The sequence below is a fragment of the Vigna unguiculata genome, chromosome 9, assembly GCF_037176805.1.
Source record: "Vigna unguiculata cultivar grain cowpea cultivar isolate G323 ecotype 2 chromosome 9, ASM3717680v1, whole genome shotgun sequence".
In the NCBI taxonomy this organism is placed as follows: Eukaryota; Viridiplantae; Streptophyta; class Magnoliopsida; order Fabales; family Fabaceae; genus Vigna; species Vigna unguiculata.
The window spans coordinates 44,642,148-44,758,021 of record NC_140800.1 but is presented as its reverse complement, the minus strand read 5'-3'; the positions used below and the strand labels follow the sequence as shown (position 1 = coordinate 44,758,021).

At 31.7% G+C, this 115,874-nt stretch overlaps 13 protein-coding genes, 1 long non-coding RNA gene and 4 other non-coding genes across 19 annotated transcripts; 10 read left to right on the top strand and 8 right to left on the bottom strand.

Moving 5' to 3' along the window:
* The first annotated feature begins 4,246 nt into the window (after window positions 1-4,246).
* LOC114162580 (protein SHI RELATED SEQUENCE 5-like) lies at window positions 4,247-7,072 on the top strand. The gene is made up of 2 exons (XM_028046512.2): window positions 4,247-5,659; window positions 6,211-7,072. The coding sequence occupies exons 1-2, from the start codon at window positions 5,056-5,058 to the stop codon at window positions 6,564-6,566; spliced, it is 960 nt and encodes a 319-aa protein (XP_027902313.1). The 5' UTR covers window positions 4,247-5,055; the 3' UTR covers window positions 6,567-7,072.
* Window positions 7,073-11,189: 4,117 nt separating this feature from the next.
* LOC114163211 (uncharacterized) lies at window positions 11,190-16,213 on the top strand. Its single transcript, XR_003599385.1, has 5 exons — window positions 11,190-12,658; window positions 12,738-13,574; window positions 14,942-15,079; window positions 15,306-15,343; window positions 15,429-16,213. It is a non-coding gene; the product is annotated as an uncharacterized LOC114163211 (long non-coding RNA).
* A 1,107-nt stretch (window positions 16,214-17,320) lies between these two features.
* Window positions 17,321-19,021, bottom strand: LOC114163210 (cysteine proteinase 15A-like). The gene is made up of 3 exons (XM_028047376.2): window positions 18,396-19,021; window positions 17,903-18,149; window positions 17,321-17,821 (listed from the first exon to the last, which is right to left on the bottom strand). Exons 1-3 carry the CDS (start codon window positions 18,969-18,971, stop codon window positions 17,538-17,540), a joined length of 1,107 nt encoding a protein of 368 aa, XP_027903177.1. The 5' UTR covers window positions 18,972-19,021; the 3' UTR covers window positions 17,321-17,537.
* Window positions 19,022-25,749: 6,728 nt separating this feature from the next.
* Window positions 25,750-26,576, top strand: LOC114163735 (uncharacterized). Its single transcript, XM_028048029.2, has one exon. It carries the CDS (start codon window positions 25,798-25,800, stop codon window positions 26,251-26,253), a length of 456 nt encoding a protein of 151 aa, XP_027903830.2. The 5' UTR covers window positions 25,750-25,797; the 3' UTR covers window positions 26,254-26,576.
* A 3,114-nt stretch (window positions 26,577-29,690) lies between these two features.
* LOC114164857 (Transcription initiation factor IIF, beta subunit) lies at window positions 29,691-34,684 on the top strand. The gene is made up of 6 exons (XM_028049628.1): window positions 29,691-29,993; window positions 31,226-31,334; window positions 33,362-33,495; window positions 33,601-33,675; window positions 34,027-34,176; window positions 34,310-34,684. The coding sequence occupies exons 1-6, from the start codon at window positions 29,796-29,798 to the stop codon at window positions 34,427-34,429; spliced, it is 786 nt and encodes a 261-aa protein (XP_027905429.1). The 5' UTR covers window positions 29,691-29,795; the 3' UTR covers window positions 34,430-34,684.
* A 7,509-nt stretch (window positions 34,685-42,193) lies between these two features.
* On the bottom strand, window positions 42,194-42,265 carry TRNAD-GUC (transfer RNA aspartic acid (anticodon GUC)). The gene has a single exon. It is a non-coding gene; the product is annotated as a tRNA-Asp (tRNA).
* A 71-nt stretch (window positions 42,266-42,336) lies between these two features.
* TRNAD-GUC (transfer RNA aspartic acid (anticodon GUC)) lies at window positions 42,337-42,408 on the bottom strand. Its single transcript has one exon. It is a non-coding gene; the product is annotated as a tRNA-Asp (tRNA).
* Window positions 42,409-47,976: 5,568 nt separating this feature from the next.
* On the bottom strand, window positions 47,977-48,058 carry TRNAS-GCU (transfer RNA serine (anticodon GCU)). The gene has a single exon. It is a non-coding gene; the product is annotated as a tRNA-Ser (tRNA).
* Window positions 48,059-51,101: 3,043 nt separating this feature from the next.
* Window positions 51,102-54,094, top strand: LOC114164012 (protein WALLS ARE THIN 1-like). Its single transcript, XM_028048462.2, has 6 exons — window positions 51,102-51,396; window positions 51,490-51,552; window positions 51,651-51,767; window positions 51,887-52,301; window positions 52,908-53,059; window positions 53,566-54,094. Exons 1-6 carry the CDS (start codon window positions 51,173-51,175, stop codon window positions 53,759-53,761), a joined length of 1,167 nt encoding a protein of 388 aa, XP_027904263.1. The 5' UTR covers window positions 51,102-51,172; the 3' UTR covers window positions 53,762-54,094.
* A 5,241-nt stretch (window positions 54,095-59,335) lies between these two features.
* On the top strand, window positions 59,336-61,040 carry LOC146883995 (uncharacterized). Its single transcript, XM_085666810.1, has 3 exons — window positions 59,336-60,153; window positions 60,231-60,875; window positions 60,965-61,040. The coding sequence occupies exons 1-3, from the start codon at window positions 59,336-59,338 to the stop codon at window positions 61,038-61,040; spliced, it is 1,539 nt and encodes a 512-aa protein (XP_085522936.1).
* Window positions 61,012-61,888, top strand: LOC146883994 (uncharacterized). Its single transcript, XM_085666424.1, has 3 exons — window positions 61,012-61,206; window positions 61,295-61,486; window positions 61,583-61,888. Exons 1-3 carry the CDS (start codon window positions 61,063-61,065, stop codon window positions 61,745-61,747), a joined length of 501 nt encoding a protein of 166 aa, XP_085522550.1. The 5' UTR covers window positions 61,012-61,062; the 3' UTR covers window positions 61,748-61,888.
* Window positions 61,889-63,775: 1,887 nt separating this feature from the next.
* On the bottom strand, window positions 63,776-69,663 carry LOC114196147 (protein NRT1/ PTR FAMILY 8.2-like). Its single transcript, XM_028086697.2, has 5 exons — window positions 69,432-69,663; window positions 69,144-69,361; window positions 66,760-67,319; window positions 65,781-66,635; window positions 63,776-63,913 (listed from the first exon to the last, which is right to left on the bottom strand). Exons 1-4 carry the CDS (start codon window positions 69,526-69,528, stop codon window positions 65,795-65,797), a joined length of 1,716 nt encoding a protein of 571 aa, XP_027942498.1. The 5' UTR covers window positions 69,529-69,663; the 3' UTR covers window positions 63,776-63,913; window positions 65,781-65,794.
* Window positions 69,664-74,628: 4,965 nt separating this feature from the next.
* LOC114162782 (dehydration-responsive element-binding protein 2D-like) lies at window positions 74,629-76,612 on the bottom strand. The gene has a single exon (XM_028046759.2). It carries the CDS (start codon window positions 76,444-76,446, stop codon window positions 75,685-75,687), a length of 762 nt encoding a protein of 253 aa, XP_027902560.1. The 5' UTR covers window positions 76,447-76,612; the 3' UTR covers window positions 74,629-75,684.
* Window positions 76,613-81,933: 5,321 nt separating this feature from the next.
* Window positions 81,934-85,186, bottom strand: LOC114196322 (LisH and RanBPM domains containing protein). 2 transcript variants are annotated; one of them, XM_028086929.2, is made up of 7 exons: window positions 85,014-85,186; window positions 84,043-84,184; window positions 83,159-83,306; window positions 83,010-83,085; window positions 82,804-82,915; window positions 82,599-82,690; window positions 81,934-82,436 (listed from the first exon to the last, which is right to left on the bottom strand). In XM_028086929.2, the coding sequence occupies exons 1-7, from the start codon at window positions 85,044-85,046 to the stop codon at window positions 82,392-82,394; spliced, it is 648 nt and encodes a 215-aa protein (XP_027942730.1). In that variant the 5' UTR covers window positions 85,047-85,186; the 3' UTR covers window positions 81,934-82,391. The 2 variants fall into 2 exon arrangements, with proteins under 2 accessions (XP_027942730.1, XP_085522329.1); XM_085666203.1 differs by lacking the exon at window positions 85,014-85,186 and adding an exon at window positions 84,793-84,996.
* A 1,612-nt stretch (window positions 85,187-86,798) lies between these two features.
* XBCP3 (xylem bark cysteine peptidase 3) lies at window positions 86,799-90,153 on the top strand. The gene is made up of 5 exons (XM_028047319.2): window positions 86,799-87,360; window positions 88,296-88,531; window positions 88,890-89,027; window positions 89,138-89,563; window positions 89,840-90,153. Exons 1-5 carry the CDS (start codon window positions 86,952-86,954, stop codon window positions 89,915-89,917), a joined length of 1,287 nt encoding a protein of 428 aa, XP_027903120.1. The 5' UTR covers window positions 86,799-86,951; the 3' UTR covers window positions 89,918-90,153.
* A 4,248-nt stretch (window positions 90,154-94,401) lies between these two features.
* On the top strand, window positions 94,402-95,698 carry LOC114196119 (thioredoxin H-type-like). The gene is made up of 3 exons (XM_028086650.2): window positions 94,402-94,621; window positions 95,145-95,267; window positions 95,383-95,698. The coding sequence occupies exons 1-3, from the start codon at window positions 94,532-94,534 to the stop codon at window positions 95,536-95,538; spliced, it is 369 nt and encodes a 122-aa protein (XP_027942451.1). The 5' UTR covers window positions 94,402-94,531; the 3' UTR covers window positions 95,539-95,698.
* Window positions 95,699-99,512: 3,814 nt separating this feature from the next.
* On the bottom strand, window positions 99,513-104,501 carry LOC114195955 (beta-galactosidase 5-like). Its single transcript, XM_028086409.2, has 18 exons — window positions 104,152-104,501; window positions 103,961-104,056; window positions 103,738-103,850; window positions 103,575-103,641; window positions 103,399-103,491; window positions 103,107-103,250; window positions 102,928-103,016; window positions 102,740-102,845; window positions 102,501-102,588; window positions 102,171-102,289; window positions 101,911-102,075; window positions 101,603-101,781; window positions 101,225-101,334; window positions 101,019-101,128; window positions 100,774-100,884; window positions 100,573-100,686; window positions 100,268-100,470; window positions 99,513-99,936 (listed from the first exon to the last, which is right to left on the bottom strand). The coding sequence occupies exons 1-18, from the start codon at window positions 104,332-104,334 to the stop codon at window positions 99,804-99,806; spliced, it is 2,223 nt and encodes a 740-aa protein (XP_027942210.1). The 5' UTR covers window positions 104,335-104,501; the 3' UTR covers window positions 99,513-99,803.
* Window positions 104,502-108,129: 3,628 nt separating this feature from the next.
* On the top strand, window positions 108,130-108,202 carry TRNAA-AGC (transfer RNA alanine (anticodon AGC)). Its single transcript has one exon. It is a non-coding gene; the product is annotated as a tRNA-Ala (tRNA).
* The last annotated feature ends 7,672 nt before the right edge of the window (window positions 108,203-115,874 follow it).

Genomic DNA, 115,874 nt, shown 5'->3' with positions numbered 1-115,874 from the left:
TGATTATTTTTTTTAGTGGTATGATGTGATAATTTTGTTGCAGAATTCTTAGTGGTTAGCAGGACAATTGTTACATATGATATTAATTGTCTTTGTCATGTGATATAGGTCAAGTGAGTCAAGTCATAATCGAATCGTGACATTTAGATTATTAAAAATTATTTTAATATAATGGATTTATGGATTTTTATTCTTGTGTTTTATTTTTTCATTTTTAACTAATATAAAATTTAGACTCTCACTTGAAACGTTGAATCTTAATAATCTTTAAAATAACTAAAATGATAAATTGAAAACGAATCGAACTAAAGTGGGTCAAAAAAACATCTTTAATCGAAAAATAATTTAGTTACAGACAGGGCAAAGAGAATTTGGAATTGGTCGACAATCCAATGATGGAATGGAAAAATGAAAGAAAAGAAGAAGGTAACGTCTTCTCAAGCCTTTAGGTGTCCTGTTTCCAACAATGATGGCACCTCCAACATCTTAATCTCTGTAATTCTCACCTTCATTATCAATCATTCATTCAAGCCTTAATCAAGTGCAATCACTCCAACCCAACCCGTTTCATTTTGGGACACATTTCTTAATCCAGACATGTCGGATTGAGACACGAGAGAATCATGTTAATGTGTCTAATAATCATTTCTTAATTCAAAGGAATATGATTTGCTTCCTCGGGCCCCAAATAACAAATTAATTTAGAATTCAAAAGTTTGGTTATGGGAATGATAGAATAGTAGCATTGGTTAATTGGGCATAAAAGTTTTTAACATGTCAAAGCCGTTTTAGCTTAGATTAGACTTTGAAGACCCATAGGTCCTGTCCTTAGCTCTGTTACCTGGTTCCGTTATATTATTGAGGCCAATTATTTACCTGTTACCTCTCTTAAATTAATTACCTTCCTCTTCACGTGACACACAATCATTCACCTTTACATTTTCCTCTTCCTTTTCTACTATTATTTTATTTATATTCAATAAATAAACAAATATCATTTTATTCATTCTCAATGTTACATGATTTTTTAAACACTTGAGACATTAGTCATTTAGTTCTAAAAGAAACAATACCTACACTGAAATAACAATACAAAAAGATTTATATGAAATTTACTCTAAATATATATACTGAGGCATTTTTCAAATATGAAAAGGTAACAAGCCATTTAAGTTCTAATAAAGTGAATTATAGAATTATTGATTGTAATAATATTGTATTAGAGAACGTGATTCAGAATGAATCAAGAGAATATTTTCTTATTTTTAAATATATATTAAGAACTTCATACAGTAAATGATGAATGAAAGATTTATCAACTTGTACTTCTACCGGGTAGAAGTTCAAGTCGTGGATTGAATGTCATTGGTAATCTTTCCTATTTAAATTGTTGGATTCTGGATTAATGTTAAATTTGTCTGGATTAAAAAAGATTTTATTAAAAAAACATGAAATTAGTATTTTGGAAAAAATGGAAAAATAAAGAATGAGAGTTCTTTGTAAAAAAAAAGAAGAAGAAAGAGGTTAATACACAAAAATTAATTGAAAACGTAAAAACTATTTTAATCAAGGTGTGTCTCTAATACTAATATTACGACTTCAAGTGAGTTTTTTTAAATACATAGAAAAGATAAATAGATCACCAACTAAATATAGTATAAGTTTTGTAGAATAGAAAACCGCTCAAAACTTTACCTATACATAATTTTTCTTTTGTAAATCTATGATAAAGAAAAATATATATATCTTACCAATTAAGGATGTCAACAGGGCGGGTAAGGTACTATTACTAACTCTCCCGTATCCTACCTATTGCATAAATATTTGTCTCGTATCTGTACCCATATCCATCGAATATTCATTATGTGGGTATCCGGATAATTTTTTAATATCCACAGGTATTTAAAAAAAAATATTTAACAACATATTTTAATCGTAAATTAAATAAAATACAATACATAACATTCATAAATCTTAAATCTTAAACAAAGTCCAAATAATCCACTTAAATAGTGTTGAATGACATTTTACAAAGAAATAATTTTTTTTTAAACTAATTAATAAAAAAATAAATCATTCAAATTCAATATGTCAAGATTTTAATTGTTTTTTTTTTAATTTAAATTAGAGTATAGTGGGTATGGGTCTCTACAGGTACGAATACTATGATACTCATACTTGCCATGTTAAATGCGGATTGTCAAAATACATGTACCCATTACCCGCGGATATCCATTTACAATGTCCATTTCCTATCCGTTGCAGGTTTTATCCACGAATATTCGCGTGTACAGATTTTTTTGACATTTCTACAACCAATACTCGTCTAATTAAGAGTCATAATTACAAAAAAAAAAACTATATTATTAATTATCAATATTTTTAGTTTCTAACAAATTTATTTTTTATTTGTGGTATGTCTCTTTTATCATTTATTTGAAAATTTTTGTTTAAGGTTGTTGCAATTGTTTTTATTTCTTCTACTCCAATAGCAATTGCTATCTAACATTTCTTATGCTAAATTATTTTGAAAACACCTTAAATTTTGTTCCCTAATAATAAGTTTACGTTCCTTTAATTATTGTTTTATTTATTTATTTATAATAAATAACTTTTGCGTTATTACAAGTTTTCAAGGTTTTTGTCAAATACATTTTGTAAAGATATATCATCTTATAATAGTTTCCCTTTTGTGCTAGATTTTTTTCTCATTGACATAAAAAAGTAATTTAAAACTTCTAAACTGAAATCAATTTTAACTGTTAATGTAAATAAAAAGAATCCATAAAGTTTTATTTGTTTCTGAAATGAAATAATTAACTTTTAATTATATTTTTTCACGGAAAAGAACAAGCCTTAGTATTTTTTTTTAATATGCTTCTATTTTGAGTATGTAGCTTTGATCCTTAACCCACACCAAACTTGTTTTGTTGTCTTGTGAGTCTGATAATTCCAGCATTTGCTGCTATAAATTCGGAAGAGGAGCAAACAAAATCATATTCTACTACTTATATGCTTCTGTAATAAATACAAACAAAGAAAAACTATATACTACTAACGACTTGCTACACACGCTGTAAGAAATTAGATCATCGGTTCATGAGCGACAACACATTCTCGCAAAATAAGGGAAACGTGCATGATTATTGACTACATTGTCAACTCAAAAACCATTATGTGTATAAACAAAAATTATTTTTTCACCAAGTCAACAATTTAACTCCTTTAGGATTCGTCAATTCGTAAGTACCAATGTGAATTAAAAATGCACATAATAGTGTATGAATAATTAAAATAAGGTAATAAAAATTGTAGCTGAAAGTTGGTGCAATCTTAATTTAAACCTGATATGCACGTAGATATGCAGAATGAGGGAAAGAGAAAGGAAAAGAAAATAGAAATGAATGCATTTAATTTGGTGTTTTTGGAGTTGCTGAAAATGAAGACGGTTGGAGTACCCCACTTGTTAGCGATTTCCATGTAGAGGACACGGGATGTATTTGCTGGGTTATGTCTGGCCAAATTTTGCATCACAGGTGTTGACCTCTCACCGCGAAACTCTTTTTCTAATGCCCCCAATGAATTTTCCATCCATTAACATATTATTATGCCACATTTCGAGTCAATCATATAATCATTATGCCAAGAATTTTGAGGTGGAATACGAGGCATGGGACAGATAACACAGCAGGAGTAGTAAACCAAATCATAAATACTCCCAACACCTACCCCACACTATTTAAACTCCATTTCCAAAATAAAAAAACAACCTTTCTATTTACTTTTATTAAACATCTTTTATAACAGTTAATAATTTTTTTTTTTAAATTTGTAGACAAAGAAAATAGAAAAAAAAAATCTTTATGATATTGAATAAGAAATGAGTTAGAAAATGAGTATTTATTATGCTAGGGTAAGAGTTGGGAGAGCCGTTGGATATAGATTTGAGCGGTGATGGAGAGGAAAGTGGTGAAAGGAGGGACGTAGATGCATGTTGATGGTTGGGTGATGATGCACAGTACTAGTATTCCACAGTGGGGAAGATTGGTTGAGAGACGTTAAAAATGAGAGAAAAAAAAAATGATAATTTATGGGGAGGGTCAGAGAAAGTACCAGCGGGTTTTCCGGTGCAAGGACGAATAAGCAAAAGCTGGTGATATGACACGTGGGGGAGTGGTGTCCGTTGGATGGTCAAAGCACAGTTGTGGTTCACTCATCCCGGCCGAGATTTATTGAAACTGAAAGAGAACTGTAGAGAAAATGGTAAGTGATAGATTTTCATGTTCCTCCACGCACACATGACACACACCACCACCACCACCACCACCCTCTCTTTCTCTCTCTCACACACATGACAGTACTACCACACTCCCAGTTAGACAGGGCAAGACACCATGGAAGCAAAGCTAGCTTGAATTCCTCTTGTGCAGCGTAGGATACAGCAGTCTAAAGTCTAAACTAGAAAAGCAAAGAGGTAGAGAGAGAGAGAGATAGTGTGGGATTGGTGAGACGTAATTCATAAATGAGACTTATACAGTAGAGTAGATGGGTGCAGTTACCGTGGCGGCGTAGCAGAAGCTCTAATTCCGTGCCATAATTGCTTCTAAGGGAATTCAGTTTCACCAACTCCGCATCCTCTCTTCTTTACTCATTTGATAATTCCTGTGTTTTCTTTAATTCACGTCTTTTTCTTTTTTTGGTGAGAAACAGTTTCCCCCAAAAGCTGCAAAAACTCAACCAGCCCAGAGAAAGATCATATTTCAGACGCCCCACCACACAACACATCACACCCACATACTCAGCGTGAATAAGACAAAAAAAAAAAAAGAGAGAAAGAAAGCGATCGGGTAAAAAATTACTAGTAGTAAGCAGTAAGCAAACCTAGCAGTGTTTTTTGTTTTTTTTTTTTTGTATGTGCAAGGGTAGCCTTAATTAACCCAGAATTCAGAGCTGTAGCCCCGATCTTGGGTAAAAGATTTAAAGATTGGGCGAAGGTTCTGCTATGGATATTGTGTCTGAATTGGGGAAAATCGATTCAGCTTTGGGGTGCAACAAATGGCCGGGTTCTTCTCTCTAGGTGGAACTAGAAGGGGAGGTCCACAAAACAAGGAAGAGGGAGAGGTGGAAAAAGGAGATAACAATAACAACACCAACAACAGCAACAGCGGGAATAACCTATTGTTGTTCAGGAACGAGGAGATCTACAACAAGGGGTTCGAGATATGGCCAGAGTCGTATCAGGCTCAAGCTGCACCCCAAAACCTGAGCAACTACTTTGCGTTTGGAGTGGGTCCTAGTCGCAGGAACTGCTCGAGCGTGAACGAGGAGGAGGTTTCGCTCTGTGTGTCTGATGAGTCTACGAGATTTGGATTAACTGTCATGAGGTCCGGAGGTGCAGGAAGCAGCGGCATGAACTGTCAGGACTGTGGTAACCAAGCCAAGAAAGATTGTACACATCTCAGATGCAGAACCTGCTGTAAGACCCGAGGGTTTCAGTGCCAAACCCACGTTAAGAGCACTTGGGTTCCAGCAGCCAAACGCCGCGAACGACAACAACAACTCGCTGCCTTGCACAACCCACAACAATTTCGTCCACACAATATTCCCAAACGATACCATACAGACACTCAACTCCTCTCCGCTCCACAACCCATCGCAGGTTATAACTTTCACATTACACTATCATACTCACTTCAGATCAAAAAAATTAAATTGTTTAATTAATTTTGTCTCTCTTCTGTCTATAAATGTAACTTTCTTCAGATAACCATGTACTCTTTTGGAACCAGTCTGTTACCACTACTACACACAGATGATGACGATGATGCACTGAGATCTCGATGTAACATTGATTCTAGTCTTTTATTCTATGACTAAATACCCCTAACTAGTCCACAGTATTTGACTGAAACAATGAAAATGCAACGATGCTCCTTGGTCACCCATCACATTTCGCTCTTGTTTTTTCTGCCCTCTCTCTTTCTTCTTTTTTCCATATTCCATCACTGTTTCTAAGTAAAACTGACGAAACTATTTGAGTTCCATCCATGTGAGAGTTGCCATGATTTTTTTTTTTTTTCCTTTTTTCCTTCTGTGATGATAGCGGAAAAGTAGAGGGCACAGAGACACACACAATTAATTAGTCTAGTTTTATTTTTTGTATGATTAATTGTTTGATTTAATTAATTTGTGTGATTTGGTTGTACTTAGGGTTAGAGCTGGGGCAATTCCCATCTGAAGTGAGCACTTCGGCTGTGTTTCGGTGTGTGAGAGTGAGCGCAGTGGACGCTTCGGATGAACAGTGCGCGTATCAAACCTCTGTCAACATCGGAGGGCATGTTTTCAAGGGAATTCTCTACGATCAAGGTCCTGAAAGTTCTTACACCAGTGCAGTTACTGAGGGTTCCTCCGGTGGTGAACCCCGACATTTTGGTTTAATAACCGCCGCAGCCGCAGCCACGGCCACAACAGCCGGTGGAAACAACCTGTTTGACCCTTCACTTTACCCCGCTCCGCTGAATGCTTTCATGTCTGGTACACAATTCTTCCAACCCCCAAGGTCCTAAAGACGTCTCTTTCTCTATCTATGCGGACAGTAATTGAAGAAACCGAGTCTTTTTTTCTCTCTTATTTTTTGTCATTAATTGAGTCTGCTTGGAATTATTGGTTATGGTTGCTCCTCGGTACATCCATTGAACTTGATGCAAGCTGAAGTAGCTAGCTAGCTAGAAGGAAAAAGTAGTTAATAATTCTTAAAAGAATGATTATGCCAATGATTCTAGTGCATGAAATTAAATGGGCCGGGGATAGTTGTTTTGTGTTATCCGAATGTCAATTCAGATTTTCATCGGTATTTTTGATTTTATTGGTAAACTAAACTCATTGTCACCTTTCAATTCTAGAGCACATACATTTTCATTTTCATTTTCGTTTTGCCGTGACTGTGGTGTGCTTTGCTTGACACCGACAGCATTTGGATATGTGTGCATTATTATGATTATTATGTTAAGTAGTGTTTTGCTGGATGTTCTAATTTCTTTATAGTATTTTTCTTTTTCTGGGTTAATGTTGAATGAGCTTTCTGGTTGGTGCTGAACTCGAAGCCACTTTTTCCCGTTTATCCGTTCGCTTGCCAGATCGAAATAGAATGAAGTAGGTTTCGTGTGTGGTTTAACATAGAATTTTAGAGCCTTTTTTTTTTCTTTATCTCTTTTACATTTTTTTTATTTCTTTTATTTAAACGATTTATTGGGAGAAACCTTCCACGCATCTTTTCTTCTCTCCCATGCACTGCGAGCTAATTGGCAATTAAGCATTCTAGCAGTCTACTCATCGAAACACTGGATGCTCACTTTCTATACCTTTTTCCTCCTTAATCGACCGAAATCTGCATATATATATATATATATATATATATATATATATATATATATATATATATATATTTGTATGTATGGAGAATTAGAACTAGCATTTTCCAACTGCAGCTCTGAAAAACGATAAAATTTATCCAGTGAAATAGACATCCATGATCCAGGGATGTGACTTCCATATAGTTGAGTTGGCAAACGTCTTCTTTTGCTCATAATGTTTAATGCTTCTAAAAGTATGTGCATGTGATGTATGTTTATGCATATAAGTGTGTACAGTACCCAATGAAATAGGTCAAGGTACATACCATATGATAGGGCTAACAATACTTTAATAGACTGCTTGTTTAGTGCACAAGGGAGAATCACAAACTCTAGAAAAAATTTCCCTAGTTTTGTAATAACTGGCCCATAACATGTGCTACAGAACCTTCACTTGATTGAGACATACCACTCTCTTTCTCTTTCATCTAAGATTATTAACATCTTTTTCTTTGTCATATTCCCCCTCCAGTTTCTAATTCTTTGATCTTTTTACCAGTGTTCATCATGCTTGTGGAGAAAGTGTTTGAAATAAAAGTTGCATGGTTGTATTCTACCCTTTTAATTCTCGATCCCGTCATCTATATCGGCAAAATCAACTTTGAAATGATATTTCTGCTTATATTTTGTGGATAATCTCTGTGATTATATTAAGATCACTTGAGTTGACTAAAAACTACATGCTTTTTGAAGCAACATCCAGACAGGAAAAAGAAAAAAAGAGTTAAATCTATAATTGTAGCTCTAAGTCTAGTCACTTCTGTTGGCCACATGCGTCGATAGAAAAGAAAGAGAGAACCGAACAAAAACAAAAGTTGCCCATAAAACCGTTAAATATTCCGATTTTGCTAAAAGAATTGCTATACAAGACGCTAATTTTTGCCGAGTTAACTCATACGCTGAAGCATCACGCAATGACATAACTCAAGCCTGATAAATTACTTTGATAAGGGGCAATGGACACGACACACATGCACATATAAAGTAAGATGTGCAATGATATTGCATTGATTACAATAACCTCGTTAGCAAATTATTATGTCCAAATATGTGATGTGTTGTTGTCTACCAAGATTGATGATTCATCAACTCAACACTATAAGTCCAAAAGGCTTGGTCTTTGTAATGTCAGAATGGGTGGGTCTGTGAAATTTGTCCGTCCCTTTATGTTGTAGTTGTAAGTCTTTCAAAGAGCACTTCTTAAGCTTTTTCAAGCATTGATTTGATAATACTAATGAATTTCTAGTTTTAAAAAATGGAGATGATTGATGAACACTATACTTTGAAATTTTCATTCACTTGGAAAATACTTATCAAATAAGGACAATAGAAATTGTTAGCATTGAAAAATTGGAGCCTAGTTGAAATGAAATGACGACAATCTGTGTAACCAAGTGCCAAGTAATAGCATTAGAATTTCATGGTTTCTTTTTCAGACGATCAAATTCCTGTGTCCTGATAGAATAAATAGTTCCATCTACCATGCCAGCAACGACTTTCTTTCCCCAAATTACGCATGCACCAACTTCGGAACTTCATTTCGGGACATTGGAATTTGGAAGCGCATGTCTGGATTAATATTTTTCGCTCCAACATTAATTAATTCACACCCAACAGCTTCAAGAACATATATTTATTTGCTAAATACAGATTCATTTTGTTGGTATGAATAGAATTCACTTTCAATCTCTTAAATAATGTTTCAGATTCAAACTCTATTGATGGAGACAAAAAAAGGAAAAATCATCAAAACTGATTAATTAAATTTCTCGAGAAAGATTAATGACAAAAAAAATCATTGGAATTTGGATTCTTTACATTATTTATGACAGTCACAACAAAAATATATCAATAAGATTAAATCTAATGGATGAAACAAATCTTTCACAATGTAACAAATCAGACTTAAAGAAATATATTAATGGTACTGAATATATATTCTTAGTAAAAAAAAAATAATCACTTTTTAGTTCCTATAAAATGATAATAACCGTTTTTCCAAAAAAAAAAAATATCATTAATAGCATGCATCAGTTCAGATTGAGAAAATTTGTCTCACTTGGAAGAGTTATGTGGAAATATCTGATAGGAGTAGCATGCATGTCTTACAATTGTCAACTCGAAATTGATTTCCCTGATCCCATATTAATTTAATGTGCACGAGAATTCTCATATCAGACAGTTCATTAGAAAGACTGTTATGGATCTTCATTATTTACTGATCGAGAGATTCTAGTACAGTGCTACTTTCTTTTAGATGTGTCCCACGTGAGAGTTTTTTTTTTTTTTTTGAAATTATTTAATCACTCATGTGCAGATATAGTTTCATTCTAACCATGTTCCTAAATTTATTTTGTTGTAATGAATAGTTAAACATTTAATGTACTCCATCGTTTTAAACATTAATTAACTATGTTCTTTTCATAATTTCTTTATAAAACAGCGGTGCCATGTATACAGCATTGCATTGCATCTATTTTGAACAAATTCACTTTTATTCACATTAATTTTCTATTGCTGTTTCAAATACGATTTAGTTATACTTATGTATATGAAATTATTAAATTGGCTTTCATTCCTTTTTTCTTAAAAGTAGCTACGAAATTTGAGTTATACTTTTTTCTTAGTAAATACGATTTTGACAATGTGACAAATCAAACAGGACTTCAAAAATAGCAGTTTAAAAACTGTCAATAATCATATTTTTAATGGAAACATATATACTATACGTTATTTAATTTATTATAACAATAAAAATAATAAAATTATTATTAAATTATAATTAAAAAAATATAAATCTATTTACAATTTGATTGTAGATTTTTATTCTAATTTTGTGGGTATTTTTTATTATAAATATAGTTATTTTATTTTAAAATAACAAAATTTAAAAATTGATCAAATTAAACATAATTATATTTTGAAAATATCATTTAAAGGATAAAATTGATAAAATAATTATTATAATTTATAAAAAATATTATTAAATAAGTTAAATATGTTTTTAATTATCAAACTTTAACATGAAATTAAAATTTCACTTTGTAAAATTTTGAGAGTTTGGATTTAAATTTGAAGAATGAATAGATAAATGTGATCATACTAACTTAACTTTTCTGACATAGCAAACTGTATTGGAGATTAAACTTTGAGTTGCTTACTCAAATATTATTCTTTAACACGAAATTTGACCTTTATTTAAAATTCGATAATCAAAATAATTTTGAAACATTTAACTTTAAGATTCAAAGATATTTAATATTTATTTAAAGGATAAAATTAAATTTAATTAAAAAGAAATCTCATATATATATATATATATATTATTTCAAATTTAAATAGATATTTAATTTACAACTATGTGAGTAACGTGTTGAATCATGACATTTATAATTTATATAAAATTCAGGTCAAGTTAGGCAATCTCAATTCTACAGTTTTAATTTAAAGAATTTTGTGATCGTTGTTGTAGATTACTCTAGTGTTATATATTAAGTTAAATAATACTATTCCTTTCAATAAGTAGGAATTTAATTAATTCATAATTTTGAGTTGATGGGAAGGGGTTATTTAATGATAATTTTTACGAAAAAAAAACATTCTTTTAGATATGTGTCATTTTCTTATTGTGTTTTTTTAATCCTTAAATGCAAAACAAAAGTTAAAAAACTGACGTGAAAAAAAAAAAAAGAATAGTACGAAATATATATATATTATTTGTATGCGCGGGAAGGTGAGAAAACATTAGAAACCGAGAGATGGAAATAGGGGCAAGATTTGATTTACCAATGAACTCTTTTTCTGTAGAACAAGAGCATTTGCCTCACAGTTTGGTTAATTTATTTTGTGTTTGTGCATTTTTAGAAGTCCTAACGGTGAATCAATGTCGTTTTCTCCAAGGATGGATATGCTACAGTCAGAACCTACGCAAATGGTTCAATTGATCATTCCAATCGAATCAGCTTATCATCCAGTTCTTACTCAGCGTTCTCAGCCTTTAATTCTAAAACGTGCGACTCCTCTTCAATTTCATTGCTCTTGTTTTAGATTCTTTTACACTGAATTTTGAAACCTACATTGCTACGACTGTTGTTGCTCTGATTCACTTTTTTCAGTTGTGTTTTCATGCCTTCATCTCTCTGAATATTTCTTACATTGGTAACTATTTATTTAAGTTTATTCGTCCGCTAAATGTAGATAAAAATCCATTCCATCAAACTTATGCCTCTCAGGTGCATATCAAATCCCTGTCTGTGTTTGCGTTCTGGTTGCATTTAAAAAAATAAAAATATAAATAAGAGTCATACGTGTGTTATTGAAGAGGTTGAAACTCTAATGCCATGAGATTTGGATAAACTGCATAATATTTTGGTGTCCTTGCATTGTGTGAATGGTCTTATTGGAATTGTTTTTATCGTTAGTTGATTGTAAGCAATTTTACAGTATTCACATTTTGTTGAAAACACGACCACCATTCATGTTATTGTAAATATGTAATGGAAAATTGAATTCTATTATTGCTATCTTAAGCACATTGGAGAATTCCTTCAAGTAAATATGACTAGGTCATCTTAGTACTTGTTTGTATTAAATTAAAGTACGATGGAATGGATTTGGATAAAACTAATTTTGAATTGTTGAACTAATTCGACATGTGCTCAAATTGAAGTTGAAATATCTCAAAAGGGGTTACATGCTCTGAAAATTTTGTCACGGGTTCTTCTGTTCAAGAACGCAGTATCTGGTGAACTTTTTTTTTTTTGTTTGTGTCTTGGTTAAACATGAAGAACTTCAACCTGATCTCCTTCAGATTAACGCAAACAATGAGAAATTGAAACACGCTTACAATGAGGCATCAGAGTATATAAACTTGTTCAAAAGAAGGTATGGTTTGCTAAGTTCTTCACTGCCACAAATTCTATAATCGCTTCTAATTAGGTTAACCCTGCTTTTCATCTTTCTTATGTTTAAACTTTAAATAGAAGTATGTACAATACATACTGTTAGTACAGAAGCAAACTTTTTCTCGGGCTTGTTGCATGCATATGATCATTGAGCTTGGTCTTTTCTTTTCTCTCCTTGATTGGATAAGAAAGCAGAGGTCAAAGTAATGCTTTTCTGGTATATCATTTCAGGTTGGCGAATTTTTCTATTCAGCAAAAAATTAATGCTGTAGCACACAGAAAAAACTTGAATTCCAGATAACTGTTGAAAGATCTATTGACAGCCCATTATTATTGGAAAAAGTTAGCTGCAGCTTTGTAGTTTCTATTTGTTACTTTAGAGTTTTGCTCTCTTTCTGATGCTAAGAAAATTTATGCTCAGGAGGAGACAACAACAAAGCAAATTAAGCTGGGGTTTATCAGTGGACTTGTTTCCAGGGAAAAATCAGTTACATTCGAAAAAATTCTATTTCGTGCTACTGGGGGAAACGTGTTTCTCAAATAGGCTGTGGTTGAACATTCTGTTATTGATCTTTTGTCAGGGGAAAAGTTTACTTTAAATTCTTAAATTGAAGTCTTTAACATCTTTCAATTAGATGTGTAGAAACTAATTACTGATTATTACGACCTTGATCGGTTTCAGGAAGACCTGCAGAATTGAAGACTCCATAAATGCAGGATTGCTTGCAAACAATTGGATATCACTTATGAGCAGTGGAGCCTTCAGTTTTGTTTTATTTTAGATAAAGTATTTCATCTTTTTTCATGTTTTCCTTTTCAGCTTTATTGCTAAGCTTCTGCAATTAATGTTCATTCCAATGCTAACTTTTCCTTTCTTCAATTTTAACTTATTGTTTAAGAAGGAAAAAATCCATCTATCACACTCTAAATATACTTAGTATGAATGCGACAAACCAGGTCTGTCCTTGAATTGTGATTTAATTTGAGTTGAGCTGAAGCATACATGTAATGCCGTTTTTACTGGATGGCATAGCTAATTGATTTATTCAATACTTGACAGATTCACAAAGTATTGCAGCAGTTGTTGAGGCGATATTTCAGGTTTTAGGGACAAAGGAATCGCAGCCTACCTATTTTTGCACAAACAATTCACTTCTTCTTTTCAAGAAATAGTAGATGCCTATGGGCGCTTTATGTAGCCCTCAGCATGAGCGTTTCAAATTTCATTCTCCTCTTATTGATAAAAAATCCCTATCAGGTAATTATGATTTGACTTGCACTTTCAATCATAAAGAATCATGCCTAAAGATGCAATAATTTTAATCCAATGTGATGGCGTATATTATACGGGTCCTCTTGGTCGCTCTAACTTTATTTGTTTGTTTGTTTGTTTTGTTATGACTGAGAATAAATATAGAAAGGGAAATCACTACAATATTAGCTTCTGTCATACTTGGTGGCTTGTTAGCAGCCACAGTTTGTCACTTTTTATTCTTGGAATGTAACCAGTACAGATCATAAAATAGCTGTGGATTAATATAAATTTTTGAGACATAATCTATACAAAAAAGAAATTTTAATCCATCAATGATTTTTAGAAATATTTTTGTCAATTAAAACTTGATCTCTGTAACATACCCACACATATGTCCAAACTAAACCCAATAAAAGTGTTAGAACCACACATATCAAGTTGAGTTCTCCACAAACTTGTACTTCATGTGATAATTATATAGGTTATACATAATAATTGTGGTAACTTTTCAAGACATTGTAAATTCATAATTAACATATATATGGTATACTATCACTTACATCTTAAAATAAAGAGATTATCCCCTATCTTTATAATTGAGTTATGAGTCCCCCAAAATGCGCTGCCACCCAAAATTAAAATGAAACTCTGGTGAAGATTCGCAAACCCCAGTAACAAAATAAGAAGTAAAACAAAAAAATTACTTTACCCGTCCAACTATTTATTCTATTCCTTCCCATGCATGCTTAGCTTGCTCTACTTCCACGAAATTTTCCTTTCTTCTTCATTCTCTATCAAGTCTCAATTCCTCTTTGTTTTCCTTGCCATGGATCTCTTGTGGTGCTAAATTATAGATTTATCATATTCTACATTGATTTGTTTTTCGTAGGTCAACATAGAAATAGTGTATTTTATCTCTCTATTGTCAGGATATGTTGACAGCTATGGCCTATATAAGTAAGAAATTAATCTTAGGCCCGTAAATTATGCAAAAAAAAAAAATTGGGATTAGATTGAAATTTATATCGTATTTATAAATTCTCATATTAACCCAACATTTTCATACTCCAGTGATGTATCATGTATATTAAATTTATAGTAGAGCATACTTTCTGAAAAACTGGGGACTGGCATAAGATAATCTACTCTTTTGGCCAACATCCCAAGATACAGTTTTCCAATTCTTACAGATATTAGGATTTGTGGTTTCTTTTAGAGTGTGTCTGGCTAGCCGTTCTATTAATATCTAATATTGCTGAAGTGTTTTGGCCACAGTAATCAAGTCATCAAAGTCCAATAACCGATTCTTTCTTGCTTCTTGATTTATTGATAATCAAACTGAAACTAAATTAATCGTTATTTCTTGACAGAGTCGTCAAGTACCACGAAGCAAATCCTGGTGTATACCCAATTATCACGTTTCCATTCCTTTTTTTTTTCTGTAATGTTCGGTGACTAGGGTCACGGCTTTGTATCTCGTAATCAGAGAGAAACAATTTTCCAGTCAGGTACTTCACTCAAAGTCATGGATTTTTTGTATTCAATCCGAATGTTTCCTCCTATTTTATTTTATGCTTCTATATCAGTTTGTTCAATGTTGTTAATAACGACAGAAACTTGCACCCTATATTATTACGATGATGAAACTCTTCTCAATATGAACTGTACACTGTTTCATTGATGTTAGCTTGTCTTACTACTTTTGACACATGTTTTTCGTACCATGGATGCTAGCACTGAAGCCGTTTCTCCTGAAGAAGCAACATCAAGAAGTACACTCAAAACTACGATTTTATTTTTTTCCTTATCATTTTTATTAAATCACATTCTAATTTTTACTACCTTTCTTCCTCAAAGGCATCAAGGTCGAATCAGAGTCACATAGTGTGCCCCGTGACCATGATGAGTTTGACTTCGGCGAGGTTTTGGTTCACCAACTTATACATATAATCAAATTTGTGCATGGAGCCGCGTGTCTAATACAGCTTCTTATCTACGTTTGCGGGCCCTCAGGTAGGTTGTTGAAAGCCTTCGATTCTCGTCTGTAAAATTTTGTTAGAATTAGTCAAAATTCAACATGGACATGGAATTTGGCTTTTTGATGAACTTGCAACTCGTGGATGGCAAGAACTTTGAATGAAAGTCCAATGAGCTTTGGAATCCTCTGATAACGTCTTAAGAATGGAAGAAACCTCTGAAAATTACTTGGTTTTTAAAGGAGTGCATACGAAACCATCATCTTATGATTGTACCCCAGGCTATTGACTTCGTGAATTGAATGCATCGCCCCTCGGTTAGATTGGATTGAACCATTTATGGTTGACCAGTTGCTAATTTAGCAAATGTAGGTACTGTATCATGGAAGAAACCATAAAAGACAGTAAAACCCACACATATCTTGGTTAGGTCCACATGTATGTGCTATTGATTTGATAGCAAAGTTATCATTAGCTTTGATGAAGAAACCTCGACAGTCGACACTAATTTCTTGTCCTTTTTATTGTATAAGCAAGTTTCGGGATCCGGCCCCTTTTCTGTCATTTCAAGGGTTGGTTGCTTGGAAATTCTAGTGGGGGTAGTTAAATGGCAAAAACTGATACGGTTTTATTGTCGTCCACGCATTAGTTGCACCTACTTGTTCTACAAGATTTTCATACCATTTTATTTTGGAAAATTATTTTTTGGACAAAGTTTTGCTAAGAAACGTATGCGTTGTGATATTTTAACGGATGAAAGAAAAGTTTAACGTGACTTAGAAAGAGAAGAAAAATATTTGATATGTATTGAAAATTAAATCGTAAAAAAAAAGTTTGTCAAAATGTCATAATTTTTTTATTTTAGATAAATTGGTGTCCTGTAGAAATAGAAAAAGTTTCATCAGGTAAGAAAATTACTGGAAATGTAATAAAAGGCAATAACACTTTTTAGATGAAAGTTGAATCTATCAGAAGAGATTATAACATGGTGGGCGAATTAATGTTCGAATTTTCTTTTGAAGATACTTATTTGTTTATTACCCGACAATGCTTCAATTGTTTCTAAAAGATGGTGTTTGTGGGAAAGGGGAACACTTGTTTGGTTAATTAATCAGAAAGATTTAGTGCATTCCTCAACATTTAGGCCACTTTTAGTTCAACCCTTTATTGTAAACCGTTCTACTTTAAATAAATCATATCCTTTCATTATAATTCTTTCCTTTTATTTTGGTCTTGTTCAGCTTAGCTTATTCCGAACTGTAGAGTGTTTTCTATGACGAAGTTCTGCTTCCGGCCTGGGGGTAAGTTCTTTAATTGTGTTATAGAAAAGTGGCGGGCCATTAAAGAAGGTATAACAACACTTTTATTCTCGTTGTCGGCATTTTTGTTTTTATATGTGCCACTGTTGGTGTTTTACTAATAATGGAAACTCTAAGTACTTCCTTGCTTGCTTTGAGACTTCACTGGTGGAGTTCCAGAACAAATTCTACGAAGGTAGATGGCTACAAGTTCTTCCCGTTTTGATTAACATGATGAGGATGAGGTGTAAGTTTAGAAATGCTAGATGATTTCCTTCCAGATAGAAACACGACAGCTAACTTGTCGTGTATGTGAAACTATCCTACATGCTTAAAATCTGGCCCTGCGCAATGGAAAATCTATCTTCCTTGCTTAAAGAAAGACAATTATTTCCAGGAATTGTTTTGATCCGTTAATTCTTGCTGTTTCCAGACCACATTAACATGTCAAATTACTGTAATGTGGCAACCTTAATAATGGGGACACAAATTCATTACATTCAGGTTACATGCAATAACTATCGATTACAGTGGGTAATATTTTGAAGCTAGACAAGCTAGCACAGAGAGTTGCAGAATAAAGTAAATCATAAACATGGTCTTAGTAGTTTCCTCCTTCATAACATTACATCATCCAAATTATTTACATACGCACTATACTGGTGCCTGCTACGACGTTTAGGCATCCATATTTAGTTGTTAGAACTCTGTATATGTATAGCAGCTACAGTTGAGACCATGGAGTCCACCCCACATACATTGTGACCTCGACATATCTTGTAATATCCGTTTTCTCCCCAGCTCTCCCCCCATGAATTCTTTATGATCCAGAAAGGCTTTTCCTTAAACCGAATTGGAGCATAAGCACCAGCACCATAGCCTACCAGAAGAACTCCATGATCCAGGTGCTTGCCGCAGATGTATGGGCATGAGACGCCACCAATATATGTCTGCATAAAAACTGCATTGATACCAACTGTACCACGAAAAGCAAAAGTCAGTGTTTCCTAATCAACAATTCAACATATCTGATTCTTTGGGGGACGATCTAACATACCTGCAAGAGGACCATTCTTCACCAGATTAGCAGCAATTTGTTCTTCGTCAAGGGAAACAACGCTGAAATTAGCTACAGATGCTGCGATTTTGCTCTTATCAAATTTGCAGGGGCCACGGTCTCTTCCGGTGTAAGGATAGTCCTTTTCTTGCATTAGTCCACCAGCCTTCATTGAGTACTCGAATGCAGTGGTCATCAATCCACCGTTACAACCAGAGTCACATGCTCCACGCTCTTCCGGGTCACACTAAGAAAGTTGTAGGCAAAAAATTAATGCACGCTGCTTTTGCAAAACCCAAACCAGTTCACAGAGGTGGTTATTTTTACTTTTTAGCATCTACCTATCTATCAAATTCTCAAAAAAGATTCCACTGATCGGAGCATCATGTTTCAATATATCACAACTTCGATCAAATCAAGTGATATGCAAGTGCATGAAGGACATATTAGCAAAAGGAAGAGACAATACTTTCTATAAATATAAAAGACTAACCTCATGATCACAATCCACGAGTTGTTGCTCGCTGAGGCTCACGAGCTCACCGGTCGAAAGAAAATGAGCACCTTCCAGCGCTCCCACGGCGCTAAACGACCAACACGATCCGCAAGAACCTTGATTCTTGACGCCAGTAACGGCTCCATGGTCGCGCCAATCGAAATCGCTAGGGAGGTCGTTGGTCGGCAGGATCGGAGCCTTCTGAGCGTCGGAGGGAAGACGAAGCGGCTTCAAACCCAGAAACTGGCGGCGAAACTCCGCCGGAGTGAGATCGGAGAACTTCGTGACGCCGTGGACGGCGGAGGGATCAAGCTTCTGGTGCGACTTCGCTCGGAGCAAGTTATTCTTGAAGATGCGGAAGCGGTGGTCGTGCTCCTCCTGCGTGGCGTAGGTCCTGCCGAACTTCGCCTTGAAGGCGGAGAAGTGGTGCTCGGCGTTGAGCAGGTGCTCCTCCGCGTCCGGCACCACTTGACGGATCAGAAGGTCATCTTCACCGTCGATCCGTTCGGCGATGGCTAAGGTGGCGGAGAAAAGGAGGAGACTGAAGAGGAAGAAGAGTGAGGGAGTAGCCATTGGAAGAAGAAAAAGCTGAGAAAGAGCAATGGATATGTTGATCTTTGGGGGAATCTTTATGCACGCTTCCCAGATTATTGTAAACGATGTAACCAATGCGATGTCCACACGTGTTTCTCTATTATTGAGGTTAGATAAAGCATCTTCTTAGCCCATGTTTCAGGCCCACTTATCCTCTTGGCCGGATATTTTCACATTAATTTTCCTCAAATATGAATTAAAACTGATATTATTATTTTATGAAATAAACCTCACAAAAATTGCCTCTATTTTTTTTTTTATCTCAACTCTTATGTTAGGCTGACTCTAATAAATGCGTTGAATCGTGATTCTTAACGGGAAAATCTAATTATAATTTTGAGAACCTAAAATTTAGTTGAAAACCCTTTTTGTTTAGTTTAACTTTTCTCAATAAAGACACAAGAATAAAAAGGGGTTTACAATTTTAAAAAAGTACCAAAAAAATATTTTATTTTCTTGCTTGATAATTTATTATGTCCTACTAAAAGTTAAAAATAAAAATAAAAATGATTTTTGGACCTATCCAACACTCGATTTATCGATACGAAATTATTTTTGTTTAACGAGTGGTTTATAATTTTGACGTTGTGAATTCAATTGTATTAAATATCCGAAAATCTAGTTTTGTCATTTATAATAATTTGGTTAACTTAAATAGGACGCCTCTTTTATCGAATATATCCGCCGTCTTTAAAAAATTTAATTAAATTACAATATTTAAACCTCCATGGTTTGGGCCAATGAAATATAACTTCTTTAACAAGTTACATGTTTTCGTTTTTATTCAACTAGTTGCAATTTTTTTTCCACCCTTTTTATTTTGTAGATATTTATTAGTGGAAGATGTTTTTTTTTTTATCTTTCTTTAAAATGTCTCCATCAAAAAAGTGTTATGAAATAATGATTGTCCATTGATTTGATATATTTACTCATATGATTACTCTTTATGGTAAATATTTGTATTAACTAAGTTGATTTGTTTCCTTTAGGGATTATCTATTGTATCTATAAATAGGACTCTTCCTATCAATAATAATACACTCATGAGTTGCTTTCCATATTCTCTCATTCTCTATTCTCTCTTGTTTCTTCTCTTCTCTATTATCTGTCAGTCATTCTTTATGTTATTCGCTTTATTTCATAACACGTTATCAGCACGATGCTCCAACCAATTGAGGACTAGTGGAAGCTTTTTCTCTATAACGACAGTGTTATGCGTGTCTCAATCCAGGCTCTTTCTAATCCTTTCTCAAATTATAATTTTAGCTTATATTCTTCCTCTTGTGATAAGAATTATTTAACTTTATCAATTTTCATCTTCGTCTTATTATTTTTATTTTTATTTTGACGGTGATTATTATTATTAATATAATTATTTTATGTGCTAGTTCTAAACACACGAAATGTTGCAAAATTTGGATTTGTGACCCTTGATATTACAAGGAAGAATTCCTTATATTGGATTTTAAATGTTGAAATATATTTAGATGCAATGGATATTGGGATACCATTAAATATAGAAATAAAGCATCTAAGCAACATGACAAAAATATTGTGAAAAGAGATTTCACAAATATTGTGAATTTATTTCATGCCTATGTATGGTTGGCTGGACAAAGCAATAAAGCTTTTGATGAAAAATCATGAGATCCGTCTAATATGCTCCATTCCCAGAAGTGAATACAGCAATCAATATTATGAATTTATTTCATGCCTTTGTATGGTTGAACAAAGCAATGAGCTTTTGACCTCAAGAAAATCATGAAACCTGTCCAAATTGGTTCTGCTTCATTCCCATAAGTGAATGCAGCAACATTTTATTTATATTTTCATGATCGTGATCATGATCATGATCTTGAGTTTGGACATGGTTATAAAGAAAATTTCAAATACACATTTTGTCACCAGAAGTGGCATAATAATGTGAAAAAAAAAAGAAAAGGAAAATGTGAAAATATTGACAAAAAGATGAAAGTATATATTATCATTACGGTGGTAAAGGCCATTTGAGTTGTACTTATTGTACACCAAAGCATCTTACAAATAATGAGAAGAACATAGAAACACAATTTGTTTATGAAGATAGTGGTTCTGATTATGGCCATATGGATGCTACTCATCTTGATATTGTTATTTTCTTTGCTAAAGCAAATGGAAGCATTGATCACCTCATTGATTATGAGAGTGTTAAAAAAAAATCTCATATTGATATTTACGTTTATATGAAAAACGAATGTTTGCACTAGTACCAAAATAATATGCCTTATTGATAGTGCAACAACTTATACAATTCTCAAGAGTAATAAATTTTTTTTCTTGTTTGATAATGTGAGACATCGATGTTAGTATTATTTATAGTACTACAAATATATTTGAAGACTCTAAAAGAGCTACTATACTTCTACCAAGAAGTTGAATAGAAACTTATTAAGTTTCAATGATATTTGTCTAAATGGATATTATATTGAGACAAACAATGAAAAAGATATGAAATATCTTTATATCTCTATGATTGAGTTGAAAAAGAAAGTGTATTGGAGAAATTATCAACATTCTCTTATAGTTTGTAGTACAAGTTTATTAGTACAATTTAAATGCATATCATGGTAAACCAGAAGTTTACAAATCAAAATGATTGTCTTGTTTGACATGATCAGTTATTATGATGCGAAAAAAAAGGGGTTGAAAAACTCATGTGAACACGTTTCAAGCGTGGTAGACCTATTGGTCCCAAAGATAAAAACTCTTGAATGAGAAAGGGGGCTAATATGCAAAATAACCTAATAAAAAAGGTTGAAATCCCAAAAGATTCATTTTACATAATTAATGATTCAGTTCCAAAAGAACCTCAGGTACCTGAAATGGTTGAAAATGATGAGATCTCAATAAATTATGTCATGAATCATATAATATGAAACCAAAATGAAGTTAACATTGACGAAACTTTTACTTATAACATAGCGATGAATGTTATGAATGACAATGAGGATCAATAAGCAATGATCATTGAAGATTGTCGACAAAGAAAAGATTGGCCAAAATGAAAATATGCAAAGAAGCATAATTATATTTGTTTGCTAAACGAAAGGTTTTTGGACGTATAGTTCGCACTCCTGAAGTTGTGAAACCCATTGGGTACATATGGATTTTTGCGCAAAAATCAAATTAAAAATGATGAAATTGTTAGATACAAAGCATAATTGGTTGCTCAAGGTTGTTCACAAAATCTTGTATTGATTAGTGAAGAAAAAAACATGTTCACTAGTATTGGATGCAACAACATTGCAATATTCGATTATTCTAGTTGCACAACAAGGTTTGCATTTACATCTAATGGATGATGTTACAACCTATTCGTACGGTTCTTTTGAGAATCATATTTATATGAAAATTCCTGAAGGATTTTATGTGCCCAACAAGACAAATTCTAAAGAGGGTTATTCAATAAAATTGAACATGCTCTTTTTTTGATTAAAGCAAGGATGTGTGTGGTATAACCATCTTATTGAGTTCTTATTAAAATAAGGATATGAAAATGATCCTTTTTGTCCTTGTATTTATATGGAAATATTAGAAAATCAATTTTTCATAATTATTGTTTATGTAGATGACATAAACATCATTGAAACTACTAATGAGCTCACAAGGAAATTGAAAGAATTTGAGATGAATGATCTTTGAAGGGCAAAGTCTTGTTTGAAATTAGAAATTGAGTATTTAAATAAAAGTATTTTTATACATCAAGAGGCTTATATGATTAAGGTGCTTAAAATGCTCTAAATGGACAAGTCATGTCCATTATGCACTCCAATAGTTGTGAGGTCGTTAGATGTTGATAAAGACTCTTCTTAGACCTCAAGAAAATGATGAAGATCTTCTTGGTCTAGAAGCACCATATCTTAGTGTCATAGAAACACTAATGTATCTTGCTAATTATACTCAATCTAATATTGCATTTGCTATAAATTTGTTAAGCAAGATATAGTTCTTCAACTACAAGAAGAAAATGGTTTGGAGTAAAACATATACTTCGTTACTTTAAGGGTACTACGAATATGAGCTTATTCCATCCAAATGATTCAGATTCGGACCAATGGGTTATGGATATGCATGTTATTGTACATATTCTTACAATGTCACAATGGTTGATCACAAACAAGATGTTTGTTCACATGTGATAGCACAATGGTTTCATGAAGGTATATGAAACAAACCATAGTAGCAACATCGTCTAATCATACAAAATTACGAGGAAAGTTGTGAATATGTTTGGTTAAGGTTTATAATTCAACATGTGCAAGAAACTTGTGACTATCCCCGAGAAAGATGGAATCAACAACCATATATGAAGACAATAGTGTATTGTTCAATTGAAAGGATGATATAGATATCCAAAAATTCGTTCATCTGAAAATATGACAAGTCTATTTGTAAAGTTTTTGCCAAGAAAAACTTTTGAGCAAATGACTCACAAATTCGAACTTTGTCACCTTAATGATGTAAGTTTACATGAGGGGGAGAAATATAAGATGTGATGAATAATATTGTATTAAAGAATACAGAATGTTGTACCCTTTTTCCTTCACTACGTTTTTTTATCCTAAAGGGTTTTTCCTAGTAAGGTTTTAACGAGGCACATTCTTTATCAATGGACACTTAAGGGGGAGTGTTATGAATTAATGATTGTCCATTGATTTGATATATTTACTCATATGATTCATTACTCTTTATGGTAAATATTTGTATTAACTAAGTTGATTTGTTTCCTTAATGTTATATTTTATATAATAAAATTATATAAAATTATTATTCTCTATATAATTATTATTATTATGGATTAGCATTAATAATAAATTAAGTTATTCGTTAATATTAATTATTATATGGGTAATATATATATATATATATATATATATATATATAATTTTGGGTATTCTGATAAACGATCTGTGATGGGGTTGGATTGTTTAATAAACGGTCTGTGATGGGCTTGAATAATCAGATACATTTTGAGAGGTCCCTGGTCTCTGCTGACGGGATATAAAACTGATACCCATTAGTCAGTTTTAATGTAACAACGTAAAATACTCTTACGTTTAAAAATATCCATCAGAAAGAGAACAATAACATCTCATACTACGTGCTTCCATGGATCCTTCATTAGTTCCAGGTACACAATTTTTAACTCATACTTGAATATATTGTATTATTGTATCTTATGTATATATTTTTTTTCTATCAATTGGTATCAGAGCCTATTAAGATACAAAATATAATTATTCATTATTCTTTTGGAAAGTGTATCATGATATTGGAAATTTAATAGAGGGGATTAGTTCCTGTTTAAAACCCTCAGTTAAAGAATAATAAATCTAATGGAAGAGAATTAGTTGCGTACCAGTACACTTGTCGTGTGAATATCAAAACTAAATAAATTTACCGGGAACTCCTCGCGAACCACGTAGCTTCCATTCTGATAGTGATTTAGAAGAAAAGGAAGAAATGGAGTAGAAGTGTAGAAGCATTATCATTCATCACAGTGGAAGATGCCGACACGTTGTGAAATATGCTGCGAGATAATGATCGCGACCTTGCTTCCACCAATCGGAGTTTGCTTTCGCCACGGTTGTTGCAGCGTTGAATTCATCATCTGTTCATCGCACTGTTTCATCGGCAGTTTTGATGGCTTTTTTTTCGCACCTCAATGGCCACTTTTCGGTTACGTTTTGAATTTTTCAAAGCATAATGGCCACGTGCACACTATGGCTAACAATAGGACACCTTAAAAAATTAAATAATAATAAAATTAAATTAATAATAATAAAATTAAATTAATAATAATAAAATAAATAAATAAATAAAAATTAAATTAATAATAATAACGATTATTATTATTATTATTATTATTATTGTTATTATTATTATTATTATTATTATTTCATGCATTATATAATTTATTATATTTTTTGTTAAGCATGATATAATTTTATATAATTGTTAACTCACCTATCGTGGGTACACTTGTATGAAATTTTATGGAAATGATATAATTTAAATATTTTTTTAAATTAATTTGATATTACATTAATATTAATTATACCATATCGGTATTTTATTATTAATGTATTTTATTTTTCTTGATACAATTTATTATTAATGTATTTTATGTGAATTATTTGTCTTGTACCTTATCGGTATTAGATTTCTTTTGGCATGAAATGTTCATTGTATTTTATTATATTTTATATTTTGTTTTATTTCTTATTTATTATGATTCGGGACCCTTAGGCGGGATCATAGTGAATGAGAAATAATTTGATATCATAGGCATATTTTGCTGTGTATTCAGAAACATTTATTTTGTTTATTTACACAATAAGTGTGTATTAAATGTTTCTTTGTTATTATGATACCAGCTTCTTTGCCTATGCCATTGACTTCGGTCAAAACTTTAAATGGGACAAATTTTGAGGACTGGAAAGAATCTTTGGATTTGTATCTAGCAATTACCAACATGGATTTTTCCTTGAGAGAAGCAGAACCTTCAGCTCTTACGCCTGAGTCCACTATTGTCCAGAGAGCTTCTCGTGAAAAATGGGAACACTCGAACAGGGTGTGCCTAATGGTGATGAGATATACCATGGAGAAGTCTATTCGACAGAGCATTCTGGATAATGACAATGCTAAGGATTTTATGAGATTAGTTGGTGAGAAGTTTAAGACTTTTGATAAAGCTCAAAAGGGTCAATATCTGTCACTTCTTGAGAAGACCAAATATGATGGTGTCAGTGGTGTTCGTGAGCATATGATGAAGCTTGTGCACTATTATAACAAACTCAAATCTCTAAAGGTAGATCTTGGTGATAGTTACTTGGTTTGGCAGGTTATGGAATCTCTTCCTTCTCAGTTTGATGTGTTGAAGACTTCTTACAACACTCAAAAGGAGGAATGGACAATTGATGAAATGATAGCTATTATTTCTCAAGAGGAAGCATCGATTAAAAAGACCAAGTCTCATAGTGTGCAGTTTACAGCTACTAATTCAAGCACTAAACCTGTGAAAAAGGGCTTCAAAGGTAAATCTCGTCCTGAAAAAGGGAACACAGGGAAAGCACCAGCGGTTTTGGAGCCTAAGAAGAAGTACTTCAAGGGGAATTGTGCCTATTGTAAGAAATTTGGACACAAGATAGCTGATTGTTATATTCTTAAGAAGAAGAATGCTGATAAGGAAGGGGTTCACAAGTCTGAGAAAACCAAGTGATGTCGAGTCCAAGATTATCATGGGAGATGGAGCTAGAGCACTAGTTGAAGACATAGGAGTAGTTTCTTTAAATTTACCTTCTGGACATGTTTTGTTATTAAAAGACGTTGTTTATGTACCTTCTATGAGAAGAAATTTGATTTCAGTTTCAATTTTGGACAAATGTGGCTACACTTTTGAATTTGGCAATGGTAAACTTGTTGTTTATTTCAATTCAATTATTGTTGGCTCAGGAGTTTTATATGATGGACTTTACATGCTGAATCTGAATGATATGTCTGTTAATTCTGTTATTGGACATAAGCGTAGTAGAGTTGATGAAAATTCCTCTATGTTGTGGCATAGACGTCTGGGACATATTTCTAGACCTCGAATTGAGAGGTTGATTAAAGAGGGTATTTTGCATGATTTGGATTTTTCTGATTTTGATACTTATGTTGATTGTGTTAAGGGCAAGCTTACCGCAAAAGTAAGAAATACAGGAGCAAACAGGAGTGATAATGTGTTGGAGCTTATTCATACTGATATATGTGGACCTATCACACCCACTTCCATGGGTGGATATAGGTATTTTATTACGTTTATAGACGATTATTCCCGTTTTGGCTGGATAGATCTCCTACAGGAAAAATCAAGTTCTTTGGATGCTTTTAAGTCTTTTAAAGCTGCTATTGAGTTGAAAACAGGAAAGAAGATAAAATGTGTAAGGTCTGACAGAGGTGGAGAGTATTATGGCAGATATGATGAGACTGGAAGAAATCCTGGACCTTTCGCTAGATTTCTTGACGAATGTGGTATTGAAGCTCAGTATACTATGCCTGGTACTCCTCAGCAAAATGGAGTTGCAGAAAGGAGGAATCGCACTCTTTTAGAGATGGTGAGATGTATGTTGAGTCATTCCTCCTTACCGGATTTCCTTTGGGGAGATGCTTTAAGGACTGCTGTGTATATTCTTAATCAAGTACCTAGCAAGTCTGTTTCAAAGACTCCTTATGAACTCATGTCTGGGAAGAAGCCAAGTTTGAGACATTTCCATGTGTGGGGCTGTAAAGCGGAGGTGAGGCCTTATAATCCTCAGTTAAAAAAACTTGATCTCAAGACTGTCAGTGGGTTCTTTATTGGTTATTGTGTGGGTTCTCGTGGTAGCAGGTTTTATTGTCCTTCTCACTCTATGCGGGTTATTGAGTCTGACCGTGCGGTATTCTTTGAGGATAATTTCTGTTTGTTAGAGAGAAAGTTTTGGATTATCAAACTCGGATTGAGCATACTGCTACAGAAAATATGTTAGCAGACCCACTAACTAAAGGCTTATTTGTTGGAGTTTTTCAAAATCATGTAACTCATATGGGTGTGGTTAAGTCTTTTGATGTATTGGGTTAGTGGGAGTCTGAGATTTACACTCTATATTATTATGGTTTTCATGAGATGTAAATTTGTCAATGACGTCAGTTTCATTACATCTTTTCTCTTTCTACATAGAGAATTTATGAACCATTTTGGGATCACATATTTATTATGTTTGTTTTTATTCTATATATTATCCATCATTTAAGAAATCTAAGCATATGGTAAGTATCCCTATCGGATATTATCTTTGTGATTTATGTTTATATTTCTTAATTGGTATTTGTACTTATGTTGCAATTGATATAATTAATTTATTTATTAATGTTATCCAAGTGGGAGAATGTTATATTTTATATAATAAAATTATATAAAATTATTATTCTCTATATAATTATTATTATTATGGATTAGCATTAATAATAAATTAAGTTATTCGTTAATATTAATTATTATATGGGTAATATATATATATATATATATATATATATATATAATTTTGGGTATTCTGATAAACGATCTGTGATGGGGTTGGATTGTTTAATAAACGGTCTGTGATGGGCTTGAATAATCAGATACATTTTGAGAGGTCCCTGGTTTCTGCTGACGGGATATAAAACTGATACCCATTAGTCAGTTTTAATGTAACAACGTAAAATACTCTTACGTTTAAAAATATCCATCAGAAAGAGAACAATAACATCTCATACCACGTGCTTCCATGGATCCTTCATTAGTTCCAGGTACACAATTTTTAACTCATACTTGAATATATTGTATTATTGTATCTTATGTATATATTTTTTTTCTATCACTTTATGGATTACATATTGTATCTATAAATAGGACTCTTCCTATCAATAATAATACACTCATGAGTTGCTTACTCCATATTCTCTCATTCTTTATTCTCTCTTGTTTCTTCTCTTCTCTATTATCTGTCGTCAGTCATTCTCTATGTTATTCGCTTTATTTCATAGCGGTACGAATATTTTTTACCCCAAAATTTGGAGATTAGAAGCATCATTAAATATTAATTGAGACGTCTAATATTTAATAAGAATGAAATAACCGTCTCCGTCATGGTTTTAATGTATTTTTTTAAATGATAGATGATTAAACTAAGTTAAACTATATTTCTTTTATTTTTAGTCCCTAAACAGTAATATAATTTTGATTTCATCCTTGATATAAATGTTAATTGTGTTAAGTTTTCATACTTAAAAAAATATATGATTGCAATTTTTTTTAAATTGTTTTTTGGCATAACAAAATCATTTTAATATTTTAAGATGATGACATCAAAAATATTTGTATGGGCCAATACGTCAGATTGGAATGATTTTATTTTTGGCCCAATAAGAGGCTATACTAACATTCAGCCCAATAGCGTTATATGAGCTGAATAAACTGTAGTATTGTATTTGGCCCAAGAAGAGGCTATAATAAGATTCAGCGGGGGGTTTCTCCCTATACCTTTAAAGAGAGTTCTACTGCACTTCTAAAAGAATTTAAATTTTTTATAATACCCTTCTAAACTTTTTGGACTATTAAGTAGTAAAAATTAAAAAAAATTTCCCGGTAAAAATTTTAACCGGTTTTCGAAATTCGGTAAAATTCTTAACTTAGTAATATGTTACAACAAAACAACAACTTAGTAATATTAATTTAATTGAAAATAAATCTTTTATGCAAAAAAAATTAAAAAAATTAAATTAGGAGAATTCTGTTAAACCACTTAACCGAACTTCAAATGTCGGTTCACAATTTCAAATCCGTTTGACACTATTTACCGGATTTCGAAAGCTGATTAAAGATTTTACCGGATTTCGAAAGCCGGTTAAGGATTTTACTGGTTAAGAATTTTATCGGGTTTTGAAAGCCGGTTAAGATTTTTTTTTAACTTTTACCGCTTAATAGTCAAAGGATTCAGAAGGGTATTATAAAAAATTTAAATTTTTTGGAAGTGTAATAGAACTCTTTGGAGGTGTCGAGAGAAACTCCCGATTCAGCGCAATAATGTTACGTATAAGCCCAGTAAATCTATAGTATCGTATTTGGCCCAAGAAGAGGCTATGTAAATGCTAAAGTTTTCAATACGAGGGGTTGAGCTCGAGGTCAAATATAATTGACTTGGGGCGGTGTCGGTTTTGCAGAGACGAGCGTGGTTTTCGTTGGTGCGTGGAGGAAGCAGAGAGATGGATGAGGAGAATGGTTACAGTGGGAGTAGCAGCTCCAATTTGGAGACTTTGAAGGCGGAGAGATCTGTGTGGTTAATGAAATGCCCTTTGGTGGTGGCTAAGTCATGGCAGACTCATCCTCCTTCTCAACCTCTTGCTAAGGTCGTGCTCTCCCTCGATCCTCTCCACCCTGAAGAAGATCCCTCTGCAGTTCAGGTTCTCCATCTTCTTCTTTTTTACGCCCTTAGTTCTATCCAATTCTGCTCTTGTTACCGGAAATATCGACACATATTCGATGCTCTTTAAATTAATTGTCAAAATCTTATGCGGTTTGCAATTTCGGAAAAATGCAATGAATAGCAACTACTTTAACTTTTCTACTACGTTGTGGTTGACCAATAAACGACCGCAAGGTGTGCTTGACACTGCAGAGTCGTGGAATTGACTTGATGGGGAAGGTCATCAAATGGAAATCGATTTGTTTTTTGAATCCTTTAGACACGAGTTCTATCTATGCTACCAAGGTTTTTAATTTTGGTCGGGGTTTTGATTTTGCTGTGATCCTTTATATGATGGCAATCCTTGAATTGTGGTCGAGAAGAACTCATATTGGTGTTGTGGCCGCAATTGTGATTGCGAATGTTTTTTCATTGAATGTTTCCACGGTAGTTGGTTTCCCCTTATAGTAGTGTGAATTGGTTTGGTTGCTCCACTTTGTGGTTCATTTGCCTACCAATTCCTGGAAAATGATGTATGGAGCTTGGCTAGACGAAGCATGATGGTGGAGTGAGCATTTGAGGCAGGTAATGGGTGGAGCTTTGACATGAGGTTGGTGGGCTCACATACTTCATGTAGAACTTGAGCTTGACCAATCCCAAGCACATTTGCTCAATTTCACCAGAAAATAATTTTTCCTGCGTTTCTGCTTGATTTGGGGGAGTGGGGCGTATAACTTATCCGCTTGTAAACTAGGAGTTTCACCACAAACATGCCCTAGTGTAGCAACCAAGTATACCCCTTACATACCATATATTTAATGTAGTAATATATCATGCACCTGTATCATCAAAGACTTCTGCTATTGGGTAACTGTGGTGTATACTTAAAAATCTACACCTTTGAGTGGGTGTACTTTGATTTTTTTGATAATAGCGGACAATTTTTTCCTAATTAAGTTACCTATTTTAAATATTCTAAGTAAGGGACGGAGTAGAGCATTTAATTAAAATGAATCTATTCATTGTTGAGGTATTCCAAATGTGGTTATGACTTGCAAATTCGTTTAATTTTTCTTAATGACGAGTTCCACCACATGACATTATTGATTGTGCAAGATGAAAAAATATTCTGCTTCTAAATTTTTGACAGTACAGGCAATAATTTCTGATTAATATTTGTTGCTTGTCTTCATGTGAGATATTAATTTTATAGCTCCTTAACTATGACAGTTTACAATGGAGATGGCTGGCTCTGAAGCTGTGAATATGCCAAAAACTTATTCATTGAATATGTTTAAGGACTTTGTTCCTATGTGTGTCTTCTCTGAGACTAGCCAAGGTGAGAATCGTAATCTCAGCTTTATACCGTTTTGTAGTTTTTTATTAATCATTCGCAAGTAATGTTTTATATCAGTAGTAGTTTTTTTCTCATCAGTAGTAAGTACTGTTTTTATAACAACTTTTGTGTTTTAATTGCAAGACATGATGTGTTTCAACTTTTGGACCATCAGTTTTAACTTTTATATCTTTGCACTAGATATTTAAATATTGTCAAACGTCTAGTTTCAAATAAAAACATATTAATTGAGATGATGGTTTTTTATTTCAACAACTGTTAGTTTAGCCTTTTTTTTAACATAAAATCTATGTACATGATAGGCAAATTTGTTATTGTTTTTCAAATACAAATATTTAATATCGGAGTATATACTATAAATTCTAATGTGTAATAATTATAATAGCAGAATATTTATTTTGAATATTAATATTATTCTATTATAACATATTTTAACAGAATTCATGCTCCTAGATTTATTTTTTCGGTTACTGATCATGAATATGTGCTTAAATTTGTTTTCTTAGTTTGTGAATGTGAGGGGATGTTTTATTATTAATCTTCAATACACGGTTCAATTAGGAACCCTCTGATTCATTATTTGAATCCTGATTCAACTACCATTTATAAGTTCATTTTTTTACTTCTTTGATTTGTTTTTTATTTCACTTTCATCAAATCTGGGATTGTTTGAAAACTTATAATAAAATTACTTCTCTTACTAAGGTCTTTCTTCAAGGATTCTCACAATACAAATTGTTATAGCTTTGTACCTGGTCCCCTTGAAAGTTCAGTTCCAGCTCTACCACTGCAGGATGCTGCTTATTAGTACTTTTTTGTTATCATTTTGTTGATAATTTACAATAACTTTGATATTTAGTGTCGAAAGGGTTTAATATAAACTAAGGAGTATCTCTTGTTTCATGTGGGGTTTCTTTAGAGTCTAGATAGCATTTAGGGTAAACATAGATTAACAGAGGAAGTGTTGAGTAAATTTAAGTAGTTACTGTAGTTTAAAAGGGAAACTTGTCATTTCCATTATCTAAGGAGATTATAATCATAATCAAAACATTAGTGCCAAATAGTGCTGCTTACATGGCAATCCTATAGAATGTTAAAGATAGGCAGTTCCTCCAGTTCTATTATTTGGCTTGGCAGTCCTACCCTGATCTTGCGAAAGTGGATCATTGAGTGTGAGTGTGATTGCAATTACTTGTTGTACAAAAGCACAAGTAAAAGTGACACCATTGTCTCTTTACATTTGCAGCCGCTTTGTTGCAATTAACTATGTCAAGTACCGTACATCATTAAAAAATAACTATTTTGTGTGGCATAATTGTGGCTTAATGCGATTTCAAGCTATTATGATTGTCTTTGAGATAAATTATTAATATTGAATATGTCTTATGTTTACAATACTTCTTGATTGTTTAGCATCTTATAAGTGTGTTAGAAGTTGATTGTTCAGTATTCGTTATTTGGTGTAGCGGCTGAATTGGTCTGTTACATCACCATAGCGGCTGAATTGGAGTTGGCTGTTGAATCAGCATTCAAGATCGATTGCTACGATTAAATTAAGAAATTATGTCACCGCTCTCTGCCTTGTAAAATGACTTAAATTGAACAGATAGGGATATGCATCCACCAACCCAGATTGACTACTATAATGGAATTAAGAAATTAAGACACTTTCAACTAACGGGGCTCAAATTTAATGGATTGGAGTAAATATGAATTTGGGTAGACCATGTTGTAAGCAAACCCACCGGTTGGGGACTGAAAGGAGGTGAAAATCTCTTCACATACGGGGATGATGACTATTATAAATGGAGTTAAGAAACCCACCAGATTGACTATAGTAAATAATTTGCTTTATCATGACATGGCAAGTGGTAACTGTGAATTGTGATATATTTAATAATTTAAAATGGATGAAATAATACTTCTATATACAGAGTATTTTCTCCCTGGTTGTCACATTTAAGCTTAGCTTCCTTGTGTTAAGTAACGGCTTTTATATTTTACTTTAGGTGGCAAGGTTGCAATGGAAGGGAAAGTAGAACATAAGTTTGATATGAAGCCCCACGGTGAAAACATTGAAGAGTATGGTAAATTGTGCCGTGAGAGGACAAACAGATCTATGATTAAAAATCGACAAATACAGGTATTTTGTTCATGTGTATTATTTAATTATCCCTTAACATTTCTTGCTTTCTGTCTGATTAAATAATTGATTCTCTTTCTCTGGTTCCCTCGACTCAATTGGAAGGTTATTGATAATGATCGCGGAGTTCTAATGAGGCCAATGCCTGGAATGATTGGTCTAGTTTCATCCAATTCCAAGGTACATAATGTACACAAAATACAATCTCTTGGACATGTTGGTGACATACTTCTAATTGACTCTATCTATCATTTTTTGCCCGCATGAAATTTCTGGCCAGTGTGGAAGTTTTACGTTAGTAATTAGAACAACCAAGTTTCTCCTCTTTAAAAGTATTATGATATAGTGGCAGTCATAAATGTTAAACAATATATATTAGATAACTAGACCATAGATTCATGTAATCTCGATGAAAATTCACTGGAGTATAGATAAAATTTGTTTCAAGGAGAAAGTTTGGTCCCTCAAATTTGTGTATGCATTGAATAATAATTCTGAGGTTTTTTAATTACTCTTATGAAACTCTCACAGGACAAGAAAAAGACGCAGCCAATTAAACAATCTGACACAAAGAGAACAAGAAGAGATCGGGGAGAGCTGGAGGATATAATGTTCAAGCTCTTTGAAAGACAGCCTAACTGGGCCCTGAAACAGCTTGTCCAAGAGACTGATCAACCCGCCGTATGCTTTTCTGTTCTCTTTTCAGTTCCTAACTTGGTGTTGTCGTTGTAGCGCGTGCACGCACACACTGCGCCCCCTTTTCTTTTGCAGCAATATTTGAAAGCTCCTGAATGATTTACTTTTTCTTTTGCAGCAATTCTTGAAAGAGATTCTGAACGAACTGTGTGTTTATAATAAAAGAGGTGCCAATCAAGGAACTTATGAGCTGAAGCCTGAGTACAAGAAATCCGTTGAAGATACGAGTGCTGAATGACTGTTTTGTTCTTTACAGTTTATTATTCTAACTCCATAAACGAAATTTGGTATCTTTCTTTTCGCTGATAAGAGTCATGTTTAGGGTAAATAGGGTGATCAAAGAAAGAAGCAAACTGTGTATCTGAAGTGTGAAGGATACTTAGTTAATGTTTTTTTTTTTTTTATCGATAAATTGTCAAATGAGCAGTTGTATACCTTCAAAAACGAATTTAGTAACCCAAAAAAAATTAAATGTTGCCTGGTTAGTGTATAATTTCTCTCCCTCGAGTTCTACTTTTTATAAAATTGAAGTCTTAAATTTAGTATACATTAGAGGTGATGTTATATTAAACATTCTATATTTTAGCGAGGTAATTTATCTATTGTGAGTGAAAAATTTATTAGGTAAGCCACTACATATTATGATTATTTCAGATAATTGAGTATTTATTCCCCACAATGATTTTTATCAAAAGAAAAGATACATCATGTGATGTATGGAATACTTTGATTTCTTTAATGAAAAGGTTTTAAAAATCTTGGTCCCCTTTCATTGAAATGCTAGTGTAATTTTATGCTAAGTCTGTACCAGTTTAAGATGATGGGCTCTTCAATTATTGAAAATGTGTGTGCCACATATTTGACCAAAGATTGCCGATAAAAATGAAAAAGAAAATCATATTCGACTAAAGTGAAACTTTAAGAATCGTGGAATCAAACCCACTTCGTTGTACTGTACAACTGTTCAATTTGGCCTACACAAGAAAAAAACTAAGAATATTCTAAATAGAATAAAGAAAAAAGAATGCTTCCATCCAATTATTCATTTATGGTTCGGTTGAAAATTTGATTAGAAAATTAAGTGCCATTGGAGGTTAGAACAGTATATGTACAGCTACACGATGAGGATTTCATATCCCTTTCTGATTTTTCTCTATGCAGATTTAGACTGCTATTTGGCATCTTTCTAGTTTAAAGTAAGGTTGAATTTGATGGAATTCATTCAGTTATTGCATATGACTACTAACACGTGTTTTTGAACTCATGACATTTTCCAAAATTTTACAATGAAATGTGTAACCAGGGCTGAATTCATTTTGAAAATAATAAAAATGTAAGTTCTACGGTGTATTTTAATTTTAATAGTACTACTTATTTTTAATAAATTATTTGTTTAGAATCTTGTTAATTTTTAATTGTTAAGCAACCTCAAGAGTGACTTTTATTCTCCATTCCCTTATACATTATATCTTTAAAAAAATAAAATAAGTATCAATTACTTTTTTTAATTGTAAAATTTAAATATCATTAGAATGAAATTTCAACATATTTATATTTATTATGGAGTCTTAATATATATAAAAAAAATCATTTTTTATCTACTAAAAAAATTGAAGACACCGTAATCACTTCAAATAAATGAGTTTATTGATTAGACACTATTAGTGTGAAATAGAATTTAGGCTATAACTAACCAAATATATTGTTTGTATAAACTTTAAAATAATTGGGTTAAAAGTCAACAAACTTACCCTACATTATAAAAAAATAACAATAATAATTTCATTTCACAGTCAATTCATAGTCTATTTTCTATATTTTTATTTGTTTAGAGTGTTATATGTTTTTAATTAAAGACAAACCACAATAATTAAAAAGGAACATAAACAGACATGATATTTTTCATTTCAAATGATGGTGTGATAGCTTACTTTACACGAGATTTGGTTTCTCTAGTGCAGATATAACTCCATAACACCCAATTTCAATTTCTGTGACCCTAATATAAATTGTATACATAGTTTGTCACAATTAAAATTGTGTAGAATCATTCACAAATCAGAGACAAGAAAGAATTTACAGATGAAATTGTGTAACTTTATTCACACATTAGCAAAGGGATAAGTTAGTACACTTTTCTACTTATTAAAGTATATGTGTGCAAAATTACTTAAATGAACTCAGACTGTTTAAGTACACATTTCTAGAAGTACTTTTAGAACAAAATATTTTTACGACTGACTTAAGTTAATTTATGTATAACTTAAAAAGAAGTTTGTATAGAAAATAATTTAGTTAATTTGTGTACAATGTAATTCCAACTTGTCAAAAAACTTTTTTTTAATATTAACGTGTCCTTATCTTCGTTGTAAAAAAAATTAATTAATTAATATTGTAGACATTTATAAAATTGAGAGAATAATCTTTTTTTTTCATTTTATCAATAATAAATAAGAAAATACTATATAAGAGATGTTTCAACTCATAAAAAGTATTAATATATATTAGTTAATTAATATTGTAAAAATATGAAATTAATATTAATTAATATTGTAAAAATATGAAATTTTTAAATATTTTATTCTTCCTAACAAAACATGTTATACAGATAAAACCATTCTTGTTAGACAAAAACTATAAAATGATGTATCTTATAACTTCTTCGTTGGATAATAACCTCATTAATAATGTTTAGCTTGATTCATGTGTGCATGCCATGCCATGATTGAGCATGTTGATTAGATAAGTGAGGTTTGCATGGTTGCTGTGAGAAGTTTGGCCTTAGGTGGTATCTGGTGTGAAACGCATACATATTATTAGAATGCATGATGATGATGAAGTGGAATTTTGAATGTGTGAAAGAGGATTTGGTCACCCCACCATGGATGTTATTGAATCGTGGAAAATCAACTAGGAATCTTTTTTGTCAGCTTTGAAGATTTTGGAGCAAACTTTCTTCACTCCTCAAAGATTCCATTACCATCTTCCCATCACAGTGAAGCCAAAGATCAAGTTCCTGTAGACCTAGCTTAGCAACCTTGCATGGTGAGTGTGGGTTTCACTGTCCCACCAAACATATTAATGGAATTTCATGACTTTAATCTCTCACTCCCATGCACGTGGGAAACCTAATAAACGAAGAGAGAGAGACAGAGACAGAGAAGAGAAGAGAGAAGAACCGTTTTCGATTGGAGAATGTCGTTTTAGAACAATGTTGTCAATGGTCCCTGTCCTACCCATTCATGAAATTCTTTGCATGCATCAATAAATATCCTCTGATATCACTCATCATGTATTCATTGAAACCCTGACAAAACTAGGAAGATATTTTAGTTATAATACCAGAGGTAAGGAAGAAAATAAAGACAAGTGTAAAGATGAAACTTGATATAAGACACACAAACACTATGGATTTTGGTGCATGATTAGGGTTTGGATTTTGGAGTGATGAAACTATTACCATAAACTTATCTACTTCTGCTAATGCTGCTATCAAACATGCAACAAAAATGTATTGTTTAGTCTAAGTAGTGGAACTAGACATTTTTAAGTTTCAATCTTTATAATGATGGAATACTGGAATTTATAATTTATCTGTTTTATTTTTTCTTGGATACGAATAACTGTGATTTTTTTTCATCGAAGTTCTTAAATATTTCAAAATAATGTTAGATTTATAGTAAACTTATAGTTGGAGTCTCATATTTAAATAATATATAGTTGAAATTTTATGGATAATTAATGTATTAGTTTTTTTAATAAATTTGTAAGAAACATGAGTTTATTATAAATTCTAATGATGATTGATAAATAGCACACCAACAAAGGTAATAAATTTATTCACAAAATCGATTTGCACCGTCAAAAAATTATATTTCATGTGAGTTTTGATTTGAATTTTTTTAGAAAATATTTATAAATTTTGTTATAAAAATATTTGCAGAAAATTATCGTCAAATTTTAAAGAAAAAATATTTTATATAAAATATTTTTCATTACAGATTTTGTAAGAAGTATTTACAAATTTTATAATTTTATAAAAAATAATTTTCTACAAAAAATTAACTATCAATTAATATTCTTAAATAAAATAACATAAAAAGTCTCCCTTTTTACGAATATTTTTAACATATTTATAAAAAAAATTCATATAATATGAAATTTTTTAACGAGTTATCATGAATGAATAACAATACAATGATTTAAAGGACTAATGTTTACTGCAACGTCAATCAGAAACTTCAAATTAGTGTATTTTTAATTTATTGTTTTCGTTTCAACATCATCGGTTGCCACATTTCTAGGCATCCATTGGTTAGAAACTCTTTTATCTCTAAATAATAAAAAAAAAATGTACTTTTAATATGCTTGTTCGAACTTCAGTAAAACTATCTATAAACAAAAAGTTTGAACTTAATACCAAGTGAGAGTACAGCACCATTGACTCAACAATCTTAGATATATAAAAGATAAAGTATCATTTCCCTTACTTTAAATGTATTTTGAAACTAATTAATAAAAAAAGTTAATTTACTAATTTTACAATTGCTCTCTCTCATTATCTATATACTAATAATAGTTGGGTTTGAAGCCATTATCGAAAGCAGTTAATAGATCGGGAAAAAGTGAGATTTGAAAAAAAAAAAAGTGGGTTTTGTCATATTGAGATGGAAGAATGTGATTTCAACTCTTGCCGTAATCATCACGAAAGATTGTATGGTCAAAAAGGCGTAGTTTGAAATAATTAGCACCAAAACACATCACATAACACTTTTTTTTTTTTTTAAGTTACGGGCTTATTACACAAACAACTTAATTTCAAATGCTTATGTGGAAGTCCTATCTAATCAGATTCATAAATATCAAATTAAATTTTCAGGCGAGTAATTATAAAATTTTAAGGATATTTGAAATTTAAATTCTGTTGATTTCATTTTTTGAATATTTTATTATACAAGTTACTTTATAATTTATTTATTTTAGTTTAAATATTATAATTTAATTTTTATTACAAAAAAACTAAAATGTCAATAATAATGATCAAAGAATAAATATTAACTAATTTTAAATATTTAATAATTCAAATTAATATGGAATTATTTAAAAATAAATAATTAACATTTTTTTACATTAATGCTATTCCATGGAAAAGAGATGATACAGACAAAAAAAAAAAGTAGGAAAGGAAGTTAATACCCAGACGAGACAAAAGAAAACAAAAACAGAGGAATACTAAAGAAAAAGGCGAAAATATATATATATATATATATATATATATATATATATATATATATATAATAATAATATATAAAGGGGATTCCCTTTTTGTGTCCACATTTTAAAATATAATTTTACTCTTTAAATATAATAATTTATTAAATTTTTAAAAATTAACCGTTACTTTTATATTTTTTTATAAATTCGGCTATTTCTGCTTTTTCTCTTCTTCTTTATTTATCAATGATTATTCTTTCATCTGTTCTAACATATTTCACTTTATTTTTAATAAATATAATTTTAGTTTATATAACAACTTAATAATATTACAATATTATCACCTACTAATATAATATCACGCATATTTAAAAAATATATACACACAGCGTGTCTGTGTTTATGCTAGTATATTATGTATATATATAATTATAAAAATTAAAATTTGGAGTCTAAGTTTTTATTTTTTTTAGTTTTGAAATCAAATTATTATTTATCATCATGTATTTATATTATCTGTAAAAGTAATTAAATTCTTATAATAGATTTTAGGTCCAATTGTAAAATGATGTTATATTGTAAATTAATTTTATTTATAATTGAGATTTCAAAATATTTTACCGGTGGGATGTATATGCGGAAAACTAAATATATTTGTTGATCATAAAAAAAATAGATCAAATGGATAATAAATTTTATTGAAATATATTCTAAAAATTCTGATATCATTTTAAGATCCTAAATTTCAAATATAATTCAATCCTTAATGATTACTAAAACAAGGTTTACATTCATTTTTAATTAATTTGGAGTTTTCAACCAAAGTAATTGAAGAAAAAATAATTAATATTTACTTTCTTAACATACACATTTGTTTGATTTAAAAATGTTAAAGTTTTTTTTTATTATAATAAAAATTAAATATATTTTTAGTTTCTAAATAAATATAAAATTAGAATTTATTTATATTCTAAAAATGAATGAATATAATATCTTTAATTTAATAATATTAGTTTTTTAAGTTTGTTAAATGATATTTTTTGATTAATATTAAAATTAAAACGTGTCAATATATATAACTTAAATGTCTATCTTAGATTTATTTGATATGTTAAAAATATGTAAATTGGTCGAATAAAAAAAATTATTTATTTATTTATAAAGTTTGAGATATAAAATATATTAAAATTCATCACGTTAATAAATTTCAAATTCATGTCAGAAATTCGAATACAATTTAGGAACAAATTGATTCGACTTATTTTTTTCTCCATTACTTGTTATGGTGTTCTTACGGTGTTTCACAAGTAAATTACATATAACTTGAGTTGTTTATAGAAATATATCTTATATGTTCCAAACCCATTTCAGTGATTGATGTGAATTATACGCTTTGTTAAACAAAACGTGAATTAAGACACAGAAGTGTTTATAAATACGGATTACCTTTATTCGAGTTTTAAACGATGTTGAAATTGTGGACAATATTTTAATTAAAATTGGATTATATGTATAATAATAATAAATAAATAATGTTGGTAGTGTGAAAAGAGTAAGAATGAAAGTGAGAGGCACGGTGTTCCTGATGAAGATGGCTTAACCTTTTCGCGCAAAACTCCAAAACTAAAAAGCAATTAAGAAAATAACGTCGATTTTTTTTAGTAGCTGTCAATGAATTGTGATTTAAAAATGCACCATCCAAACACATGTTGTGGGGATGGATATTTTCGAGGTAATGGTATTTCAATTAGATTCTAACGGTAGAAAATCATTTTATTATAACTGAATTAAACCTTATTAATTTAAATTGCGCACAATGGGTTCGGTTTGATTAGAGTCATACTTGGAAATTAAAAAAACAAATTAAGAAAATCATGTTTTTCTTCTTCTAGTATTCTAAGACAAATTCATCACTCTTTCTTTTTCATATAAATAAATTCATCCTTTTAAAACAGTTCGCGTTTGATTTTTAAACACCATTTCTTAAATAATGGAATGGAAAGTTTGATTGAACAAGGGGGTCTCGGCTGCAGATTGCTTTGTTTTTTGTTTTATTTTTTTTACTTAAAAATACATGTGAACGAAATGTAGAAGTATATGATTCAATTTAATTCGGTATTTGATATTTTAAAACACTGTAATTTTCTTTTTGTAATTTGGTTTAAATTAATTTTGAAATTTTAATTATATAATTTTTATTGGTAAATGCATTTATTTTTTTATCTTTTCTATTTAATGAGCATGATCTTATATCATAGTGAATAATTTTACTCCATGGTAGCTATACTATAATTAAAAAATAAAAAATAAAACTCTTTTTCGAAAAAATCCTTATTTTTGTTGTCTACAGTACTAATTGATAATTTTTATCTTTTAATATCTCTTTATGTTTAAGTTGGACTCCTATAATATAGGGTTGATAGTAAAAATAAAGTAAAGAGACACTAATATATAAATGTGAAAAATGCCAAAAGAAATGTAAAGATAATTAATTCTGATGTATATATTTTCAAAATAATATATTATCGTTGTATATACAACTTTTATTAGATACTTTTAAATTAATAAACTCTTAGTAAAAATGATATAAGTCAAATATCAAAATTTTGAGCTATTAAATGAGTTTTTCATTTTAATCGGTTTAATAAAATCAAATTTGGCGTTGAGGACATCGAACTCGAGTCACCATGTTACAGGCGAAATCACTTACCACTATACTACAACGGTCAGGGCGAAACGTTTTCTTCAGTTAGTAAAATAATTATAATAAGTATAGAAGAGAAAAAAACGCCGTTGCCGGGGATCGAACCCGGGTCACCCGCGTGACAGGCGGGAATACTCACCACTATACTACAACGACCATGTTATTGAATATTCTTCAGTTAATATAATAATTATAAAAATTGTATTTATTGAATAAAAAATGCAACTCGCCGTTGCCGGGGATCGAACCCGGGTCACCCGCGTGACAGGCGGGAATACTTACCACTATACTACAACGACTGACACATTAAATATTCTTTAGTTCAATATTTACCACTAAAATCTTAACTACCAATCCTACGCCGCAAAAGACAACTCCACAGTAAAAATATCTACAAATTATTTTAAATATAAAATAATTTTATTTTATGAGTAAACTAATTGTTGTAAATATAACTTATATAAATAAAAAATAAATAAATAATTTTCTACAAAATGAATTATACACAAGTTAATTTCGATTTATAGGAAAACTTTTTTTCTTTTTAAAATGACTAAACCTATATATAAAAACATTTAGAGACTAAAAATGTTAAACAAATTAAGGGTTAAAAGCCATTTTTCCTAAAACTTTAGAAAATAAATATATTTAACGTTAAACTGTTTCTAAAAGTTTTCAGAGTTTTGAATTAGTTAAATGAAAATCTATATTTAAAAATAATTGAATTCCTTAATTATTCCTTTATCCAGTATAACTTTGAATCAGTACAAATTAAAATTAAAGTTTTAATTAGTAAAGATAGAGGCAGATAAATTCCTATTTAAACCCTTTCAATCAAACTCAGTTAAATGTCTCAAATCCAATCATTCATATTAAACTCAACGGTTCATCAAAGTAAAACACCAAAGGATTTCAATGGTGATAATCTTTCCCAAATCTAATTCTGCTTGTCAATCTTTCAATCATAAGCGAAACCCATAATCAATTTAAGAGTTACCGATTAAAAAAGCATTAAAACAAAGAAAATGGCTAAGCAAACATGAAATCAACGGGATAAAAGAAAAAAAAAAACTATTCCCCAAAAATAAATAACATTTAGAAAAAAAAAACATAAAGACAACAAAACAAATATAGCCATATGTTGTTCAATTTATTTATTTTTAACTAACCCTTGAGCTCAAGATTTTAATTATAAATTATCACTAAATATCAACACTGATATTACTTGTTGAATAATATGAAGGGAAAATATGGAGAGATATTTAGTAATTGATTATTTCATTAATATATATTATTCAATTTACTAATTTTATATAATATCAAGTTCTAACTGACACAAATATTAATTAATATAAAAAAGGAGGAAAAATGGTGATATAAAAAAACCAGGAAAAAAAATATTATTTCCTCTCTACTGGTCAATTTTTTAATATGAGAACAATTTTTGTCCTTTTCTTTTTCATTCTATATTCAGATCTTGAAGCTACCGAATCTTGTTGCCTTAAATTTTGTTCTTGTAGTGAAATTATCGGACCATCTTGTAGTGAAATTTTGTTATAGTAGTATTATTTTTTTTTTTGATTTAGTTTCTATATTTATTATTTTTTTAATTTAGTTTTAATTTTTGTTAATATAAATCAATTTTGTTTCTTTTAAATTTATACTAAATTTATTTTATGTAAATTATATTAATATTTTTTCTAAAATATTTTTTTATGCCATTTAAATTTATTATTTTTTAAATTCAATTATAAATTATTAAATTTAATTATAAATTAAATAAATTCTTATATTTAATTGCTAAATAGAATATAATTATTTAAAATATTATAAGAATATAATTATTAAAAAAAAATCTTTCTAATATTTATATTCTAAAATACTTTTAAAATTGATATATAAAAATATTCAAAATATTCAAAATATTTTAGAAAAATAAATTAATATTTGTAAAATTAAAATTTAAATATAAAATATTTTAGATTTTAATATCTAAAATGAAGTAAAAATATTAAATATTTTAAATTTAAATGTGAATTTTACAAATGTTAATATATATTTTTAAAATTTTAATAATTATATTTTAATAATCTTTAAATAATTATATTATATTTAACAATTGAATCTAAGAATTATATTCAATTTATAATTTAATATTATAATTTATAATTGAATTTAAAAAATAACTAATAATAATGTCAATTTTAAAAATTAAATAGTTATATTTTAACAAAATTTGGGATTAAATTAAACAAAAATAACGAATATAGGGACTAAATTGAACAAAAATAACGAATATCGGGACTAAATTGAACAAAAAGAAATAATACAACCACAAATTGACACGTGGCACTAGCATTGACACGTGGCACATGGACAATTTTTTTGAAATTAAAAAAAAATTAAAAATTAAAAAAAAACAAAAAAAACAAAAAAAAAACAGGAGCTGACACGTGACATGTACTGTTCAAGAAAGTTAACTATGTAAACACTGTTAGTGAAAAGGACCAAATTGACCACAATTTGACAAAAATGAGTACCTAACATAAAACAAAAATAGGGACCAAATTGAATAAAAATAACAAAAATAGGGATCAAATGTATATTTAAGTCTAAAAAATATAGAATGACCACATTTAATGTAAACTTTTAAACTTTTAAAAATCTATTTACTATTTAGATATATTGAAAATAATTTTTTCATTTTACCAAACCCTCGGTTTAGCACGTCCACTGGAGTTATTTTTTATTTATTTAAATTCCAATAAAACCCCTGCTAAAATTAAATGGAGAAATTCAGAAAGGAATTTACTAAGGACGTCATTTCTTTCTTTATAATATCTAAAAAAATAAAAATAACGTCGCATTATTTTTCTTTTTAATTTTTTGCACAGTGCGTAATTTTCAATTTCTTAAGACCCATATTTAAAAAAAAAAAAAACTCTCAATTTCTTAATTTAAATTGAAAATATTTACAATCTTCAAACTTGTAAAGAAATTAAATATTTTAAAGAAAAAAGAAAAACATCAGAGAATGAGTTTGTTTAACTTTAAAATATACTTAACAATCCAAAGGGATGGACAAATAATGAAAAGTAATTAACGAAGGTTAACTGAGTTTGGAGATGATGGTATAAGTTATTGGAAGTTAATGATGAAAGCGATGGTGTGCATGCATGCCGCCCATTAATGAGAATACATGATTATTAGAAGGCAATAATAATGTTATAGGAAGCACATAATATCCATTGACCGTAAATAGCATGGATATGGTGGTTCATTTAGGAAGAGTTGATGAGAGAATGGTAAAGAGTGATGATTAAGATGTTGAAAAATAAAGAATCGAAAATGGAATAAAATCGATTACGAGTTGAATTCATGAAAGAGAGGGTATTCCTCACCATGCTCTGTTATGCCCCAACATGCATGATGTTGAAAGGTGTGTGAGAAAGCTTTGACGCAACCACAACCAAACTTCATCGATGTGCTTTCCACGGTTGCATTCATTGCTTAGTTCCCACTGATTAGCATGTGCACTTTTTTTTTTGGTCATGTTGGTCACTTACGTTTAGTCATCTTCCATATGGGGATTTTTAGTTGCACTTCTTCTGTTCCCATAGGGATTATTGGTATATCCCATTTGCATGCAAACTTGTGCCTCTTGCTTTCACTACTTACTTACTACTACCTCCCTACCTGCATGATTTTTGATTGGGACTAAACATTGATTGTTATGGTTAAGCGCTTATCACTGAATCAAAAGCTATAACTAATAGTTAGGGTGTAACTCTTTTTATTTAAGAGTGTAACATAAGTCTAAACATCACAGTTTGCAGTGGCGGATTTTGACTAATAATGTTGGGAGCCAAAATAATATACTCAAAATTCAAAATTTATATACTTAATTATTGTCATTAACACAATAAAAATGAATAAATAATTTAGTATAACCGTGTATTTACAAAAGAAATTACACATATACAAATGATTATCCTTCGTTTTTCATATTTTTGAACTCATCCATAATTGAGTCAAAACTAAAATTTACAACTATTTCTTTTTCAATGTAAAAATATAAACATGTTCCAAAACATTAATATAAAACACATTCCTCTAATAGAACAATATGATCATTTGTATGATGATTCAGGATACACAAAGCTAAGATATTGAATTTGTATTGATTTCATCTTCACCAATAGTTTTTTTTTTATTACTTTTAAGAAATAGATCTATTCTTTTATTCTTCATCAATGTACCTATTTCTTTTTTAAGTTTAAGATTAAAAAATAATTTATCACAATTTAATTAAAAAAATAAAAATTAAGTTACTAAAAAAAAATCAATGACAATCAAGTTTCATTAAAAGATGATTATGAAAAAACACATAGTACAGTAATTTTTTTCCTATAATCATAAAAAAATGAACATAAGGCTCATGTGATAAAAAATAATGTTAATTATTAAACAAATATTTCACTATCAAGTAATACGAGAGGGTCACCTTTTGTCTTCACAAATGAAAGAGAACAAATGATAAATGAAAGCAAAAAAAAAAAGTTTGTATTTAACTTTTTTTTTTTTCAAAATGAAAAGAAAACATGTGAGAATGTGAGATCAATGTAACTTGTCGAAAAGTTAAAAATACAATGAGAAAGAAAATAAAAAATATCTTAATAAATATTTTTATTTTTTATTACATTTGATTTTATATTTTAATATTTATTAACATTAAATATTATGTCTTATAAAATAAATAAAAAATACTTCATCTAACTTCTATCGATTTCTATATGTTTAGTATAATAAAAAATTAAAAAAATTGAAAATAATTAATATATATAATATAAAAAATAAAAAATTGTAGGGAGGGGAGGGGAGGGGACCATGGCCACCCCTGTCCCAATGATCCTCCGCCACTTGTTATCCAATCTATTTAACCTCTGCTGTAAAACAATTGATGCCACCTGCAATATTAATCGATCAGACACTCATACCTCATCTACGATTCAACTTACAACGCATTTTAAAAGTTTCCTTCAAAACTTGAAGATGTTGTACCTCTGCAACGAAAATGAATATCACCTAAAGCATTGAGATATGTATATATTGTTTGTAAAATTCAGCGATAACAAATTCTGATGATGTTTGTTGTTTGTAGGGTAGATGCATGAAAGAAGTGGCACAAACACTGAACCTTAATTTGTAGGTGCATAATAGAGATTTGAAAGGGAATGGTGAGCAGAAGAGTCTAAAAGGAAACCTCAATTGTAATTTGTTGCCATCAAAGGTTAGTAATGTGGCAACCACATTGATCGTAATAATATGTTTGCTTTACAATAGATAGAAACACTTTTGTCTATGGGAGTTCATCGCTGCATGACCCACTCTGTAGGGAAAGTCAAAAGTTCTGTTAGCTTAGGAAATTCTAACAACCAAAAATAGTTGAAAGCTACCCTTTTCAAAGTAAAATTATTTATTTCCGTCAACAAAATATATACTTTGCTACACGTTTTGGAAAGAATATTCCATTAACATGATTTATATCAATTATTATTACTTTATTTAATAAATTTTAATCAAAACACTTTTGAAAGCTTTAAGCAAAGAGTCCAGATACTTTTTTTACTAGAACAATATATATATAAAATAGTTTGTAAAGATTTTCAGTCAAATGTTTAAAGGAACAACTTAATTAGAGTGAGTTGGTTGTTGTAGTATAGTGGGAGTATGGCTGCCTAGAGTGTGTTGGTTGTTCGATTCCCGGCAACAGCGAAATTTACATTTTGATAGCTAAAATTGAATTTTGAACTTCATGCATTTAAATAGAACTGACGTGTTAAAAAACCCAGAATGGAAGTGAATGACGTCGCCTGAGAGATTCGAACTCTCGCGGGGAAACCCCATGTACTTAGCAGGCACACGCCTTAACCACTCGGCCAAAGCGACTTTGTTGCTAGAAGCATTTGCAACTGTCCTAGTTGACAAACGTCATGCAATTTAAGAGAATTGGCTGGTAATGTTTTTGGTTTTTTTTCTTTTCTTTTTTTCTTCTGGTTAGAAAAAAAAAATGCATAACAAACACCAACCAGGTGTCTTGTTCTTTAACGCAAACATTTATGATTCCTTTGTTACTTTTTAAAATTGTGCAGGGAAAAGAAAATCTTGTCCTCTTGATGACAGAAGCAAGTTGTTAGCGTTGGTCTCTGTTTAATCCAATGATGTGAAGATAAATCTGGAGCTACTACCAACAAGAGGTCTCATTGATATCCTAAAAGGTTATAAAGGAGCAACTTTGGATCGAGGGTTATGTATTTTATCTTGATTTAAGACTTTAATACATATTACTTTGATCAAGATGGAAATAATACTTAATTTTAAAATAAATTAGAAATATTAATACTTTTTGACTGTTTGCCCACTTCTTGAATGAATGGACTGAAGTATGTACCATTCGATCAAAGAGCGGGTCTATGGGTCTATATTTTACAATTTTAAATGTTAAAACCATAATTAATGAGAGAAGGAGAGTAATAAAAGAAGACTATGCAATTAGATATTACTCAAACTTAAGGAGAATGATACTAAGCTGGGAAGTAAAATATGAAAATTAAAAAATGAAGTCAAAATATAATTTTTTTCAAACTTGATTAATAATTATAATCTTAGTGAATTTTTATGAAATTTTCATTATAAAAATCCACGAGACAATGGTGAAATATTATTTAACTTTTTTATTATTATTTTATTTTATTTTTATTTTTAACATCTTATAAAAGTAATAAATAGAAAAAGAAAATTAAAATAAACTTTAAAATAATCGTTTAATGTTACAACTTTCTCAACAAATTTTCAGCGTTGTACTTTTTCATCATATTTTCTCAACATATTTTTGATAAAGAATTAAACTATAGTTGAAATATTTAAAGTATTCAGAGTCTTTTTGTGATATAAGTATAAAGTAGGTGGGAGATCCACGGGATAATATGATTTTATAATATATAAATGAGTAAAAGTTTTACATTACAAAAGGATTTATTAGAATCTAATTAGACTTAAATTTCATCTCTTGACATGATATAAGAACCATAAGTCAAAGAATATTCTAACTAGATTTATTCTTTGTTTGACTTATTGTGTCATACTCTATTGAATCATTATCAAACTATCTATTATGTATATGTCTTGGTGTGAATGAGTGTTATTTAACATTGACTGTTTGTTTTTTGTGTTTTTTATATTTTAGAAGGATTGGGGTAATTCTATTATATAATTTAAATTCATATTTGTTATTAATGATAAAAATAATCAGAAGCCTTATTCCCAAGTTTAAAAGTTAATTATATTTATGATAATTTATATGGTTAATTCATCCCTTCTCTTTTGGTTGATTAATAATTAAAAAGGAAAGAAAAATTACAGAGGTTTGGACCACAAGTGTTTGCTTAGTTTGCCACTTGTACTCTCTATGCACATGTAGTGTTGGCGTCACACTTTATAAATCAATAATCCTTGCAGGTTACACCTTTTTTTTTTTTATGTGCGTGCACGGTGTCAATCCTTTCAACAACTTACATGCATAATTTCTGAGTATCGCTCCCCAAGGCCAGAAAAAGGAACAAGGAAGTTTCAAAATTTACCTTTTAGAACAAATATATTTTGATAATCCGTTTTTAAAATATTAAGAATTTTAAGGTATTTTTATAAAGTGAAAACACGATAGGAATGAAACCACATTATTACCTAAACGAAAGTATGTAAGAAAAGGTGAGGTGCAGAAAGAAAGAAAAAAAAATGATAAGTGTAAGTGTGATCAGGTGCGTAGTTAATATAGTGAAAAGGGAAGGAAGTTGGTGGAAAAAATGATAAGAGTCAGAGGCAGTATCAGTGTTCCTCTTAGTTTGTTCCATCTTCAGCTTTTATCATATAATGCAATTAGTAGAATAGCATGCCTGTCACTCTCTTTATTTTCTGTTTTAAAACATCAAATCTCCTCAGGTCAAAGGATACATACACCCACATCTACATCTTTAAATTCAACTAATTTACTTAAAATAATTTGGACTATGTAATATGAGAATCGGTCTCTAAAGAACTTAATAATTGGCACCATATATGAAAAATGTTACATAATTAGATAACTCTTCTCATAACTCTCCACTTTTGAGTTGCGGAGGAGTTTATAATATTTGGAGACTCTTACTTGTAAAAGGGAACCGGTAAAATTTTAAGTATACAGTCATAATTTAAGTGCAAATAAATAACATATAGAAAGGAAAATTCAAGATTTTGAGTTGAAAAATGTATTAGGTCTTTATAAATCATTTTAAAAGGGGTGGGAGGGGCGGCATTATGTGTGTTAAAGCTAAGGGGATGATTTGAACAACCAATCCGCATATTATGGTAACTTTGGGAGTGGGAACACTTACTTCATTATCTTCCTTTTGAGCATAGTGGAGGAAGTAGCTGCAAAATATTTTTGCATATGGTACGCTTTCATCAATTTTATAATGGCAGAGTTTCCTTTAGACCGGTCATGGCATAATAAAACGCACACTCTGTAATAAGGTATTATTGAATAGGGAAAAAGGGGTTTGAGGGTGGGGTTCTTAGAACAACGCATGGGGCATCCACCACTCCACTCGTGCGCGTTATCTATCAATGGCGGCTCAGCCATTCCTCAGAAAACACTCATCATTATTCGCATGGTGTCTTAATTTCTTTCACTCATATACATACACTCACACATACTAATCTCTCTCTCTCTCCCTGATCTGACCTCACACCCTTTTGAATTTTATGTTTAATTTGAAAGCAAGTGCGGTGAGGGTTGTCTTGTCAGCGAAGGAGGGTGGAATGGAGCAAAGAATGTGGGAGACAAACAAAAACATTTGAAGCCCAACAACAGTTGACACAACGCCTTTTTAGGGTGATTGTGGGTCATACCAATCGCATTGCTTCTTCTCCTCCCTATATTTATATCCTCACTCTCCCCTCTCCCCTTCACCACTTCCCTCCCTTTCTTCCACAACCACCTTATTATTATACTTCTTTACCTTTTCAATGGCTGATTCTGGCTCAGCCTCCTCTTCCTCCAGAATGTGGTGCTCCGTCCCGGAACGGGTTCAGCTGCATGCGGCCATGTTGGCCCTGCAGTTTGGCTACGCCGGATTCCACGTCGTCTCAAGAGCTGCCCTTAACATGGGCATTAGCAAACTCGTTTTCCCAGTCTACCGCAACGTTATTGCCTTATTCCTGCTCCTTCCTTTTGCCTACTTCTTGGAAAAGTTAGTCACTCACACTGCTACCTCTTCTAACATCACATAACATAACAAAACTAACCAATTCATTAATCCCTTCTTTGTTTGTTCTTTCTCCAGGAAGGAGAGACCTGCCATTACTTTAAACCTCCTCTTACAGTTCTTTCTTCTGGCGCTTGTCGGGTATGCCAGATTTTCAGATCATCATGTTGAAAAAGGGAGGGCAAGCAAAACAATATCTATCTTTAATTAATTCTTGTACTTTTTTTTGCATTACACAGGATCACTGCCAACCAGGGTTTCTACTTGCTTGGATTGGACAACACATCCCCAACCTTTGCATCAGCGATACAAAACTCTGTCCCAGCCATTACATTTCTGATGGCAGCCATATTCAGGCAAGCCCTTAATTGCACCGCCACCACAAACAAAATATTTAGATATTGATATATATGATTATAGTGTAATATATATACAATATGCATGCCTAAGGCTTAGTGTGGGTACGTGTTTTCAGGATAGAGCAAGTTCGGCTGAACCGAAAGGATGGGATAGCGAAGGTTGCGGGAACAGTGTTCTGTGTGGCTGGGGCATCGGTGATTACCCTATACAAGGGTCCAACCATATATAGCCCAACTCCACCACTGAACGCTAGCCCAGTAATTGAGTTTGGTTCAGTCTCACTGGGAGATGCAAAGGGAAAGAACTGGACCCTAGGGTGCCTCTATCTCATAGGACACTGCTTGTCCTGGTCTGGTTGGCTTGTGCTGCAAGCACCTGTAATCAAGAAGTACCCTGCTCGTCTCTCTCTCACTTCCTATACATGTTTCTTTGGCCTCATCCAATTCTTCGTCATTGCTCTCATCGTTGAAAGAGATGCTCAGGCTTGGATTTTCCAATCTGGTGGAGAGGTTTTCACCATCATCTATGCGGTCAGTCACCATATATATACAACACTTTCATTCAACCACACCACCTAATTTTGGCTTCCCATATAGGCTTACTTTTTCCAAATAAAAGAAAGAAAAGAAATTTAATGAATGAAAAAAAAAAGAGTCATTTTTACATCAAAGTAAGAGTTATAAACTGGAATTATGCAATTGTGCATGATCAAAGTAATGTTATTATTTAAAACAGCCACTTGACATTTTAAAACGTTTTTCTTCACTTATCTGTTTTAGTTTTCTAATAAAAAGTATTTATTCGCTTTATTCTTATACATAAATATAAACAAACAGTCTATCATTTTATGTCCTTTAGCTTTTACATAAAGACTTCTTCTTTTCAAAATCACAAATCCCTTAATCACTTCTCTTTTTTTTTTTATAAATTTTCTGCTTTTAGATTAATGTTAAGCGTGTAAAGAATTAAATACCATGCAAAGGTATCTCCACGTAGGCCCAGCCTCATTTCATAGAAAATGAACACAGTTGGTCGCTTTAATTATAAAAAATGAAATTGAATTTTGTGCAATAATTGTTGAGATATAATTGAGGGTAGGTCGCTTTAATTAGAAAAATTTGGATTATGCATTGCAGGGAGTGGTGGCATCTGGAATTGCCTTCGCTGTTCAGACATGGTGCGTCGACAGAGGTGGACCTGTGTTCGTTGCGGTGTATCAACCTGTTCAAACTCTTGTTGTCGCTATCATGGCTTCCCTTGCTTTAGGCGAAGAGTTCTACTTGGGAGGGTTCGTTCGTTCGTCCTATTGCCTCTGCTCTTCATTTTCTTATTTTAATTACTTTTTAGATAGTCACCTCACCTTCTATATTATAATATCACTAACCTTTTTTAATTTCTTTTTAAGAAAATATTCCATTTCACATGGTAAATAGGGTGAGTGTATAGCTTAAGAATGGAAAAATCAGTTGTGTTGAGTCCGAAAGAAGGACCACTTGGAAAACGACAAACGAAAACCCACTAAACTACAAGTAAGCTGGAGCTTAGGTAACGATTGAGGTTGAAGCTTGGTGACTGAACTTAGAAAAGGCTAAGGAATCCGAAGGAACATCTTTAAATGATTCCGCGTTCTAGAGGGTTAAAAAAGTGTTAGGATTTTTAATAGAATGGAAGGTGCCGTGTCTCTTTTTGGTTTATCTTTTACGCGCGCACACACAGACACTACTTTATTGCGAAAAAAGAAAAGTCCCTTTGAATTAATTTTGATTGTTAGTGGAATGTGTGTGTGTGGTGTAGGATCATAGGAGCAGTGTTGATCGTTGTGGGACTGTACTTTGTGCTGTGGGGCAAAAACGAAGAGAGAAAGTTTGCAAGGGAACAGGCTGCGATTACGTCCTCCACCCCAGAGCACAGTGGCATCAGATCCGCAAGCCATGCCAAAACATCACTCACTGAGCGTCTTCTTCTCCCTCCATCTACGGAGAACGTGTGATCAACACATCCATCACTTCCTGCTGCTGGGGCACCATTTTCTGGGAGGGAAAAAAGAAAAGGGAAAAAGGAAAAAAGAAGAAAATGATACCAGTGATGATACATTATTACTACTTTTATGTCAGGAACCTTGTGTGTGTACGAAGGCCTTTCATCTTCTTTCTTTTCTTTTGGTTAATTCACATGCTTTCTTTCTAGGACTTTTAGAATGAGGTTTTTCATGGGAATCATTACAATGATGGATGTCACGTAAAAGTGGCCTCAGACACCGAAATCCCATATGCTTTATATGTTAATTAATGGTTTGATTTACCAAAGCAGATTTTTAATTTCAGCTCTATGCTCGGTTGTCTCCGAGGTAATGCTAGAGATGATAATGACATAGACGGAAAGAAAAGGTAAGGGAGATATTCTCCCTCACCTTCTCTCAAAAAGCAACCTATGCAAACATCATAAGCCATGATAATATTAATAGTCACTCTCAAACGGAATCATCATTTCGGTCGGGTTTAATCAATATCTTCTATTCTCATCATTGCGCAAGTTTAGCAGCACCATTTCTTAGTAAGGCGCATGCTGGCATAATCCCAAGCACAAATAACTAAAAACCAAAACCAATGTATCAATAGATCGATAATTACTAAGTGACATGATAATCTCTTGATATAGTTTGTAGAATAATGGATTAAACGAATAAATCTCGTTAGGATAGATTTAACTCGTGACTATGATAATATATTTAAATTTAAAGTATAAATTTAACTCAACTTAAATTTATAATATTAACATTAATCATTGAGGTAAATGGATAAGTAATTAAAGTTTGCATCAAATAATTAGTATATCATGTTGGCACAGTGGCACTACTCTATATCGTCTCTATTATGTCTATGGAATGCACATGAGAAGACATAGAAATGTGACAAGCAGCAGAAGGCAAGGAGTTTTCCATAATAATGTGTTTGGAAGATGAATCCATGAGACTAAAATCCAACATCTCATCGTTAATTCCTGTGAAGACACTGGCAAATTGACAAAATTCTAGGTATAATTTATGTACAGGAATGACACGTATGTTTATTTAGCAGATCCCCAGGTGCATCAATGATATATTTATTTATAGGGTCTGAATCATTAAGATGTCCATGATCATATATATCGAGCAATTTCCCTTTTTCTCTGAAAGTTTACTTTATTGACTTTATCATTTACCCGTCGATGCTTTTCCTTTTATGAGGAAGCTTGCAAACCCATCCCTTCACTTTATGTCATCATCAATTCGATCAAATATATTTTCATACCAATAAATAATATATCTCTTTTGACTGAGCACACTAACTTAGATGCCTACTTTGTTTACTTGCTATTATAAAGGGGAAACTTGTATTCTAATTATCAATTCTCCAATTGAATTAATTGAAGATGTATTGGCTAAGGCTCAAACTATAATTAATTTTGAATCACTAATCCTTATAAAAAGAGTTATTAGAAAGTTTTATGAGAATAATTGCTAAAATTCCACTCCACTCTTACTCTTGCTTATGGTATGTTTATAGTCTAGAAAAAAAATGAAAAAGAAAATAAAAATCCTTTTTTACTTGTTCGAATGACAAGAAAAAAACCCTTAGAGATATATAAATAAGCATGTTTTGATTATTCTATAGAAGAGAGTCCTTTATACAAATAAACGGATTCTAAATAATTATAGATCACAACTTATATCTTGTTTTTCTTTGATCATTCGCATCAAACTAAAAAAATGATAGGTTTACATCAATCCATCAACTGTTGAAAATTCACATCAACTAAAAATAAGATCAATTTAGAATATATAAGTAGATGCAAACCTCATTTTATAATTTAATTTTTTGAGAATGAATGAACTTTCTTTAAACACAGTTATCACTCTAACAAGAATAGTCACAATAAAAAAATGTCACTATATAAAAAGTAAAACAATTATTAACTAATACTAAAACAATATTATCATACATACTTTTAAGGATTAAATATATTTTTCATCCTTTAACATTTAGTGAAAAATTAAAATTAGTTTGTATTCGAAATTTTGACTTAATTTAGTCCCTCAACTTAGAAATGCATGGATTTAGTTCATTTAATTAATTTTTGTTAAGTTTATTTGACGATTCAAACTCATTTCATGATACTATTAGAGTTGTTTACACCAATTGACACAGTTCCACTTCAATTTTAGTTGTAAAACACGTTTGAAAAGTCAAATATACTTAACAAAATTTTGTTAAAAGAACTAAATTAACGCATTTATAAATATAAGGACTACAGTTCCAAAGATGGACTAATTCCAATTTTAATTGAAAGTTAAAGGAGTAAAAACATATTTAACCCTACTTTTAATAAATTATTTAAAATAAATTATTTTGTATATACTATATTTTCCTTAAATAACTAAAATTATTTCTCAAATCAAATTATGAGTTTGAGAAGATGGGTGAGAAAATATTATGCGAGTTTATTAATATATTTTAAGATAGTAATTAGTCCAACTTATTTTGAGTTCGTTTTTTTATAAAAGAAAAGAAAATTGCACCAATTGTATTTTAAAGAAAATATTTTTTTTTCGTTAAATAAATTTAGAGGAGCTTTTGAATTTTACTTCTCCTTTTATGTTATTGGAAATACTTCTCCTTCATGACTCGTGTGTGTAAATAGTTATTAAAAAATATGAGTTTTTTCAAATAAATCTTTTAACTCAAGTGCGCTTTCATAAGGATACTTACGACACCAAAATATACATGTTATTTAAGAAATTTTAACTTGAAATACTCATAGGTTGAAAAAAATTATTCAATTACAAAGTACATATACTAATTTTTTTTAAAATATTTCCTTTCTTTGTCAAACTTCACATGGTTCTCAAGTTCTAAAACAAAGTCATGTCAGATTATCTAAAAATATTTTTTACTTTAAAATATTTAATACCCTCCAAAATTATGAAATAGGTTAACGTGAAAATGATTTGTCAGTGATGTAACTGCGTGGAAGGGCAGCTTGAGGAAACTAATGTAGCTCAAAGAACAAATTGATAGATTTGACAGTCGATAAAGTAAAGTAGCCACGAAGAAAATAATAAACCACTAATTAAAGATGAAAACAAATATAAAATTAGTTGTGAAAATAAAATGGTGTCCTTCCAGATTTGTTAAACAGGCCTCCCAATAATAAGCTTTTGTCGGGCTGGGCATGTGCTACTAAGCAGGCCCATGACTTAACCCTTTGAAGACAGCATGCTTGGGGCCTCTTTCCCTGCAACCTTTTCTTTGGGGCCTTCTCCCTGCACCCCAAAAGAATCTTCTGTACCCCCCAAAATTACGCTTATATCCTTATTAATTAACAGTGAGAGAGTGGGTGAAAGTCCGGTGGACGCAGTAAATTTCATTTACTGCGTCACCAACTCCTGCACCCCCAAACGTTATTTGTTAGACTCCGTTTCTTTTCTTCTCCACTCCACATTCATAAATTTTTCTCTCTGTGTTGGTGGTCCCTAAAATTTTTAATTTCTGTCTCATTCCTTCATTCTCTCTGGTTCTGGTTCGTGGTCCTTTGTATCAGTTTCCTTTATTCTTTTTTAAGGAATGTTATTTATTGTCTCACTCACTCGTGGTTCCTGGTTTGTTGTGATCGAAGGTTGAAGGAAGGTGGTTGTAAGAAGTCATTTATCTTCTCTGTAAGTGGTAGTTTCCATCAGGTTAGCCTTTAAACTTTTGATTTTTCTGTTTGCTTGTGAAATAGAAAAGCCGTTTGATAAAAAAATCGTAATGTATGCGAAACGGAACACGAAATCCGTTTCTGAGTATTCTGAAACGGATTCTGTATTCCGTTTCACAAAAAAATTTGCAAATTTTTTTATGAAACGGAATACAGAATCCGTTTCATAATACTCTGAAACGGATTCTGTATTCCGTTTCATAAAAAAATTTGCAAATTTTTTTGAAACGGAATACAGAATCCGTTTCAGAGTATTGTGAAACGGATTCTGTATTCCGTTTCACAAAAAAATTTGCAAATTTTTTTATGAAACGGAATACAGATTCCGTTTCATAATACTCTGAAACGGATTCTGTATTCCGTTTCAAAAAAATTTGCAAATTTTTTTATGAAACGGATTCTGTATTCCGTTTCACAAAAAAATTTGCAAATTTTTTTATGAAACGGATTCTGTATTCCGTTTCACAAAAAAATTTGCAAATTTTTTTATGAAACGGAATACAGAATCCGTTTCACAATGCTCTGAAACGGATTGTGTATTCCGTTTCACATGCATTTTGAATTGTGCATGGTAAAATTACACCCCACCCATTAATTTGAAATATTCTTATGTTCGTAGCTGGTTCTGGGATGCTCTAAGTTGTTAATTTAATAAAGATTTTCTTTTTCTCTGCGAAGAGGAATCCTTTTCACAATTTTTGAAATGGAAAGTGTATGCCGTTTCCGAATCCCTTTCACAAATATATGAAATGGAAACTGTATGCCGTTTGACATATATTTTGTTTTTTTGTTACACCCATTCATTAAAAAATTACACCCTCACCTTGTTCTTTTAAACCTTAGTCGTAAATAAATTTTGCATAAGATTGGTGGCATGCATGTACGTGTTATCCTCGTCTTAAAAATAGAGTTGAAATGCATATTTGCATGGTTGTTTTGTGCGACTGTAGGAAACACTCAAACATCAAAAAACCAAATATTTTTTTTCCAAAAGGATTACATAATCCGTTTCTGAAAGATGTGAGATGGAATTTGTAACCCCTGTAGTTTGTATTGAATGTTGATACGTCTAGTGTGTTATTGGTGAATTTTTAATGTGAGTGAATTTATACTGTGTGAGGGGTGAATTTTCTAACCTAAATAATGCAATCAGTTATAAATATCAGCAATCAGTTTTCCAATTTTGATACGTGTTGCATTCACTGGTTTTCTTATGTGATTCGTCTTACATTCTTTATGCATTTTTTTTAATTGCATTATTTTGTAATATTCTGATGTGAGTAATTTACGTATTAAAATACTTTTTTTATTATAGTTCATCATGGAAGATCATGAATTTAGTTATTTGAGTTTTTTGGATTCTCAAGCGGATTCTCAACTAAATTGTAGTCTCATGTCGGACTTTTCTGATTTTGTTCATGATATCTGCGAACAAGATTATACATCTCATTTTACAACCGATGATATTTTCCCAACACGTGAAGATTTGATTAAGTGGGTTAGAGGGGTTGCTTATAATCTTGGATTTGTTGTCATTATTCTAAGATCAGATAAATATAATGGACAACCAGGAAGAAAGACCCATGTATTATTAGGTTGTGAAAGAGGTGGAAAATATAGAAAATACAAGTCTGATGCAGAACCGAGTTTATCTGGGACAAGAAAATGTGATTGTCCATTTAGATTGAGAGGGAGACCCATCTCTCAAGGGGAGGGATGGGTGTTGAACGTAAAATGTGGTTACCATAATCACGATGTCTCATCTACTCTAGTTGGTCACCCCTATGCTGGTAGGTTGAAGTCTACTGAACAGTCATTGCTTCTTGATATGACTAAAAGTCAAGTCAAACCTTCAAATATACTTCTCACCCTGAAAGAAAAAGATGAGTGTAATGTTACAACCCTTAAGCAAGTGTATAATGCAAGATATAGGTACAAACGTTCAATAAGAGGTTCTAGAACTGAGTTACAACAGTTAATGTTGATGTTGGAACGTGATCACTACATCCATTTTAGTAGATGTCTTGATGAATCTGATGTGGTAAGTGATTTGTTCTGGACCCATCCTGATGCTGTGAAGTTGTTAAATTCATTCAACATTGTGTTCTTAATGGATAGTACCTATAAAACCAACAAATATCGGTTGCCATTACTTGAGATTGTTGGTGTGACCTCAACAGGATTAACTTTCTCGGCCGCTTTTGCATTTTTATCTAGTGAAAAGCAAAATAATTTCATTTGGGCTCTTGAAAGGCTAAGAGGTCTATTTATGACGTCCGAGGGTGGTCCACAAGTCATTGTAACTGATAGGGATCTTGCTCTAATGAATGTTGTTGGCATGGTGTTCCCTCAGTGTTATCATCTTCTATGCCGTTTCCACATTCAAAAAAATGTGCAGGCAAAGTGCAAAATGTTAGTAAATTCTGTTGACGCATGGGATGTTGTACTTCAAGCCTGGGAGAATGTCATGGACTGTGAAGATGAATTAAAGTTTAAGGAGTGTGTTCATCGTCTTCAGGTTGTTTGCCAGCCGTGGCCTGTATTCTTTGAATATGTTAACGACTCGTGGATCATTCCTTATAAGAAATTCTTTGTGAAGGCATGGACGAACAAAGTTATGCATTTGGGGAATACAACATCAAACAGGTATGTTTGTATTTTGCTATTAATTAAATTTTCTTTTATTAATGGTTTATATGATTTCCTTGTATAAATTGTACTAGGGTTGAGTCTGCTCACTGGAGTCTGAAGAAAGTTCTTGGAAGTAGTATGGGAGACCTTTGTTCGTGTTGGGATGGAATTCACAACGTTATTATCTTGCAACACAATGAAATTAAGGCGTCTTTTGAAAGAAGTATAAATCTGATCAGTGACTCTTACAAGGCATTGAGTTATAGAAGATTAGTGGGGAATATTTCTAGATGTGCCTTAGAACTCCTTGCTCCAGAATTGGAAAGAGTAAAGAAGATTGGATTCGATAGTAGTCGTTGTGGCTGCATTCTCAGACAAACTTATGGTCTACCATGTGCGTGTGAATTAGCACGATATGATCCTGGGATTATTCCTCTCCAAGAAATTCATGTCATGTGGACTAGGTTGAGCTTCTCCAATGTCTCGTCTTCACAAACTGAAGGGCAATTATCTATTCAGAGGGAGGTTGATCTACTGCTTAATCTTTTCAAAGAAGTTGATATTGCAGGAAAAGTGACCATAAAACATAAATTACTTGACATAGTTAGCCCTTCCATGACATCGATGTTACCACCACCGACTAAAGTTAAGACGAAAGGTGCAGCTAAGAGTCATAGATCAAAGAAGTCAACCAAACGTGATCCCTCCTATTTTGAGCATGTGGACGCCTCCATAGAGTCCTCAAGACAAGACACATTTGTTGCAAAAACAGAAAACAAGGCGAAGAGCAAACGTGTTATTGAAGAGAAAGTAATACCCATGCTAGAACAGTTCAATCCTGTTTTTCATCCATATATACTGGATGTTGTCGATGTTGTGGCGGACGGTCATTGTGGATATAGATGCATTGCTGCATTGTTGGGTATGGGTGAGGAGTCGTGGCCTCTAATCAGACATGATCTATACAAAGAACTTAGCCAATGGCGAGATGAATATGCAACGTTAGTTGGAGGCTATGATCGTCTGGAAGAACTGAGAAAGTCTTTGCTAGTTCAATCACCATCAGGGGTATAACTTCTATACACCACTGTTGAAATTTATGTATTACAAGTTTTTTATGATTTTGTTTTATTATAATCTAATTAATTATATACAGGCTAATCGAGACAAGTGGATGACTATACCAGACATGGGGTATGCGATTGCTAATCGGTATAATGTAATCCTCGTGTGCTTGTCATCAGTTCAGAATTTGACTATATTCCCACTTCGTACATCCCCACCTACTTCGCAAAGTCAACATCGACTAATTTGTATCGGACATGTTTACAATTCTCATTTTGTTCAGGTATATATGTTTACATATATATATATATATATATATATATATATATTATTTTTATAAATAACTTTATTTCTCTATTGTCTAATTGCGTATTTACAGGTTCGTCTACAAGAAGGCTGTCCATTACCGACAGTGGATATCATATCATCTAGCAATTGTTACCCAAAGGCAAAAGGGTGGGCATCATTTTATAGAGATAGGATGCAAGCATTCCTAGATTTACACATAGTGGATCGTAGTTATGTAGATCTCATGGAAGACTAATATTTGTTGATTGTATTTAAGTATTTCACTGTTGTAGTTTGTAATTATTTTACCAATATATAAAATTCTAACTCCTTTGGCCAAGGGACGGATATATTTTGGCCTCATTGCTAACATTAAATAACTTAATATAAAATACCATATATAGATGAAATATCTTAACATAAAATCCAATACAAATGTCAACTCTAACATCAAATACAAATAAATCGACTATCCAGACGTAGATGGTCGTCGACCTCGAACTCTACGTCCTCCTCTAGTCTCTTCCTCTTCAAGTCCATCTTGAGCCATCTGCAATAACTCATGAGTGCGATCCCAGGCAACAGTGCCCTCAGTAACATCTCTACAGTCTATCATCCGCTGAAGACCACCTACAATGCGTTTCACGAGACCCTGTCATAATAACAAGTTAATGTCAAATATTAACAGTTACTAATACTATTAACAACTAAATGTGTGACATACCAATAAACCACTGGAAGATGATGACGGTGACGTCCTCTGAACTGTTATGTCATCTGGCAAATTCCGACGAAGTCGGGGCACAAGCACAAGGCTAGGTCGGTCGGCCTCAGCTCCACGTAAAATATATGGATGGGAGACTCTCCTAAACCACTGCAAATATCCATCCGAACATGAAAAGGGAGCTGGTGCTTGGACCACTTGATGTACAACAAACTGCTCGTGCTTTTTCCACCGATCATCAATAGCCTCAAAGTCCATCATGGGAACCGAACTAGGCGGTCGTGGAATAGGCTGGATGAAGCCAAATTGTCGCAACACACGCTCAGGCAAATGACGTTGTACGACGGTCCCAACCCTCAGGAAGCCAGAAAACATGCTATGTGTTACCAGTTGTCGTGCAGCTCTATGTGCTACATATGGGTTCCAAATCATCCCATCATATGTCAAGCCATCCAACTGGACTCTAACATCAGCTATAGCGGAAATGGCGCGTCCAGTGACATAACGTAGAGCACGGGGTTCGGTCTCCACATATGTATCCCGTACTTGCTTCCTTCCCAATGTAGGGAAGTGCTCGTATATCCAAGCCTGTATCAAATAATATTTCATTTAACCATTATCATATAAAACTAAAAACAAGTGAAATAAAGAATAAAATGTTATATAAATGGGTACCTGCAGAAGAGGTAGATATCCAGCTAATTGCTTTGTATTTGCAAAGCTGGCATCTCCTAGCTGCTCATATAAGTGGACAAGAGCAGCAACTCCCCAACCATATGTACGACATGTGGAAAGATCTCTAAATAGCTCGAGATAATGTGTACGAACATAGGTGGCGCTTTTGTTAGCAAATATCGTGCACCCTACAAGGTGCAAAAGATATGCACGTGCAGCAAACTCCCATAGCTCGTTTTCACAACAGCTATGATACAAGTCTCTCAACCAGCTCAGTCGGACCTGTGCACCCCGACTTTGATTCAGCTCCACACATGCCATGGCCCGGTCAACACCAAGAAGTGTCGTCAAAATCTGAACAGAATCTTCATATTCCAGATTTTCAGTGGAGCAAAAGTTTCCACTGATGGAAAGATGGAGAAGTGACGATACGTCATCCAAAGTCATGGTCATCTCCCCAATGGGTAAATGAAAAGTATTGGTCTCGGGATGCCATCTCTCCACGAAACCCAATACTAACCCAAGATCGATATATTCATACAAAATATCGCACAGAGGCGATAATCCAGAAGCTAACACAAAAGGTGCAACAGAAGGATGAGGACGTCCTAATTTCTTCACCTTTTTAATATGAGAGACCACTTTGACAACTCGATCCTACCAGAAGAAACAAAAAAGACTAAAAATACTTACCAACAATAAAATTAAACCTATATAAAAACTTTTTACTGACCTGACCATCCCATATCATGCGTGCAACATGATCCTGGTACAGGGTCAATAAAGATGTATCATATGGACCCCCAGGAAATCCTCCACCATCGTTATCAATGCCGTGCTCGTCCTCCTGAGGAACGTCAGAAACCTCATTCTCAACAATATCATCCTCAACCACATTACCCTCATGCTGACCCCTTCTACGAGCCGAAGCTGTGGGTCTATTCCGTGCACCACCCTGTCTAGAACTCTTTGGTGCATCATTTGAACCGCGTCTACCTAAATTTCCTCGTGTTCTAACCATATCTGTAATTCAAAGTTTGAAACATTAGAATCCAATATAAATTTCCTGGAAAAATAACTAAATGAAATAAACAACATGATTTTAAATTCCGTTACCAAATGCAATTGCTGTCTAATAATAGGAAACGTAAATTATTGATGCTAGTTAATCATACAGTAGTTCTTAGTACCAACCATGAATCAGCTCATTTTAATCCGAGCTACCGTGTGTTCTCTTTTTTAAACCTCTCTAACCATTCTTTCTTTTTCCATTTCACACACACATAATCTCCAAAGACTAAGCCTTTAATTACATTCAACAAGTCACTGCTAAAACGGATTTCACGAAAATAACAACAAAAAAAACACAAAACGGATACTAAAATCCGTTTCACCAAAATTTGAAAAAAAAAACAAAAAACGGAATGCGTATTCCGTTTCATACGCATCCGACACGGCATTCAAAAGCCGTTTCAATAAAATTGAAAAAAAAATTAAATGAAACGGAATGTGTATTCCGTTTCATACACTCCCCACAACGGCTTTCAAAAGTCGTTTCAGTTAAATTTTTTAAAAAAAAAACCCAAACGGAATGTGTATTCCGTTTCTCACTTCCCACACGGCTTACAAAAGCCGTTTCAGAAAAATTTGAAAAAAAAAGGGCGAAACGGAATGTGTATTCCGTTTCTCAATTCACACACGGCTTACGAAAGCCGTTTCACAAAACAAATGAAAAAAAAATGCAGAAACGGAATGTGTATTCCGTTTCTGATTTCCCACACGGCTTCCAAATGCCGTTTCACAAAACAAAAGAAAAAAAAAATGCAGAAACGGAATGTGTATTCCGTTTCTGATTTCCCACACGGCTTACAAATGCCGTTTCACAAAACAAATGAAAAAAAAAATGCAGAAACGGAATGTGTATTCCGTTTCTGATTTCCCGCACGGCTTACATATGCCGTTTCACAAAGAATTCAAAAAAATAAAAACAAACCAAGATTACAAATTTCAAAACATTACTTGGAGAAGATGCGGGTGGGTCTGTGGTGTTGCAGAAGACGAGAAAAGGGACGCAACAGAGATGGATGAAGACTGTGTTGTGCACGGTGGAGAGAAGAACTGTGTGGTGGAGGTGGAGGATGTGTGCGACCAACGTGGGAGAAGACCAAATGGGAGAAAATGAACAGTGTGTGGAGGCTGGGAGAAGAGGACGAACAGTGTGTGGAGGCTTGCGGGAGCAGAGGACAAAAGAGAGGCGTTAGGTCAAAGATTCCTGATCATGGTGTGGGAATTAGATTCTCTTTTTATTGGAGTTTGTTTTGGGGGTGCAGTGGTGTAGGGGTATGGGGTTTTTTAGGGGGTGCAGCGTCAGGGGTATGGGGGTGCAGGGGTATGGGGTAAAAAACACAAGGTAAATGTTATATTTAACCATGGGCAGTTATGGAAATTAAATTGATTTTGGGGGTACAGACGAGATTCTTGGAGGTGTAGGGAGAAGCCCCCCTTTTCTTTTCTTTACATATTAAAGATTCGAAGACCTGAACAATGTCTGAAATATTTCTAATAAATTTAGGCACAATAAGAAATTATAAAACAATATATATATATATATATATATATATATATATATATATATATATATATATATATATATATATATATATATGAGAGCACATGTTCCCGATCTATATACAAAGCTATGTACAATATTTTTCAAATACTTTTGTCCTCAAGCATTTGAAAATAACCATTTCTCACTTGCCTGCCAAGCAAGACCTATTATTATTAACAGGAAAAATTGTTGATATTAATGTAACATAAAGATTGATTAAATTACGAAGAACAGCAAATTAAAGAGATGATCAAAGTATAAATGATCAGAAAACTGTACTTGGTAATTCCCCTTCATGGTTGTGAGTATTTGGGATTGGTGAATTCATCATCAGCCATGGCCTCATCCATAACAAGTGCTCCATTCCCTCTGTGACAATGCGCCACAACCAGGTAAACCAAAAAATTGACTCCATTAATAGCCGTTAAAACCCAGTAAAAGTTGTCCAACCTACTCTCATTAAGGTTGTCCCTCAACCACCCTTTGTCTTGTCCACCACTCGCAGCTTCAATGATCTTCACCAGCGCAGTGCTCAACCAGTTCCCGATCCCAATCCCACACAGACACATCGCACTGATAATGCTCCTTGTCCCATCCGTGGCTTCATCGTAGAAAAACTCCCACTGCCCCACGTAGGTGAAAACTTCAGCACTGCCCATTAGCAAAAACTGAGGGAGCAACCAGAACACGCTCATGCTTAACTGCACGGAGTAGTAGTTCCGTCTTTTCATTTCGACCAACGCCGCGGAAGCCGTGGCGAACACCGAGACGAACAGCCCTACCCCTATTCTCTGCAGCGATGTGATGCCGCGGTGGTGGCCGGTGAGGTTGCGGAGAAAGGGGACAATGAGTTTCTCGTAGATGGGTAGGAGGATGAGAGTGATGGCGCCGAAGACAGGGACAGAACCTGTGGGAATTACGAAGCTGACACCAAGTGTTCGGTCCATGATATTGGCTTGGCCTAGGAAGAAGGTTAAGGGTTGAGCGTAGGACAGAGAGAGAGCGATGGTGGAAGCCCACACCGGAAGGACTCGAATGAAGGCTTTGAACTCTTCTACTTGTGTCACCGTGCATATGCGCCACCGGTTGCTTTTGTCTTCAGCATTTACCATAACCGCTGCTTTGTCAAAAAACCTGCACAACAATTGGTTCAGTTAACTTACCACGATAATACTCCCAACCAAGCTACAACCTTTGCCCTGTGTTTTAACCTAAGATCAACGTCTTCGTGAAAAATAATATTTTCATGTCAACAAACCTATATTGTGGGGTGTGAGGAAGCTTGGTTGAGCCAACGACATCGGACTCCGTTGTTTGAACCTCAAAGAGAGGAGTTTCATGATTTGTAAGATAAACCCCGTTGAGATGATTCCTGGTGGAAGCTACCACAACCTGAAGAAACCTAGTGAAAGGGCTTCCCATTGGCTTTTTGAAACGGTAATAAGGGACACCGGCAACTACGATAAGGATAGAACAAATGGCGGCGGCTGCGGATAATCCAAAACCCCAGCGAAACCCAACAGTTTGTTGTGCGTAAACCAATAGCGTAATTCCAAAAATGGCACCGACGTTAATGGCGACAAAGAAACAGTCGAAGAATAAAGGTTTCATCTGAACTTCTTTGTGGTCTGCGTCGTCAAATTGATGAGCCCCGAAGGAGGAGATGCAGGGCTTGATTCCACCCGTACCTAAGGCAATGAGTGCAAGTGCACAATATATGAAAAAGGTTTGACCTTTGGTCGCTGCTTCGCATGCCGTAAAGCCGCAGTGTCGCCATATAGTAGTCTGGGAAGCTGAAAATGTCAGCAAAATCATCCCCTGCATCATTCACCGCATGATTAAAAGTCAATATTTATCTCCTGCACGATCCATGTAGTAATCAGCAATTTTGTTTTCCTTTAACACTACATTGTGTAATAGTATATTATATATTTATCACTTAACAAATTTTTTAGACAATATTTTATCTTTCAAATTTTCTTTTTAAATATTAAAGTTATTCTTTTAATTATAAAAGTATATATTAGTGGGTTGCCCAGATTCTCAAAACAAAATACATTTTCCTATTATATATTCTAAAATATATTCCAAAAGCAATTATTATCTGTAAGAAAAATAAAAAGAGAGATTAATTTTTGAAGTTATATTTGATAAAGAATTTGACATGAATGCAGTGGATAAAAAATTTATTTATTTTTACGTTGAAATGCTTTACAATGGAAAACTCACTAATGTCATTTAACACTGTTTTTTATTAAAGAAAATATCAAATTTATATAACCGTGTAAAAGTAAATTTTCCCATTATTAATTCCTTATCCAGATACCAAACCCTGATTTTATTCACAATCATAATTTATGGGATAAGTTACCAAACCCTGATTTTATATTGAAAATCATAATTTATTGGTATGACGTGGGCTGTTTTCAATATTAGAACAATATGCTTAAAAAAATGCCATTTTGATAAAAATATTATAAATCCACTTGTGGTCTTGCTTCTTTATATTATAAGAAGGAAGATCGAGTAATGTGAATCACTGACAACAATATATTGAATGAGTCGATAAATAAATTTTATATATATATATATATATATATATATATATATGATAATTTATTGTGGAACACGTTATAAAAAATTTAATACATTATACGCCATTTTACACGGGTTCATATATCTTTTCCAAGTAAAAATACGAAAATTTTATAAAACACATTGTTTAAAAAAATAATTATAATAGTATTGAAGTCATATTTTCTTATATTATTTCATTTTTGTTATAATAATAATAGTTATAAAATAATAATATTTTAATATTAATTTTATTATTATTATTATTATAATAATAAAACTTAAATAATTTGGAAAGGTATGATTTTAGTCGAAATGAATTCATGTTTCTTTATATACTCTAAAAAAGATTAAAATGAAAATTGTATTTAAAAAATATGACTCATTATGTACTAGTTTCCTTTAGAAGATTTATAATACCGTTATATATAATTTTTGTATTCTTTCATCAAAATAATGCTTTTAAAATGAAAATAGATAAAACTTTAAAAAGCTGCGGAAATAAGTTATGTTCGAAAAGAATATTTGATTTTACAAAAGTAATGGGTCTAAACACAATTTTTTCATTGCATGGTTTGCTAACAATTTAGAGTGATATATTGGTCTAACAAAAAATAAAACAATATACAGAAATACAAGTTTATTAATCGGTTTTAACTATGTTTCTGTCACTTGATTTTCGGTGAAAATTGAAATGAAATGAGTTATTCTTTGAAACTTTAGACTAATTTAGTTCCTCAACTTTTAGAAATATGTGTATTTAATATTTTTAACCAAATTTTTTAAGTTTAATATTTTAAACGCATTTTATAATAGTATTTGAGTTATTTATATCGTTTAACTCACATCTTCGCCTTGATATTTACTTATAAACATTTTTAAAACCTCAAATAAACTTAACATGATTAAAATAACTAAATTTAACCATTTATTAAGGATGAAAGAATAAATTAATCTAAAGTTAAAAAAAAATTAATTCTAATTTTTATTTATTTAAGAACCAAAAGTATATTTAATCTTAAATAAAAAGACAAAATGCAAATCGAAGTTGGAAAATATAATACATACTGCAGCATAAATGGCGGAGAAAAGTAAGATGGTTCTGAAGTGACCCAAGTAAGCATCAGCTAGAAAGGCTCCGAAGAGGGTAGGCACATAAGCAGCTCCAATCCAACCAGTAACGTGAGTGACAGCGTCGGGAAGAGATTCACTCCTTACATAAACTAAATAAGACACCATGTTCGCTGCAATTGCAAAGAACGCCAACCTCTCCGTCACCTCGTTCCCTACACCCACCACAGAGGTCAAAATTGGAACACTGAACAACGTAGTATCTATATGATGTCTCAGCAGTACCTATGATAAAGGATGAGGCCTTCCATCCTCCCGTTGTTCGCTTGTCAGCAATCCTACCATGCACGTCCAAGAAGCTATGGTTGCTCACTAATTCCATCTTCTCTTTCAGACAATAAAAACTACATCACCATCTAATTAACTCTGCAAATCATAATTTGTTGAAGAAAATTTCACACAGATATGGCATTGTGTGTAAGACATTTAAGAGTCTCCTTTGTTTATTGATCTGCGCCTGTACATAATAAAATGGCATACTGTGCCGGCCAAAATTTTAGACTTTAACTTTAACAATAGAGACGATGGTGACACCATTTGTTTTCTCCCTCCATAGTCAAACTGCCGTCTAATAACAAACTTTCTGTTAACTTCATATTCATGACCTTCCATCTTCTGCTGTCACTTTCTGATAATGATAAGCCTACATTACGAACTAAGTTTGTCGTTTTTATTCGTTAAATGAGGAGTCTTTCTTCACCGTCAATCTGCAAAACTATATTTCTCTTCGGACAACGATAAATATATGCAAGGTTTATTTTACACTTTTACCATTTGATTAAATTGATTTAATATTTTAGTTAAATCAATATAATTGGTTAACTTATATCTGAACCAATATGTCCATGGTAATATATCTACATATTACACAAACACATACTATAATACTATATAACAATATGATACTTATACACTCCTATTCAAGACTATACACCAATTCTAATATGAAGCAAGTAACTTTGGAAGAGATAGGACATTGAAATGAAAACAAATGGAAATGAAATATGAGTAGAAGGAGGCAATGGTTTGGATGGAAATGACACATATAATAGAACTAAAGAAAAAATTATCTACAATATTATTAACTAAATAAAGGGATGATACTTGGATATAGGGTGGTGAAGATAAAGACTATTACTCTGTTCAAGATGCGTATAAGAAGTTGTATGATAAAAGTATAAGGAAAGAAACCATGATTACAGAATTATGGTAGTAAAGGTACTATCATCAGTCCAATGTTTAGCATGGAGGGTCATGCTAAATAAAATACCTACTAAGGAACAATTAAAACGTAGGGACTAGAGGTTGGAAAATGAATTATGAATTATGTGTGGGGAGAGTGAGGAAACAACAAGCCATTTGTTTTTGGATGCAGGATAGCGACTAAATATTGACAAATATGTGATTTTTGGATAGGAGTTAGTAATGTACATTGTAACCATGTAAGAATAAATTTTAATCACTTTCACTTAATGGAACTAAGTAAAAAAGGAAACAACATTTGGAAGGGGATGTGGATAACTATCATATGGAGTATATGGAACTAAAGAAATAACATTTTGTTTCGAAAAGCAAAGGTAGATGAAGAAGAAATCATATATATGGCATATGGTCTTAGATAAGGAGCAAATATAAAACATCCTCTTTCTCATACTCTGATTGGCATATTGATGTCCTCTGCATTGCATTCAAATATTGTTATAAGATGTCTACACAAGTTACTTTGCACAAATAAGTAGGCACTTGGATAATATATAAGACAATAAACTGGAGGGTTACATAAAGGGCATAATTAATTAGGACTAACAGATCTCAGACATTTAAGTCTAGAGGATTATTTTTGCACGAAAATGAACAGAGAATGAAGGCTTACCCAGGACGAAAATCTATTCAAAATCTTTGAGAACTAAAACCAATCAAATACATTGTGATTGAGCAAAACATCACAGGAAAGGAGGTTTGAAGTGCAAAAATTGTGTGAGAAATTCAAATTTCAAAGGCTATGTTCGGTTACATGATGAAATCTTGTTGGACATAAATACTGTATGGACAGAGCACAAGACAATAGACAATGAAATAAACACATTGTGTATGAAGATAACTTGTGTAATTAATATCATACGAAGAATTATAAATATTATTGTCATGATTGAAATATATAGGAAAAAAGTTTTTGGATTGCAAATGTAAGGTATCATCTTATACCATAAGGACAATTTATTTAAAAAACATTGTACATAGTTTTGTATATGGGTTGGAACACTGAGTACTCATATATATATATATATATATATATATATATATATATATATATATATATATAAAAGTTAATCTTAAACACAAGTAGACACTACTAATTTGTTGTCAAACCAAACTATAATAATAGTTATTTCTCATAATCAACATGAGATTGCTTTTCTTGAGATAAGTATAAGTATAAAATGATTATGTTGTAAGTCTCGTCTATTATAAAACTGGAGCAAATGGCTCATATATCTCTACCGACAAATAATTTTGAGATCCTAAAAGTAAAACTTGATGTTTGCTGAGTAAGGAGAAGTGTGTCAGCTGTTTAGAATTGTTGCTTTTATTTTATTGTTATTCATTCATGTTTTTTGAATCAGTAAAAGTTAATTCTCTGGTTGTTAGAAATTGAATTGGTTTAAGATTTTGAATTTGTTACTTCCATAGAAAAATTGTTATTAACGATTAGTTATTCTATATTGATCATATGATTTTAAATTAATAGAGAAATAACTTACTGTTGTATATTTGTATTTGTTTTTTCTCTGTACAAACCTGCACAAATTTGTAAAAGGAGTTTCATTTTATTTTATATTATCTTTGTCTATGTACTCAGAATATCAACCTGTATCATACATTTATGATTCAAAACTCTTCCTCCTGTTTGTGTTCATGATCCCTATCTCATAAGTGATTATTAACCCTTCCTCTTCTGGCATATGTTTCTGTGCTTAACTAAATTAATTAGCTGTGCCTTCAAAATTTGTTACTATGATTATCTACCTATGACTAATTGACTAGGTACTTAAATATTTGCTGAAAAAACCCTTTCTGATTAAACTTCCACTTGGACCTGTACGTTCTGAATATTATTCACTCTTTCTCCAGAAGTCATTGAAAATAAATAATAAAGCAAAAAGGTTAAATTATTATGAACTTAGTCGAAGTAATATCCTCATTTTGAGTGCTATAAAACTTACAATTTTATCTTTTTATGACTGTTGGGTGAAGCCAGACAATTCAAACCTTATATATTGTATCCTATCAAGAGAGCTTCCACATACATCATTGTTATGTCTTCTTACTCGTTAACAATTTTTTTCTTTCCAAAAGTTGCTGGTAACCATACTTGTTATTAAATATCATCCCATCAAATAGGTAGCTAGAAGATTCATTCAAATGTGGAATACGGAATACTACCCTACTATATATATTGTGTTACAACAGCTTAATTCATCAAACTACAATTTTTTGTTCATCAAACTACAATATTTATATTAGTTCATCAAACTACAATTTTTTGTTGACAGTTTAATTGTTGTTTACAACAGCGCATTTAGAATATGATTTTTATGTTTGGTTAATAAAAATTGATTTAAAATTTTTATATTTAAAGATTAAGTTAGTTTTTAATTTTTTTAAGGAAAATTAGTTAACTTTCGTATTAGACTTTTTTTCTTAGCTATAAATACGATCTTTATATAATTAAAAATATGTTTGGCAAAATTAAAAATAATTAAAGAATACAGAGCAAATAAGAGACATCCGAGTGATTTGGAACTTTAACAAATAAGCTTTTGAAGCATTACCTGAAGTCCAAATAACTTAAAAAAAAAGACATATCTAACAATAGAACTCTGTTTTGGACCAATTTTAATATGCTCAACAAGTTTGAGGTTTTGAGAAATCTAACTTTAAGAAATTTTGAGAAAAAAAAAAAAAAGTGGGAGAGAATTGTTCAATAGAAAACAACTTACAAGATAGAGATAAAACTTCACTAAAGCCAGAAGCAAGATTAAATAGAGAAATCTTGATAAGTTTAAGCGTTTCTGGAATCACAACTCTCACCATTATTTATTTGTTGTGTCTTGATAAATCATAACTTATAGAATCTTATTGATTGGAAATAGATCACTGAAAAGTTTCTAGGAATAAAATTTGATTTACCATATTGTTTTTACACTATCTGACTGTTGAGAATTTTCTTCTTTCTTACTCAAACTCTTGTGGCTAATAACTAAATCTATTGGCTAAATAATTAATAGGTGGTAATTTATAAAAATTACAGATAAATATATGTATGTGGATTGAAAGCGAAACTGTTGAAATTTGATGGCAACAATGTCTTTGATATTGATTTTTTTTTTAGTTAGCATCTTTTTTAAAATCAATTACTTTTATTATTTATGGCCCACTCATTTGAATATTGTGATTATGTTTAACTCTATGTAATTTTTATCTACTAAACTATAAATAATGGGAAAATAATTATTATATGCAAGTATTTGAGAAGACTATCTTTATTATAACATGAAAGTTACTTTAGAGAAACACCTTTTTATATTTATTAAAACTATGGTATATTTTAAGAATCAGATAGACGATATACTGGTTGCATATTTGACTATATACCATAGAAGAAATCATTTCAATCATGATCTTGACATTATCCTCTTCTTTTTGTTTAAGATTTTACCCATAGTATAGTTTATATGTGTCATTTTCAAAAGACATATTTAAAATTTAAAAAGAATTAACATGAAGTATAATAAGACAAAAATCTGAAAATTTTAGTATACTGGTGATAAAATATTAATAATTAACCAAGTAAGAAAATGTAATTAATTATATCTTTTCCAGGACTAAAGAGTTTGTGGCATATATTAACTTCTAAAAATGGAATATATTGGCCTACAGAAACTGGAAATTAAAATGTCTCATTTTCCCTGTCCAATTACAGAAACTGCAAATTAAAATATCTCACTTTCCCTGTTCATTTCAGTGAAGGAATGAAACTAAACAGAGCGGGATTAGACCATATTTTTAGAATGTCTAGTCCAATAGTGTTTTAGGCAAACTGTTTATTGGTTTGGTATTATAAGATTACAAATAATTTAAAATACAAAACTCCATAGATCACCTTAAGATAGTTATAGTTAAGAACCGATTCAATAACTTGGTTCTGGTTTTGTGTCATGGTTTTGTGTCAAGAGATAAATTGTTTTCATAATTTTCAAACTTGACAGGACAGGACACTTAGCATCTTAAAGTTTTAGTGAAATCTTGAATAACATAAGATTGATTAGCTAAAGGATTAAAATTATGTGTGAAATTAAAAACAAATCTTCTAATAAAGTAATTAAACATAGAGAGTAAATATGAACTGTCATAATGCAGATAAACATAAACAGGCATAAGACATCTTATTATTTATGCAGATAAGAAAGTGCATACATACTTTATGACATACAAGTCACAAGCTGCTCTCACATATCTCATAAAACTCATAAGCTGCTTACAAACATATCTCACTTTGCACCATCGGTTAATATAATACTTATTGACATAAAAGTCACAAAACACAATCTGCTTACATATATCTCAGGCTGCAGGAAAGCAACATGATCTCATGCTTGCAGCTTACATATATCTCGCTCGCTGCACAAAACCAACGAGACCTATTGATATAGTACTTATTGAAGACACAGATGGATATTCATATAGTACTTATTGAAGACACAGATGATACACTGCACAAAACTGTGCAAAACCTAAACAAAACAAAGGCCGAACAAACACATAGGGCACAAAATCTAAACAACTTTTGATACAAGTCGTAGGGTACAAAACCTAAACAACTTACTAATACTTTATTGATACAGGACGATAGGACACAAAACCTAAACAACTTATTAATACCTTATTGATACAGGACGATAGGACACAAAATACCGAGACGAGACGATAGATGGGGCACAAAACCTAAACGAGACGATAGATAGGGCACAAAACCTAAACAACTTATTAATACCGAGACAATAGATAGGGCACAAACCGATATTTGAGACGAAACCTCTAAATGACTTATTTGGTAATAGGGCACGAGAGGACACACCACTTAGGGATTATAGAGGACGAAAGGGGACACTTAGGGATTATAGAGGACGAAAGGGGACACGACCACCATCCCTAACACTATTAAGTAATATTTACATACATATATGTGGTAACTTAAAAGACACATACACAATATATATAGTAGTAGTACAGTATCTATATATATTATATCTTATTACCAAACCAGTGGTAACACAGATGTCTTTACCCCTCTATACACCGTGTATATATATATATATAGAAAACACCAGATCGCAGCTACTATAAGGTATAATAGCTGCTTGTCCTTGCCCTTATGAGATGTGACTCAAAGGGAGTTGTGACTCAAAGGATGACATTACATGCACCATGGAGTTTGAGGGTCCCACATATCCACATCTGCCAAGTTGTTGTTCTCCGGTGTGTAAATCTCATTCTCTGCTGCAATTAGAGGAAGATCTAGAGACATAGCAGCTTCGGCCCAGATAGAATCATCAAAAACAGGTAAAGTCTCGTTCATTGTCTCCCAAGATGGAGAAAACTCTCCCTCAATCCCCTCAAGTTTTGGGTAGGTTGCAATTGGCTTAGGATTGGTGTCCAAGGGAAGGGACACGATGCAATCACTGGTGTAAATTGGAGTGACTCCAACCTCCTGAGAGGCCATGGAGACTGCAGGGTTGAAATTGAAATTAGAACAAGTTGGAATGTCTATGTTGTTTTGCATCAGGGGCTGTTGCAGATTCTCCATATCAAGAGTTTGAGTGCTGGTACCAGGAGGTGGTGGTGGGGGAAACTGAGGTGGTTTCAGTGGGGGCAAAGAAAGGTCTGGTAAATTGAGTTTGGCATCAGGGCCATAAAGCTTACGTGCTGCAGCATCATAAGCCAAAGCAGCGTCATGAGAGGTTTCAAATGTCCCTAGCCAGAGTCTAGCACCACGATTGGGTTCACGGATTTCAGCAACCCATTTCCCCCAGGTTCTCTGCCTCACACCTTTGTAGGTGCAAGTGGCATTCTCGGGACCTCCTTTACCTCTCATGCACCCCTTTCTGGAGCTGGCCTGTGCTGTTTTCTTCCCTTTTTTCTCCTCAATTTTCATGCCTGATTTCAGCATTGTGGACATGTTAGGCTTTTGGAGGATTGAGATGATGAGGGAGACACAAAAAGTAGAGATAAGCTCAAGGACTTGCAGATGGAGTGAGGTTGATGACCCTATTTATACTGAAACAACAAGAGAGTAAATACTATGCAGAAGAGATTGCAAGTTCATGAAACGTGGCCCCAAAGTGGGGCCAAGAAGAAACTTGGCAATGTAAGCTACACAGACCGTGTCCACGACCAGCTTCAATGTTGATTTCTCTTATTCACACTTGGCCTCCCCTTTTACTGGCATACTGCAATCTCATGATCATGTGGCAAACACCACCAAATAAACTATGATTATTACTTAATTTATACTTTCTTTTAGTGTTTTTTTTATCTGTGAAGGAATTTTTGTGATGGATAAGATGGAGGGAGAATAAAAAAACAATAAAAAAGTAGAGCAAAGGGTAAAAGAAAATTAAAGGTGTGGGTGAGAGGATGCGGTTGCATGGTGACTGTATATAGATAATTCGGATTCGGATAAGTCATTCATTTACCATAGTGTGGGATCGGTGTGATATTGGAACGAAACGGTTGAAGATAAGTGCTTGCGGGGGTTCCAAAACTGCGCACATGAAAATTAGCAACGATGCATTCAGACGTGTAACGAAAACAATCCCAGGTGTTGGTGTTTCACGCTATGGAAAGGGCTTAGAAATCAGTGAATAGTGAAAGAGATCCAATGGACTGTGACACCACACATAGCAAATGAGACACGGATAAGAGTTTACAGAAATTGGTCGACATTGCACACCCCCTTAATTACAATCTTACTTCTTCATACTCCTACACTACCTAGTGCATTTGCCTTTTTTTGTCGTTTGGTGACACTCCATCACAAGTGTGAAAATAGAAAATGTGGTGTTGAAGAACTCAATTACTTGATGGTTGTCATCACAAAAGAGGACCGTTAGTAATATGGAATATATTTTTCCCCACAACATTAACACCAAATTTAGCGGTGGATCGAAGGGACTAGATAAGGAGTAACACAAACCGAGAGATAAGCAGTCTTTAATGTTTTCTTCTTCATCAATTGCGGAATTCGAGACTCACATGTCATTATTTTTGTCACACTTCACTGTGCTTCACTTAAAACTCAATTACAAACTTGTTACCATAATGTTTTGTTAATCACCTCGGTTGTATAGCAGTAATTGTGATCCAAGTGTTTTATATGTTAGTCCTTATAGTGTTAAGTTTTTACAACAAGGTCAGAACAAAACCAGACCGAATCTTCATAAACTATTGCAAGTGCCTGCAATGTTTAAAGAAAATTACAGTTGACTTTGCAGTGCAGACTTCACTGGAAACATTCAAGTGCAGCCGTTATGAAAAGAAAAAGAAAAAGCAAGAAGCACAACTTCGCAGTATATTTGTTGTCAAAGCAATCTTCGTTTCCTTGTACACTTTATTTTTTATTCATAAAAGAATTAAAAACTTAGAAAGATTGTAATCATCACACTTTATTCATCAACTGTATAGGAATTAAGCTACACACAGCTCACAAATTTTATTTATTTTTCCTTGCATAAGTTGTATGAAACAAACCTCGGATTAACTTTCTTCATAATTTTTGTGATTCATATATGCAATGTTAATGAAATTTGTGTAAAATGAAAGGGCAATTTCATCCTACATTTTAAGAAACAGAGAAACACAAAGAGATTGATTAAGATGAACCTCTTCTGACACCATAGTGTATGGGTTGAGCCAAAACCTTCACCATTTCACAGCAAACAAAATCATTTTTATTTTTATTTTTATTTCAAGTATTAGAATGATAATTAACAAATATTATTTCCTGGGTTGGAATTCTCACACATCATGACGCAATATTTCAAGGCTTAGACACGTTCAACTCCCGAAGCAGTTTGGCAACATCGATTCACTATCACGACAGAGAAAATACTCACTCCATTAATAATGTCAATGTCAAATGATGAAAAATAAAAATATCGTTTTTTCTGATCCCTCGAAGATGTGAATTTGGTTTCAGAAAAAAACAATTTTTTATTCCATTTTTTAATATCTAAAAAAATGTCATAATATTTAAAGATCAATCCAATATTAAATTTCCTGATACTAAATTATTAAAATTAAAGACTTTAAGGACTAAATTAAATCTTTTAAAATGTTTCAGGAGCTAAATTGCATCTGCTAGACACTGTGTATGGATAAAAATGGACAATTTTATTAAAAAAATTAAAAAAAAAATGCCTCGCTTTGAGTGATCTCTGAGACGAGCAGTGATTGCCACGTAGGCGAAGGGTGGTCTAAACACGTGATTCGTTTGTATTTCGACACACATATGAAACACTTGAAGTGACGTGCATTTGTTTAAACACGTAGAAGCTGTTGCATTTCTAGAAAGACATGCGTACTGTGCATTTAGACACGTGACGAAAACACCTTATTATTTTAATTACGATTTTCCTCGCATTTGTCCTTATTAGAGTAAAATATCTCAGGTCTGCTCAGGTCTTGGATAATCTTCTCTTTTTTAAAATAAAATAAATAAAATTGATTTTTTTTATTTATTTTGGGGACCAGTCTGATTTTGCATAAAAAAGTTGTAATGAAATTTGTTTCCTTTGTAAAATCTTTCAAACACTAACAAAACTTATTGTATTCTTCATTTATATAAGTGTTTATCTTGTATAAGTTATTATGAAAAATGTTTATCTTTCCATTAGTATTCCAAATAAGAGTTAGCATTTTTTAAACTTTTTTATAGGCATTTATCTTCCTTATAAGATGCAAAATGACTGATTTTTAAAGTTAACAAGTACATATTAATGATAAGCATTTAATAAATGTAAATATTAGTGTAATTAGTCTGAAATACCCTTTTCCTTAATTGTAATATAAGATGTAGATGTGATTTTTTAAGTAAGTTGTAAATGTCAATTTTCTTTATTGATGTTAGCCCGTTCGTACTGCTTGATTTTAATATATTTAGGATTTCTTAAATTAAAATTTTTTCATGTTTTAAATTTGTAAATTTTAATAAAATCAAAAATTACAATAGTAGTTACTACTGAAAACAAATCAATTATAACTTTATGGATTAAAAAAAATGAAACTGTTTTTTTTTTTTTAATTTTAATAACTAGTTGATTCTAACATCAGTTTTTCTTAAGCAGTGTATCTACATGTTTAAAGTTGGTTATACTAATTTTCATGCATTAAGATACCAAATCAGTGAAAGGTAATTTAATGTCTCATAGTGATTTTCTTTCTATGAATGCTAGCACAAATCATTTCTGAAATTCCTTTAAGTTGACAAGAAAATTAAAAGTATAAAAACAAATACCCACAATTAGTGATTAACATTCTAATATGTGAGAAATGATGTGAACAAAATGAAGACTGTACGAAACTTCATTCATTTGATTCGGAAGAGATGAAAAAAATAGGAAACTGTGAAACCCAAAATAACTTTCACACTTTAATAAGACAAAAATAAAAAATTAATTGATTTTTACAATATTACTTTTTCATTTGTTCGTGTTGGAAAGACCTAGATTACTTAAGTTATACAAGACTCTCTCTCTCTCTCTCTCTCTCTCTCTCTATATATATATATATATATATATATATATATATATATATTGAGTAGTATTAATTAATTTTGAATTGAAATCTAACATAACTTTTGTTCTGAGTTTATCAAATAGTCTAACATCGTAGTCGAAATTTAGAACGGTTGAAATATTTGGTTTAAATATTTTCTTTCTTTTCGATTTTTAAAAAAATATTTTAAAGACAAAACTATAATAAAATTTTAGACTTCAAAATAGATAATATCTAAAATATAGTAATTGATCCACCAATATTATATTAGAAACGAAACATTAAAATGTAAAATGAAAACGATTTTCCTTAAAAGTCCTGGAGCTTATGACTTGTCTTACTAATTATGTGCTGATATTCTCCCTGTGGGAAAGGTAGTGTTACTATATAAATATTTCTTAAAAACCTAGTTTCATAACTATAGTATTATACTTTTTGACGTCACAGTATAATATACATCTCAATGGAGTTGACTTCTGAAAAAAAAAAGTAAATACAGTATACAAAACATCATTTATCTCATTATAATTATTGATGACAGTCATACATATCAAGCAATAAAATATAGCACCAACATCCACGAATAGCAATAATAAAGTTTTAATTTTGTGAAGTGATCCATTTTAGGAGAATGTTAGTATCATTGAGAATATCACAATCATTAGTGTTACTGTTAAGAGTAAGGAATAAAATGAAATAAAGATAAACTTGCTAAAATAAAATTAAGTGTCCAAGCAATTAAATAATTAAAGTAAAACAATACTTTTATTAATAATCAATTTACTTTTTACTTTTCTCAATTAAGTAATAATTTTTACTTATACTTTATTTTTTTTCACACACCTACCTCAATTTCTCATTTTTGTATGTCTAATGCAAATGAGTCTCAGACATCGTTGTCACATTAATAATATATTGTACATTACATTTTCCGAATATTATTATATTGGCACCGTCAAATAATACAGGATAAGGATCCCCTACAGCTGGTGAGCACAACGTTTAAGATTCGAGTTTAATACAAAAGTTTTCAACTTCTTCTGAAAACGCCTCTTCAGTATATAAATACTATAAATATTCTCCTTCTGGCATGAGAAAAAAAATATATTCAGAATTAAGAAAAAAAAACATTTATATATCAACGACATAAAATTTATACTATTTATTATCTGATAAAAATTGTGATGTATTATAAATTTGGCTTCCATAACAAGTGGGCAAAGCCCTTAAGATTGCTTTCCTGGGCCTCCAACTTTACATAAATGGGGACGGCTTGCAACCTAATTTTTACTAACTGCACTCCAAACTTACACCAAAAAGACTAAAATATCCTTCTTCACTACATCACACCACCTAATGTTGCTACCATCTATCAACTACACTCCTTGAGAAAAATAAATAAAAACTCAGTTTGAAAATTGTCATTTATGTTTCGAAAAAATTGTTTCAGAAATTAAGTTTTAAAGAATTCGTTATGAAATGCATTTAGGTGGTTTGGATAACTCGTTTTGAAGGGTATCATGTGTTCTTAAAAGTTTATTTTGAAAATATTGTTCCAAAAAACTTTTAAAAGTTTATTTTGAATATACTGTTCCAAAAAACTCGTTCTAGAATATATTTTTTATGCATACCAAAAAGTTAGTTCCAAAAGTTTTTTTCTAAAATCCTATCCACAAAACTTGTTTTAAAAAACTTACTAAACAGAAAAGCCACGTTTACAAAAAATAAAAGTCTTTCAACAATTACATGGGTACAGGAAGAAAAAGCTATTTTATTTTGAGGAAAAATTGTGTCTATGGGCATGAGAGGATAAATAATCAAAATTACATTATTGAATAATAATGGCACTTAAACGGTCATTGTGCATCATAAAAGAAATATCGACAGTCTCTCAAACCAAAATAATGAGAGTGCTAACTGAAATAAAATTATAAAATCATACAATGACCACATAGAAATTTAATCCAGACACGCAAACTTTTCGTACACACTTCAGCTCAACCTTAATGGATTAAAAATCATCTAAATTAAGGGAATTGTGATAATTAGTTTGTCTGTTCAAACTTGTAATGGATAGAAAATAACTTAAATTAGCCATAAACGAAACCAACTAACTGCCTCAGAGAGGAAGGATCATCTCTATCCGGTTCCAATTGCATCTTTTTGCCATAGCTAATCATGGATTACTCATGCTTCACAAAATTGCAGCAAGACCAAAAAGATCAAGATCGCTTAGCAGCAAATAATTTATAGATGAAAAGGTATTAAAAAACTTTACACCTATGATAAAACCATTAATCAATCCAATATGTGACAAGATAGGCTTTTCATTTCCCAATCGACTCTCCATCAACTTTTGAGAAAATCCCTTAAAGAAAATGGTGGAGGCCCATCCTGCAAAGATAATGAAAGAATCAGTTTGAACACCAATTGTGCATACTATAGTAGCTGGCTACATATCCTTTTACTGGTCCAGAAGAGATCAGCAATCCAAGGTCTTGCAGGTTAGATAGAACTTTGCATTAATTCTTAAATTTCATAAGCTACCCCCATTACCTTACTCGCTTCTTGACTTAAGCATTGTCTAACAACTGTGGTCTGCTGTATTAGCCTCTCCATTGCTGTGTATCTGGGAAGATTCAAGTGTGCTGCCAATTACCCACCATCACAGAAAAAAAAATCACATTAAACATTGATAGGAGAAAGTTCCATGATTTGCAACAAAATATATTAAAAATATGCAGATAACAAGTTAACCAACCAAGAATAGCCCGATTCAAACTATCTGCAACCTGTTGCCGATACTCTAAGCTAAGGAGATGAAACATTGGGGATTTCTCTGGCTCCTTGTAAGCAAGAAGGGCCATAAAATCCTGCAACAACAGTAGCATAATAAAAATTCAATCTTAAGCACACACAAAGTCACACACGTAGATCACAAAAAAACTATGTGAAATTCAGACATACTTCAAGTTTTTCCATATATTTGGGCTCCTTTCCAAAAGGGCCCAGCTTGGTCTGAGCAAACTCCAAAGCTTCTGTGCTGCCAATAAAATGAAATTCTATGAAAGTAGGAAGTCTACGGGTTCTTTGAGAGACAATTAAATTATGCTCACCATTTCCTGGAGCAAACAAGCTCAACAAAATGAAGGCTTAGTAGATCAAACTGCAAATCTTTATTCTTCTCTAAAATATCCTGTGCTAGCTGCTCAGTAAGCTCAATAGCCTTGAGTGCATTCCCCTCGAGTGCAAAGTGAAAGATTCCTAAAGAAAAGATGAAATTTATCATCATGATGAAGTGTTTTCATTAGTAATAATAAGATCCAATAAAAAGCCTAATTATCTTCATAGGTGTGTGGAGAATTTCCCAGCACCCTTTGTGTCACAGTAAGATATCTTAAAATGTCAATAGAAACCCGGTAGAGATATCTTAACATAGTAAAAAAGATCCACAAGAAATCTAACATTTAGGACAAATCTCAATTTAATCCTCCAAACTTACAGAAGTTCTTTTAGGCCCTTGAATGTTCAAAAAATAGTTTTATCCCTAAATAATAAATTTGAAGGACATAAAATGTTTATTTAAGGTTGTTTTTAGTCACTCTAATTTAGTGTTTAAGGACTAAAACCACATATTTTTATAAATTTGAGAGACAAAAATGAACTTTTTAAAATTTAAGGAACCAAAACCAGATTCACTCCAAGTTTCAGGAAGTGACACCATAAACAAACAAAAAAAGTCTAATCACAATTCAAATATATTTTAAGACAGAAGTCAGAAGTCGTTTCAAGTAAAAGAATCACAGATGTAGTATTAAAGCACCGCTCGTGTTGGGGTTGACAACGTGCATTTAGATTTGAAAAATTCTTAAAACCTGTGATGTATGAACACTTAGTGTACACACAAAATTCTAGGATAAGCAGGCAAACAAAATATAACCAGAAAACACCAAAAAAATCTTGAATGAATTCTGTGTACCAAAAATAAACACAAACCTACTTTTCCTTTTGTCCATGTCCTCCAAATAATCTGCGGGCTGCTTTGTCCCAGTGCTAGTAATGAATGATTCTACCGATTCTTTGTAGCAATTGTGTATAAGATATGACAGAACAATACTGTGGATGTCATTATCATTTATAGCCTGTAAATTCAAGTAACCAAGAAAAAATTATGGATTAATTACAGTAAGAGAATCAATGGAACCAGAAAATCAACCATTCAAAAACAGAAACCCAACAATGCACACTACAAGGGTTGAATCTCAGCTCAATTCTTTTCCTTTTGTAGATAAAAATTAGAAGGGGGTGACTTCCAAATCCAAGACAAGTGAAAAGTGAAGTCTCTAGACGCAAAGACACTTAACGAGGAACTTAATTTCACTTCATCCCAAAGAAACGAGTGATGGTTTCAAAGACCCAGACATGCAAAACCATGCCTTATCCACTCAACTAACCCACTGGGGATGAATTACATTCTCTCCTAAACATAAATTTGAGGGCAAAAGTTTTAATCACCGGAGCAAAAACGCATAATAGTAGTAATTCATGTGAGAGCAACATAGAGTATACAGAGCAGGATAAATATTACATTCCATGTTTCCAATCCCTCTTCTGTTCAATTTTCTACCATGAGAAATTAGGGTTGGGAAATATCTTTCAGAAATTAATTAATCGGAGAGTTTCCCAGAGAGTAAGAAATCTTTTATCGCAGAAACAACATATTATTAATATCCACAGGGCAACTACTCACGAGGGTCTCCACTGTAGTCAAGACCTCAATAAGCATCTACGAGTTCTACAAATAAGACTCGACGAACAACGAAAAGTGAAAGGAGCACGGAAGTGAATAGTGACCACAGAGGGGATCGGGATATGAGAAATTGACAACACAGTACAGTCGCAAAAGATAAAATCATAACGAAGAAAGTGAAGTCGAAACAGTAGAGCACGGACAAGGAGAAAGAAACATACAACGTTTTCGTATTGACGAGGATCGAGGTCCATGGTTTGGTAGAAGACGAGAGAAGCGAACAGTGAAAGGAGGCGCCAGTCACGAGACTGAGGTGCGGTGGCTACGAAACGATCCGATTGCAATTCACACCGTCCGTGTTCGTGATGACTCCAACGTGTGGTGAGTGTGTGAGTTTTCTCAAAGCAAACACGTGACCTGCCTCTCAACTCGTTTGCTGAGTCAGCCGGGTGCACGTGAGCGAGTGACCCACTGAACCAAATCAACCAATTACAACCTTTTTCTTATTCCAAAAAATCAGATTCTTTGATTTTATTTTTCAACTACCATAGTCTCGGTATTATATTACAATAATATATAAAAGAAATTCTTTTTTTATTTACATTTTATAATATTAATTATACTTTTTATAATATAATTTTTTATTAAATAATATAATATTACTCATATTATTAATATAATATTTTATATATATATATAGTACCTGTATTTATTCTAATTTAATATAAATAAATTTTATATTATATAATTAGTTTTTTAAGAATTTAATAATATTTAAAATTAAGTATCTCTAATAAATCAAAATGTTAAGGTTTATTTTATTTATACCCCATAATAACTGGGACCAGGAAGGTACACATAAATTACCACACGTTATGAATATGGTAGGTCAAAGAGACTTTATGACATATATGTATCTTCTAGAACTTAGAATACAACTGACAGGTCATAAATGTGGACTCCAGTATTCGCGAAAATAAAAATATCAGTATAAATTAGTTTTTACTAAATAGTTAATACCTCGTCTTAACTATGAGAACATATTCTTGGAAGGTGTAAAGTATTTATATGACTAGGCACACACACACGTCAATATAAGGGGTAAACTAAAATCTCTTATATTTTTTCACAAAATTAATATTTGCCAATAGATTTTTAATAAGAAAAGGCAAACATAAACACTAACATGAGACAAACAAATAGACAGTACGAGAAGAAAATAAATCACTCCGCATAAATAAGATTAAAATATTGAGTTTGTACATTTTTTATATTTTTATTTTGCATTAATCATATAATTAATTAGATGTGAAGTGTAATTATTAATTTAAATATTATTTTTCGACATGTTTTACCTTTTTGGTAATTATTCTTAACAATAATCGTTTTTAATAATGATTGACGGACTTGAATCGAATCTGAACAAATTTCATATCTTTTAAATGTTGGTAAACAAATTAAATTACTTTTTCTTCCAACTTCTTTTATTAAATCAATTTTATTTTTAAATATTTTTAATTATATTATAATTAATTATAATAATTATTTATTTTTATGAAAGGTTTAACTTCCACATAATAATTTATTTAGTTTATTTCAATTTTATTCCTAGATTTATACAATGCACTCAAAATATAGAACATTAAAATAGGACAATTATTATAACATTTGCATAGTTTTTCTTTTAATTTTGTTTATACAAACCAACCAGCTGACTTGACTTACAGATCAGATATTATGCAATACAGATCAACACAATTAGAAAAATTAGCTCTTAATTATTATGCAGACCAAATATTAGATGAGTTAAAACGAAATGGACCAACCCAATTTCTGATCCTAGACCAGACTCTAATATTACATACACGCAGTCTTTAAAACAAATCATATGCCTCAGGTACACTCTTTTGCGTGTTCAATTTTGAGACAAACATGTTTATTTACTTTTTTTTTATAAATGAAATATACTAAATTTTAAGTGGATAGAACATATATTGAGTGTGGTTTTGTAGTTGGGAGTTGGGACCGTGTGGATCACTGGATGTCCAGAATCGATCCAAAAGTAGCTTCCTCAAACCTTCTACCACCTACGTTCCTCCTTTCTAGGAATTCCAACTCAAACTCAGCGTTGTTAATTCTGATTTTCCACGAAAGGTCCGATGAAATTGTTGTTGTCTCTCATCCTCCTCTTCACTCTCTTCTTGCCTTTCGCCTCTGCCTCCGACACCTCCGATCTGTTCGAAAGGTGGTGCAAGGAACACGCCAAAACCTATTCTTCCGAGGAAGAAAAACGCTACAGGTTCCGTGTGTTCGAGGACAACTATGCCTTTGTCTCGCAACACAACCACAACGCCAATGCTAACAATTCCACCTACACTCTCTCCCTCAACGCATTCGCCGATCTCACCCACCATGAATTCAAAACCTCACGCCTTGGCTTTTCCCCTTCCATGCTTCGATTCAAGCGGCTTCAGAATCAACAACCCCATCAGCTTCTACACCTTCCTTCTGAGATCGATTGGAGACAGAGTGGCGCTGTTACACCTGTCAAAGACCAAGGAGCCTGCGGTACTCCCTATATCTTCTTTATACGCCCTTTTTCAAAATTATCAAATACTTTTTCTTCTTAATCGTTCAACATTAGTGGCAGTAGTACCTAACTCTCGTTCCATGAGCTCAATTTTGAAGTTGTATCAGACACCAGCTTAGGCCACATGTTTCTTCTAGTAAGTACTTTTTGGAAAAAAGAAGAAGTTAAAGTTATACACTACTGTAGCTTAGTAGGTTCTATTGTACCATCTATTATAGCCCACTAGCATATATTAGTTGTGGAAATTTCATATTGGAGATACTTAATCCTTCGCCTAAAGGTTACGTTAGAGATTGTACATTAACTAGTGATATAATCTCATTATGAAGTTTGGTCAATTTAAGATTCTATGAATGCATATTCTAGTTGTTGTAAATGTTGGGTGGTTTATACCAACCGTTTCTGAATATGGAATCCTACCAATTTGATGCTCACGGCGTGCTAGAGATTCTAGCATATATAAGTGAGAAACAATCTTAACTTGATGAATTCGCTTTTGGGAATATGCTAATCTCAAATCGAAATTCCAACATTTATATTTATAATTAGTGAGTAGGTTCAGAGAGATAATTATTTTTTCTAAATGTTTAATAGGCATAGCCAGATTACTGTTAGGAGTTTAGGGAGTGTTTAGTTGGCCTCTAATTTGACAAACAACTATTGTATGGTCAGCTGGTTTTACGATTTTGCCAATTCGTGGCATAAGACCTTCAAGGAAAATCCGGTTTAGTTAAAAAACTTTTGATACAAGAAAGCTACTTATCTCTCTTGTATATTGTGCAAAAAATTCATTAGTTGATTTTGAATTCGTCATTCTTGGTGACATGCTATTTGTTCTTCTTGGACTTTTTAGTTGTCACTATGATTTGTTCATGATACAATTCGGTGACAACTTAAGATGTGTGTTATCTAGGTGCATGTTGGGCGTTCTCAGCTACTGGTGCAATTGAAGGTATAAATAAGATTGTTACTGGGTCTCTTGAAAGCATTTCTGAGCAAGAATTGGTAGATTGTGACACATCCTACAACAGTGGTTGTGAAGGTGGACTCATGGATTATGCATACCAATTTATCATTGACAACAAAGGGATTGATACAGAGGATGATTATCCATATCAAGCTCGGCAACGGCCTTGCAATAAGGACAAGGTATTTTTGCTTCTTCAGCCGCTTTCCCTCCAAAATGTTGAATTCTTAAGTTTCAGTCTATCAATTGTATACCCACACCTGTTGGTTCAAGCACCATATAGTATGATTTCTCTTTAACCAGTACTTGAGATCAAGTGGAAAGAAAAGAAGAAGATAAAACTTGTTAATGAGTCCACCGAGTTTGACTGAAACTAATCAGTGTTTAATGTGACTTCTGGTACCTACCAAGGGTCTAAAACCAGAAAACTGCTTGTGAAATTTTTTGTCTTTCCTTTCTTCCTTTTCTGTTTATTTGTTTTGCTGATATTAGTATGTTTATTATCTGTTTTCACCCTTTCTTCCTGCATATAATCTACAGTTGAAAAGGCGTATTGTTACAATTGATGATTATGCTGATTTGCCTTCGAACGAGGAAGAGATACTAAAGGCCGTTGCTTCACAGCCTGTGAGTGTAGGCATATGTGGTAGTGATAGAGCTTTCCAGTTGTACTCACAGGTTGGTAATCCAGTGATCAATATGAGCACTGACTTATTTGTATTATTATCACATATATCTGTACCATCTATCTTAAAATTAACAGTGGCTATAAAATATTGATGTATTAGGGTATCTTCTCCGGACCATGTTCAACTGCTTTGGATCATGCAGTATTGATAGTAGGTTATGGTTCAGAAAATGGAGTTGATTATTGGATTGTAAAGAACTCATGGGGAAAATATTGGGGAATGAATGGTTACATACACATGATACGGAACAGTGGCGATTCCAAAGGGATATGTGGAATCAACACATTAGCTTCATATCCTATCAAGACCAATCCTAATCCTCCTCCTCCCCCAGCTCCTGTAAGATGTAATCTGTTCACTCACTGTTCAGAAGGAGAAACATGTTGTTGTGCCACGAGCTTTCTTGGAATATGCTTTTCTTGGAAATGCTGTGGGTTAACTTCTGCTGTGTGTTGTAAAGACAGGCGGCACTGTTGCCCCCAGGATTATCCAATTTGTGATACAAAAAAGAGCCAATGTTTAAAGGTTAGTATTAACTCCTTCTTACCTGTGCTCATCATCACAATTAAATGATCTAATATGGTGCCCAAAACGTGGGTGATCGATTTGTTGACGTTTATGTTCCACTAAAACATATTTCAATTCACAATTTTTAGTTCATTACCATTTGATGCAATCTTTACTAAGAAATACTAACACGTTGTATTCATCCACATAAAGAGAATGTATCAGAAAATTGTGTAATTAGCATTGCATTTTTTAATAAAACAAATATACTTACTGATTTTCTCTATACCGCAGATTACAAATGGGACCACAGCAATCACATCAGGAAATCAGGATTTCTCCAACAAGCCAAGAGGTTGGAAATCTCATTGAAGTTTTTTCAACACCATCCATTTGTATGATTCATAGTTGCTATCCTATTTATTTGTGTTAATGGGTTATTTTATCACGGGTAGCCTATTAGCGCTCAAAAGGAATCAAGTGTTGACAAATGGATTATATTCGATATTGTGTAAGGATATTGATTGGATAAGCATGTAGGGAATGCTTGTACAACCCGAATAGCATATCGTTCTATTATAGAGGAAACGTTTTTGTTTTAGCTACAATCGCTAGCTTCTAAAATTGTGCATCTACATTGGGAGTTTGTCCATTTTAAAGTTGTCGGAAGTGCGTGTCTGAAAATGGATCTCGTATGGGATTTTCGTATCAAAATAAATGTTACCAATGCTAACTTGTGGGGTCTTTACATCATGATGCATGCGTTTTCACACATATGCTTGAAATTGATTATGAACTGTAACATAAATGAAGTATATGATTAGAATAAGTTGAAATAAACTTCGGTTATAAAATAACATAAAAACTAAAACAGGCATTTATTTTTTCTTTACTTTAGAAAATGGAAGAATTAATTTTTAAGCCCAAAACAAAAGGAGCTAAGACAGGGAGGTGACAGATAGTGACAATATAAACCACCCTGAATCCTCCATCAGTGCCAGTTCTGCCAATGTAGATGTTTGTTTTCATTTGCAGGATAAGTGAAAATCGGGTAGCCAATTGTATTAATTTGGATTAGTGATGCTCTGATCTTAGTTTGCACACCTCAAACCTCAGTCTGCAGATACAGACTTGAAACTAATAATCAAATATGTTCAACAAAATTCTAGGCACAAACTAAACATTGTCTCAACATCAATAATTCCCAAATTGCAAATCCTATTAAAATCGAAACGCTTAAAGTCGATGAACAGTCATAACAATTCACATCCACTGAGCACTTAAAAGAGCAAGTTATAGAAAAAGCATTACTAAAACATCATCAACATAGAAGAACATCAATTCATTTGATGTGCATTTTTATTCTAAAACAGAATATGCATCTAACTGTCTGCATCAGGTGGCGAAATGAAACAGATTAAATATTCTATTAGCCTGCAGCACTACTTGTATTGAATCCGCAGATCAAATGGCATATACCATCTTTATCTATCAAGCAACGCAATATATAATAGGTATCTCAGTAAAGAACAAAAATGCAAGCAGAGTTTTCGCACGAAAAGAATTTACATCTATTTTCTCAATATGTTGCCACGAAGTTACACTTACAAGCAACAATACATTGGGTATAGAGTATAAATCACCAATCAAGAAGAATTGGAAGAAGAGGGAAAAACATCTTTAACAGCAGAAGCAGCAGTGAGGTAATTAAGAGTGTTCTTCAATGTTTCCTTCTCCCTCTTCAATCTGGCGGCGGTGTCCTCCAATTCAAGCAGCGCTTGTTGCTCCCTTGGCGCGCCCTCGAAGGTGCTGCCAACGAAGAACGAGAACGGCGTTGGAAACAGGTTTCTTCTCAAATCCCCAACCTCCTTCTCCGGTTTCCCTCCCAACCGGTTGGATAACCGGATAACGTCCTTCATGTAAGTCTCCACCTCGGTGGCCAGCCCGTCCAGATCGAGGTCGGTGGAGGGAGATGGCCGGTCCTCGAGCCACGTCACCTGCGCGACCAGGTAGGGTTTCGTGCGCACCACACTGTTCACTCGGAACCGTTCCTGGCCCTTACAGATGAGGAAGAAGCGGTCATCCACGAGGCGCTCGTGCTTTATGACTTCGCCGACGCAGCCAACGGCGGCGGTTCCGGAGACGGCATCCGTGTAGATGACGCCGAAGCGGAGGTCTGTTTGGAGGAGAGTATGCATCATGATACGGTAGCGGAACTCGAAGATCTGCAATGGGAGGATGGCGCCGGGGAAGAGGACCAGAGGGAGAGGGAAGAGAGGAAGCTCGACGACGTCATCGGAGTTGGGGGAGTTCGTGTGGTGCTTCTCGGAGAAGGAAGAGGCAGAGCAGCGGAGAGTGGAATTAGGCTTCCGGCAGCGGTGGCGGAGAACGGCGAGATTGAGATTGTGCAGAGAGTTTGGGGATTTAGGGTTTAGAGATAGTTTTGTAGGGTTTAAGGAGGGTTTGTGAGGTAAAGAAGAAGAAGAAGGAGAAGGGATAAGCTGTGGGAATGCCATTTCTTCCAATGAGAAATTTAGAATAGAATATAAGAGAAGCAAACGCAGAAGTAGAAGTGAATGTTACAGACAGAGTTTTGTTGTGTGGTTATTATTGGACCTCTTGCTAATTTTATTATTACTATTTTCTGTTCTGAACTTCACAGTGGCTAGCTTCCCCCTGCTGGAGTTAGATTTTGTGAGTTCAAATAAGATTATGTGGATGACATAATAATAATGAAGATTAAGCATATGATAGAAGATTTTCTTTTGTTTGTGGTTCTGGATATACCACGTGCCAATTTTAGATCAAGATAAATCAGGCCCCAAAAATTTTATTGGGCCTAATCTAACATTTGGCCCAATATTCGAATTCAAAACCTCCATAATCTTTTAATGAGTTATAATATTTTCATTAAGAAAATATATATCATAAGGTCAACACAATTGAATGCTGATGTGTCATATGAATATCAATCTTTCAATGAATAAAACAAAATCAAAATCAAGATCATGTATGATAAATTGATTTCATCTATTTACACGTAACTTACTTGGATTTTGGTGTTGAATCCTAATATCATACTTCAACATACATTTCTTTTATATACTGATCTATTGTCACGTAATTTAATACTTGAATTATAATTTTTATTAATGCTATTTTGACGTCTTTAACTAATTGAAACTCTCACTGTTCCAATTATACACGTAAATAAGAGAGAAGTGGATAAAAATAAATATTATCTGGTTGAAAAATAAATAAATAGAAATAATCTTTTTATAAACTATGTAAAACAAAAAGTAGACTAATAGTATTTTTGGAGTATTTAATTTAAAAATTATATTTTTAATAGTATTTTCATTATTATTACTTATGTTGTTCTTATTATTATCATTGTTATTATTTATTTCGTATTATTGTTATATAGAAATAACTTGAAATTGAGAAAAAACATCATAGTAATCGATATCATGACATAATATATCATCGGTTTCAAATAAAACAATTATTGTTAATGTAATGAATTATATTTTATTTTGAGTAAACTTTCTAAGGTTTTCTGTCACATAAAATATTTTAGTTTTTAGCTTTTTTTATAGTTTATTAACTTTCGATTATTTATAGATTATTTCAAATTTAGTTCAATTATTTATCATTTTATATAATTATTACAAGAAAATGATAGATTGTTGACGAATTTTATCTAATGAAAATTTTGATAGTTTACGAATTTTATTATATAATTAAAAATATTAATTAATTAATGAAAACGTTCATTAATAATGAATTTATCAATAAAATTTGTTAATAAATTAAAATTTTTATTATTAATAAATTTATTGATAAAATTTATTGATAGTTTATAATATTTATTTATTGATAAATTATATTGATAATTCTTATCAATAAATTTTATCGGTAAATTTGTTACTAATTAAATTTTTTAAATATTTATCGATAAATTTATCGCTAATTTGACTTTTGTAAAATTTGTTGATAAATTTATCTATGATTATTGTTTTTAAATCTGTAATAATTTTATCAATAAAAAGATAAAAATACAAATTTTATTGATGAGAAAAAATTGATCAGTAATTTTGATTTATAATAAAATTATAAAAATGTGAATTTATTACCATAAAAGAATAAAATATGAAACAATATAACTATAAAATAAAGGTATAAAATTATAGAACCCTAAAATTGTTGGATTATAAGGGTGTCAAATTGTAAAATTCTAAAGCTATAAACTTGTAAAAATATATAAAAAAAATTGAAAAGGCAAAGTTATAACTTGATATCAAGTAATAAATATTCGAGACAAAGTCAACGAGACTTGAAGTTTTTAAAATGTTTTTAAGATCCGTAAGATGCGTGAAATTTACAAAATATACACTATCTGTTTCAAAGCATCTAGTTCAAGAAAGAAGGAAGGGAAACGTTGGTGTTTATTTAATACAGCATCCTCCTTATTTAATTAAGGGTAAACTCTGAGAATATTTAATTTTATTAGTTGTTATTTTTCTTATTTATGTTATCCCTTTATTTATAAATAATATTTCAATTACCATTTGACTTTATTTATTTTTTGTCAAGTAGGTTGTTGTTAAACATATAGTTATTCAAACTAATAGAGTATTATTAATAAAAGATTGGATACAAAAATAGTTTGAGATTAAAATGTATCCGACATTTAATTAATGAATACGAATAAAAATTGTACGCCACAACAAAGAAATAGGTGTGAGAGTTTTACACTCTCTCTCGTCCCTGACGTCATCCATGAGGCACAACGTAAATTACTAGGTAGCCCTTGACACGGGGACTTGCGCCGCTTAAATGTGAACTCGCAATAAACGCGTATTCTTGTACTAATATTTAATATTAAGAAATCTATTTCTATAAATATGTAGGGACTTCTTCTTCCCTATTGCATCCACAAAAAAAGAAAAGAATCCAAAGAAGCAGAGGAAGAGAAAGAGAACAATGGCCGCCGAAGAGGGACAAGTTATCGGTGTTCACAGCGTCAGTGCGTGGGAAGAACATCTCAAAAAGGGACAAGAGTCCAAAAAGCTGGTAATTTTTAACTCCTTAACTTCCTCTCTAGTTTCATTTTCCTCTTTCCTATGTCTTAATTTGCACAGCATTATGCATGTTAGGGTTTTTCACATTAGCTTTTGATTTTTTAACCAACCTTTGAAAAGACTGTTTATTGTGGTGATCTATCTTAGAGTTGCTCTTTCTACTTTGATATTGGGAATTTTGGATTCTTTGATATATTTAATCAATTGAAGTGCCTGTGATGGAAGTTTCAATTGCATGTACTGTCTTGATTAAACTAGTATGGGGTGTTGCTGTTTAGAAGTAGCTGCAGAGGATGTTGATCCCCTGAAAGTACCCTTGTTGATGAAATTTTTAGCTGCCTTTGTGATTTATTAGGTTATTGAAGATCTGTGTCATGATTAGCACGATTCGTGATTCTTTAAAATGTGGCTTATGTTTGATCTGTGTCGTTACTGCCTTCATTTGTGATTCTTTAACATGGTTTATCTTTTCATTACGCAATTTTAAGAATACTGAAATGAAATTTCTTGAATAGATTGTGGTGGATTTCACCGCTTCTTGGTGCGGTCCATGCCGATTCATTGCTCCAATCCTAGCTGAGATTGCTAAAAAGCTGCCCCATGTCACCTTTCTCAAGGTGGATGTAGATGAACTGGAGGTGAATATGACCATCTAAATCTTTCACAGAACATGATTTACTTCATTTTATTCTAGATCCTATAGCATTATCAGGAATTTCCTAATTCATTCTTGCAATCACTTTGGTTCTTCAGTCTGTTTCACAAGAGTGGAAGGTTGAAGCTATGCCAACCTTCCTGTTCTTGAAAGAGGGCAAGGTGGTGGACAAGGTTGTGGGAGCCAAGAAAGATGAGCTGCAACAGGCAATAGTCAAGCATTCAGAGCCTGCTGCTGCTGCTAGTTCCATATGAATGAATGTGTTTAGAATAATAAATGTATTTCTTCAAGTCATTTTGCTTTTACTGTTTTTTGAATCTGTTTGGATGATTTCAGCTTGGTTATGGAGTTAGTAAAACATGGACTGAGTTATGTATAAATGAAATTGTTGCAGTGCCCCTGCATATGTCACCATTAATAGTATTCATTTTAATTTTAGGCGATAACTTAATATGTAAAAGATTAGATTGTGATGTAATTCAACTTATAACTACGAAGTGTTTACAATGAACTATAGGGAACCGATAAATCAGCACGTAATGCATCAAACTATATTCTGCAGATAATATAACTGTTTCATCAAATAATATTATATTTTTAAGGAAATAAAATTATATAATTAATATATCTGTAATTAGACTCTGTTACAATATGATTGTTTCAATCCTTATTAGAAAAATAGATTTTTCTATGAAAAAAACCAAGAAAACCAGAAGACAATAAAAAAGTCAAAAGAATGTTCCTATAGACATAATTGGAAGTGTATTTTGAAGGGAACTTTTTGTCCCAAATTGCATGGTTTTCAAATCAATCCCAAGGATATTGTAAATTCTGATAGTTGAAATAATTTTGAAAGACAGGAAAAGCATCAAAAATAATTTTGAAAGAAAATAGTTGAAACAGATTAATAAAAAATAAAATTTAAATAATGTGGCTTAATAATCAATTATATTTTCTCCATAGAGTTTAAATGAAGAGTGGAAAAAGTAAAAGAAAACAATAAAACTAGTTTTGAACTAAAATATTTACAATAAATAAGTTTAAATAATATAAACATAACAATTGTTCAGTTGAATCAATAAATTTGACATGGTGTTAATCTAAACTAATTATCGTGAAACCCACTCAAATTGCAATGAATTTGATGTTACCTATAGCATAAATTAAACTATCTCTTATTTTTATTTGTTGAAAATGATATGCCAATATTATTAAATATCAAACAGTATATAATATACTTAAATACTTTCATGTTACACAGAGTTGTTAATAATTTTGAAGAAGAATGTTAAAGAGAAGTAAAAGAAATATTTTCAAAAAAGTTTAAAAAACAACTTTATTTCTGAAACGATATAACAAACTGTATATTTAAACACAAAAGTTAGTGTTTTAAACACCTTATAGAAATATATAATTTATTATATAAACAATTAGTGATGTGAATCTTTAAACTTATATCATTGAAAATAAACTTAATTAAATATATCTTTTCCATATTATCATAAATAGATAAAAATTATGTCATAATTTTGTAAATATATGTAAGAAGAAAGAAATGTAACAGCTGTAAAATAAAAAAAAAGCTAACAACCTGACATTGACCTCACACAATAACGGCTTAGTGCGCTTACACTTGACGCTAACCAGCACAAAAGACAAAGCAGAATGAGGGTAATAACGAGTTTCTTTCTTAGCACTCATTTTCTTTGAGTATATTCATAATAAACATATGTAAAAGTTTTTAATATGGAAATTATTAAATTATAAATATATTAAAATTATGATTTTTTTAATTTTTTAATTTTTAATTTTTTTCTTCGTTTCATTAAAGATATCGTATTATAATGTTGGTCGAAAACAATTTTAAATAACATTGATTAAAAGTAATATATGTTGATATTGAAGAAAAAGAATTGTGTTTAATTTAAGTTAAAAACATTATTGGTGTTGACAATAAATATTAACTAATGTTACCTACTGAACAATATTAGTGAATATCAGAAAAAATATTATTGGTCATTAGAATTAAAAATAATAGAAATGATAAAATGGATTGAAAAATAATCTCACTTATATTGAGCCACTAAAAACGAAGTGATACGAGTTAACCCATAAATAAATAGCTTGACAATCCTCGTTATATGCATATATATAATTTTTCAGTCTTTAATTAGATAATCACTGTTTCGGGGGTAGGGGCCAAGAGCCTACTGAAGAACCTCTTCAAGCTTACTCCACTTCTCACCACAGCGATAACTTCTTCTCCAAGAAAATCTACTCCTTCGCTTGATCGGTTGGGATGACGATCGAGGTACCTGTCTAAAGGACTCCGATGCTTAAGTCAGTAATGAGCCGATCGGTGTATCAGTGTAACTGCTGTAATAAATGCGAATTAAAGATCTTTACCAACCTACCTTTGGGCCCTATTTATAGTTTTCGGTGTGGGCCTGTGATTAGGGTTCCTTAATTACGGTCCAATGACCCCTTAATCAAGATTACTGACTCGTTTAGCGTTAATTAACCCGATTGATTGGTTGTTCGACCGCTCGACCGATGGCCGCTTGACCAGATTAGTCGTGTCTTGTTTTTAACGTGAACGACTCGTGTATGGCTGATCGACCGACGTACGCATGTAAAGGATTACGCAAGTCTGAAGAGATTGATCAACCGACGGTTGGTCTATTGATTTGTCCTTTGTTATGTTTAGGTGTTGCTCATGCTTGTCCGATCGACCGATGTGCCATTAGGGATCAGAGTCGCTCGATTAAGCGTTACCGATGGATCGATGGACCTGACTTATTGGTTTAACCGTTTGACCGATGGTCCTACAGCTTGTTCACCAGCCGTTCGACTGATAGTCTTTTAACGATGCTATGTGATTTATTGGCAGAGCCGATTGGCCGATGGTCCTACAGTTTATTTATGAGGCCGATCGACCGATAGCCTTTCATGTATAAGATTTCCAACCTTGGCCAATGGGCCTGGGGATTAGGTTTGGCCGATCGACCGATGAGACATACAGTACAATCCCTGTCTTTAATTTGATAAATAAAACTTATTACTGCACTTATATCTTAAATTATTTCATTACAATTGATTATTGAAACTTAACTTGCAACATTAATTATTTAAGTTGTAATCACATTGCATATTTGCGTTATCTAAATAGTATACTATTAAGATTTTTTTAAGTATTACTTGATTTCTAAATTTTGTTATAAAAATAATTGAGGGAGCTAACAAAAACTAAAAATATCAGCTCCCATTGATTGTAAACTAATAAAATATAACTTTAATGTGTAAATGAATCGAAAAAAAGAGTGTCAAGTTTAACATGTCGCGATTGAAATTTAGTTTGTTAAAGTGTTAATGTGAATATGTTCCAACTCAAATCAAATTCATGATATCTTAATCGAGCTTCTACTGAAAGATAAAATATAAAAAGTTTACAAATTCCTGCTTTTTTTAATAAAACTTTAAATTCTCTAATATTAAACAATAAATTACTCGAATACATTTTTTTTTATTTCAATTTATTTAAAACTTCTCTTTCCAAATATTTTCTTTTTATATAATTTTATATTCTTTATAAAATTAAATTAGCATGAGAAGAAACCCGGTCCTTAGGTTTGCTTAGTAATTTAGGCGTTCATAAAGTATTTAATAGTTATCATAAAGGAAGGAAAGTCAACCTTTGACTACTAATATTTAGAATGGAAATAAAGAATGTGGTGGGTTATATTGTTTGTTTAATCACGGTCATAGTTACCTAGAGATTATGATTCTATATGATTAGGATATTAGTCTCGACACCACTTTAATCCTAAAATTTTAAGACAATGATGTTATGGGTCTTTATTTTTATATAGTGTTTAACTTTATCTATTTTATCCAATGTGGAACTTTGACTCACTTGACTATTCCCAACAATCTCTCATCAAATGTGAGTCTCTTATTTTTTGTTTTTTTTTCTTTTCATATGGATATATTTCCCTTCAAATGTATGAGTGACTCCTTTTTTGTTATAATTATGCGGTCAGTCATTTTGGTGATCCTTTTTATTATGGTTATACAGTCAGTCACTCCAAACAATCAACTCTTATATCACTGTTAGATTATATATATATTTTATAGTTATCTAGAGATTGTAGTTCCATATAATTATAGGACATTAACTTTACACATAAGGTTTTTGACACCACTTTAATTCCAAATGAAGACAATGGTGTTATTCTTACACGGTATTTAACTTTTATTAAGAAAAACCAGCGGAAGAGGAGATGATACATAGGTCGTAGTTGAAAAGAATAAATTACAGATAATCTGGGTGTTGGGAACCATAGAATAGAACTAACGATAAAACACTTGCAGCCCTAAACGGTTTAACCAACTCAAGCTGATTTATTGCCAAGTCGATGACTTATTGTTCCAAACCTACCTCTGTTTCAACCAATCCCAACGAAAGCGACCGTGGACACACAACTTCTTATTCAGGTTCTTCAAATTCTCTGAATTGGGTTCACTGCCCATGACCTGCCGGAGTATGTACCATTCTCTTCACCAAAGATATTTTCCAAGGATTTCCGCCTAATTCTTCCAACACTACGATCAAGTTCTTCGTTGGCTTTAGCCAGGACCTCGGAACGTGATACCTGCCAAATTCCAAACACAACAACTGGTAAAATCTCCATTCTTCAAATCATTAGCATAAAATAATATTCAGCAGCATTGGATCTGGCACACCACAAAAAAAGGTTGTGGCATTATCATTACTGTATCTGGAAGGAAATGTAATGATACCGACACGACCAAAGGTAAACACACAAAATGATAAAAGGTTGCGCACTATTTTTTTCACGTGACACTGACATGTCAGACTGCACAAGCTCAACGGCTCCAAACAGTAACAAAATGTTAAAGAAGACTCAATAATAAAGCATGTTATTAGCTTATACGATATCCTTTACAGAAGAAAAGCAGTACCATCGTTGAGTGGGTTGGCCACAACCAAGTTGGCATTTTACAGGACGAAAGCCTCCAGAATAGGAGCAAGAATTACAATCACCCTTTGCATAGGCCAACCAATATCTCCCTATGCTCTGTCTGTTGATCCATACCTGACCCTTACCCATGCTTTCTAGGTCCAAAGCCAGTGGTTCCTTTCCACCAGGTGCATCAAAATAAGCCTGCAGCTCCCAACTTAATAATAGTAAGCTTCTAGTTGTGATAAATTATGTGATAGAAATATACTGTTATATGAATAACACTGATCTTAACTATTATCTCACCTTGTACCATTTCAATTGCGACCGACTTTGTGTACCCTGTGATTCTTGAACCCAATCAACAGACGATACCCCATTGGGAGACGCCAAATCCATATCTTCTCCTCTTAGGCCAACCTATTGTAATTAGAAAACATTTTCTGGTCCCATCAATTGAAACTTACGAATACATATGTTAGACTAACAAGTTTGAGTGCATCAGACCTTGTACGACCACTTATTCCATGTTAAATCTTTGTGTCCCTGGTCGAGACCATGTAGCAAGACTGGACCAGTGATCCCTGTCTCCCATGTTTCATAATGCCGACCAACATTCTTCCAGTGAAAAACAGAAAATCAATCAATGACCAGTAGCATAGTGGTCGAGCAAAGCAATGTACTAAATATACTAACTAGAAAATAATAGGCCATTTCAAGTTGGATTTACAAGCATGGTATTCAGTACTAACAGGTAATCCAACAGTCACGCTGAGAAGAGCAATTTTATTTGTTCCAGCGTGGAGATCTATGGCTCCATTAAATGTACAACTTCTCTGCTCCCTTGTCCCAAAAGCTGACCCTGTAAAAGAAACCAGTTTAACTCAGAATCATTCAATACGCAAAGTTGCAATCTGCAAACAAAGGAACTGCACGTTCAACTACAATCGGAAAAAACCTGAAAATTGCCCATTAACGAACACATGAACAGCGTCTCCAGCAGACTGCACATTAATGCTGGGTTTTTTTCCATCTCGAAGAAAGGTTTCTGATGAACTTATGTCAACGCTGCAGCACGCCGACCAGAAAAAACAGTAAGATTAAAGGATGAAGCTAGCTGACAAGGAAGGATAACAGAATCTATCTGATAAAGAATTTAAATCTGAAATATGACAAAAGTGGCTAGGTTCAGGGAATCCTTGAAAAATAAAAAGCAATTTCTTCGTCATAAATCAGCATCCTGTTCCAATAGGCATTGCATAATTTATTTTGTCATTATGCAGACAACACTAAAATTCAGTTCATTTGGTAGCTTTTAGAAAATCAAGCAAATTACCTGGTTATGTACCATAGGTAGTCACTGGTGTCCCTGGTAACGTTGAGTTGTTCTAATAGTCCAGGAGATGTAATCCTTGAACTCTCAGCCAGAGAAGATAGATCTTCATCATAGCTCTCCCATGAGAACAACTTAGTACTGACAGGAACCATTTTTACCTGTGAAGTTTGAACTCTCACCTTCATGGAGACACAACAATACAGTCAATTTCTTTGTGCAGAGGGAAAGGCTGACAAGAAATAATACTGATGGGAAAAAATGTTTTCATCACATTCATAGCTTTAGAAGGTCTCGTGAAGTATTCTTACTTTTGCAGTATTAAATGCATCAGTTTTGCAATCAGGAAGGATGCTTATGGACCAAGGAGGCAAATCATAGTTCCTGTTATTGAACGTCACCGTAGCAGCAGAGTTTGCATTGTAGTTTGCTAGAAAAGCTGCACATGTTCCAGTACCTGAAGAGTATACATGAGCCTGGAAAATTTCCAAGCACAGAGACAGGACTAACTCATCATAAACAAGCACAAAAATGCCAAGAGGACAATTGCTTCACATCAGAGGCAACTTGCCTGCTGTAGATTTCCTAACGACGCAACTGTGGGATCCGAAGAAACCAAAGCATGTTCACACCGCTTAATAGCTCTATGAAGCTCCTTCAAATGACTATATTTTGGTTGCCTGATCAAACCTAAACACAACACATCACATTGGGTTAGGATGAAACAAACTATAATATGAACTATCTTTGTGCCCGCAACTTACGCAACTTATAAAATACACTTCAACAGAAGAACTATGATTCACAGCTCAGTAGTAACTATATCTATAAGTGGCAATGAATAACGGAACAGACAAATAATAAAAAAAAAAGGTACTCATTATAAGCATAGTTTTCTCACCATATTCATCAATTGGAGCGTCATAGTCATAGCTTGTAGTAATGAATGGGCCTCCAGCTGATCGTCCAAAGTTTGTTCCTCCATGATACTATCATTTTTCATTAAGAACATAAGCGAGATTCAGATTTTAAAGTAACGCAGCCAATGTTTCATCACAAGAGGAAACAGAACTGAGCCTTATCCAAGTAATGGAAGTATTTTTTCATAAAAATAATAAGAAAAACTAGAAGGTGACCAACCATGTAATAATTCACATACGAGCCACCCTTTTGAATGAAACGAGCAACTGCAAATGATAGATCCTGAACTGGTCGCTGGTGAATTGGGCCACCAAAATCTGTAAACCTTGTGATCGTAGGAAAAAAATTACCCAACCGAATCTATAGTTACAGAACCAACTTCAAATGTAAGACACTGTACAGCTTACCAGCCACTCCAAGACTCAGTCCACATGGTAGGCTTGTATGGTTTATTTGGAGTGAAATCATCACAGTAAAAACCATTACATGAATTGATCTGTAACCGAGAATTGGATAGATCATATTCAACCCTCAAACAAATTAATAAGGAAGCAAATGAAACAAGCAAGAGAAGGAGAGAACTTGCCACAGGATCTGGGGCATCATTTTGCTTGCACATCACCCAGGGCACTCCTGTGCCCAATCCAACAGCCATGCTTGCAGCCCAGTTTAAGTACGCACGACCAGCAGCTCCCATTGCTCTGCTCTCTGGTCCGTACTCATTCTCAATCTACAAAAACACGAGACAATAAGAGAAAAGAACACAATTTAAGATTGTCTCCTGAAAAAGTGATTCATTGGTATGAATGCAAGTGAGCGCCAGGTCAGTTTTTTGAGCATTTCTTCACTTATACCACAAAATGAATTGAATCGCATACCTGAGAGAGAATTATTGGACCACCCTGAGACTGGAACAACTTCTCACTCTTCATCATCTGGACAATTTTCTGCGTGAAACCTTGCATTGCTGCCTAAGAATGAAAAACGGAAAAGTCAGATTATCCAAGACCTGAATCAACAGAGAGAATCCATGTGAATGAAATGCAAATCCAACCTTGAAAGGCTCATTATCCGTTCTAAAGCTCACACCGGGAACATACTTCAACCATACAGGAATTCCTCTACAGTACACCATTAAAGAACGACATTAAGAATCACAACCAAATCTTACATTAACAGAGAGATAGAGAGACATGGATTATGGAAGAAAAATGTACCCAAAGTTCCACTCAGCGCACACGTAAGGTCCAATTCGAAGGTTGGCATAAAGCCCCACCTTCTGCACCGTCTTAATAAACCGTACTAGATCATACCTTCCTTCAAAATTATACTGCAACGCAACATTAAAAAAAAAAAAAAAAATCACAAAGAACCAGAAAAATGTTACTTTTTTTAAAGTAAGGTTGATTAATGGGGAGAGAGGAAGATCCAGAGTAGTACATTGCCAGGTGATGGTTCATGGACATCCCAGAAGACATAAGTGTCTATGACATCAAGGCCTCCATGTTTGGCCTTCCTAATTAGATCCTCCCACATCTGAAACCACATAATTTGAAGCAAACAAAACAACACAACAGAGGTTGAAAGCTGAAACACATAAAAAGAGTAAAGAAAATGGGAGACATAAATACCTCGGGGGTGCTTCTGGGATAGTGAATGGAGCCAGAAATGAGGATTCTCCTCTGGCCATTGATGAGAAGAGACTTTCTATCATAGGTGACATTGCAATGTATGAGCTGAGAACCCACAAACAAGAGCGTGAAAAACAAAGGCAGTAACTTGGAAACTGAATTGGTAATGGTAATGGTTTCCATAGGCTTAGGCTTTAGCTAGCTGAGTAGAGGGAAATGTCATAAAAGGAACAAGGTTTAGCCGTTAGTTGAGGTTCTCCTCTTCGGTGTAATCTATGATCTGAAACACTCTCCACCACCAGCAACCATGGATGCTGCTACTGGAAAGAAGTTCCACTCCCTACCCCCTTGCTCTGTTTCTTTATTAATTATCTGTGTCAGATTTGGGATTCTATTAAATGCATTTTTTAATTGTGTTTTTTTTTTCCTTGACATTGATACTAGTTTTTTTTTAGTTGAACTGTCACTCACTTTCCTTTTTCCTAGATTTTCCCCATTTTTTATTTATTCATTTTTTGAAATCTTAATGACTTCTTATTGGTTAATTTTTGAAATGTAAATGATTACAATGAACTTTTTTTTAAACGTGAACTCTGTGAAACAATATGTTCTAGATTTATTATGTTGCGTAAATTATAATGAGAAATAATGTATTTTTCTGATGAAAACATATAGTAATAATTATGTATGGAATTACGTATTATTTTTATCTCTGTGATTGAGTGATGAAAAAGTGAGAACATATTTATGTGGCGATTTTTGAGACGCCTTGTAGGCATTGCCGCCAACTACTCTTTGTTGTTTGCATATATGTCTCCCTCTGCCTTCTAAACCACACTACCGTTAAATCTTCCAAGCTTCAAAATAAATTTCGTAATTGTAACTTTTTTAAAATGTAGAACACTAAAACGGGATACGGTAATATAAATAAAATCTACCAAATTAAAAATATACACTAAATTTAACAAAAATAGCATCACATTAAAAAAAATCGAACGAAAACAATGATCATTATTTAAGCCAAAAATAACTTTTAACTTAAACAAATTAACTAAATATATAAGCATAAAATACTTACAAAAATCAGGGAGTTGAGTGCTACTTCCCTTGTACGTCTTAAACAGTCATCTTGATTTATGATGTTTTGGGTACCTATTCAATTGACCTCTCTAGAACGGGTGGTACTAGTTGACACCCATCAAATAAAAAATATCATTACAACTCTAAATTATAGTATTTTAATTGTACTTAGTTTTATTTTTAATTTAAAATCTTAATATTTATTATTATATTATTAAAATGAGTTGCAAAGTAGGAATAATTTTTTCAACATTGTCAAAATATTCTTTTCCTTTTAAAAATCATAATATATTAAGAATTATGGAGAATATAATAATAATAATAATAATAATAATAATAATAATTTGAATAGTCTTTTAAATTCAGATAAATATATTCTGATATTATTTTATTATTGTAAATAATATTGGTCACTTTTTAATTGATATTTATATGAAAAACTTTAAAACATAAATAAATGAATCCGAAATTTGGAATCATTATTCTTATGCTTTTTATGAATCCAAATTTTTATTTGAGTGGATTACTTTTTGTTTAATTTCGGATGATCTCCATTATGATAGGAGTTCGTCAACTTAGTCAATTACATCCAAAATTTAAAAAAATAAATATTTCGGTTAGAATCAATTTATTATTAACTTTTAATATAAATATAAATATTTAATTTTTAAAAATATATTTATACTTAATTGGTTTTAAATTTTTGTAGTACATTCATTATTTTTTTTTTCGAAATAGTTAACAAAAATTAATGAAAGAAAAGGATAGCTTTTAAGTGCTGTAAGGTTCAATAAAAGCTAAAACGTAGCATCAGTTGTTTATTTACTACATATACATAAACAATAGCTGGTGGCCACAATTTCAAAACCCCAATTTTCTTCATCGATTACCGACGTATGTACGCGGAATGGAATCAATAAAGGAAAATGTACTGATTTTTTTTATGTAAAAGTTTTTTTTTATCTGATTGTAGTACTAGAAAATTATTTCCTTTTAAAATGTTGACAAAATAATATTATTTATCTAAAATATTTTTTGATATTTTTTGAGGCAACAAAGAGAAAATACTTTTGAGTTGCGTGCAAGCAATGCTTTTGTTTAAATCGAAAACGCGATGTTAATAAGCACATATTTCTTCCAAACTTATCACTTATATTTTCTGTTTAGTCCCTTTAATTTATGTACCCCCTTCTCCTCGTTTTTGTTATTCAACATAATAAACTCATTGATGCTCGTGAAAAATCTTATCTTTACCTGTGCACACTCGAAATAATAAATTATTATTTTACAATTATTTCCGGTCTTATTCTAACCATTAAAAAACAAAGAAAGTAATTATTTTTTTAATTAAAAGTTAAATTAAGTAGTTGTTTCTTATTAAAAAAAAAAAGCAAATCAATAAGATATAGTTAATCAACATTAAATTTTGTAAAAGTTATAAAAATTCATAAGTAACTCTAATATTAAATAAATCCCAACTTTAATAATTATTAGTGTATTTTTATTGTATTTAAAAAGCAAAAATACTCATAAGTGTTACATATTTTATAATTGATAATTTATTTAATATAAAAATAATTAAATAATGCAATAACTATATTTTAAGATTGTTAAAAATTAAAATATAAATAAATACAAAAAAAAAATAATAGAAAATAAATATTATATGTTTTTTAATACATACAATATTATGTTAATTGTTTCTTTATTAAAAATAAATAATATATTATTTTTCTACTAATTTTTTTGTGTTTAGTTATATTTTTAATTTTAATAATATTAAAATACAATTATTTTTTTATTTTTTATATCAAATAAATTATCAGCTACAAAATAAATAATTTTTATGGGTATTTTTGTCATCTAAATAAAGTGCACTAATAATTACAAAAGTTATGATTCATTTAACATTATAGTTATCTATTAATTATTACAAAATTCAAAATTAACATTACAAAATTATTTCTTAAATTATCATTTAATAAAAATTAACACTGATATGTAAAACATAATCCTAAAATCATTAATAAATTTAATAAGCAGGAGTTTTGTCTTGAAACTACATTTCACATCTCATAACTTTCATAAATCAAAACGGTAGTTTACCCAAAATATTTTTTTGTAAACAGTTCCCTTTAAATATAACTTGCCAAAACATGTTTTATTCAACAATATGACTCAAAATTATCATACAATATCATATTATTGAAGGTTGAAACATTAAACCCCAAATTCACAATTAGCAACTTAAATATTAGTCTTTAAGAAAATAATTAGAATAAGGTTATATACTAAATATTAACTTTTATATAATTTAATCACGTTATATAAATGAAATCTAATTCCTTTAAGATTAAAATAATCGATAACTATTTATCTAAAGTGAATTAGCAGTGCCTTTGGATATTTAATTTTAAATAATTGTTAATATTGCTATAGTTTATTACATATTTTAGTATAACTCTAATTATTATATATTTTTTATAATAATTACAAGTGTTAGCCAAAATAGTATACTGTTAGTTTTTATATCTTATTTATAATTTTAGTTAATGATAATAACTATACTCTTTGTCCATAATTGTTACTTCATAATTATAAAAAATAAATTTAAAAAACATTTAGAATAAATAAATAAATGTTTGTAATCAAGTAAGATATGTTGCATATGTTTGTGGAATTTAATTTTACACATGAATTGAATACGAGAGAAGATAAATGATGATGCATTAAATATAATTTTAATTTCATTAGTAATAGCATTCATAGTAAGACAATTATTTACATTTTATTATAATTTAATCATATCTTTAATCCTTAAAATTTAAGATTCATTTATTGTTATTATTCTGAAATAATAATGTAATTATAAGTAATGTTACACTTATAAAATAAAAAGGGGATGTAGCTCAGATGGTAGAGCGCTCGCTTAGCATGCGAGAGGTACGGGGATCGATACCCCGCATCTCCAAATTTTAAGTTTTTAAACTTTTGGTCCACGTCCACAGAGAATGGGCCTCGATACCCTGCTTAGCTTTCCAACGGGACAGGCCCATTTACCTGCATCTTCAAATATTTTTTTTAACGTTTAGTCCCATAATATATGGGCCTCATAGGACGTAATTTTTTTTATAGCGACATGGGCCCATTCTATTCACACAGTTTTTTTGTTCACTTTTTCCTCTTCATGCTTCCTAATTATCCCTTGAATCTTCTACTTTTTCGCATTTTTTATGAAAATTAGTTTCTGTAATAATGTGTACAAAAATTTACATGGTAAAGGTAGGACTAGTTTGAATATTTTCAAAAAATCCAAGGAAGACGAAAGAGATTTTATATGTATTAATTAATACCATATGGCATTAAGGTCAAGGCTGTTATTTTATTGGATCGTGAGTTTCTACAGTCCAATTTTGTTTTTAGGATTGATTGGGCCCAAACCTCATTGTCACATTGGATTGAAGTTTCAAAGTAAGGAATATAAACACTCATAAATTAATCTTAAACTTAGAAATACCATATGATGAGAAAAAAAATTTACCAACATTATAAATGTAGTAGCATTTATTAAATCAATAATAATATAGATATTCCGAGCCTGCATGGCTACATTAATCAATAATATATTATACTGATATATGATCATTCAACTGGAAAAATCCTTTTTCTTTATGCCAACATAAACTTGTCCATTTTTTTATATGTACCATAAAACTTAATTTCCATTATACAAGAAAAAGTTAATATAAAGCAACCTATTAACAGAATAGTATAATATGACAACGTTTATTTATTATTACTTCCACATTTTCTTTTCGATTCAGCTCCTCCCTCGTATTTTCGTCTCTATAAAGTTTTCCAATAAAAAAAAACATAAATTTAATCTGTTCCATATATAATAAAGGACATGCAAATTAATGAAAGATGAGTTTAGTATAGTTCGAATTTTGACCCAAAGAAATATCAGCATTTAATTTATGAAAAAGCTACAAACAAAGCGAGGAAGCTGACATATACAAAACAACAAATTGAAGATTGTTAGTTTCATTTTCTTCAGTCTTACTCTTTTGTCCTATTCCTATGCAAAGTAAACCAAGTGCATTATTATTACTAGAGTAAAATATTATCTGATTCATATGAATATGACAGTATTTGTCTACTGATTCTACATTCACAACCATTAATATTCCTTTTATTATAGAAAAAAAAAATGTTTGATTACAAAGAAAAGAACTATTCAAAACATTAATTCAATTATTTTTAATATTTTTATTAGTATCACTATTCTTTAACTGTTCATCGTTATTAAAATTGAAAAAACAAAAAAACAGAACCTATTTAATATGAAAATGTTTTCAATTATAAAATAAAAAGTTGTATGTCACTGAAGCAGTGAGAAAAGTTCGAAGCACTAGCAATATTTTTTGATTTAAAACCAAATTAGTGGAGCTAATGAGTCCAAAATGATTAGCACAGAAGCAGTTCCAAACATTAACTACCAATATTTGTTTTTGTCTTAAGAGTTATAGTGGATCAAATGAGTCCAAAATTACCAGCACACAAGATAAAAAGGGTTTGCAAGTGCAAATAACGACATGTAAAAAATCTTCTGTATTCATTAATTAGGTCATTTTTTTTCTGTTGGAAATAATAAATTAGGAGAGTTAAGCATGATTAGATTAAGTGTTTGGTGTTTTTGTGATGAATATAGACAAACACTAATGTGATGAATAACTTGGTCTGTTCGCATAATAAAATTTAGACAGAATTGATGTTTGGCATGTAGTCACATGGATAATTGTCCTTTATGTTTGCAAGTTGATCAAACATTTAAGAACAAAGAAACAGATAAAACTCCTATATTCATACACCTATAGTAGGCGTTGAATTCCATGTAACCTAAGTAACATAAATAAATAACAATCTTAAATTAAAATTTGGAAATCAAGATAATAACGATTATAGTAACAAATTAGTTTTAAAAATTAACATATATAATATTTAAACAAAAACTAATTTATGATTTAACGGATCATGGATTCTATTTAAACTTTAAATTAATCGATTAAAAATAATATAAGGGTGGTTAATTGTTCACGTCTTATGCTATTATTAATTGGGACCACATGTTATATGATGATTTTGAACCATGTAATAAATTTCAATTTCTTCAGGAGTCTGTTTCTTTTTTCTTTTTCGTGGTTTTACTCAGAGTAATGGAGGTAAATATGTTGTTTGTCTTTTTTGTTCTTTTAGTTTCTAACATTCAACAAATACGTTTGATTTATTGAAGTTACCCTAGTTCAATGAAAACACAAATAATATGATCATGGTAGCATAATTTCACACGTGGTGATAACCTTTTAAGTGTTTGTAAAAATTTTTGTTAAGTAGTCATCTTTTATGAATTAGAACCTTTTTAAAAAATTATCATTAAAATATACTTATTTCAAATTCTGGAGGTCGAAAACATAAGAGAGAAAAAACACTGATATATAATATCATATTGAAATTAACTTTTATTGATTGATTTAGCTTTCTTAACATCGAAGTTGCAATACCTTTAATAGTATTGTAGTTGCATACACATGGTTACATTACATGTCAAAATTACATTATTTTTAATTACAATACTATAAGGAAGCATATTTTTAAAAAAATAATATAGCATACAAATTATAATTTTTTAAATTTAATATTTTACATATAAAATATACTTATTTAACAAGAATTTAAAAGGGTCAGTTTAAATCTATAATCTAACAAGATGACAAGTTAAGTGAAAGGGATGAAAATGAACTAATAAATTTTAAAATGTCAACTCAATCCACCCATGATGAGTTTTGCGATTTTTATTTTTGATTTTGATGTTTTTTTTCCTTCATGAAAGTATTTGCATGTGAACACTTACTTACAGATTGTGATATCCACCCACCTTCCTTTTAGCCAAACAAATAGTTTTTAAAATACAATTAAAAAAATGTAGGGAAAAATAATTATTATGAATACTTAATGTTTGTCACGTTGTTACCATAGCTAGAAAGATATGCATATATTAGCCACAATTTTTCACCGAAACTGTTCTAAAATGTCATGTAAAAATAGGTATTGTATTGCTACACTTTATTGTGCCTAGTTGCACTATGGTGAAAGGCCTCTCTCAAATTATCAAAGCATAATTTTATGTGGAAATAATACTGTTGTATGTAAATTATATATTAATCTTAATATTTTGTACAAACTAATTGCGGAATAATTATATTTATTTATTTACATTTACAATAATAAAATTGATATTTTATTGGAATTTAAATTTATATATTTAGGATCACTACTCAAATTTTGAATTTTTGCGTCAGTGTAATATGTTATTCAATAGCGGTTATAACCACCATTATTTTCTCTACCATCAATTAATTAACTGCCACCGAATTTAACTCCACAAAGTCATTATAACATCGGATTACTGTAACCGTCGGAATAACCGTCAATAAAAATTTTAATGTCGGCTTTAACCGTTTCTAAATAATCTTTAATTTAAAAAAAAATTAGCGACACTAGCAACCGCCAGTAAGATTAGGAATTTAAGAAATTTAAAAAAATTTCGTGATGGTCGTAATTGCTAGTAAATGGTGGAATTTAAAAAATTTCGCGACGGTTGTAACCAAATAAAGAGACCCTTCATTTTTCTTACCATTCAACCTTGTTCCAACGACCAATCTAACATTCAATCTATGTCGTAAGACTCTGATTAAATTCATCACGTCGTATTTCCAAGCAACTAAGCCATCAAATAACGTACAAACACTGCATGACCACAATTACCCCAATCTTAATCATCAACCCTTCATATTTCCCGAACTCCATTTCACAAGATCTTCTAGTAGTAATGCGTGGATCGACTAACATAACTCTCATCCCGATGCATAAAAATATTTATCTAAATCATCCAAACGCCAGGAAAAAATATACTACAAACAAAACAATCTGCCAAACAACACCACCAAATAGTGTATTCTAGGATGTGATCATCGTTCAAGCTAGGCTTCAAAAAAATTTAGGATTAAGATTTATAATCTAAAACTCAATAATCTACACGGAGAAAGAAGAAATACTTCACGAAGAGAGAAAATACTTACAACTTAGCTTTCCGAGACAACAATGGAAGACAAAAGAAGAAATACTTCATGAGAAGAAGAGGATGGCTCCTTGAGAAGACTTCAATCGGGAGGAGAGGATATGGTCGCCATTAGGTGATCTCTGTTGATGATAAGAAATTAACATACAGATGAAGAGAAATGAAGTATTGGGAGGATGAAGAAGCTCATGTAACAAAAAGAGAAATGAATAAGTGGGAGAACAAAAAAGCTAAGATAACGGGAAGAAATTAAAGCACAAATTTTCCGTTAGTTTTAAAATGACCTTAAGTACAAATTAAATTTAATCTTTTAAAAACATTACATCAGTTTTAATAAACCGTAAATTTTCACCACTATAAAATACTTTTCTTCTAGTGGGTAACTTCATAATATTTATTAATTCAGATACATTTAAATTAGTTTTAGATATATTTAAAAAATTATTTAGCGGTATTTCTGTTTTTATTTTAATTTAGTTGCATAAAAAAACTCATTATTTGAACTTTAAAAAAATATCGAATTTAAATGTGGTTTTAAATAATGTAAGACTCTTGTATCAAAATACCTCACCCAATTAAATTTGTGCCACGAATCTAAAAACCCCTTTGGTGAAATTATGCTTTTAAAATCAATAAATAAATATAATAAAAAACTGTTATGACGTGGATATGGAATATGGTGATTGATCTTGTAGAAAGATGAATCTTATAGAAATGTTAAAGTAAAAAAAAAAAAAAAAAACCCTAATTATTCCTCCGAGGAAAAGGTGACACCAAACACAACAAAACAACCACACAAGGATTCTTCTAAGGCACTTGGAACTGAGCTGTAAAAGTTATGAAAACAAAAAACAATGATTTCTTATCTTTCTCTTTGCATTAAGAGATTTTTATTTTATTTTTTCAAACTTTCTAAAACCTATATGTGGCCAGATATCTCGAGTCACGATTCACCCAGACTTTAGAAAAAGGCATGTCTAAGTTAATAAACAAATAAAAAGTAAAATGTGAAAAGTGAAAAGTGGAAGAACCTAACTCAGTGAGGAATCATAATTGGCATTAAGAGAAGAATAAAAAAAGGTGATTCTTCTTTGTACTTTGGGCGCACGTTAATGAGTTCTTGCATGCCATGCACTCATAGTCTAGTGGAATTTTCCAATACAGCAATGTCAGGTTTAAGACATTTTATTTATTTTTTTAAAATTGTAAAATTATGTATCAATATTTAATAATTAATTGATTATAATATTTCATTAAATGGATAGGACGATTAGCTCGTTTAAGTTATGTACGCCATTGTTGGTATTAAACAATTTTTAACTCAGTTTTATTTCAAAATATTTATTTTATTAATTATAATCATCACGGTATTATTTTTATTGTATAACTAATAAGTCTGTATTGAAAAATACATTTAGTCACAATATTTACATTTTTAACGGTAATATTTGCATATTTTTTTATTCACAATATTTAGTCAAACTCTCTCTGCTTAAATGTATTTTTAATCTCTATTTCCGTCTCCTTATTTTCTTATAGATGAATTTCATCCTCATATTAAAAAAAAAAAAACTAATGTCTACTTTTTAAGAATTAATGATATTTTATAAAAGTTAAAAATAACTAACATGTTTTTGAAAGTTAACTAAATTTGTAAATATAAAAACATTACCATGTTTGAAAAGAAATATACATTATAAAAAAATCTTTAAATAACGATCAATTTTACATAAAAAAAATAATTTATACAATTTAAATACTAATTTATAAATTAAAAATAATTAATTTTAAAATAATTATTATTATAAATCAATATGACTTAGATTTTAAATTAATTAATAATATTAACTATCTTTAAATTAGTCACGTAATGATCGATTTCTTTTGTTACTAAAAATAGTTGATATTTAAAGATTTTTATGGTGATAGATAATAAACTCCTTTTAAAAAAATGTATAAAAAATATGCACCACGTGAAAATTATAAACGGAAACAATTGTAATGATATGGTGAATATTAAAATGCAAGACATATTTATAAATTTGTATTAAACATTATGTATATAATGAGAAAGTAAGAAACTTTTAAAGTTGTTTCAAAAGTGTTAAATTCATTCGTTTGCTAGTTCCTTTGCAATTATAAAAATGGCTTACGATGTCTTGAAACTATTTTCACAGTATTATAATAGTTTTCTTGATAATCCTTGGCAATGAACTTAGAGTGTAATAAGTTTTAGAAATAAGAATATAGTTAAGTTATGGTGCTAAGAAAGGAAAACAATTATGGAGACATGAAACCTGCAAACTGGCCACTTGCATAAAGTGTCTAACAATATCTGGGTGTTCCTTTCAAGGTTAAAAGGTCACAAGATCCCCAACAAAGATCTTGGGATAGATTTTCCCATTTTTTTTATTCATTTCTGACCAAAGGTTATACCATGAAAAAGAGTGTGTTGGCCTTTGGTAAACATAAACATGCACAAAGCTTTTCTCACGAACAATATTACTTTTTTACCTTCAACAATAATTCTATTAATAAAAAATTAAAAAATACAAATATCACAACTGTTATCAAAAAATAACATTATGTAAATATTTTTACAAAATATAAATAATTTTCTTATGTTTTTTTTTATCTAAAGTACACTTATTTTCTAAAGGAATGATAATCTAATCTTAGAAGATTCTACTAAGATACTAGAGTATAAGAAAAGTCAAATATAAACTTCAAATATCCTTAAGTATAATAAAATATAGGGTTAAATATGTTTTTGATTTCTCAAGTTTCATTGAATTTTGGAATCAGTCGTTTTTCGAAACTTTATACAAATTTAGTCCTTTATTTTTATAAATGCGTAAATTTAGTCTTTCTTATCGAATTTTGTTAAGTTTATTTGACATTTTAAACGCAATTTATTATAATATTTGAGTTAACATTGAAGCAAAAATGCGTTAAACGGTGTAGACAATTCAAATACTATCATGAAATGCATTTGAAATGTCAGATAAACTTAACAAAATTTGGTTAAAATAACTAAATTCACGCATTTTTAAAGATGAAAATTGGTAAAAAATTTTGAAAAAAGACTAATTTCAAATTTCACTAAAACTAGAGAAACCAAAAATATATTTAATTCTAAAATATACTATGAACTTAGAGTCAATTATATAATCTTCTAAACTCACTTCTTAATTATTTTAAATGATTTAAGATTTGAAGATGTATTATATTTATCTTTGGGATGAAGTATAAGAGAGATGAAGTGAGTGACTCGGTGTGATAGAAAAATTTGATCGAAACATGGAAGACATGATTGAATAATTGAGGAAGATGAGTGATAGGATTTGTTTCTTGTAGGTTTGTCATGAAGTGTTTACGAAGGAAATGCAGCAACATATTGTATCTGTAAGGTGTGAAAGATGGTTAGATATATTTGGTAGGGACATGAGAAGACTCGCCCTGTGTTTTAGACAGAGAAAGTGAACGAAAATGCCAATTTTGTGTG

What these genes read in the sequence shown, in the direction of transcription:
- LOC114162580 (XM_028046512.2), top strand. Translation starts at nt 5,056, where the DNA reads ATGGCCGGGTTCTTCTCTCTAGGTGGAACTAGAAGGGGAGGTCCACAA. An exon ending in CGCTCCACAACCCATCGCAG is followed by an intron (nt 5,660 to 6,210) that starts GTTATAACTTTC and finishes GGTTGTACTTAG; the next exon opens with GGTTAGAGCTGGGGCAATTC.
- LOC114163210 (XM_028047376.2), bottom strand. Translation starts at nt 18,971, where the DNA reads ATGGCTACTCCCTCACTCTTCTTCCTCTTCAGTCTCCTCCTTTTCTCC. An exon ending in TCGTGGATTGTGATCATGAG is followed by an intron (nt 18,150 to 18,395) that starts GTTAGTCTTTTA and finishes CAACTTTCTTAG; the next exon opens with TGTGACCCGGAAGAGCGTGG. An exon ending in GAAGAATGGTCCTCTTGCAG is followed by an intron (nt 17,822 to 17,902) that starts GTATGTTAGATC and finishes TTCGTGGTACAG; the next exon opens with TTGGTATCAATGCAGTTTTT.
- LOC114163735 (XM_028048029.2), top strand. Translation starts at nt 25,798, where the DNA reads ATGATGAAGCTTGTGCACTATTATAACAAACTCAAATCTCTAAAGGTA.
- LOC114164857 (XM_028049628.1), top strand. Translation starts at nt 29,796, where the DNA reads ATGGATGAGGAGAATGGTTACAGTGGGAGTAGCAGCTCCAATTTGGAG. An exon ending in CTTCTCTGAGACTAGCCAAG is followed by an intron (nt 31,335 to 33,361) that starts GTGAGAATCGTA and finishes ATTTTACTTTAG; the next exon opens with GTGGCAAGGTTGCAATGGAA. An exon ending in TTAAAAATCGACAAATACAG is followed by an intron (nt 33,496 to 33,600) that starts GTATTTTGTTCA and finishes CTCAATTGGAAG; the next exon opens with GTTATTGATAATGATCGCGG.
- LOC114164012 (XM_028048462.2), top strand. Translation starts at nt 51,173, where the DNA reads ATGGCTGATTCTGGCTCAGCCTCCTCTTCCTCCAGAATGTGGTGCTCC. An exon ending in TTTTCACCATCATCTATGCG is followed by an intron (nt 52,302 to 52,907) that starts GTCAGTCACCAT and finishes TATGCATTGCAG; the next exon opens with GGAGTGGTGGCATCTGGAAT. An exon ending in GAAGAGTTCTACTTGGGAGG is followed by an intron (nt 53,060 to 53,565) that starts GTTCGTTCGTTC and finishes TGTGTGGTGTAG; the next exon opens with GATCATAGGAGCAGTGTTGA.
- LOC146883995 (XM_085666810.1), top strand. Translation starts at nt 59,336, where the DNA reads ATGACTAAAAGTCAAGTCAAACCTTCAAATATACTTCTCACCCTGAAA. An exon ending in GGGAATACAACATCAAACAG is followed by an intron (nt 60,154 to 60,230) that starts GTATGTTTGTAT and finishes AAATTGTACTAG; the next exon opens with GGTTGAGTCTGCTCACTGGA. An exon ending in CATGTGGACGCCTCCATAGA is followed by an intron (nt 60,876 to 60,964) that starts GTCCTCAAGACA and finishes TACCCATGCTAG; the next exon opens with AACAGTTCAATCCTGTTTTT.
- LOC146883994 (XM_085666424.1), top strand. Translation starts at nt 61,063, where the DNA reads ATGGGTGAGGAGTCGTGGCCTCTAATCAGACATGATCTATACAAAGAA. An exon ending in TAGTTCAATCACCATCAGGG is followed by an intron (nt 61,207 to 61,294) that starts GTATAACTTCTA and finishes AATTATATACAG; the next exon opens with GCTAATCGAGACAAGTGGAT. An exon ending in ACAATTCTCATTTTGTTCAG is followed by an intron (nt 61,487 to 61,582) that starts GTATATATGTTT and finishes GCGTATTTACAG; the next exon opens with GTTCGTCTACAAGAAGGCTG.
- LOC114196147 (XM_028086697.2), bottom strand. Translation starts at nt 69,528, where the DNA reads ATGGAATTAGTGAGCAACCATAGCTTCTTGGACGTGCATGGTAGGATT. An exon ending in GGCCTCATCCTTTATCATAG is followed by an intron (nt 69,362 to 69,431) that starts GTACTGCTGAGA and finishes TGGTGGGTGTAG; the next exon opens with GGAACGAGGTGACGGAGAGG. An exon ending in TCTCCGCCATTTATGCTGCA is followed by an intron (nt 67,320 to 69,143) that starts GTATGTATTATA and finishes TGAATGATGCAG; the next exon opens with GGGATGATTTTGCTGACATT.
- LOC114162782 (XM_028046759.2), bottom strand. Translation starts at nt 76,446, where the DNA reads ATGTCCACAATGCTGAAATCAGGCATGAAAATTGAGGAGAAAAAAGGG.
- LOC114196322 (XM_085666203.1), bottom strand. Translation starts at nt 84,828, where the DNA reads ATGCTTATTGAGGTCTTGACTACAGTGGAGACCCTC. An exon ending in TGACTACAGTGGAGACCCTC is followed by an intron (nt 84,185 to 84,792) that starts GTGAGTAGTTGC and finishes TTGAATTTACAG; the next exon opens with GCTATAAATGATAATGACAT. An exon ending in GGACATGGACAAAAGGAAAA is followed by an intron (nt 83,307 to 84,042) that starts GTAGGTTTGTGT and finishes TCTTTTCTTTAG; the next exon opens with GAATCTTTCACTTTGCACTC.
- XBCP3 (XM_028047319.2), top strand. Translation starts at nt 86,952, where the DNA reads ATGAAATTGTTGTTGTCTCTCATCCTCCTCTTCACTCTCTTCTTGCCT. An exon ending in CTTTCCAGTTGTACTCACAG is followed by an intron (nt 89,028 to 89,137) that starts GTTGGTAATCCA and finishes TTGATGTATTAG; the next exon opens with GGTATCTTCTCCGGACCATG. An exon ending in AAAAGAGCCAATGTTTAAAG is followed by an intron (nt 89,564 to 89,839) that starts GTTAGTATTAAC and finishes TCTATACCGCAG; the next exon opens with ATTACAAATGGGACCACAGC.
- LOC114196119 (XM_028086650.2), top strand. Translation starts at nt 94,532, where the DNA reads ATGGCCGCCGAAGAGGGACAAGTTATCGGTGTTCACAGCGTCAGTGCG. An exon ending in GACAAGAGTCCAAAAAGCTG is followed by an intron (nt 94,622 to 95,144) that starts GTAATTTTTAAC and finishes TTTCTTGAATAG; the next exon opens with ATTGTGGTGGATTTCACCGC. An exon ending in TGGATGTAGATGAACTGGAG is followed by an intron (nt 95,268 to 95,382) that starts GTGAATATGACC and finishes TTGGTTCTTCAG; the next exon opens with TCTGTTTCACAAGAGTGGAA.
- LOC114195955 (XM_028086409.2), bottom strand. Translation starts at nt 104,334, where the DNA reads ATGGAAACCATTACCATTACCAATTCAGTTTCCAAGTTACTGCCTTTG. An exon ending in GCGTGACTGTTGGATTACCT is followed by an intron (nt 100,885 to 101,018) that starts GTTAGTACTGAA and finishes TTTCACTGGAAG; the next exon opens with AATGTTGGTCGGCATTATGA. An exon ending in GGAATAAGTGGTCGTACAAG is followed by an intron (nt 100,687 to 100,773) that starts GTCTGATGCACT and finishes TAATTACAATAG; the next exon opens with GTTGGCCTAAGAGGAGAAGA.